The sequence below is a fragment of the Thamnophis elegans genome, chromosome 11 (assembly GCF_009769535.1).
Source record: "Thamnophis elegans isolate rThaEle1 chromosome 11, rThaEle1.pri, whole genome shotgun sequence".
NCBI lineage: Eukaryota > Metazoa > Chordata > Lepidosauria > Squamata > Colubridae > Thamnophis > Thamnophis elegans.
Window position 1 is genome coordinate 25,404,190 of NC_045551.1, and position 144,179 is coordinate 25,548,368.

Consider the following 144,179-nt stretch of genomic DNA (forward strand, 5'->3'; position numbering starts at 1 on the left):
AAGCGTGCGGGACGTGGGAAAATGCATTGGAAAGCGGGGGTGTCCCGCCAAAAGCGGGACGTCTGGTCACCTTAAACTCCTCCCTTCTGGGAATCCAAACTACACAAGGTTCCATTAAGCCAAAGTTTCATTGATCTATGTCTTTTCATTTGTTTTAGAAGCTCAGAGCCCCAATTAGACCATGGTGACACAGTGGTTAGAATGCAGTATTGCAGCTACTTCTGCTGAAACCAGCTGCCTGCAATTTGGCAGATCGAATCTTGCCAGGCTCAAGGTTGACTCAGCCTTCCAGCCTTCAGTAAAATAAGGACACAGATTGTTGAGGGCAATTTGCTGACTCTGTAAACCATATAGAGAGGCCTGTAAAAGCACTGCAAAGTCTAAGCGCTATTGCTATAATACCTGCATTTTCCAATTTAGTTTCTGCCCAGCCTTGATAAAGCATGCTGTGCTTACTTCCCCTTTGTCACACTGCTGCAAATATCCTTTTTCCTTCCCATCCCCCTTAACACATTTAAGTTGAGCAGCTTGGCTCTGGCTTTAATTGGAGATGAGACCGGGAAATGGAGATGTTAAAGGAATATCTCTAGAAGGTTAGAAACAACTGCACTTTGGAACAGAATCCAGGAGAGAACTATTCATCCTTTCTGAGAGTTTTTCCCCAAGGAAACCCAGCTTCCTGCCAGGGCCACATGGCAGATAAGTATAGCCATGTAGAAGAAAGCTGTTGGTGGAATTGTCCAGTTCCCCTAAGTGTTCAGCTCAAAACATAGAAAGTTTTGAAATGAATCTAATTTAAATGAATAGAACTTTGCTTCTATGAACAATCAGTTCTTCCATGCCATAAAGTTATTGACCTAAATGACACAAAGGAATGAAAAAACAACCAGTTTTCTTTGTTTTGATCATTGTAATATCAGAATAATGATGGTATAATAAAAAAAAGAAAGAATCCATGTTAGTATGAAATGAGAGAACTTGTGAATGGGATAGTAAAGCACCTACTGTATGTATGCCAAAATCTAGGAAAGCAAAGGAAACAGTAGAACAATCTTTAAAAGTATAAGGCAACTACTTTCTACTTCTAGATTTTGTGCTTGAGATGAAAAATAATGAAAAGTTGATTTAGCATTTTGTCATTATGGAAATAGCTACATATTAAGTATGTAGTTGAGAGTTTAATGTTCTTATGATAATTTATTGCAATAAAAAGAGTTGGAAGTCAATGCTTTTCTTTTGCTTTGCTTTTCCCCTTTACAGTCCCCTTTTTATTTCTCCTTTTCCCTCCCTCTTTTCCCATTACTTTCATTTGTATTTTTCACTTTCATAAGTTTAATGAAATTATAACAAAAAATAGAATAAAAAGGCAGCTACTAAGGAAACATGTCCATCGAGAGGCCAACTTATGAGGCTTGCCTTACCTTCAAAGACTGAAGTGGCAAATAACCAAGTAGGTCCTATGGTGGCTCTGATCCAGAGTGAGCACTAACTTCACTCTGTGCCAATCCAGTGCAAACCTGCCTGGAATTTTTAAAGTTGGCTTTAGGGACAGCCGGAGCACCACAGCAAAGAAGCAGTTTGATCTGCCATCTGGATTTGAGCAAATTCAGATGTACAGTGTTTCTGAGAGAAAATACTGTAACATAGTACATCCATGGAATTGGAACGTGCTTCACGCATCATAAAAAGCATATTTTTAAATGAGCCACAGCTGTTGCTTCTGCTGATATTACATAGCTATATAGAATCGAACAATATAACAAGGATTTTTAGATACTCTGTAAAATTCCAGTCAAGTATTTAGCATACAAAATAAGAATCAGAATTTCTAACACATTTCTCCCATCTTTGTGATCAATATAACACAAAAATGTCAAATAGCGTACATTCCTATGGGATCTACAACAAAACAATCAAGTTGTGGCTTCTAAATGACCTAATCATTGCAAAAGTTGTATAGTGGAAACTTCTGAAGAATACTTTTGAGATTATTTTTTATTTACTTTCGTTCTTTCTGTAAGGCAATATCCTCCTATAAAACAGGATAGCATTTTTGACCAGACACTGTTCCATTTAGAACTGATCACTTTTTTTCAGGATAAAGTCTATAAGCTGATCATTTTTAAGCAGATTCCATATGATGCTAGCAACTATTAACCAGAAGGCAAGATATTTTTAGCAAAGCCTTTGAGGGGAGGGGAGCGGAGGTAAGTAAATGTCTCTAATGAGGCAAACTTCATTGAGTCTGTCCCACCATATTTTTACACTTCTACTGAATCATTTTTTTTATTAGCAGTTACCACAATCTGTGCTTTGATTAACATTTTGCACATTCCTGAAGTTCACAGGAACTTATTGGCCTATTTGGTGCCCTTTTAGTTTGTCTACTATATACATTCACCAAAAGATTCCTCTGTTGTCTTTATAAACAGCTACATGACTGTATATGTACCATAGTTATTATATGTACAAGAAGAAAGAATATAATAGTATAAATTAAATGTACAATAATAATAATACAATACAATACAATACAATAATATGATTGTGTTATGGTTGAAATGTTGAAAGATGGTGATTCATTGTGCTGTATCCAGGTTTGAGGTTTGAGGTTTTATTCAACTTGTATGCCGCCCTATTCCCGAGGGACTCAGGGCGGCTAACAAAACCGAAGGGAGGGAGGGGACAATACAAAAGGAAAGGCAACAAAACCAAACAACAATACAAAACCAATTTAAAAAGTCTCAACAAGCACACCAGTTCGAGAAGGGATGGAACTCAGCAGCCCCAGGCCTGCTGGAACAGCCAGGACTTAACGGCTTTACGGAAAGCCTGAAGGGTGGTGAGGGTCTGAATCTTCACAGGGAGATCGTTCCAGAGGGCGCAGCCACAGAGAAGGCCCTCCTCCGGGTAGTTGACAGCCGGCATTGGCCGGCGGATGGGATTTGGAGGAGGCCTAATCTGTGGGATCTAATGGGTCTTTGGGAGATAATTGGCAGAAGGCGGTCTCTCAAGTACCCAGGTCCAATACCATGTAGGGATTTATAAGTGATGACTAGCACCTTGAAGCGTATCCGGAGACCAACAGGCAACCAGTGCAGCTCGCGGAGGATAGGTGTAACATGGGTGTACCGAGGCGCACCCACGATTGCTCTCGCGGCTGCATTCTGGACAAGCTGAAGTCTCCGAACACTCTTCAAGGGCTGCCCCATGTGGGCTGAGCGCATTGCAGTAGTCCAGTCTTGAGGTCACAAGGGCGTGAGTGACTGTTGTGAGAGCCTCCCGGTTCAGGTAGGGATGCAATTGGTGCACCAGGTGAACCTGGGCAAATGCCCCCCTGGTCACAGCCGACAAATGGTGATCTAAAGTCAGCTGTGGATCCAGGAGGATCCCAAATTGCGAACCCTGTCTGAGGGGTGTATAATTTCACCCCCCAGCCTGAGAGTTGGAATACATGGCCAATTATTGGGAGGGAAAAACACAAGCCACTCGGTCTTGTCAGGATTGAGAGCAAGTTTGTTTACCCCCATCCAGGCCCTGACAGCCTCCAGGGACTGACACATCACGTCAACTGCTTCACTGAGTTGGCACGGGGCAGACAGATACAACTGTGTATCGTCCGTGTACTGATGATATTTTATCCCATGCCACCGAATGATCTCACCCAGTGGCTTCATGTATATGTTAAACAGGAGGAGGGACAGGACCGAACCCTGTGGCACCCATACTTAAGGGACCTAGGGGTCGATCTCTGCCCTCCAACCAACACCGACTGTGACCTGTCTGAGAGGTAGGAGGAGAACCACTGAAGCACGGTGCCTCCCACCCCCACCTCTCGCAACCGTTGCAGAAGGATACCATGGTCGATGGTATCGAAGGCCGCTGAGAGGTCAAGGAGCACTAGGATGGAGGCATGGCCCCCATCTCTGGCTCTCCAGAGATCATCGGTCAGTGTGACCAAAGCAGTTTCCGTGCTGTAGCCAGGCCTGAATCCAGACTGAAAGGAGTCTAGATAATCGGTTTCATCCAAGGACCGCCGGAGCTGAGATGTCGCACAATGTCATGCACTTCTGAATCCTGCCTGCTCCTTTGGTTGTGCATCATTTAATGTTATCAATATTCTTTTTGCTATTGGTGAAAATCTTGTAGATGACTGAAAGGAGGCTTATTGGGCAATAGTTCTTTAAATCATCTTAGGCCCCTTTATAAGAATCGCTTCAGCATTTTTCAGTATTTTTTTCTTCTCTGAAGACTCTTGTGTATACAACAGTTTACAACAGTTCATTTAGTGCCTGTTTGAAGTTACAACAGCACTGACAAAAGTGACTTACAGCATTTTTCACACTTACAACCATTGCCAACCATGCTCATGTGATCAAAATTCAGATGCTTGGCAGTGATTCACTTAACAACTGTGATAAGAAAAGTCATAAAATTAGGCAAAACTCACTTAACAAATGTCTCATTTAGCAACAGAAATTTGGGGCTCAGTTGTGGTGGTAGGGACTACCTATACTTAGGGAGATATCCAGGGTCATGTCCTGTTGATCCTAAGACAGAAAACTCTTAGATTTCTTTTCAAATAATTTCCCCTGAATAATCAATGCAACTGTTTGGAAGTTAACATCCTATCTAGTAGGATAGCTTTGGAAATTATGGCCAATTAAAACAGTGGCTACCAAAATTTACTGCTTAAAAATACTTAAATGACTGCTCTTGTATTATTTCTGTTGTTTGCTATTTCTACCATTAATAACAATAGAAAAAAGGAAAGTGAAAGAATGACTGTTGCATGTTATATTATGTTATGTTATATTATGTGGTTCCACCAGCAATATATCCTCAAGCTCAGTTGATATTGAAGAATATTATAATGATTCTACACCATCCAGTATCACAGTAATTCAAGGCTAGAGATAGATTGTTATTTTCACTGACGTTAATACATTTCACTTGCTTGAATAAATATATTCTATCTAGTTAAGTTGTTCTATGATATAGAAGGTCTTGACAGAGAAGGAAAAAGAATCTTTATGGACCAGAATGGAAGACGCAAACAATTTTATAGTTCCCTTTGGTTCATTAAAATAATATCAGGTGATCATTGAAAAAAATATTTTTGTATATGCAATGCTGTATTCTTCCAAGTAAATCAGTACAGAAAATAACCATATTACAGTTCTTAGCCATATTACAGTTCTTCACATCTTTTCTTGTTGTTATGTAATCTAATGGTTGGGTTCATACCTGTCAAAATGCATAGTGGTTTGCAGATTAGCTATTGTGACTCTTAAAGCATTGCCTATGGCTTAATATATTGTGGAAACCTAATAAATGGCAATTTATTTCATGAACCATAATCCAACAAATAATGCTTAACATAAAGCGTGAACCAGCTTTTTACTGTAGAATGTATGTTCTTAATTGTGAAATGTTTATTTTCTCTGAAGAAGCTATGCTTGCCTAAGGTTTTAAAGGTTTGCTCAAGAAAATGAACAGAGATGTTGAGACTTGCCTACAATTAGATCAATCTATTTAGAGAATGTGCAACCTATTGACAAGTCTCATGATAGCAAAGGGGCTCCATTACCAATGTGATTTCTATTGCTTTCTCTTCTGTTATTTTTGCAAACAGAGAATCGGGAACTTCTTCCTTTGAATTGTGATGTTTCATATTCTGCCAGGAATCTCATCTTGTATTTCTGAATGGAGATGGTGCAAATTAAGGAGATTATTGCCTTGTATTTTTCCATCACTGGGCCCACTCAGTTATTACAAAGTAGTTACAAAGAATTAAGCACTTGAGATATGATACTTCAATCTCCTTGTGTCTCTCTGTATTTGCATTTTTAGAATGTATTTTCTCACTGTCATGCTCTATAGTTTGTCACACCTATGAGAAATGCTAGCATGTTACCTTAATGAATCCCATGGGTTTGGAATGCCATGGAGGTCTGGTGCCATGACTACCCAGAAGCTTTGAGGCTATTCAAAGCATTTGTTTACACTTTTATAATCAGGTTTCCAACCCAGAGCCTCACTTCATAACAGCTTGAGATATATTGCAAACCATCATACAAATATACACAAATATGTATACATAAATCCATAGACTTGGAGATTGGAAGTTATAGAGACGGTTCCTGGCTAGCTTGGTGGAATTAAAAGCAAGAAGTTGTAATAGGTTGATGTTCTCTGCATTCAGCTACTAGCAAGCTTAGAGGTACAAAGGACAATTTGGCAGTAATATCTACAAGCTGTAGATGTACAGACAATAAACATAAATATGAAGACAGTATATATGTGCAAATAATGAAGACAACTACGAAAAAAATCTGATTCTCTCTTTCTCATAGACTGATGCTGGGAGATGTATAACTAGCCATAAAAACTATATAAATATTATAATAAGAACAACTAGAAACATAAATAAAATTCAAGAGTAAATAGGAAAGGGTGAGGCTTCAAGGCTCCAGCCAACCCCATGGCCTAAAGCTAGTTGCGAGAGCCAGGTCTTCAAGTATTTAAGAAAAGCCAGAAGAATGGGGCCAAGCGTCACCTCACTTTGAAAGCATAAAAGCAAATACTTGGGACTGAAATGGTCTATAACCACTATAAATGTCTATAAATGTTTCAACTTACCCCAATTCTGATTTTCTAAATGTTCAAAAGATTGTATGGAAAATCAGAGTGGATAAAACTATTGCTGTGTTGCCCTTTTAATGAGAGTTAGAAAAGAAAACCTGCCAGGAAACAGCCTTAAACAGGATCTGGATTTCAAATTGCTTTAATCCAAGAAAGCAATGGAAGGCAGAGTCAATGAAATGAATTATATTTATTTTGTAGTTGAAAACTGTCTAAACTCTAAACTATATCCAGAATTATGTGAATAGGGGAGGGAGGGAGGGAGAGAGAGAGAGAGAGAGAGAGAGAGAGAGGGAGAGAGAGAGAGAGACCAACCTTATGTTATTTTCACATCACAATTGCTCTCATGATTAGGCATGCTCCATTGTCTCATTGACTTACTACAGTTCATGCCATTAACATTTCATTTTAAAATAATGATGAATACTCACAATGGTCTATTAATTGTAAACTGATACTTTTTAAGGCACAAGTATATGACACTACAATACATTTTTGTGAATTAATCTTTGCATTAGCCCATTTCATAACTGCAGTAAGGTGGTGATTAGCATATTATCAGCAATTATATCAGAAGGGATCTAATTCTGAAGCATGCTTTTGCAGAATGAATTTGCAGCAACATCTAGATAATATAGATAATATACATCTAGATAATATAGATAATATACAAGTTTCATTCAACCTTCCTTTTATAAACGCCATAAAGTGGATGTGATTAACCGTTGTCCTTACAGGATATTTTAAAGAATAATTTACTGCAAGTATCAAAACTAGAGAAGCAAGCAAAATCTCTGGCAATGGTAGCACCTGATTGATCTTAACTGGATTTAACACTAATGAAGATCAGATGGTTACTACTTGGATTGTATACTACAGGAGTAAATTAGACTGGGCAGTTAAACAAACAGGTTACTTATATATTGCTGCCAAGAAATCTATATGGATGCAAAAATATCAGAAATGGATTTCAACTTGAAGTAGACTTTATTTTTATTAGATTACAAATAAACTTGGATTAATTTCATTTTTAGTTTAACATCCAGTCGAGAGCTATTTTATCTAGGCTGAAAATCTCCAAGTGATTAGAAAAACTTGTATCTATATCTTTGTTTGTTACCATCTATTTGTTAAGCTGATTCAACATGATAGCTCTGTCTCAAATATCACACAAAATCTAATATTTTGTTTATCTTTCTCAGCAATCAGCCAGACACATTAGAGAAAATAACCCCATAAATTCAAGTATTTAAATAATCTGTCTAAAAGGAGATCCATTTGCTCTTTAAAAAAATAGAAGCCTGACTGTAAGGTTTTGTCATTACTGCTCTCCAAGGCCATGAAAACTATATGTGAAGTTACAGGACCCTTTGGTGAGAGCAAATTGGAAGACACAGTTAATATATTTTTGAAAATAATTATTATTTTAAAATTTCAGGATGGCTTATTGGTTAAATGCAGTGGCAACAGTGCTTTAGTTCTTTGATTTGATCTTCTCTGTTCAAGAGTTTTTGTGCAAGCAGCAATAAGACAACTTCTATCACTGGTTGATTTTTTTTTTTTTGTTAAAGAAATTAAACCAGTGTTGTCAGCAAATACACTTTAAAGTTTCTTGGCTCCAGAATAGAGATCCTTTGCTGGGCTTGGAATATTTCCCGGTTTTCTAAGAGTCAGATGACACATTGGATATGTTTGCATACAAATTAGTAACCACATTTAAGACTAGCATATTGTGCTCTAGAAAAATGGGCTGAATAAATAGTAATGCAAATGAAATGGATAGCTCAATTCCCACCACAGACTAGGCTAAAATGGCAAGTTCATTTCTTGTTGGCCATGTTCACACAACTCCAAAGCTCATTTGATGTAATTCTGATTTGTTGGATGCAATTGAAAAAGTTTACTAAATAAAATACTAGACTGACATATAGTTTTACTGTAAAACTAATACTATAGAGTTTATATATAGATATGAATGCAACTTTAAAGTTATGTGAACTCAATGTGATTATTTTTAGGTTCACTGCTATGTGAAATTAAATAATTGGATGAACAGAGTGAATCATGAATAGCTAAGGATGGATAAGTGTGTTAAATGAACACAACCACTTTGTCAATTAGATAGCTTATTTACAAAAATAATATTGGGAGGATAAAAATAAAGAAGCTATCCTCTTTTTTATTTAAAAAATGCCATTTTTGGTCTTTTGGTATAGGTCTTTGGTCTTTTGGTATAGCTCTCTACATACTCTTAAAATGCAATTCACATGAAATTTGCTATCCTTATTAGCTATCCCTATCTTGACACAATATGTTTCTGTTCTGACTTATTATTGCATCAGGCTATACAAGGTTTGTTAGAGAAAGTCATTGAATGAAGTTCCCACTTTGCTACCTTGTTGGTGTCTCAACCTTATTTGCCAGCAGGGCAACAGGTAGCAATTGTATCTAAGATTGGTGGATTGTTTTGGCAGGTGTCCAGATCATTGATTTTATCTGGTATGAAAAAAATGATTTATAGGGTAAAGATTGCACAATATTATTTCTTGCTTTAACATGATAATTGTTTCCCGGACTCAATGCAAATAGCCCAAAAGTTGCTTTTAAGGGGAGAAGTGCTTGCTGTTGCAGAATTAACCAGGCAGCTATACAGTATATTATTTTGATACAGGCTTTACTGCTACATTGAAAGTGTACTAATTTACACTCAAAACAAGCTACTTGATGCCTGATAAGCAAGTCTGTAAACAGTCCTTACTGAATAATCCCCACTTCAACCCACACATCATCTTTCAGGCAGCCTTATTTTTAGATGGGTTTTAGTGGAAAAAACACCTTTATTATATAGGTATCTCATCATACTAATCAGCTGTTCAGGATACTAGTATGTGGTAGCTATTTCCTATTCTTTTTTCCTAAAATAAAATTATAAGTGTAGCGGAGGGAAGTTCCAGGACAGCTATAACCTGTGACCAATACAATATAACTCATCTACACCTCTATAAGTTATTCCAGAGTGCTCCCTCAAACACTGAGGGAGAAATAGAACAGATTGTTCTCATGTTTAAACTATTGCTTCTTGAGCATTTTTAAGAGAGGAACATTTTTTGGAGGAACAACTACTGTATATACTCGAGTATAAGCCTAGTTTTTCAGCCCACTTTTTGGGCTGAAAAAAGCCGCCTCGGCTTATACTCGAGTCAGTGAAAAATTTGCCCGAAATGGAGGAGAAAAAGGGGCGGGGCCATGCCGCTGGGTGACACTCGTGAATGGCCCAGTGCCCCTGTGAGTTTCCCCTCCCTCTGTGTCAGTTTGCCGCGCAGCGTGCACCGCACCATCCCCCCTCCTCACGTTCTAATGTAATGCAGGGCTGTCTTACGATTCCCCTTCCTCCCCCTCCTGCCGCTCTGCAACGATGTCCCACCTCCTCCTTGTTATGGCAAGCAGCCACATAGCGATGTCCCACCTCCTCTGGTACAGTGATCCAATGATAGGAATCACTGTGCCGTGTGTCATAGGAGGCGGGACATCGCTCCCGCGGCTGCACGGGACATCATCATCACAGCGGGACATCAGCATCATGAGGTGAGTGAAGTATTTCATTGAATACACCGCTAGTTTACTGTTTTTCTTTGAAATAAATATTCAAAAACATTATTGGTATCTATTTTTATTTTTGAAATTTACTGGTAGCTGCTGCATTTCCCACCCTAGGCTTATACTCGAGTCAATAACTTTTCCAGTTTTTTGTGGTAAAATTAGGTGCCTCGGCTTATATTCGGGTCGGCCTATACTCGAGTATATACGGTAAGTATGAACTAAACTTTTCTCAATCATTGGTTAAAGATGTGATAAAGGGAACATTAGTGAGAAATTGTCAGGTCATGTTCATACCATGTTCATACCCCAACATCAGGGGTAGCATTTCCAGAGCAAGAACCTGGAAAAGAAAGATTTAATCACCCTCATGCAGTAGTTTAGTTTCAGTGTGTATATTTATAATATTGTATATTTATATTTTTGTATATTTATATTTGTATATATTACACAACAAAGAGCCACATTTTATACATATTACAATAAATGCAACACAGAGTTTAATTCAAATCCTCCCTTGACCTACATAATAAAGAAACAAATTCTTCTTGGTTTCTTTATTTATTCCCTCCTTGTTTACTCTTGGCTTCTGTTCCTACCTAAACTCTTCTTTTGGCCACTAATAAGAGTTAGCTTTAAATGGTTATTTGGCATTTTAATTTGAAGTGCAATGTTCTTTTCCTACCAGCTCCTGCTTTGTTAGACTATGTGGCCCAATGACCCATGATTTCTTTTAGATTTATAACTCTGGCTCTTTCTTTGATGCTTGACTGTTAATTAATCTTTTTGTTTTTTCTAGAAGCTAAGATTTCTTCAGTCCATGCCAGCTTCTAGGGTTTAGAATACTTCTCCCTCAGAATATCCTAGGAATTGATATTCTTCATCTGATAGACTAGGTCCTTTGGTCACTAATTGATATGTTAAGATAGCATGTTTATAGTTAACCTTTTAGCAAAAATGTGGCAGGGAAAGCTGGACACATGGCATCTATTATTGTGTTTAGAACCATGCTCCTTTGGCAGAAGGACAACTCCTGCATATAAACAAAAGTACTATTTTGACTAGTCCTTAGCACCTCAGTTCTCTAAGACCATTAATGCTCCTGGGAAATCAACAATCTTCTCCTGTATTAAAAGCTGATTCATTTGGAAAAGAACCAGTGTTCATTATAACAACCAAGTTGTTATCACATCATCAGTCACTGTGACACTTGAATCTTGATTTTTAATTTGCGTTCTGGTTCAGCTGTGATTTTTTTTATTTGTTGCAATATAAATGACTTTTCAAACAGTACCTTTATTATCAATCCATACTTATTTAATTATATTTTATGTGTTATTATAAATAGCTTATAAAGCAGATAGGTAAGGTGGGCCATATTCAGCTCAACAGCCCCATTTCTGTGTCCCCAAAATTCTAAATTGTGGCCAGTAGCAAGATGGTTTTATATATTTATTTACTTTTATATGATTAGACATGAAAATATATATGTATCCAGATTAGATCCTGCATGAAAGTGTGTGTATTAAAACTCTGTAAAAATAATCAAATTATGCCACCCACAATTCTCCAAATTTCTAACATTTTAGCTCTATCTCCCTCAGTAGTGCCACTATGTCTCTGGCCATGTGCACTGTGGCTAAAAACTTTAAAAAATAAGCGATGTCCCTGGCAAAATTATGTTCTACTCTGCTCTAAAAATTGCAGTCATCTTTAGAGCCAGCTTGCCAATGCATCCATAGTAGAATCTGTTTCCAAAAATCTAGTTCAATAAAAACTGAGTTCCAGAGCAGAGGCATCAGGTTTAAAACTGGTAAATTCAATCTTGGAAATCATGTATGTTTTACATTTAAGAAAGGAAAGGCTGTCTGGAGGCCCCCTTTTGTAGACATCTAAAGAAAGCATATTTTCCATAGTTATGTATGTAGTAACTCATTTAAACAATTTCATCAATGGGCTTTGCACTGTGTGTATGCGCGCGTGCTAACGTGCTAACAATGAATATTTCTGCTGCCTGTGGTCCAGATACCAATAATAAAGCCGATTTTCACTTATCCCTTTTGGATGTCTTATAAATCCTACTGAGAATGCAATGATGAGCACACTCCTATTCATTAGGATTATAAACCCTCAAGAAGCCACAATGCTTATGATCCTGGGGGATTTCAATCTGCCTTCCATTGGCGAGATATCCGAGTCAGCTTGGGAATTCATGGCTTCCATGACGGCTATGGACCTAACTTAGTTAATTCAAGACCCCACCCATAATGGGGGACACACGCTCGACCTGATTTTTGTCTCTGGGCAGTGGATGAATGATCTAGATTTAGGGGATATTTCTAACCAAACCTTGTCATGGTCAGATCATTTCCTCATCAGGCTTGACTTCCATACTGCTACCCCTCACCACAGGGAGGCGGAACCGACTAGATCGTTCCGCCCCAGGCACCTGATGGACCCTGAAAGGTTCCTGATGGAGCTTGGGACTTTTTCTGAATCCCTTGCTCACAACTCGACCGAAGCCCTAGTGGAAGCCTGGGATAGGGCGGCCATTGGGGCTTTGGATCATGTTGTGCCTTTGTGGCCTCTGACCCAGTGTCGATCCTGGGTAGCTCCCTGGTTTACCCAGGAGCTCCAGGAGATGAAATGCTGGAAAAGACGCCTAGAGAGTGGTTGGAGGGCCAGCCAGTCCAAATCTGATCAAACACTAGTAAGAATCCATATTAAATCCTACTTAGTGGTGATAAAAGCAGCAAAATGGCAACATTTTTCCGCTCTTATTGTGTCCGCAGATAACTGCCTAGCCGCCCTGTTTAGGGTAACCCGCTCCTTACTTAACCAAGGAACTGGGAAAGACTCCTTGCAGGATAGGGCTGAAGAATTTGTTCAGTATCTGCAGGATAAAATCACTCAGATCCGGACAGGCTTGGACTCTGACTGGGTAGATTTGGGCAAGTCACCGGGGATGAATCTTGTGGAGACCATCTGGGATGAGTTTGACCCTGTGACCCCCGAGGGCATTGTAGCATTAGGGTCCCAAGGCTGAAGATGAAATGAAAGTAATCCAATTCCACAGATAGCTGAACCAACAGAAGTTTATTGAGCATCCAGAATTGACAGCATGAAGCATTCCATGGATAGCGGAATTAACAGAATCAACAGCAAAATTATTAATCATGAGACATCATTTTTATAGTATTTGCAGCTTCTTAGTTCTCACCTACTTTACGTGTTATATCATTATTGGTTAACAAGTCTCCAAGGCACAATAATTGGTTAGTCATTACATCATTGGTGTTCGTGAGAATGTGCATGTTCTCACACACTGAATGAATCAAGTGTTATACATTCAAATGAGTTAATGTTACAGGTTTATTACATTGTATCATCCCGTGCCCTTGTTCATTCCTGGGAAACACACTGAAACAGCAAAGAATAGCCGACAAGCAAAGAATTGCTGAAGACTGCACATGTAACCACAGTTCTAAGGACCATCCAGATGATTCACTGTAAAAACCCTACAGGGCATGGACAGGATTATGGGGAGACTGAGTACTGCCCCTTGTGTGCTGGACCCATGTCCCTCTTGGTTAGTCTCGGCTTCCCGGGAGGTGACACAAGGCTGGCTCCAGGCGATTACCAACGCTTCATTGAGAGAGGGGTTCTTTCCCACCGCCTTGAAGAAGGCGGTGGTGAGGCCCCTCCTTAAGAAGCCTTCCCTGGACCCAGCTTCTTTAGCCAACTATCGTCTGGTCTCCAACCTTCGCTTTGTGGCGAAGGTTGTCGAGAGTGCGGTAGCACATCAGCTTCTCCAGTACCTGGATGAAGCTGTCTACCTGGATCTGTTTCAGTTGGGTTTCAGGCCCGGATACAGCATGGAGACGGCATTGGTTGTGTTGGTCGATGATCTCTAGCGGGCCCGGGACAGGGGCTACTCCTCTGTCCTGGTCCTATTAGACCTCTCGGCAGCTTTCGATACCATCGACCATGGTACCCTACTGCGACGACTCAGGGGGTTGGGAGTGGGGGGCACCGTTTTATGGTGGTTCTCCTCCTACCTGTTGGATCGGTCGCAGTTTGTGTTGACTGGAGGGCAGGGATCGACCCCGAGGCGCGTCACTTGTGGGGTGCCCCAGGGGTCGGTTCTCTCACCCCTCCTGTTCAACATATATATGAAACCACTGGGTAAGATCATCCGTGGTTTTGGGGTATGGTATCATCAATATGCTGATGATACCCAACTTTTCATCTCTACTCCAAACCACTCAAACGATGTCCTCGATGTGATATCCCGATGCCTGGAGGCTGTGCGGATCTGGATGGGGAGGAACAGGCTCAAGGTCAATCCCACCAAGACTGAGTGACTGTGGTTTCCGTCATCCCGATTTGTGCATCTTGTTCCATCTTTGATGATAGGGGGAGAAATTTTAGCCCCCTCAGAGAGGGCCCGCAATCTGGGAGTCCTCCTGGATACGTGGCTTAGTTTAGAAGAACACCTGATGACCATGACCAGGGGGGCCTTTTACCAGGTTCCCCTGGTACATCAGTTGCACCCCTTCCTGTATCAGGATGCTCTGTGCACAGTCACTCATGCCCTCGTCCTTTCTCACCTGGACTACTGTAACACTCTCTACATGGAGCTGCCCTTGAAGAGCATCTGGAGGCTTCAACTGGTCCAGAATGCTCTGTGTAGGTTATCATGGGGGCACCTAGGTGCTCCCATGTTGCACCCCTTTTAGGCGGCCTGCATTGGTTGCCGGTTGTCTTCCGGGTGAGATTCAAGGTACTAATTATGACCTTTAAAGTGCTCCATGGCTTAGGCCCAGGATACCTGCGAGACCACCTACTGCCACCGGTAGCCTCCCACTGTCCAGTGCAATCCCACAGAGTTGGCCTCCTCAGGGTGCCGTCAGCCAGACAGTGTCGGCTAGTGACCCCCAGGGGGAGAGCCTTCTCTGTGGGAGCGCCTTCCCTCTGGGCTGCCCCCGGAGCTTCGTATAATCCCCGACCTACGGTCTTTCCGATGCGACCTAAAAAGTTGGCTTTTCCAGCAAGCCAGCCTGGCCTGAACAAAACAAAATAAATTATTGATTATTGTTAATTTTAATCAAATTTTCTTTTAAATGTTATTGTGAATCTTAATTCGGTTAAGATTGGATATTCTAATTTTTTTAAACTTTTGTAATATGTGTTTTTTTAATGTTGTACGCCGCCCTGAGTCCTTGGGAGAAGGGCGGCATATAAATCCAATAAACCAAACCAAACCAAACCAAACAATGAACTACTCATACAGGAAATGTTATTACATAGGTATCATATTGAAAGGAACCCTGAATGAAAAAATTACATAATGTTAAAAGTATATCAATTGGGCAAATTATTTAGCAAGTCCTCTGGGTTTGTTCCAGCAAATCACAAAGCAACCACAGCTATTTGACACAGATACTGATGGTACTTTAGCTATGAATGTGAATTTATAAAAGATTCTCTCTAATTGGGACAACACACTTTTCGGTCACACACTGGAAAAAATACATTTGCTTTGTTACCTGTTCTTTTAGAAGTCATATAAAAGGCTAAAGATCAGCTACAAGGAAGAAAATAAAATCTGTTTAGTGAATCCAATTATGACATAGATAAAGTGTCTTATTCTATACTTTTAAATTCCTTAACTGAATTTAAAGCACATATTTACCATAATGTAGCAATATTTATATTATTACTTCTTGTAATTTATTAGTTAACTACAGTATTGTTATGTCAGTGATTCCCTGATTTCATTGCTAGCTGTGTATGCAATGACTATGTGTTAGAATATAGGAGTATATGTAACTACTATATGTTAAGCCATTCTTCCACACTTTTCCATATCTGTTGGCAAAGAGTTGTGGACCTTCAGAGGCTCTCAGTCACCAAGAAGAAACGGTAAAAGATTTTGCAACATTTGAACCCACATCTTTTGCACACCTTTCTTATAGGAAATGGCCTTTTCATCCATCCATCCATCCATCTATCTATCTATCTATCTATCTATCTATCTATCTATCTATCTGATGAATTGCTCAATTTCTTTATGTACAGCATTTATTTATTAAATTTCTATGGCAACCCATCTCAGTCAATGACTCTAGGCAGCTTCCAATACACAAACACACACACAATTATTTAAAACATTTTAAAACAATAAAAATTGTAAAACCAATAAAAACCATCCAAATTAAATATACATAGGAGCAACATACTTGGCCATTAGCAATAAAACCAGGAAACAGAGCTCTTGACACATTCCAAGCCCTAGGCTTAGGAACATAGTCTGGTTTTTAGGGCCTTACAGAAAGCTAGCACCATTGCGGTCATTCTAATTTCCAAAGGGAAAATGCTCCACAGAGCAGGGGCCACTGCAGAAACAAAAACCATCTTTTTGTCCCTCATAGCTGGCATTCTTTGGCTAAAGGGATTGCAGCATGCCCGTTCTGCTTGACCTTGATAGATAGTAGAAACTCTTGAAAAAAGACAATATGTTAGATACCTCAATCCAAAGTCATCTAAAAAATTAGGTAGTCCATAACTTGCAACAGTTTGTTTAAGTAATTGTTTGAAGTTATAATAGCAGTGAAAAAACTGACTCATGACTGTTTTTCACATTTACAACCATCCCCACAGTCATGTAATCAAAAGTGACTCATATTTATGACTGTTGCGCTATCCCAGCGTCATGTGATCCCCTTTTGCAAACTTCTAACGAACAAAAGTCAATGGGGAAGCCAGATTCACTTAAAAACTGTGTTACTAATTTAACAATTGCAGTTATTCACTGTGGCAAGTAAAGTTGTAAAATGGAACAAAACTCACTTAACAACTGTCTCATTTAGCAACAGAAATTTTGGGCTGAATTGTGGTCATACGTCAAGGACTATGTGTAACCATCAGCATTCTGAATTGTACCTGGAAACACACCTGGTAACCAGTGCAGCTCACTCAGGAATGATATTAGCTAAGGGTTTGTTCTGCTAATTTTAAATCCTGCTGATGGAAGTTGTAATTTAATTTTTATAATTTTATACTGCAAAACAGCTTTTGGGTTGTTTTCTTGTTATGTATTAGCAGTAACTAGAAGCAGCAATTAAAACACTAATCTTTGTATTTGTAAAAAGATATATGTGATACAGTATGAATTCATGAATGAATAGTTGTTCATGTTTTGTTTTGTCAAAAGTCACATTGAAAAAGTGGTTTGAGAATTGATTCTATAGATCAATTCCTTCTGAAGAATGTTGGTATTTCAAGGAGCTTTCACTGCAACCACTAACTTTGAAAAATGTGAATTCTTGTTGTTATTTAATCATTCTATTTTCGGAAATGAGGAAGTAGATTAATCATTTTATCTTTTGCAGATTAAACAAAAAAGCTCACATAAAGTTACAAAAAATTTAAGATTGAACTATGATTTCTTTGATGGTCCCCAACTTACCTGCAATTGTCCAACTTTGATTTGCAATGCAGATCTTACTTGAATCTGATTATATTCTGAATTTAAATTCCCCTTTAAGGCATAAGCCTTAAAATTTATCTTTGTACTCGAACCTTTTCCTCAATATTACTGATTTTACAAATGTCTTATGAAGATAAACTAAGTTGTGAGGCTATAAAAATGTACCTTCATAAATATTATGTGTGTGTGTGTGCATGCGTGTGCGTGCGCATGCAGGTCTTGGCAAATTCGGGTCTTTTCCGGTGTAAGATTGACAGTATCTTGATGACGTTTCGACGAGGTCACACTAGTCATCTTCAGGTGGGTGCCTTTGGTTTCGTGCTTGTGCGAGCAAAGCATGCTCAGAGCTGCCGTTTTTCTATAAATATAGGTGGGTGGGTGTGGAATGTTGGCTTGTTGCTTTAAACAGATTGGTTGGCTGTGTTGTCATTTCTTGATTGGTTGATGGAATTGATGTTTGGTGAGGGTGATGGTGTCCTGTGTTGTTCTGGGTCCTGTGTTGGTTTTTGTGGCTGGAACTCATTTATTGACTAGGGATAGTTTCCAGATGTCTAGTAGGCAGGAGGTATCATCACATTTATTCATGTTGTGGAGGTGTTTCTCTATCTCGATAGCTTCCATAATTATTCTCTTGTTGAAGTATTTATTTCTTGTTGGAGAATCATTTGGTTCCTTCAAAATCAATTTTATGTCCTGTTGCTTTAAGACGGTGGGTGATGCCCTTGTCCTGTTCTGTGTCTCGGTTCTTGTATTAATTTCCAACAGATTCCCAAAAAACACAATTACCAACCTAATCCAAAGGGAGACACCCCCCAAGAACCGAGACACAGAACAGGACAACGGCATCGCCCTCCTCCCTTACATCCAAGGCACCACAGATAAAATCAGCAAAATTCTCCACAAACACAATATCAAGACAGCCTTCGGCACTGACCAAAAAATAACCAACATCTTAAGAAACTCCAGACAAGATCCAGCTAGAAAACCAAGGAGTCTATGAAATACCATGCAAAATCTGCCCATCCACATACATTGGGCAAACTAATAGGAGAATAAATGCACACATCGCAGAACACAAGAACACAGTCAGAAAAGAAGAAAAAAACTTCCTCCTTTTTCCAGCACCTTAAAGCAACAGGACATGAAATTGATTTTGAAGTAACCAAATGACTCTCCAAAACTGAACACTTCAACAAGAGAATAATTATGGAAGCTATAGAAATAAAGAAACACCTCCACAACATGAATAAACATGATGATACCTCCCACCTACCAGACATCTGGAAACTAGCCCTAGTCAATAAATGAGTCCCAGCCACAAAAAATGACACAGGACTCAGAACAACATAGGACACCATCTCCAATCACCCTCACCAAACATCAATTCCATCAACCAATCAAGATGTGACAAAACAGCCAATCAATCCATTTAAAGCAACAAAGCCAACATTCCACACCCACCCACCTATATTTATAAAAAAATGGCAGCTCTGATCATGCTTTGCTCGCACAAGCACGAAGCCAAAGGCACCAGCCTAAAGATGAATGTGACCTCATCAAAACGTTGCCAAGATACTGTCAATCTTACACGAGAAAAGACCCGAATACGCCAAGACCTGCATACCTATACCCGTGAAAATCTATGAAAATCTATGAAAATATGTGTGTGTGTGTGTGTATGTGTGTGTGTGTTATGGTCCAGCAGGATCCATTTGAACTGCTGATGGACCTGGATAGCAAGGAACCCTATGAGTCTGCTATGGAAGATGTGGAGGACCCTGGGCAGGGTTCAGACTCAGAGCAGGAACCAGAGAAGCTGGTTGGCCATCAGGAGGTGCCTGAGGCATGGAGCAGTGGGGAAGATCAAAGGCAGTTTGTCCCTGATGCAAGGTTAAGAAGGCCGGAGAAATGGAAGCAGCAGCTCCGGAGACAGAGATAAGAGATAATCAAGCCCAGGTGGTTGTGGCTTGGTCCCTCCCAAGAGAGTATATAAGTGAGAAATTGGGAGGGGTCCTTTTGCAGGACACAACCATTCATAACAGTCTTGAGGAAGTCTTGTCTGGTCTGTTTTGTATTTCCGTTCTGTTTGGTTTGGGTTGCTGCCAACTCTTGCATGAGAGTGTTGTCTGGGCTTTCAACCAACAGAGTTGTAATTCCTGTGATTAAAGAGTGGCAAATAGCCAAGCCTGTGTCTGCATTACTCACAGGCCGGAGGGGGGGGGGGTCAGAACAGTTTGTGTCCTGCCCCAAACAAACAAAGCTAAGCCACTATGGAGCAACTCCATGCTGAGAACGCCCAATTGGCACAACAGGTGGCCTTGCTGGCTGGCCAGATAGCTCAGCTGCAGGGGCCTGTTATTCCCCCCCAGCCTTGGAGGAAATGTCTGGTTGCTGTGCCTGACAGGTTTGACAGCACCCAAGCCATGTTTCCAGCTTTCTTGGGACAATGCCAGCTTTTTATCAGTCTGAGTGCGGAGGACTTTCCCACTGACTGGGCTAAGGTGGGATTTATTATCAGCTTGCTCTCAGGCACTGCAGTTCGTTGGGCTACTCCTTTGTTGTCCCAGGCTAGTCCTTTGCTGGACAATTTCAGGGGGTTTTGTGATCACCTCAGGCTCATGCGTGAGGACCCCATTAAGGAGGAAACAGCCACCAGACTGCTCAAGACATTGCAGCAGGGCCGGGGCTCCTTGCAGGATTATGTCAGTGAATTCCGGCTCCTTAGTCAAGATTCGGCCTGGAATGAGGCAGCCCTCATGGACACCTTTCAAGACGGGCTGTCGGATGACCTGCAGGATGAGCTGTGCGGGTGGACCAGCCACCAACGTTCAATGCACTGATTCACCTGTGCCTCTGGATAGACGCCAGTTGCAGAGGCGGGGGCCTCGCTGCTTGTCCCAGGAGACTAGGGGGGTGCCAATCCCGCAGGAGACCCTAGCTCCATAGAAGGAGCCTATGGATTTAGGTGCTGCCAAACCCCGCTTGTCACGAACAGAGATGGACAGACAGCGTGCAGGGGTGTTGTGCTTCTATTGAGGGGATCTTTTAAACTCACCTAAGATTTAAAATACTTTGGAGGTAATACTTTTCTATCTGCTTTTGTTATAAACAGAGTATGAAGTTTCCTAAGGCAAGTGACATGGGCGCTTGCTCATGTATTCATATCAAATTGAGAGAAATAAACACATTCACAATAATAGTTAACTTTTTTATTGACAATGAAAATTGCCCTTTATGTTCTATGCCTGTTGTGCTCAGTGCTTTTTCAGGATGTTACCTGCTGCGAGAAGTGCTATATAGCTCAACAAAATTAAAAGGTCCTGACAAGCTATCATTCAAAGCACTCAGTCATTCGATCCAACTGACGTTTAAAAGACAAGACAAAGACTCAGCAGGAGAAAACAGACAAATGAGAGAATGAGGGGTCAGATATTTATAGCTGAGCACAAGATGTCTGAACTCTCATGGCAAAACCCAACATAATGGTAAAGAAAACATAGTGTGGAGAAATGTGTAAACACAGCATCATTCACCCCAGAGATCAACTGAGCAGAGTATCAAATGGCAAAATTAGCAATGCTAATAGAACACGATAGGAAGGAAACAGCATCCATGACTTGAGATCTTTGTGGTTTGCAGAAATTGGCCTTAAACCTGACAGCATCTTCAACAGCAATTTCTCTGCACCAGGAACTGCGCAGTATTCTACTATTCAATGTATGAATGGCCATTCATCAAGGAGGAAAAAAGTCATAGAGAATTTTACAATGGATATTCACAGTGATCTGTGTGAAACTGGCTAAATTACAAGCCACATTATATCTGCTGCAAAATGTGTTTTCTGTACCAGCATAATAACACTTTTTTTTCCTAAAGAACTTTCACCCTGCTCACTCAAATCCAGGTTAGTCAATAGAGTTTGAAAAATAGAAAGGAAAAAAAAAGATAAATCTTATTCTATTTGCATCTAACTGTGGTACTAGTGGAAATAAACCTTCCAAAATCTAATCCTTGGGACCAAAGGTGTTCCAGCTTTTATAAAGTAGCAGCTTCGTAAGGAATTTCTTAGATTTTTTTGTGTGTTAGAGATGATGATGGTTATCTACTGAATTCATGTTTCAACTCTTGTGTTTCCCATCTATTTATGAAAACCCCAAAAAACAAAATAGATGTCACTCCACTGGGTAGATCATACTAAGCTGGGGCTTAAGTCTACCAGATAGTTAAAAGTACTTTTTATTGAAATTGGCTATAACAAAAATTTTCTTTGCCTGGTTGTGTTCCTTCTCCTTCCTATACTTCAGTGAATAGGGAAACTTTTTCCCTAGCATTTATGAATGCTATCTTGTTCTGGACTTAAAAAATGTTTCAGTCCCATTTTTCTAGATAATGATTCCTGTATCTTTCCCTCAGGGTTGCCTTCCTTAATCTCTACATTATCAAAGGTAATTTGATTATCAAAGGTAATTCCTCTTCTTAACAAAAACAATAAAACCTACCATACATCTGAACGGCAGTCTAAGGTCACTATAAAATCTCATAACACTTTAAAAATCCAAGTGCTCATGTAGAAAAATTTTTTAACAACTCTCCAAAAAGATAATAGAAGGGTGCCAGGTACAAGTCTGAGGAAAAGAACTTCAATGCAAAAGTTTGCCTTCAGATCAATTACTTCCTCAATTTCATGTCAGATAGGGCTTCTAAACACTTTCTTCCTAGTCTCTCATACAAGATAAAAAGCTTTTGTTTACAGAAGATAGTCCCTATAGTAAGTCATATTCACATATTCAAGATAGTCCCTATAGTAAGTCAAGTCATAAACAGTTTTATAGTTTAACAGCCCTTTGAATTGGACTCAGAAACCTATTGGTAACTAATGCAGAAACCCCAAATTAGTGTTACTTTTTAATAAAGTAGCTCTTACATAATAGCTCCTTGACCAGGGTTCTAGATGGCATTACTGCTGGTTTTCTCATGGGCGGCTTTGCGCGAGTGCACATGCACAGTTCAATAGAAATTGTTCTGCGCATGCGCAGAACTCAAAAAGAAGATGATGGCACCAACTGCGGGACTGAAAACTGGTTTGCAGGCATGGCCAGCCTGGGTCACTGCCAGTTCTGCGACCCAGGCCAGCATACCATTACTGGTTTAGCCAAATCAAGCCGAACCAATAGGAACCCACCTCTGACATAGGTTCAGGACTTATACAGCATTTCTGGGGCAGCCTGCGTGAAGATTAAAAAAAAAACTACATACAGTACATCAGCATACTGGTAAGTTCCAGTAAACCACCAGAAGTGAGGCTTCACTAAGGCCTACTGATAGAGCATTCCAATCCTGTCTAATTCTTACCAAGTTCCTAATTGTTTCTTGTTTAATGCTTCCTAAAACATTACAAAAGTTTCATAGCAATAGCAATAGCAGTTAGACTTATATACTGCTTCATAGGGCTTTCAGCCCTCTCTAAGCGGTTTACAGAATCAGCATATTGCCCCCAACAACAATCCGGATCCTCATTTTACCCACCTCGGAAGGATGGAAGGCTGAGTCAACCCTAAGCCGGTGAGATTTGAACAGCTGAACTGCAGAACTGCAGTCAGCTGAAGTAGCCTGCAGTGCTGCATTTAACCACTGCGCCACCTCGGCTCTTCATGGCAGAAATAGGACACAAAATGGTACACTACTAAAATACATCTATGCTAATCCCAATTTTCTTCTAGTTAAAAAATCTGCTTAAGAGAAAGTGAAGGATTCAGCTACAAATAACAAACTAGCAGATGAAGGGGGAGTGGGGAAGAGAAGATATAGTTGTATGTCAGGGTGGGATTCTATTGGTTTGGACTGGTTCAGGTGAACTGGTAGCTTCAACAATCAGCTGGGAGCGAACAGGTTTGCCCTGACAATCAGATGGGTCCACTTGCCCACTCGCCCTATTTTCTTACCTTTATCTTCTAAGCAGATTCACATGGCAGAGCAGATTGCCACACGAATCAGCTTGTTACTCCTCTGAAGAAACCCAGAAGTGAAGTAAACATTTCTTCAAACTGTACACATGTGTGCAGCGCACACAGTGCATGCAAATCGTGCAATCACCAGGAATATACCACCACTGCTTTATGTGTGTGGTTATGTATGCATAGTGTGAATCTTCAATTTTCTCTAGAATTTTTAAAGTAATAGTTCTATCATCTAAAAAGTAGTATTAAATAAAGAACAGAAAATGCAAAAAATACATGGTGTGAAAACATCCATAATGCATGCAAGGCAGCATCCATAGTGCATGCAAAGTCACATTGCAAGAAAGCAGAAATAAAGTAGCAAATCATCACAGGGTTAAACTATCAGAGATGGTAACAACAAAGACAACCAGAAAATGGACAATAGTTTTCTATTGTTTCTATACACACATGCATGCTCAAACATGCAATACACCCTTGCTATTACTATCTATTCTTCCATCTCTTACATTTTTAGATTTTGGAAGCCTTTTTTCATCATAGAATAGAAAATTATTCAATCCTTCCTAATAGCCAAATATTCAAATCAAACTATTTGAAATGTAGCCTTTTTATTTCTTCCACTCTCTTTTTCTTGTGGTTTTTGGATCACAAACTAACTGCTCTACCACAAATTCATTTCTATCTTTATTCCCTTTACTTTAGTTTTGGCATAAAAAGCTCCCTCCACCTTTTATTATTTGTATTTCTTAATACATATCTTTTCTTTCTAGGTTCTACTTTACTGTATGTTCTGCTCTCTCTCTTTCCTTTGAAACATTTTCTAATACAATTTTGCAATTTTTATTTGGAATGACATTTCAAGATGGCACAGTATCACTGCCTGTCTTACACTCAGATTAATTTAGCCAGTGATTTTGGTATTGCAAAAAATTAGCAATTCCCCTCCCCCATTGATTATTAATGATCCTCTATTCTTCAGATAGAAAACAAAGATAGGGGAAGTGATTATTAATTTACATCAGTAAAACTCATAAATATAACAATTTATTTCCATAATAAAATCATTTTTCCTAACTATATTACAAACATGTATAAATGATATTTTAGATCTATATAATTTCGATTACCTAATATTCTGCTTTCAACTGTATTATCTACAATTAAGACATTTCACATTGGACAGAACAAAAGTTTACTGTTATAGTTCTGGTTTTCCAAAATGAAAATTTCAATTCATCTTATCTAAGCCAATACCAGTATTACTTACTTAATGACCAGTTGGTTCATGATTGTTTGAAGTTACAATTCCTTCGCCCAGGTATTTAGGACATGATTTTGATGTTATGACAGCCTCACCTACTCCACAGTCATGTGATCACATTTTGAGCGCTTGGGAATCAGCTCACATTTATGGCCATTTGCACTGTCCCATTGTCACATGACTGTGATTTTTGACATTTTTTGCCAATGATGGCCATTTACTTCTGGTTTCTGGCAAAAACAACCATTGGATAAAATGGATTTGCTTAGTGATTACCACATTTGCTTAACAATGTTGTAAAATGTGTCATAAAAATGGGTGAAGTCACATGGTGACCTGTTTAACAACCAAAGTGACTTACAACAGAAATTCTGGGTTCAATCTGCATTGGTCTTTGTACTACAGGTAAACAGCAAAACAATTTAAAAAATTGTGGTTGGGATAAACGTAATTAGATGAGATCAATCTTTACTGGATGAGACAGAGAGGACAACCTTACAATTTCTAGATTGGGATGCATAATTCTATAATAAAGAAAACGACTGTATACTGACATAGAATTAGAATTCTTGTGTGCGTGTGTGCGTGTGTGTGTGTATGTATGTATGTATATGTATATGTGTATATATATGTATGTATGTATGTATGTATGTATGTATGTATGTATGTATTTATCAGCAAAAATACAACACAAAATGTGTAACAAAGGCAACAGTAAAAATATTGGGTTTCTGTCGTGATGGACTCTTGTGACGAGCCGATTGGCAGATAATGGAAGCTGTTAGCTTCCTCCCATAATTGGGGCTTACCAATTATGGGAGGAATATAAGTGGGACACTTATATAAGTGGGACACTTATATATATAGTGTCACAACCCCTGGTAAGCCCCAATTATGGGAGGAAGCTAACAGCTTCCATTATCTGCCAATCGGCTCGTCACAAGAGTCCATCACGACAGAAACCCAATATTTTTACTGTTGCCTTTGTTACATTTGTTAACCACTAAGCCACAGAGTTCGACTCCTTAACAGCTGTGCCGGGGTGAAAGGTATCTATTTATGTATCTGCCTATGATGCAAGACAGCACAGCTTCGATTCCCAGTAAGGGTATGGCTAGCTGATGAGAGGTAAATAGCTTGAAATAGATCTATACTAGTCTCCCTTTATTTATTTATCAGCACAAATAGACAAATGTAACAAAGGCAACAGTAAAAATATTTGGTTTCTGTCTGGATGGTCTCTTGTGACGAGCCGAAGGACAGAAAATGGAAGTAGTGATCTTCCTCCCATATTTGGGCATACCGGGGGTTGTAACTCTAAATAGATACCTTTCACCCCGGCACAGCTGATAAGGAGTCGAACTCTGTGGCTTAGTGGTTAACACATCTGCCTAAGATGCAAGACAGCACAGGTTCGATTCCCAGTAAGGGTATGGCTAGCTGATGAGAGCTAAATAGTTTGAAATAGATCTATACTAGTCTCCCTTTATTTATTTATCAGCACAAATACACACACACACACACACACACACACACATAATCAAACACTTTGCCGTCATTATGGGTTTGTGCAGATGCTGCTGGGATTTATGGTTAGAAATTTATAGCCTTGTTAAACAACCATTCATTCAATGACTAAAGGTACAATGGTGTTGAATGAAAGGGACATACAATGGGACTTCATAGCTGCATAGCTGCAGCTGTCTCAGCATCCCAGTGGTGACATGATTGTGATTTGTGCATTTATTTGCAATAGGAAAAAATGATTGTGGCATTTAATTATTTGTCTGGAAGCCAAGTCTTTTTCCCCAGATAGTTGTAGCATTGAGTAATAAACAAACTAATTTATTCCACTGTGACCTAATAATAAAGTTCAGTTTTTCTTTTCATAATTGATAAGTAGGTATACCATAAAGGTACACAATATGTAGCTGCAATCCCCCCCCCGCCCCTGGATTTAGGAAAGCATCAATTAAAGACAAAAAAACCCATATTTTCTTTAAAAAGCATTCCAGTAACATTTCTTAGTGTTTACCCATGACTATATACTCTGGCTTAATGATTTCTTCATTCTATTTAACTTTGTTTAGGAGTCATATAATGTGTGTTTGAAGTGGGGCCATGCACTTTTAAGAATCTGCACATTGGAGTTTTCTTAAGAGCTTTTTAGTTGCTATAGACTGCCTACTCATTTTTCCAAACAGTTGGAACTTCAACTTATTAAACATATTCAACTTATTAAAGTAAAAATAAAAATAAGGATGTTTTACAAAGTTATGGTTTCCATGAAAAAAAAACTGTTTAAGCCAAAATGCAGCAAAAAGATTAAGCTTAAAAAGAACTCATTTTTCCACATGCATTAAATATTTTATTATCACTGGGCACAATAGAAATGCTTAAGAATTGCTGAGTCCTCATGATCAAGGATAGATTACATAATTATACTAAAGTTTAAACATTTTGAACAATAATGTGAAAATGGAAGATATTGGAGAAGATGAGGACTCTTTGGAAAAATAAAAGGGGAAAAAAGCAAATAGGACTCAACATGACTAAATATTATCTCTGAGGATACAAGCATCAGCCTCCAAGAACCTATGATGGAGAATTCTGACAAAAGATAGCTATCTGATCATGAAAAGTTATAACAAATGAATGACTGAATATCAATATAAAATGAATTTGAAATTAAGCATAAATACAACCTCTTTCTTTTAAAGGCAATTGCTGTCCTTTTGTTTAACATCTAACGTGATTTTTCCCTGCTTAGCAAAAAGGAGAAAATAATTTAAAAATATTTTTTAAAATTATAGCATGCAGCATGGTAGAAGCAAAGAGGATAAGGGTTTTTTAATGTCTTTTTTTTTTAAACTAAAGTGAGCTTTACTAATCTATAAAACACAGAATAGAGGAAAAACAAATCCCAAATGCCTTTCTATTATAAATTTGTATCACATAAATTGGGGAAACTAAATGACCTGGTATTCTTCAACATTCTCTTTTATTGTGGTGCACTGCCCTCTGCAGCTGGAAACTAGGATTTTTGTTACTGAATATGAATATTTGTCTGTCTGTCTTTAGAGTCAGTCTAATATCTTAAATTTTATTCTCAAGTCTGAGGGGGAAAAGGTGGCAGAGCAGTTATAACACTCTGAATTTCAATTGCCTTATATTTTTCACTGCAAGATATTATAAAGCTTAACAAAGCTTAATAGGAGTATACAAAATGAAAAATATAAACAATGAAATTCATGAAGATAGTACAAAGGGTTACAGAAAGTAATTAAGTGTCAATCAAATGATACAGCATGTACTGGTTCATATTTAAAATCAGGATATTTTTGAAAAAAACGCTCTGTTTGGAAAATCAGAATCAATGTTGTGATTGGGTTTTAATCATGAACTATTTATTTTATTATTTTTATAACTATTAATAGGGTATATTCTTAATTGTATTAATATAGGTTTTTTAATAATAAAACTTCCCTGGTTTTACATAAAGTCAGAATGGAAAATGCAATCAACAATTTCAGCTAGTTTTCACTAATGAATAAACTAGTATCTAGATCAGTGATGGCAAACCTTTTTGGCACTGAGTGCCCAATTTGGAGTGTGCATGTGTGCACCGTAGAGCACCGGAAACCCAAAGACCAGCTGGCTGTCACCCACATGCTGTTTTTTGGGCATTTTCCCGTCTGTTTTCAGGCCATTTTTGGCTGGGAAAACAGCCCAGAAATTGCCTGATTTTGGGCTGTTTTTCAAGCCATTTTTTCAGGCCGTTTTCCGGCGCCCACAAAGACCAGGTGGCAGGTATTAGATTCTGGACTTATTGAGGAGTGGACCAGATGCTGCACTACAGGAACTGGATACGGATTTGCCTGGATGCCAAGGTTAATGGCCGACTTATAGTCGGTGCAGATCCTGATAGACCTGTCGGCCTTAACAAATGGGGGTCTCCCATTTGGAGTGGTTGACAGGCTCCAGGACTCCCTGCACCAACAACTCATCAAGTTCAGCATCAACCTTCAGTCTCAAGGCAAATGGCATCCTGCAAGCCTTAAGCCTAGGAGCTAAATTTAGAGAAATAGGAGAACCCTTATATTCACCTAAGGTGCCATCAAAAACATCAGCAAACTCAGATATGACGTCTTCGATGGTAGGTGAAACAGGACAGGTTTGATGGATTTCCATGAGGGACAGGCCTAGGGAAGGGAACCAATCCAGCCCCAATAGGGCTAGCAGGGGCTTCCCCACTACCATTTCCCATGGAAATCCCCGTAGTCCATCCAAACATCATAACTGCACAGGGTAGGAATTTGAGTCCCATGCTAGTCTTTTAAAGTTGTATCTGGAGGCGTCAGCTGGCTGCGTGAGATGGTAGGGCACATCTTGGAGAGGGCGCTCCATGACAAGAGGGAGCACAAAGACCCAGTCATTTTCTGGAACGGTATAGAGCAGGGGTGGGTTGCCACCGGCATTACCGCCGTCTCTGCACACGTGCACATTTACACCTGCGCATGTGCGAAGAACGGAATGGTGGCCAGGGCTTCTCCGTCCTAAGACGATCGAATGAAAGAACGCAGGGAACCCCTGAAGTCGGCTTCTTATCGCTCTTGCTGAGGTCCACCGGGATGTCGGAGTTTCGAGGGAGTTATGTGAACCAAGGATTCAGGGGGGTTGTTGCCTCCCTCCAGCCTAGGACTCCGGAATTTCTAGCTCGGTTTGGTGTCCTTGGCGGCGGGAATGGTGGCCCTGTAGCAGCAATGGAGGCGTTTGAGAGCGTTTTGCAGCGGCTCCAGTGGTTGGGGGGTTTTCTGACCCTTCTCACCCATTCTCTACAATCTGGTGAGCCTGTAGTGGCTGTGTTGGTCGAATTTTGCCATCTTTTAGAACGGGGGAGTTTGAACAGGGCTTTTGCTAGGAAGGGGCGAATCGGGCAGCTGGCTGAGTACGCCGTGACTGTAGCCTCTTCCGGATGGCCCCCCCTCCATATCTGGCGCAGTTTCTTTGCTGATGTTACCTTTTCCAACAGCGCTGTTTCCTCTACCAACACTGTCTTCTTTACCAACGCTGCCTCTTCTACCAACCTTGCTCCCTCCAACAATATAGTTTCCTCCATCAGCACTGTATTTCTTCCCAACGCTGCCTTTTACAAGAGGGAAAATCTACTTTTACAAACGCTGCCTCATTGGGGCTTCGTGAGACCACCATTATTCCGGAGGGAGAGAGAACGAATCGGAGCAGTGTGGGGACTGAGCAGATTGGATGGGCGGCTTTTCCCGACGCTGCATCGGCCCCTCCGGATGGCCCCTTCTCCCATCCAGCCTCATTTCCCTCCCAGCATTGCCTCCTTCCTCCTTCGTCCCTGCTCAGTCAGGTGGCCCCCTGGACGCATTCTACTTCTTGCCCCCCCCTTGTTGCGGTGAGGCTCTTCCCTGTGTTCTCCACCTACCATCTGGCGCCCCCTTACTGTGGCATTTTAACTTCTGGCCACCTTTGGTTACGGTTTTTGGACATTCAGACCTGCTAGCTCAGTTCCATCTGTCTTCAGACCTGCTAGCTCAGTTCCATCTGGCTCCAGACCCACTAGCTCTGTTCCATCTGGCTTTGAATACCATCAACATTATTATCTGCCATTATCCTTGGGGCTCTATTTGGGACAGCACCTGTGGAAGAAGGCCCCCTGCCTCCTTCAATTGTTCCGGACTCTTTGGACTTATTCAGACCTTTAGAAGAGGGGGACACGAATTACGCCCCTGTATACCTTCTTTGGACTATAACTGGGCGCTAATTATTGCAATTATTTTAACCATCCTGATCACTGAGAGCCATTTGAGAGAGTTTGAGAGTTTATTAACATTTATAGGCCGCCCTTTTCCCTGAGGGGACTCAGGGCGGCTCACATAAAATCAGGAAGGGGAATACAAACAATAACGTAGACACACATAAGTAAAAATAATAGGCAACATTCATTCATCATTCGGGAGGGGCGGCTATCTTTGTCCCCAGGCCTGACGGGCTAGCCAGGTCTTAAGGGCTATGCGGAAGGCCTGGACGGTGGTGAGAGTACGAATCTCCACGGGGAGCTCGTTCCAAAGGGTCGGAGCTACTACTGAAAAGGCCCTCCTCCTTGTAGTTGCCAGCCGGCACTGGCTGGCAGATGGAATTCGGAGGAGGCCCAATCTATGAGATCTAATTGGTCGCAGGGAGGTAATTGGCAGAAGGCGGTCTCTCAAGTACGCAGATCCACTACCATGAAGGGCTTTATGGGTGACTAATAGCACCTTGAAGCGCACCCGGAGATCGACAGGTAGCCAGCGCAGCTCGCGGAGGATAGGTGTTATGTGGGTGAACCGAGGTGCACCCACAATCACTCGCGCGGCCGCGTTCTGGACTAGCTGAAGTCGCCGGATGCTCTTCAAGGGCAGCCCCATTTGGCTCAGCCTGGACTCGCACCCTAACAACTGCGCAATTTATCTTTTTTCTTCCTTTTTCTACTTCTTCTTTTCTTACTTTGTATGGGATATGCTAGGGGTATGTATGTAATTGAATGAATGATCCCACTTTTATCACCATTATTGCTGTATTTTTTATGTTTTTAATTACCACGTGGGGATTGCCTGGGTGAGTGAATGAGTATGTATGATTCGGAGGACCTGCCGAGGAATGCGGGGGGCACTGGGGTGGCTGGGGGGACCAGGGACACGGGAGAGGGCCGGAGCATTACGGTCGTAACAGGGAGGGGCAGATATGGCGGGGACTTTAGGGCTGGCCATTACCGGGGAAGGAGGGTTCGCTACGTCACAGAGATCCCTCCTTCCGGCCCTATGAGTCCCACTCCGAGGCCAGATGGCGCGAGTAATCAGGACCCTGGTCTCAGGCTGTTGTCGCTAAATGCCAGGTCTGTAGTTCACAAGGCTCCCCTCGTCCGGGACTTAATTTTAGACGAGAGGGCAGACCTGGCATGTATTACTGAAACCTGGCTGGGCCCGGAGGGAGGAGTCCCCCTTGTAGAGATGTGCCCAGAAGGATTTCAGGTGCTGCACCAGCCGAGAGCCCAGAGAAGGGGTGGGGGTGTGGCTATTGTTATCCGGGAGTCTCTAGCACCTCGTAGGATCCCTGCTCCGGAGCTTGTCAGGTGTGAGTCCCTACTGGTGAAGTTGGACCTCAAGGGTCAAGTGGGTTTGCTGTTAACGTACCTGCCTCCCAACAGCGTTGCAGCAGCCCTCCCCTCGCTCCTCGAGTCGGTAGCCGAGCTAGCAATTGAGTTCCCCAGGCTTATGGTCTTGGGGGACTTCAATCTGCCTTCGCTCGGTGAACACTCTGATGGGGCGCAGGAGTTCATGGCTTCCATGACAGCCATGGGCTTGACCCAGGTAATCCAGGGCCCAACCCACTCAGCGGGTCACATGCTCGACCTCGTATTCCTCTCGGAGCAGTGGACTTGTGATCTTGGTCTGAGGGGTAATGAGATCATACCCCTGTCATGGTCAGACCACTGCCTACTGAGGCTTGACTTTCGGAGACCAAACCCCCACTGTAGGGAGGAGGAACCGACCAAGTGGTTCCGCCCCAGGCGACTTATGGACCCCCTGAGGTTCCAGACAGAGCTTGGGGTTATTCCTGATACTCTCGCCCACAGTCCGGTGGAGACTCTGGTTGCTGCCTGGCACTCGGCAGCATCGGAGACCCTTGACCGGATTGCGCCACTACGGCCCCTCCGAGGCGGCAGATCCCGGAGGCCTCCTTGGTTCACCGAGGAGCTCCGGGAGAAGAAGCGCCGGAGGAGACGCCTAGAGCACCTATGGAGGTCCAATAAATCCGAATCGAACCGAGCACTCCTAACAACTCGCACCAAGGAGTACATCAGGGCACTTAGGGCAGCAAAAAGATCTCATATTGCCACCTTGGTTGCGTCCGCTGAGTCCCGCCCAGCCGCCCTGTTTAGGATAACCCGTTCCCTCCTAAATAGGAGGGATACGGGGGAACCCTTGCAGGGTAGAGCTGAGGATTATGCCCAATTCTTAACGGACAAAGCTGCTCGGTTTCGGTTGGATTTGGACTCCACCTCTGCAGTTCCAGCACAAGAGGATGAATTGGTAGACCACCCCTGGGTTGAGTTTCAGGATGTTGCCCCTGGGGACGTGGACAAGGCCATGAGAGCTGTGAGTGCCTCCACCTGTGTACTGGACACGGGTCCCTCCTGGCTGGTTGCCAACAGCAGCGAGGTGACACGAGGCTGGATCCAGGCGGTTGTTACCACCTCTCTTCGGGAGGGGCACTTCCCCGCCGCACTTAAAGCGGCGGTGGTGAGACCCCTCCTGAAGAAGCCATCTTTGGATCCAGCTGTTCTCAATAATTATCGTCCAGTCTCCAACCTCCCCTTTGTGGGGAAGGTTGTCGAGAAGGTGGTGGCCTTCCAGCTTCAACGGTCCTTGGAGGAAGCCAGTTATCTTGACCCCTTCCAGTCGGGCTTCAGACCTGGTTACAGCACAGAAACCGCTTTGGTCGCATTGACCGATGATCTCTGGAGAGCCAGGGATGGAGGCCATACCTCCATCCTGGTTCTCCTTGACCTCTCAGCGGCTTTCGATACCATCGACCATGGTATCCTTCTGCGACGACTGCGGGAGTTGGGGGTGGGAGGCACTGTTTTGCAGTGGTTCTCCTCCTACCTCTCGGACAGGTCGCAGTCGGTGTTACTTGGGGGGCAGAGATCGCCCCCTAGGCCCCTAACATATGGGGTGCCGCAGGGTTCGGTCTTATCCCCCCTACTATTTAACATCTACATGAAACCGCTGGGCGAGATCATTCGGAGGCACGGGATAAGATACCATCAATACGCGGACGATACTCAACTGTATCTGTCTGCCCCGTGCCAACTCAATGAAGCGGTGGACGTGATGAACCGGGGTCTTGAAGCCGTTAGGGACTGGATGAGGGCTAACAAGCTTGTACTCAACCCGGAGAAGACTGAGTGGCTGTTGTGTTTCCCTCCCAATAATTCGACCAGTGTTCCATCGCTCAGGCTGGGGGGTCAAATTTTATACCCCTCAGAGAGGGTTCGCAACTTGGGAGTCCTCCTGGATCCACAGCTGACTTTCGACCACCATCTGACGACTGTGACCAGGGGGGCATTTGCCCAGGTTCGCCTGGTACGCCAGTTGCGACCCTACCTGAACCGGGAGGCTCTCACAAGTCACTCGGGCCCTTGTGACCTCTAGGCTGGAATACTGCAATGTGCTCTACATGGGGCTGCCCTTGAAGAGCATCCGGCGACTTCAGCTAGTCCAGAATGCAGCCGCGCGAGTGATTGTGGGTGCACCTCGGTTCGCCCACATAACACCTATCCTCCGCGAGCTGCGCTGGCTACCTGTTGATCTCCGGGTGCCCTTCAAGGTGCTACTTACCACTCATAAAGCCCTTCATGGTAGTGGATCTGCGTACTTGAGAGACCGCCTCCTGCCAATTACCTCCTTGCGACCAATTAGATCGCATAGATTAGGCCTCCTCCGAGTTCCATCTGCCAGTCAGTGTCGACTGGCAACCACACGGAGGAGAGCCTTTTCAGTAGTAGCTCCGACCCTTTGGAACGATCTCCCCATGGAGATTCGTACCCTCACCACCGTCCAGACCTTCCGCACAGCCCTTAAGACCTGGCTATCCTGTCAGGCCTGGGGATAAAGATCACAATCTGTCCCCACCCGAATGATGAATGAATGTTGTGTACTATTTTACTTTTATGTATTGTTTTATGTTTATTGTTATAGGCCCCTTACATAGGTGCAGACTTTGCTGCCTTTTGTAACCAATGGGGCATTGTGCATAAATTTGGCATTCCTTATAACAGCCAGGGTCAAGCGTTGGCTGAGCGCACCAACCAGACATTAAAACATGCCCTGGACAGATATATTGGCAATAGGGGAAAACGCCCCCTGGCTTCCCAGCAGTGCAACACACCGGCAGCCCATCATCTTTGGCAGCGACTCATCATTTTTCAGCTCCACCTACTGCAGACACCTCCCGTCCACCTGTCTACTATCGCTGCTTGCCTGACTTGACGTGGTGAGGACCTGCTGACCTGATTACCTGGGAAAGGAACTATGCTGCAATCCAACTCAAAGAGAAAGTTCTTTGGATTCCAGGACGGCACGTAAGACCATATTTGCCAAAACCACCTATACAACCACCTACACAAACACAGAAGCACCCTGACCATTACCAACCAGCAGGAACCACAGCTTGAGGCTGTCTCTGTCTCTGACCTGGAGAACAGAGCAGGGCACCCTCCACCCTCCACTCCCCCGACCGGCTGCCCCGTCTTTCGCCGCAGAACCCCCTACTATGTGTTTGGTTGAATGCTACCTGTTGTCATTATTTGAACCAGTCCGGACAAATTGAAACCAGTGTGGACATATTACATGATACCGTTCAAACAGTTGGACAAACATACAAAGCCTCGGACTCCTGGTGGGATTGGATGACCTCTTAGTTACTAAATTTTAGCTGGTTGGGAAATGTTTCCACGACCATTATAACCCTTGTTGCTTTGCTGATACTGTTGTGTTGCTGTATTCAATGTGTACCCTCTTTATTAACTATGTGTAAGAATATACTCTCTAGCTTGGCTCCACAGAAGAACATTCACATTGTCAACCACATGGAGTTACATGACCAGTCAACCCCCTTCATGGGGAAAGCTCCCTTCTGCATGCCCAGAGACAAAGAAGGAGACGCTGCCTTTTAAAAAACAAAACATTCCGAGTGTGTGTGTGCGGGGCAGTTTCTGCTGTCTGAAACACACATACACAGGGATGCAAAAACATCGTACCAAAAACATCTTTCCGGCCTAAACGGCCAGGACTCACTATGCAGCCTCATGTAACATGAACTATGTGAGCCAGCTACTCCCACACATGCCCTTTCCCCTCCCAATGCCATGCAGCTTGTAACTTTTTATTCCCCCTTTGCCCACCCTTTGCCATGATGTGATTTCCTATTGGTTTATGTGTAGAATGCTGTGATTAGCTCTGTCAGATGAAGAAGAAAAGTCTTTTTGACAAAAAGAAAATAAAAAAGTAGGAGATGTTGTAATATAGTTCCTTGTGCAGGTGTGTGTCCTCCATGGCCTAGTTCGCACTAGGGCCTGCAGGGTCACGCTGAATCACACAGGAGACAACTGGCTCCTAAAAAGCCATAACATCCTGATAGTGAATAACATAACATTCTGAGATGTGCCCTACCATTGACGTCCAGGATTTGACCATATATAGGAAGACCTTTCCTGAAGCAGTAGATTAGAAATTGTACTTTTACAGGCTGTTTTTAAGCACATGCTATTGCTCCTCCTGCCTTTGTCCTATCTCCATAAAAGGGGCTCTCAGACCCCAATCTGGGTCGCTCCATCCCGAGAAAATTTGTCTCCTGTCTTTTCTCAACATTGGCCTCATGGACGACCCACGGGAACATCACAGTACCCCCCCTCCCTATTTTATGTAAGCCGCCCTGAGTCCCCTCAGGGAAAAGGGCGGCCTATAAATATTAATAAAATCCTAAAATCCTAAAATCCTGAGTTCACCTCTATGATGCAATGTGAGCCTTCAATGAGCAGGGAAATCGTGATCTTTTTTGCATTCAGCCAAAGCTTTGCTGACCGAGGTGGTTGAGACGTTTTTGCGGGTTTTTGGAGATCATAAAGCAGTCGTCCCTCTGGGTCTGTTGTCGGCGTTGCTGTCAGCTGGGACCCTGGTGGTATTCGGCTTGAGGTGCCGGAGGTAAAGTAGTGCAGTGTCAATGTCTAAAGTGTTTCCATGACTACTATGAACTTGAGGAGGGGGGAAAATGCCATGCATACTTTTGGCCAGAGTAAAAGTCTCATATTTCTGTACTGGGATGTGAATGTGCATGTCCGGAACCCTGCCATAACGTCCTGTTGGAGAATGTGATTAATGACCTCAACCAGAGGGGAGGGGACTCAGGGGTAAAGTTCAGACCCCATTAAGTGGGATTTAGTTTTGGCTCCACAGAAGTCCATGCCAAGATGTTAGTCCTAATAAATGAATGTTTTTTTTAACCTTGTCTCGAGGCTCATAAATTGGAAACTTCACAGAGAGCCGCTTAGGACCCCATGGAAGCTATCACCCAAACAAGTCCGATGGGCTCAATACTTCAACCATTTTGATTTTGTTTTAAAGCACATTCCGGAGGGGAGGAACTTTCTAGCTGACACCTTCTCCCGCATGCCTCAGGACAAATGCGAACAGGAGCACATAGTGGACACCATCATTCGTTCTACCCAAATCGCTGCCCAAGTAACCGACAAGACCAACTTGCAAGCGACTTAACCACGAGGCTCAAAACTAAACTGCTAGCAGACCCCTGGTTCCAAAACAACCAACACATCTTGACAAAAAGAGATGACCTTGCATGGAAGGGGACAAAACTCTACGTCCCAGAATCCCCATGTACCCCAATTCTCCAGAGGAGTCATGATGCCAAACCAGCAGGCCACTTTGGGTTCCTAAAGACTTTACATTTAGCCCGGAGGCAATTCTGGTGGTCTGGCATGAAGAAAGATGTAGATAGTTACGTGAAAAGTTGTACCATCTGTGCCACAATGAAGAGACGACCAGGAAAAACCCCTGGACTACTGCAAACAGTAGCAGAGCCAACGAGGCCGTGGGAGATCGCAATGGACTTTATACTAGAGTTGCCAAAAAGTGGGGGAAACACAGTGATTTGGATTGTAATAGACCTGTTCTCCAAACAGGCACACTTCATACCCTGTAGCGGACTACCCTTGGCTCACAAGCTGGTTAAATTGTTCGTGAAGCATATCTAGCAACTGCATGGAGTACCTCGAAGAATTATCTCAGACAGAGGGGTCCAGTTCATGGCTAAGTTCTGGAGGGAGTTCCTGCGGTCCATTGGATCATCTCAGGGTCTTAGTTTAGCTTTTCATCTGAGCGCCAATGGGGCAGCAGAGAGATTGAATGCCATGGTGGAGCAGTACCTGAGGTCCAATTGGGCAGACCTTTTATCTTTTGCTGAGGTGGCGTACAATAATGCTGTTCACAGTAGCACAAGACTCACGCCATTCAAAATAATGAGCGGTATGGGAGGAGGCGGGGCTAGCTGCCAGCATGAATGGCTGCTTGATCGGAGAGCTCTGTGAAGCTCCGTGAAGAGCAGCTGGATTTGGCATCCGGAGCGGTTTCTGGAAAGTTTTTTGTAAACCGAAGGTCTCCTGTAGGGAAGACTGAAGAGAAGGTTGGTTTGGCACGACCATAGGATGGCAATTCATGGTCTGCGCTTGAAATCTCCTTCATAACCCCAGGCGTGGAAGAGGGCGATCTATAATGGCTGTCCCAGAGTGCTGACAGCAGTTCAAAATAAGTGAGGATTTATTACAGAGAAGCTGCTGAAGTCGCGGAGTGGCTTAACAGTTCCTGATCTTGGTGTAAGGTATTTTTATTCCAAAACAGCTCAAGAGTTTAAGGGTTCAAAGAAGGAGTGGGGTGGTTGTTTTTTTTCCACCCCCCTTAATAGCGGCAAGAGGATTATGCTGAGTGAAGGCTGGAGGCTATTTCTTCTTTTTCTCTGAACTGTCTGAGGAGCTGAATCTAAATCTAATTAGTTAACACAATAAAAGCTGGCTGTAAATAACTCTGACTACATGGATGCCTTCAAGGGGAAATGAGTTAACTTCTGAAGATCTGAAGGAGAAGATATAAAAGCTGATTTATGGCAGTGTTCCTTGCCACATCTGTTTCTGGTTAGTCTGTATCTAGTTAGCTTGTGAAAAAGTGACATCTACTGGCAAAATCTGGATATATATATATATATATATATATATATATATATATATATATATATATATATATATATATATATATATATATATAATGTGTGTATGTTAGATTTATGCTGATAAATAAATAAAGGGAGACTAGTATAGATCTATTTCAAGCTATTTAGCTCTCATCAGCTAGCCACATCCTTACTGGGAATCGAACCTGTGCTCTATTGCCTCTAAGGCAGATGTGTTAACCATTGAGCTACAGGGCTCGACTCCTTATCAGCGAGGCCAGGGTGAAAGGTATATATTTAAAGTCACAACCCCTGGTATGCCCAAATATGGGAGGAAGGTCACACTTCCACTCTCTGTCTTCGGCTCGTCACAAGAGACCATCCAGACAGAAACCCAATATTTTTTACTGTTGCCTTTTTGTTATATTTGTTATATTTATGCTGATAAATAAATAAAGGGAGACTAGTATAGATCTATTTCAAGCTATTTAGCTCTCATCAGCTAGCCACACCCTTACTGGGAATCGAAAATGTGCTCTATTGCCTCTAAGGCAGATGTGTTAACCATTGAGCTACAGGGCTCGACTCCTTATCAGCGAGGCCAGGGTGAAAGGTATATATTTAAAGTCACATATTTGGGCATACCAGGGGTATATATATATATATATATATATTTATTTAAAGTCACAACCCCTGGTATGCCCAAATATATATACACACACACACACAACCCCTGGTATGCCCAAATATATATACACACACACACAACCCCTGGTATGCCCAAATATATATACACACACACACACACAAATATATATATATATATATATATATATATATATATATATATATATATATATATATATATATATATATATATATATATATATATTGTTGTATTTGTGCTGATAAATAAATAAAGGGAGACTAGTATAGATCTATTTCAAGCTATTTAGCTCTCATCAGCTAGCCACACCCTTACTGGGAATCGAAAATGTGCTCTATTGCCTCTAAGGCAGATGTGTTAACCATTGAGCTACAGGGCTCGACTCCTTATCAGCGAGGCCAGGGTGAAAGGTATATATTTAAAGTCACATATTTGGGCATACCAGGGGTATATATATATATATATATATATATATATATATATATATTTATTTAAAGTCACAACCCCTGGTATGCCCAAATATATATACACACACACACAACCCCTGGTATGCCCAAATATATATACACACACACACAAATATATATATATATATATATATATATATATATATATATATATATATATATATATATATATATATTGTTGTATTTGTGCTGATAAATAAATAAAGGGAGACTAGTATAGATCTATTTCAAGCTATTTAGCTCTCATCAGCTAGCCATACCCTTATTGGGTATGGCTAGTTGATGGCAATAGTAAAAAAAAAATGGGTTTCTGCCTGGATGGTCTCTTGTGACGAGCCGAAGGACAGAGAGTGGAAGTGGTGATCTTCCTCCCATATTTGGGCATACCGGGGGTTGTAAAAGAAATCTTATACATACATACATACATACATACATACATACATACATATGTAATTGATAGTTGTTTTCATATAATATATGAATCTACTGATATATAGAGTATACCACCCCTTAATACAACTTAAAATTGATAATTGAGTAGAGGAAGAGGGAAGAGGAGAGGGAAAGGGAGGAGAGGGAGAGGTAAGAAGGCAGAAAGGAAGGAAGGAAGGAAGGAAGGAAGGAAGGAAGGAAGGAAGGAAAGAAAGAAACAAAGAAAGAAGGACTGGAGAAAGATACGAGGTAGAGAAGAAAGTGGGAACTAAATTAGGGATCCAACTCTTCCAAAAAATGACAAGCGTTACAAATCTAATGAAAATTGGCACGGGGAGGAAGCCAGCATCTCAGCAGTCTTTAGCGGCTGTCAGTCCTTTGAACCAAAAATCTTTGGAGGATATGTTACAGAGAGAACGATCCAACTCACCTAAGGAGCTTCAGATGATATTACAGACTATGCAGGAGGTAATGGCTAAAAATCACGAAGAATTAAAAAAGGATATTAGAGAAATAAGAAATGATACTGGAGAACTGAAGGAGAAGATGCAGAAGATGGATGATAAATTTGAGAAGTTCCAGGAACAGATCAATAAACACGAACAAAGAATAAATGTAATAGAAGGAAGGTTGGAGAGTGAGTGGCAAAAAATGGAGCAGCTCAGCTCTAGGCAAACAAGAACTTGAGTTAACGGTCCTCACATTAGAATCAGAGACAGCAGCCCAATTTCTACGGTTTCAGAATGTAAAGGAAGAAAAAGGTGAGGATTTACTAGACATGATGGCAGACCTTATGGCAAAGGCTTTGGGAATAGGAAAGGATGAGATGGGAAGTGAGATCGATGAGACATATAGAATCCAAACAAACCACGCAAAAAAGAACAATCTACCGAGAGAAGTCCATGTAAACTTTGTTAAAAAATCAATACATGACGAGGTGTTGAATAGAACAAGAGATGATCTGATAACCACACAATCAACGACAACTAACAGTCCTAAAACAGGTACCGAGGAGAATCAGAGGACTAAGAAGGCCCTATCAATTTTTAACATCTGTCCTGAATAAACATGAAATTAACTTCAGATGGCTGATGCCGGAGGGTATACTAGTAACTTGGAGAGATAAAAGATTCAGAATAATCATGGTGGAACAAGCGGAAGATTTCTGCAATAATCTTGTTGGGCAGGAGGATGAGGAAGACGAAGGAGAACAGTCGGGAGCAAGGATGCAAGGACTCTGGGCACAGATAAGAAGAGAAAAGGAACCAGTTGAGACAAGAAAGGAAAAAGAAGTTATTTTAGACAAAAAAGGGGAAGAACCAAAAGAAATGAGAGAGAGATAAGGGCAACAAGAAGCACACTACCTAAATACACATAGAATTATGTCGGGAGAAATCAAGATTCTATCATTGAATATCAATGGTCTAAACTCACCCCAGAAAAGGAAAACAATCTTTAATAAACTAAAATATTTGAATTACGACATAATTGCAATGCAAGAGGTCCATATAACTACATGACAGATCAAGATCTTAGAATATCCCAGATTGGATAAACTTTACACAGCATTAGCTGATCAAAAGAAAAGAGGAATAGCACTATATGTTAAAGACATGATCCAGACTAAACTAATTTATCATGATGAGGAAGGGAGAATATTAATTGCAGAAATAATGTTAAACCAAAAAAGGTGTCACCGGTTGTAATATAGGCACCTAATGAAGGTCAGGAAAATTTTTATTATAGACTACATAGCATTATTCGAGAAATGGGAAATGAAAATATTTGTTTAATGGTTGATTTCAATGCTATAGTTGACCAGAAATGGGACTACAAAAGTGGAAAGAAGAGAAAAGGAGCTAGGAGAACTTTCCCGAAGTCATTCTTTCAAATGGCTGAAGAACTTAATATCTATGATGTATGGCGAGAAAGATGCCCAGAAGGAAAGCAATATACCTTCTACTTGAATAGTCATGAATCCTGGTCAAGGTTAGATATGGTCTGGATGTCGATGGAGTTAATCTCGGAAGTGAAGGAGATAGACATAGAACCCAATTTATGGGCCAACCACAATCCCATGAGGATTATATGGAAAAAACAAAAGGGCAGTTATCGTTGGTTACTCAATAGAACAATCCTAAAGGATCAGGAATATATTAAAAGAGTTAATCAGGAACTAAGACTTTTCTTCAAAGAAAACTGGCCAGGAGACACATCCATACAAAACCTATGGGATGCAACTAAGGCATTTATAAGAGGGGTCACAATATCGGCTACAGCTAGGAAGAAAAAAAATGAGAATCAAAAAATAAGAGAGTTGAAAGAAAGTATAGAAATCTAGAGAGCAAACTTCAAAAGAAACCACAAAATAGAAGTATAAAAAGGAAGTATGGAATTGATCAAACATGAATTGACTATATTTGAAAAAGCAAAATTGGCAAAGTCTATTAAAAAAGCAAGACAAAATTTCTTTGAGAATGCAAATAAGCCAGGGTGGTGGCTATCCTATAGGCTGAGGAAGCAAAAGCAAGAGAACTGGATCAATAAATTACAAGATGGAAAAGGCAAGATCTGCTACCAACTAGAGGAAAAGAAAAGGATTACCCAAGAGTTCTATGAACAACTATATAGAGAAAACCGAGACTATACAAAGGAAGGAAGGAAGGAAGGAATACTACAATATCTGGAAAAGTCAGATCTGCCAAAGATACCAGAGGAAATAAAGGATATGCTCAATGAAGACATTAAAACATCAGAGATAATTGAAGCCATACAAAGACAAAAGAATAATAAAGCTGTAGGGCCGGATGGGCTGCCAGTGGAAATATATAAAGAATTCCAGGATGTGCTTGTTCCAACGCTGTTGGTAGTTTATAATGCTGTGCTGAAAGAGATGAAGACACCATTATCATGGACAGAGGCTAATATTGTATTATTATCTAAGGTGGACACAGACCAGATGTTTATACAAAATTACAGACCAATCTCACTGTTAAATGCAGATTACAAAATTTTTGCTCTAATAATAGCAGAACGGCTGAAAAAATTCCTTATATCATTCATCCACACAGATCAAAATGGATTCCTCCCCAGAAGAGAAATTAAAAACAATATGAGAATTATCCTGAACATCCTTGACTATTATGAAGTGCATAATGAAAAACAGGTTGCACTATTTTTTCTCGATGCCCAAAAGGCATTTGATAACATGAACTGGGGATTTTTGCATCAACAATTGGAACACATGGAATTTGGGGATAAATTTATAAACACAATTAGAGCAATATACACAAAACAAAGAGCCAAAGTAATAATTAATGGTGAATTAACGCAAAGTATAGCAATCCAGAAAGGTACAAGACAAGGCTGCCCCCTATCGCTGCTGCTGTTTATATTAACCTTAAAAGTTTTAGCCAGGAATGTACGTAAAGAGGAACAAATAAAGGGACTAGAAATCAAAAAGGAACAATTTAAATTACAGGCCTTTGCGGACGATCCAGTGTTTGTGTTAGAGGATCCTATAAAGTACAAAACTTATCGAGGAATTGACAAGGTATGGGAAAATAGCGGGTTTAAAGATAAATATGACAAAGACTAAAATGTTGGTTAAAAATATGACCTCAAAAGCGAAAGAGGAGTTAACGAAGAAATTGGGTATCCAAACTGTCAAAAAAGTCAAAAATCTTGGTATACATTTATCTGTGAGGTGTGTGACCATCAAAGAAGATAACTAATTTGATCAATAAAACTAAGAAAGACTTAGAAAGGTGGGAAAACCTACAACTGTCCCTGATGGGGAGGATCACAGTTATAAAAATGAACGTATTACCCAAATCCATTTTCCTATTTCAGAATATTCCCATCAAATTAGAAAAAGGCTTTTTTAAGGATTTGAATCAACTGGTTTCGAAATTTATTTGGCAGGGAAGAAAACCAAGAATAAAACTCAAGGCTATGCAAGACACTAAGGAAAAAGGAGGATTTGGAGTACCAGATTGGGAACTTTATTATATTGTGGCCACTCTAACATGGCTAAGAGAATGGATAATGTTGAGAAATAAAAGATTACTCAAATTGGAAGGTCATGACCTCCAAGTAGGATGGCATGCCTTCCTTTGGTATGAAAAAGGACCTGCACATAAATATTTCAGTAGACATTATATCAGACAGTTAGGGGGTCATCAAAACGTCTCTTGAACGCTTCCATAAACGCATTAAAATTCCTCAGGAGGGAGGAATTGGTCTGGTGTAATCCTGACCACCAATCAGCGGCTTCGTCCTCCAAAGCAAGCAAAATCATGCGGACTCTCATGGCATCTGACTCAAAATCGGGCCCATAACTTTCCACGTAGTTGTAAACTTGCATGATGAAAACCCCCAGTTTTTTAGGATTTCCATCGTACTTTACAGTTAGGGGGGGGGGACTTTGGCCATTCTGTGTCTTCTGGGGGGTGAGGCCCCTGGCCTGGCAGCACCCCTGGCTGGGGGGTGTGTGTGAAGCTGCCCGTGGGTTTTCTTGCTCCCACCCCCTCTCGGCCTCTTCTCCCTCCCCGAAACTTTGCCCAGAGTACCTCTGTTCCAAGTAATCAGGTTGACCTCTTTCCTGGGGTCTTCGTTCGGCCCCCGCTTCCAACGGTCTTTCCTGATGCTTCCTTCTGGTAACGGCCGCATCCCAGTTCGCACTATCTTCTCTTTGTCCCACCGACAAGGACCAACGGGGTGGGCTCGCAGGGCTCGTTATTTCCAGCTGAGCCATCTCTTCGGGAAATAATAAATCAGTGGGTTCTTTTTCCATTTCTCCATCGCTGGCTGGCGAAGACATTTTCTCTGTTTCGTCTTCTTGTGGTAGTTTTCATCCCCCACGGAAGGTTGTAATCTCCTGGTAGGGTGTTTTATGAGACTTCGCTAACTGTCAGCTCCTCTCCATTAATTAATTAGGAAAGAAAGACCACGAGACTCCATGTGTGGAAATCAAGTGTACTTTTACTAATTAAGAATAATTAAAGGCAAAGCATAGCGAAGTCTGATTAATTAGGCGCGAAAGCGATTGATATATAGAATAGCCCATTCCCCACCCCTTGGCATCATAGTCCCAGTCCAATCATAAGTCTTCCAAGTGTCAGGTGTGAGATAACTTCAAAAGGCATCACGAAGATGGAATGTCGGTGCCGTTAGTCCTGGCGGGAAACACCCACGCATGCGTAGTCCGATCAGTCAGGGAACTCCAGAACCTTCCTCCAGCACATTGAGTAACCCCTCCCAAATACCAGGCCCTCCCTCCCCGTTTCATGGCAGCTGAAGCGACAGCAAAGCAGAAGCTGACACAGTCCCTGTTATTAATATGGAACAAAATCAAACACGACCACTACACCAAAATACCCATTTGGCTATCTATGATGGAAGCATACATACATCCAAATTTAATTAATATGGAAAATATAGTTACATATAAAGAGTTATTGAACAGATAGGGGGAGATTAAAACTAGATTAGAATTGACATCACAAGGGGTACAACTAGAGTGGTGGTCTTATTTACAGATACAGTCACGGTTTTCCCTGTTAAGACCGTAATGCTCCGGCCCACTCCCGTGTCCGTGGCCCCTCCACCCACCCCCATAACCCCTGCATGCTCCGGCAGGCCCTTCGAATCAAACATCCTGAGGCTGGGATTGACTCAGGCCCCCCTAATACTTCTGCACAGCACTCAGCACAGAGGGTACCTGGATAGGCCCCAGCCTGCTCAGACATACACAGTCACAGAACCATTCGCTCCCCACTAACAATTTAAAAACACAGAAAAGTTACAACAATAATAGGGGTTAAAAAAAGTGGGCACATACAACAACAGTCACATCATTCTCACCTCATTCATAAAATGCGGAGAGACTAAAAATTGCGCAGATCTAAATGGAACAATGTGAGGAGGAGGAGGGAGAGGTACTCCACTCCTCTCCCTTCCTATAGCAATTAAATTGACCAAGATGGTTGAAAACCCAGCCACAATCCACAGATGGTATACAGAGGGGGAGGATAACGTTTCCCCCCTCTAGTAAAGCTGAAAAAGGTCCCAAATGTCTAAGAAAGTAATGTGAAACCGGGAGTCCTCCTACGCCCAGATGTTCAGAGGCCCAGCTGGAAAAGGGCCAAATGGCCAACGGGGGAGATAAACTGAGGCTCCCCACTGTCAATAACAGCAGTAGAAAAAACTCTTCAAGTCCACCAAGGGAAAAATCCACCCAAACAGGGTTCTGAAGAAGATGATGATAAAGTTAATACAAGGGCTGAGTTGCAGAGAGAGGAGGAGGGAGGGGGGAGGGCGTCTGGAAGGGCTATGGGGGCACCTGAATTCAGGATGAAAAAGTCTAACAGCCATCTTAGTCTCGCAGGTGAGCATTAAGTTTAAGCCTTCCAACTCTGACTTAAGTGATGTTAAAGTGCTTAATGCTTAGTAAATGATGTTAAAGTGCTTGTTAAAGTGATGTTAAAGTGCTAATAAAGTCAGCATTTTCCTCTCTGTGCTCTCAATGTTTTCTTCTCAGCCTTTCAGTAACGCAATCTCTCAGTAAGGCAACCCCTCCTCAGTCAGCTCAAGGAACTCCAGGTGCCTTCCGTATCCTCCAAACCTGGTTAATCTGCAAGTCGCTCGTATGCTTCTTCCCCAGCACCTCCCCAGGCTCAAAACAAAGCACAAAACAAAAAGCACAGCAGTTCTTTCGGTTGCAAGCTGCCCGTATTGTCTCCGTGCCTCCGTGGGGGGAAAGGTCGTTCACAGTCTCTGTGGGGGGGAAGAGGGGGGGGAGCCGATCGTAATCTCTATAAGAAACAGGCAGACAAACACCGAGCTCCACAACGGCCATTCCGGGTGGGAGAGAAGGTTTACCTCTCCACAAAATATGTGAGATTAAAACTGCCTAGCAAGAAACTTGGGCCGAAGTTTATGGGACCATTCCCCATAGTAAAGATCATCAATTGAAACTGCCTCGATTGTTGGGGAAAATACACCCAGCATTTCATAGCATCCTCTTAAAACCCGTGATTGGATCCACTCTGAGACCACTACCCCGAGAGCCCCTAGGCCCTATGGTAATAGGGGGCTGTTAGGAATATAATCTAATGGTTGGGTTGGCAATATATAAATCAGGTAACAATGCTATACCTGTTTCTTTAAAATCATGCAGTAAATGTGATTGGTTGCTGTTTCCTCAATCAGCCATAAGATGGAGCCAGAATCACTGTTAGATGCTGATCTGATCTGAGGTTTTGGAAGCTGGCTATTAGAGGTGCCGTAAAGTGATCAGTGTGAGCTATTGTAAGTTTTGCAACTGCTAGCAAACTTTGTGCACCGGACTGTTTGTATGATTATGGACTATGTTATTTGGATTATCTCTTAACTGAAAGACATTGATGACTGACTGTCTTAACCATGTATGACTTGGACTGTTGATGGATTCTGATACCTTTATTTCCATGAAAGTAAAAGCCTATTTAAACTGCAGTGTCTCTGTATGCTGGTTGTGTGTTCTCCAACACCACTCTCACAATGCTTCTCTGAACGCACTCGCTCTCCCAACGGGGAGCTTACCTAACAGGGGCCAAATCCATTATGAAGTTCAGTGTATCCTTGATTCAAGGTGGCACAGGAGACAACTCCAATACTTAATCAAGTGGGCTACCCCTTATCAGAGGCATCTTGGGTGAAAAGTAGAAATATCCAGGCTGCTTGCCTTATAGCAAAATTCCATGCAGAAAATCCAAGCAAGCCTGGGGGAGGGACACATCCGTAAGTTATACACCTGTACTCAAATTGCTTTGTTTTACACAGGTCGCTTTCAGGAAGTGAGGGGAGCCGGATGTCAACGTCTAAAGCGTTTCCATGATTACTATCAACTTGAGGAATGGGGGGAAATGCCATGCATACTTTTGGCCAGAGTAAAAGTCTCATATTTCTATACTGGGATGTGAATGCGCATGTCCAGAACCCTGCCATAACGACCTGTTGGAGAATGTGATTAATGACCTCAACCAGAGGGAAGGGGACACAGGGGTAAAGTTCAGATGCCATTAAGTGGGATTTAGTTTTGGCTCCACAGAAGTCCGTGCCAAGATGTTAGTCCTAATACATGAATGGTTTTTTTTTTTAACCTTGTCTCGAGGCTTGTAAATTAATTAGGCCAACCCTTGGAAATTTCACATGCAGCAGACATGAGCGAGGTGGCCTTCTTTCGTACAGTGATGGCAGGTGGCAGTTTGAATGGGCAGGCAGTGTGAGCGTGATTGCTGCCGCAATCCAAGCAGCCAGTCGCAGGGTGGTTTGCAGCCGCTGGAGGCAGTCTTCTAGGTTGAGCCCGGAGGCGGTCAACCTGGTCTTCCTCCAGGTCATCTAGTGTGACTAGCTCATCTATGAAGCAGGTTCTTTGAGGAGGTGCAATTAGCTGTTGGCACCACTATATTTCTGCCGTAGATTTCTCAGAGAGCTTGGCGGCTCTGGCTTCGTCCACTGCCTGCTGAAGGGTGATGTCTGCTTGGGCTAGCAATCTCCTCTTGAGGCGGATATCGTGGACCCCACAGACGAACTGCTTGACCAGCGGGTCATCAAGATCGATGAATTCGCATTGTATAGTTGCTGTTCGGACAGACTGTAATAACTGGCTTACAGTCTCAAAGTCTTTTTGAACGTACTGATGGAAAGCGTAGTGGCGGGCTATTCGAGATGGAGTCAGTGAAAAATGACTTTTTAACTTGCCAATGAGTGTGTCCAGTTCAACTCGTAGATGGCCAAAGGTGAAGCAAGAGCCCTGGCCATGTTGAACATTTTGGGACCACACGAGCTGAGGAAAATACTGCATATTTGTTCCGACAGCAGCTGGTGAAAATTGTTACCGATGAGGAAACACTCGAAGTGTTCAAGGAAACCGGGCTACAATTCGTTGGCCCTACTGAAAGGCGTGAATGGAGGCAACGAAGCCATGGAAGCGAATTGCACTTGAGGTAAAAAAAAATTCTTTTGCACGAAGAGGAATTAAACAATTTTCCTTTTTCTGCAGCTGTTCACTGTAAAACTCTCAGGATCCCATTCTCGTCGCCACTATTAGATTCTGGACTGATTGAGGAGATGTGACTGGCTGAGGTAATTTAGCAATTTAGCAATTTAATAAATTTGTATGCCGCCCAATCCCGTAGGACTCTGGGCGGCTTACAGAAAGATAAAAATTAAAATTAAAAAATAACTTGAGATACAAAGGTAAGTTGAACAGCTTTTATTAACACAGAACAACTCAACAGCAACTATAAACAGATTCAGCATCTCGCCTTGCTTAACAGCTTAACAGCTATTTATACCAGAGCTGTCAAGCAGGACGACCAACAGGAATGCAATAGACAGCCCACGCTTAGCAAGTCGCACCTTAGCTACTCAGGCGTGGGTGAGCTGTTGCCGGCTGTCAATCGCAAGTCAAGGACTTAGCACTTCTTCCCCCCAGTGAGGATGCATGTGCGGCAGTGGCGCATGCATAATCACTCAAAGAGAAGCAGTCGAAGAGGTAAGGTTGCTAGGTTGCTGTGTGTTGTAGTGGGGGTGCAGCCTGTCTAGGGTGGTTTGCAGGTGGCAGTCCATCAGCAGTTCTGTGGGGCTTTTGTTGGACAGGGGGCATGGGATGGAGTGTTGACTGAGAAGGTAAGCCGCCACCTTGTTCGGCCAATCTCCTTGGTCCATTCTGCCTAATGCCTCCTTGGCTGAGCGGACCTCTCGTTCCGCTCGACCATTACAAGCAGGGTGGTAAGGGGCGGGTGGTGCATGGCAGATCCCAAGTTTGGCCAGAAATTCCTGGAAGGTTGAGGAGGTGAATTGTGGCCCATTGTTCATCACCAGAGTGTCTGGCAACCCATGGGTTGCAAACAGATGTCGTAGGCTCTGTGTGGTGGACTCTGCAGTGGTAGATGCCATGAGTTCCACCCAATGTGAGTAAGCATCTATGACCACCATGAAATTCTGACCATGGAAGGGACCCATGAAATCTAAATGGAGCCTCAACTAGGGAGAAGCTCCCAATTTCTAACAGGGGCAGCAGGGGGCATGAGGTGGGATTTCTGGCAGGAAGAGCAATGGCCCATCCAAGTCGCTATGTCCTCATCCCACCTGGGCCACCAGACATAGCTGCCAGCCAGGCCTTCATGTGAGCTATGCCTGGGTGATCCTGGTGGAGGCGGTCAAGCACTTGGTGGTGGAGGGAGGGAGGAATAATGACCCTGTCACCCCAGAGCATGCACCCGGGAAAGCTCCAGTTGGCGGGTCTTGAATGGGCGGAAATCGTCGGGCACCTTGCCCAACAGCCACCCTCTCTGTACCCATGTGAACACTTGGGACAGGAGGGGGTCAGCCAGGGAGTGGGCCGCTACATCAGAGAGGTGAGCGGTAGGTGCAAAGAAGCAATGAACAGGACAGAAAGGGATGGGACAGGGCTAGGGTCAGAGGAACTCCGTCCAGCGGGTCATCCTAGGAGATAGGATGGGAGGGGTAGGATGGTCACTGGAACCAGCGAGTCATCGAGATCGATGAATTTGCATTGTATAGCCACTGTTTGGAGAGACTGTAGGAACTGACTTACAGTCTCGAAGTCTTTTTGAATGCACTGACGGAAAGTGTAGCGGCGGGCTATTCGAGATGGAATCAGTGCGCAATGATTTTTTAATCACCACTATTAGATTTTGGACTGATTGAGGAGACGTGAGACTGGCTGAGGTAAGTTGAACAGCTTTTATTAACACAAAACAACTCAACAACTATAAACAGATTCAGCATCTCGCCCTGCTTGACAGCTATTTATACCGGAGCTATCAAGCAGGATAGCAATAGCAATAGCAGTAGACTTATATACCGCTTCATAGGCCTTTCAGGCCTCTCTAAGCGGTTTACAGAGAGTCAGCATATTGCCCCCAACAATCTGGGTCCTCATTTTACCCACCTCGGAAGGATGGAAGGCTGAGTCAGCCCTGAGCCGGTGAGATTTGAACCGCTGACCTGCTGAACTAGCAGTAGCCTGCAGTGCTGCATTTAACCACTGCGCCACCTTGGCTCTTAGGATGATCAAGAGGAAAACGATAGACAGTGTGCGCTTAGCCAGCCGTGCCTTAGCCAATCAGGCGCAGCTGTGCTGTTGCCGGCTGTCAATCGTAAGTTGAGGACTTGCATCCGGTTGTAAATCGAGGACTTAGGACCGGTCGCAAGTCGAGGACTTAGCAGCCGGTGCTCATGTACATGCCAGAAACCAGAAGAGCAGCTGGCAACAGTGCGTGTGCCCACAGAAAGGGCTCTGTGTGCCACCTCTGGCATGTGTGACATAGGTTCGCCATCATGGATCTAGATTATAACTATCTGTAAGTGAATCCTTACAATGGCCTACATTTGCAAAGGTTACGCATGAATATCTTTTTAGATAATATGTACAGTATCTCCTGATAAAGAGAAAACACATCATTTTATCTTCACATTTTTACTAGTTTCAGCTAAATGTGTCCATGATTAAAACTATATTTTAGTTTTCCTAATCAACCTACTTCCAGTTAGGTGGGCTTTCACCTCCCATTCTCCCTAGTGAGTATGAGATTGACTACAATTTGAATTAAAAGCTAAAAACAACTCCCTTTTTATGACCCTGTAATTCCTTAATTCAGTTTAGTGTCAGGGTGACTGGGTGAATGCAAGAGTTTACTGGTCAGATGTCCTTCCTGATGCTTGTGCAGAATTCACAGCAGACATTTTTCTTTGCGTCCTACCATAGGAAAAAAAATCTGCCTCTATCTAGGATTGAACTCTCAACTTGCTCAGTGGGATGCACCCATGTTCAACACTAGGCCACCATGCCACTCTGGAAACTAAATATCAACAACTCTTCCATAATACTGATAGTTCCTTTCCTTTCTTCACAGGGAAGGGATCATATTTGATTCTATTCATCCTTAGCCCAATGGTTACTGTCCAATGGATTTTTAAGTCAGCAGATGCTATCTTTTTCATTCCTTGTTGTCTGCAGTTGGCAGCACATCAAACTAGCAGCTAAACCTATTGTAGATCTAATCAGTATTTAGGAAAAGAGAGATTTACCCAGTTTTAATTTGTCAGTTAAATAGCTTGGCAGCACCAGTTATAGCATTTTAAACTGTGTTTCTCTTGATGCCCTTGGAAGTGTTAAAATTAGACTTTAAAAAAATCTAGGTCATTGAGCCCTGATTTCAAATTTGTAAATAAGTGGTAATGAACACAATAACCTATTTGAGTCCTATGGGATGTTACTATTTTAATTTTACCATACTAATTTTAAAATTATTATTTGAAATCTTATGTAAAATAGTAATCTGGGGAACTCAATAAGGGGGGGCTCCACCTACTAATGGAGGAAAATGTATGTTCCTTTTTTGTCTTTTTTTTACTTTAATTTTTATTACAAGGCCAACTTTGTTATATTAGATATGGAGCCGACCTCTTTTTGCAACAGATTTGGGGTTATCCTTAATATCCAATAACTTATCAATATTGTCATATGCCTTAAAATAGTTTATTTCATCATGAAATGAATTACAGGTAGTGTTAACTGAATAACTACTCATTTGGTGACTGTTTGAAGTTATTGTGGCATTGAATGATGGGGACTTATACCAGGTCCTCATATTTGAAGCCGGTGTAACACAACAGACTTCTGATCCTGTGATTGTGATTCAAACCTTTGGCAAACAGCTCACAATATCACTTCAGCATTCCATAGTCACATCATCGCCATTTGAAACCTTCCTTGCTGGCTTCTGACAAGTGAAGTCAATGAGGAAGCCAGCAGGAAAGGTCAAAAATGATAATCACATGACTGTAAGTCACTGCAATTGCGCAGGATTTACCTAATGAAAGCAACTACATCTTTCACAACTGCCATTTTGTTAATACAGTCATGTGTCATCACAGCACACAACATTGCTTAGCAACAGAATTGCTAATCCTTTTACCACTGTTAAGTGAGGACTATGTTTTGACTCAAACTCTAAATTGCTTGAGCAGTTTTTGCTTCAGCATAATCATGTTATTTCATGGAGTGAAATTGTTTGTTTATAATATCTCATAACTGCTTTTATTTATAATATAAACAATAACCTAATATAACTTTTGTCGCTATTTATGTTTTGTAGGACCTCAGCATTATAATTTCATTATGTTACAGTTATTTCAAGTGGGAAAACAGAGGCAGTTAAAAGAAATTTGTTCATTATTGACCCAAGGGCAATTACTGGGTCCATTCATAGATAAATGTTAACATATAACATATAACATACCTGTACTAACATATAGAGTACATCTCTGAAAGGATATGAAAGTGGAGTTGGTTTCCATAAAATGTAATATTTTTATTATATTGTATTAAAGCAAATTTAAGTACAATAAAAGTCAGTTTCATCATAGGAGAGGACTACATTCAGATAACAGTACTCAGTTTGTTATGTTAGTTAGAACATATTGGTAGGATTTCATTCTCCCTTTTTTGTCTATAACACTTTCAAATAGAGATTGTATTTGTATATTTATTAACACATTTTGAACACTCTTCATTAAAAGTAATCCTAAAAAAAATGTACAGGTGAAACTCGAAAAATTAGAATATCGTGCAAAAGTTCATTTATTTCAGTAATGCAACAAAAGATGAAACTAATATATGAAATAGACTCATTACATGCAAAGCAAGATTACATGCAAGCCGTGATTTGTCATAATTGTGATGATTATGGCTTACAGCTCATGAAAACCCCAAATCCACAATCTCAGAAAATTAGAATATTGTGAAAAGGTGCAATATTCTAGGCTCAAAGTGTCCCACTCTAATCAGCTAATTAAGCCATAACACCTGCAAAGGGTTCCTGAGCCTTTAAATGGTCTCTCAGTCTGGTTCAGTAGGAATCACAATCATGGGAAAAACTGCTGACCTGACAGGTGCACAAGCAGCAGGGATGACCCCAGCTTGCAGAGGATTGTCAGGAAAAAGCCATTCAAAAGTGTTGGGGACTTTCACAAGGAGTGGACTGAGGCTGGAGTCAGTGCATCAAGAGCCACCACACACAGACGGATCATGGACATGGGCTTCAAATGTTGTATTCCTCTTGTCAAGCTGCTCCTGAAGAACAAACAACGTCTGAAGCGTCTTACCTGGGCTAAAGAAAAACAGACCTGGTCTGTTGCTCAGTGGTACAAAGTCCTCTTTTCTGATTAGAGCAACTTTTGCATCTCATTTGAAAACTAAGGACCCAGAGTATGGAGGAAGAATGGAGAAGCACAAATACTGCAAGATGCTTGAAGTCCAGTGTGAAGTTTCCACAACCTGTGTTGATTTGGGGAGCCATGTCATCTGCTGGTGTTGGTCCACTATGCTTCATTAAGTCTAGGGTCAACGCAGCTGTCTACCAGGAAATTTTGGAGCACTTCATGCTTCCTTCTGCAGATGAGCTTTATGGGGATGCTGACTTCATTTTCCAGCAGGACGTGGCACCTGCCCACACTGCCAAAAGCACCAAAACCTGGTTCAATGACCGTGAGATTACTGTGCTTGATTGGCCAGCAAACTCGCTTGACCTGAACCCCATTGAGAATCTATGGGGCATTGCCAAGATGAGAGACATGAGACCGAACAATGCAGAAGAGCTGAAGGCCACTATTGAAGCATCCTGGTCTTCCATAACATCTCAGCAGTGCCACAGGGTGATAGCTTCCAGGCCACACCGCATTGAGGTAATAATTACTGCAAAAGGGACCCAAACCAAGTACTGAGTACATATGCATGCTTATACTTTTCAGAGGTCCGATATTGTTCTATGTACAATCCTTGTTTTATTGATTGCATGTAATATTCTAATTTTCTGAGATTGTGGATTTGGGGTTTTCATGAGCTGTAAACCATAATCATCACAATTATGACAAATCACGGCTTGAACTATCATGCTTTGCATGTAATGACTCTATCTCATATATTAGTTTTACCTTTTAAGTTGCATTACTGAAATAAATGAACTTTTGCACGATAAAGAGCCGAGGTGGCGCAGTGGTTAAATGCAGCACTGCAGGCTACTTCAGCTGACTGATGTTCGGCTGTTCAAATCTCACCGGCTCAGGGTTGACTTCCATCCTTCCGAGGTGGGTAAAATGAGGACCCGGATTGTTGTTGGGGGCAATATGCTGACTCTGTAAACCGCTTAGAGAGGGCTGAAAGCCCGATGAAGCGGTATATAAATCTAACTGCTATTGCTATTGCTATTCTAATTTTTTGAGTTTCACCTGTATTAGTTTAAAAGAAAAGTTTAGAATTTTATAAAGGATGTATACAAGATGAAAAAATTATTCTATGAGGATTAACTTGGAGGGAGTGATTTTTAATAGTGAACTATGGAAAAAGTGAAAAAGGGTTTGATTTCAGAAATGTTTTTAAAGAAAAGTTTAATGTTTTAAAATGGTTGAAAAAAATATTTTCCCTTTAAGGTTAAAGAATATGAAATAAATTTGTTAATATAAATGGTGATAGTTTATAAAGAAATAAATATTTCCACAGCAAGGAAGATAAAGCAAAAATTGTTAAATTGTTTTATTCAAAGAGAATATATATAATTATGTTTTTTATTTAGATATCACTTCTAGATTTTGTGCTTATGATGAAAAAAAAGAAGCTTTGACTTTAGATTTTGCCAATTAGATAGAATTGTTGTTATAGAAATGGCTACCATAGTTATATACTAATATTTAAAAGTAAAAAGTTGAGGCAGAAATGTTATCTTGTACTGTGCTAAACAGTTGAAAGTCAATGTGTTCCCTTAATTTCCTCTCTCTTTTTCCTTCCCTTCCCTTCCTTTTTTTCTTTTTCTTTGTATTTTATATATTGATAAAATAAAACAATAAAAGTCATTAAGTATGCCTTAGAAGGCAATCTTTTATTTGCATTTAACAAGTTAATGAAATAAGTGCTGTCAGGAACTACTATTGTGAGGGCTAAGAGTGAAAATGAATCTAGACAAATTAGAAATGGTAATAGTACAATCTTGGAGTTGAATGATTTAGCCAGGAATTATTCTGCTAAGGAAAGTTGTTTTGAACCCTGTTTGTCTTTTTATCTTAAAAAAAAAAAAAGACTACCGGTAAATTAAAGCCACTTTTTCTCACCTGTTTCTTGCTAGCACCTGCAATCAATTGAGCTTCATAATCTGGAAATTTCACTACTGTGATAGGTTCCACATTGAAGGTATCTTTGTGGAACAACAGTACAGCTTTTATTACAGCAAATATAGTTGTAAATGAATATAAATTTAATAAATAAAAATAAATAAAGGCTGACCAACTGCCATGCTTCTTATGGATAGGGGAGATTCTAGTCCTGGGATGGCGAACCTATGGCACGCAGAGCCATTTGTCAGGGCACACGAGGCACGCATGTGCGCGCTGGCGGCTGAGTTCAGCCTTTTTTAAAGCCATTTTTTGCCCTCCCCAAGCTCCAGAGGCTTTATAGGAGTCTGGGGAGGGCGAAAATATCCTCCCCCACCTCCGGGAGGCCCTCCAGAAGCTTCACGGAAGCTCCTGAAGCCTCTGGAATTCAAAAATCCAGCCCTATGGGCAAACCGGAAGTTCGGGAACAGACTTCCAGTTTGCTTGTAGGGTCAGTTTAAGCCCTCTGGAGGCTTCAGGGACCTTCAGGAGGCTTCCCTAAAGCCTCTGGAGGGCTTAAACCGGCCCTACGAGCAAACCACTTTGCTCATAGGGTCTTTTTAGTCCTCCGGAGGCTTCCCTAAAGCCTCTGGAAGGCTTAAACCGGCCCTACGAGCAAACCAGTTTGCTCATAGGGTCTTTTTAGTCCTCCGGAGGCTTCAGGGAAGCCACCTGAAGGTCCCTATAGCCTCCGGAGGGTTTAAACTGACCCTATGAGCAAACTGGAAGTTAGTTCCTGAACTTCCGGTTTGATCATAGGGCTGTTTTTTTGCGTTCCGGAGGCTTCAGGGAAGCCTCAAGGTCCCTGAAGCCTCTGGAGGACCTCGGGGGGGGGAGGCTGTTTTCACGCTCCCCAGGCTCCTATATAGCCTCTGGAGTCTTGGGAGAGCAAAAAAACCATGCAAAAAATGGGGAGGAGCGCCTCTCATGCACGCATGCACACTGGGGTGGATCACATGTTGCATTATGGTTGCAGCATGCCCGCGCATGACCCCCCCGTACACTCCCCCCTTTCATGGCACACGAGCCCAAAAAAGGTTCACCATCACTGTTCTGGTCATATTCATTTGGACTCAACATTTAAATATCTTGCTAGGTTCAATTAAGGTGCTGATGTCCTTCACTAAGAAAGTCTCTTTTTTTCTCTCACAACTGTTTTTGATTTTCTTGAGTACCAGTTTTATGTCATGAAACAAATTTCTGTATCAGCCTTCTTCAGATGCCTTCTAGATGTATTAATTAGACAATAATCCTCACTGGCGTTGTTGGATGAGGATGTAAATATTAGTCTAACATAATTGGAAGGCACTATATTTAGAAAATATGGCTTTAAATCAATTGCTGTTAGACTGTGAAATGAAGTCTTTATGATATTCTTAGTGCTGCCTTTTCAGCATTCTGGGTTAAATAAAACATGTCTGCTATTTTATCTGTCACAAGTTTTGCTTGTTTTCATTTGTGATAGTTTAGGTAAAGCTAACTGCTTCATTTATCTATAAGTTGCAAACAAGTTTCAAATGGAATATAAATGTATTCTTGTTGACTCTTAAATAGTTTTTATTAAACAGATGGTGTACAGGATGGTAGAATTTTTTTCATGTTGGTTTCACTGCTATCTTTAATGGGGGATACAGCAAATCCCTATTAATTAGGGTTTGCATTATAAAAGAAGTCGCAGGCAATTAAACTGCTATCAAACAAATAAAAATTAAATTTAAATTTACAGAGGAGACGGTGAAATAATTGTTTGTTGTTTGCAGATTTTATTGAACTCTTGAAGATTCTGTTAATGTAACCTTACAATAAAAGCAGAATTAGTTCATCTAGTCATGTTACCTTGGAGGAACTGACTTGCAAATTTCTGTTAATATAACTGTCAGGGTTCCAAGTAACAGCTCATAGGAAATCACATCTCCAAGGCAGTGTTCCTCAAAGTATAGATTTATTAGGCATGTTATATTTACACAGCTGGTAAAAATCCAAATCTGAAGTCCCCGGGATTTTCCCCACCCAGTTCAAAATCCAAAGTTTTACTCCACATTGCCCACAACCATCACATGCCCCAATCAGGTCTCTCTCCCCATACCAGATGCCTCCCATCCATGCCCTTCCAAGTGCTGGCGACAGTGATCTTGGTTCCCAGGAGAAAGAATATTATTTTGGCTACATATCCCCCTCAGCTATCTCTACTCCCCTTTCCCATAACTCCAGGCAGCCTCACTATGGAAACCCTGAAGATGCTCCAAAGATGGCTCCATTGTTGACAATAATGTAGAATTAGTTCATCTAGTTGTATTTCCTGTCTGGTTTACCTAAGAGGGCTGCTATCAATCTTGCCAGTATAAACTTCCTGCCACCACTTTTAACTTAGAGCGGGTGTTTCCTAAGTTTCTCTCTCTGAATCAGTGATGGGTTGCTCCCGGTTTGGACTGAATCGGGCGAACCAGTAGTGGCGGTGGTGGGAGGCTCTGCCTACCTGCCCGGATGCTTCTGCGCATGCATAGAAGCATTGTGCACGTGTGTAAATGCGCACGCATGCACAAGCGAACCAGTAGTAGACAAAATTGAAACCCACCATTGCTCTGAATGTTAGCTCCTTGGGGGGCCCTCCCCATCTTGTCTGATTTTTTTCACAGGCAGCATATTTTCTCCCATCTCCCAAGGCCATCCTGTTGTAGAGAGTTTTGCTACAGCAGCTTTTATGTGCAGACTTCCTAAAAGCGAACGTTTGCAATTTCTATATATGAACAGCTAAAGCTTAATATCATGAGACCCTAGTTTGGTTCAGGCTTGAGGCCTACTCTGGTTCAGCCTGCTCTCTCAATCCACACATTAAATTATAAACATAGACTTAAACTAATGAAATAATAAAACACTGCATGAGATGCATAAGTATACTAATAATCTAGTTCTGAGGGTTTTTTTTTAAAAGGCCACATATATTTCTCATATCTCAACAACAGATTAGATTTGCTCACTTTTTAGCAGAAAGTGTAAAGAAAATTGTTACAAGATGAAGTTGCAAACCAAATTTTACACATTTATTCCAAAACTTGGGAATGTCTCTTTCAATCTATGAACTAGAGAGGTTTCCTTGATCTGGTGTCTTTCCACCTAAAAGAGAAAAAAGTGTTGCATTTCTACAACCTACTTTATCAGAAATGTTTAGTGAAGTTTTTGAATAGATTGCTGTCATTTTCACAAAAAATCAGATCTGACAGCATCTTTTTTAACAAATTTAATTAATGTATATATAAGCATACGCCTTTTGATGAAATTTGGAAATCAGGAAATACACTCCCAGTCTGATTTTCTACCACCATAGACATGGCTCTTTTCCTACAATGGCTTTATTTTCATAAGACAAGTTCAGGATCTTATTGTTACGAATATGGATATCTTTGTTTTATAAATATAGATCCTAAGATTTCACAGCTATCTGGGCCTACATAAATTATTATCTGTGCTTGGGTTGCATGACATTGTCAAGGTTGTTATGTTAGAATTTTAATCGACCTAATTGCTTTAATTCATCATCAGGAAAATCCAAATGTTTCTTTCATGGGGTAAGGAAGGCATGTACTGTTGAGAAAGCTTTTAATATGGATTCTTAAGTCCAATAGTTAGCCGGCTGATTGGGTTGGCCTAGAGGACTATTCTTTAATTCCTAAATAATAATTTAATAATTATTATTTATTATAATATATTATATATAGTTATATAATTATAATTATTAATGTTGGTGTCATCAGCTTTGTTAAAGTGTCTAATTGGTTTTAAAATCTTTTACTCATGCTAATAGAAGCTTTGTATGAAAATCTGTTATGTCCAGATGAAACTTCCATTTCTGGACTCCTTTTGATAATATTTTGTTTATTATTCAGATTATTGAAAAAGATGCAATGGTTTACATCTGTGTGTGTGTGAGTGAGAGAGAGAGAACAAGCTGTATTCCAATAATTTTAATTGTATTGGCATTAGATGTTATCTCTCTCTGTCTCTCTCACACAAAGTATGCATGCACCTTGAGTTAATAGCAATAGCACTTAGACTTATGTAGCTCTTCACTGTGCTTTTACAGCCCTCTCTAAGCAGTTTACAGAGTCAGCATATTTTCCCCAATAATCTGGGTCCTCATTTTACTCACCTTGAAAGGATGGAAGTTTGAATCAACCTTGAGCCTGGTGAGATTTGATCTGCAGCCTGCAGTACTGCATTCTAACCATTGTCACACACACACAGTATCACAATTCATTATTGTATTATACAGGAAAAATAGGTGTCTCTTTTGGCCACTGCTGATAAATTCCATTTATTATTTCAATCATTTGAAATAATTGCAGATGTCTTTGATGGCTTTTCTTTAATTTGTTTTAGTGGCAAAAAGGGGAAAATCCATTTAATTTTGAATGCCATTTTGTTTGTGAATTAAATTTCATGTCCTTTTTCTTCCTTTTCTACCTTCTCCTTTGTTATATTATTCTTTCATTCTAGTTGGATATGCTCCTCCACTCAACCACACTCATCCACATTATCTGGATTTGGGACAAGTAGCTATAGGAACTTTGGGGGCCTTCATGGTAGTGGGCCTGGGTATTTGAGAGACCGCCTACTGCCAATTACCTCCACTAGACCGATACGATCGCATCGATTAGGCCTCCTCTGAATTCCATCTACTAGCCAGTGCAAACTGGCAACTACCCGGAGGAGAGCCTTCTCGGTGGCTGCTCCGACCCTCTGGAACGAGCTCCCCGTGGAGATTCGGACCCTCACCACCCTCCAATCCTTCCGCGCCGCTTTGAAGATCTGGCTGTCCCGGCTGGCCTGGGGTTAAGATTCCAACCCCACCCGAATTGTGTGACTGTTGTGCTCTCTTTTAATATGTTGTATTGTTTCCATATTGGAATACTGTTTCTTTCCCCCCCTCCCTTTTTGAATTGTGAGCCGCCCTGAGTCCCCCCAGGGAAAAGGGCGGCATACAAATAAAGGAAATAAATAAATAAATAAATCATGCAATACTGGAATTCAACATTATGCAAACATAAGTAGTAGAACAAAGTCATAAGTCATAAGTAGTAGAACTAGAGTATTGGACTTTAAGAGAGCTAATTTGAATAAACTTAGAGAGAGCTTGGGAAGAATTCCATGGATGAGAATCCTCAAGGGTAAAACAACTCAAGAAGCTTGGGAAATTTTGAAAAATGAGATTATAAAAGCCCAGTCTAGCACAATTTAATGAAGAAAAAAAATAACAGCTCCCAAAAGAAACCAGCATATCTGCATAAAGAACTCTCTGACAAATTGAAAGACAAATGGATAAATATAAAAAGTGGAAAGGGGAGTTCATAATTAAGGCAGAATATCAGCAAATAGCCCGAGCCTGTAAAGATGAAGTGGGGAAAGCTAATGCTCACAATGAAGAAATGCTTGCCACAAAAGTAAAAAATAACAAAAAAAGCTTCTTCCAACATGTTAAAAACAAGAAAAAAGTTAAGGAAACAATTGGTCCATTGCTGAGAGAAAGTGGCGAGAAGGTGACAAGCAACAGGGAGAAAGCAGAACAATTTAATTCATTTTTTGCATCTGTCTTTACACAAAGGGAAAAAACAGTCCAACCTACCAAAAACAGCATCACAAAAATCAGGTTAGGAACACAACTTGAAATAGGGAAGAAAATAGTAAGTGAGCACCTATCTACCCTAGATGAGTTCAAATCACCAGGACCAGATGGATTACACCCCAGGGTTCTGAAGGAACTGGCAGACAGAACCACTGAACTATATCTCTCAGAGATCTTGGAGCACCAGAGAACTGCCAGAGGACTGGAAAACAGCTGATGTGATTCCCATCTTCAAAAAGGGGAAAAAATAGATCCAGGAAACTATAGACCTATCAGCCTGACCTCAATACCAGGGAAGATTCTGGAAAAGATAATCAAGCAACGAATTAGTGAACACCTAGAAGTAAAAAAAGTAATAGCCAAAAGCCAACATGGGTTTGTCAAAAACAGATCATTCCAGACTAATCTTATTGCATTCTTTGACAAAGTGACAAAATTATTGGACCGTCAATATAGTTTACTTGGACTTCAGCAGGGCATTTGATAAAGTAGACCATAACCTACTACTAGATAAAGTAGAAAAATGTGGGTTAGATAGCATCACCACCAGATGGATTCTTAACTGGCTGACCAACCACACTCAACGTGTGATCCTCAATGGAACTGCATCTACATGGAGGGAAGTATACAGTGGAGTACCCCAAGGCTCTGTTTTAGACCCAGTACTCTTCAACATCTTCATCAATGATTTGGATGAGGGAATAGATGGGGGACTCATCAAATTTGTAGATGACACCAAGCTGGCAGGAATAGCCAACATTCCAGAAGATAGGCTCAAGATACAGAAGGATCTTGACAAACTTGAACATTGGGCACTATCTAATAAAATGAAATTCAATGGTGAAAAGAGTTAAGGTTCTCTATTTAGACAAGAAAAACAAAATGCACAGGTACAGTATAGGAGATACCTTGCTCAATAGTAGTAACTCTGAGAGGGATCTTGGAGTTCTAGTGGACAACCATTTAAATATGAGCCAGCAGTGTGCAGCAGCTGCCAAAAAAGCCAACACAGTTCTAGGCTACATAAACAGAGGGATAGAATCAAGATCACATGAATGCCTTTATAATGGCTTGGTAAGGCCACACTTGGAATACTGCATTCAGTTTTGCTTGCCACGATGTAGAAAAGATGTGGAGACTCTAGAAAGAGTGCAGAGAAGAGCAACCAAGATGATTAGGGAACTGGGTATGCCTAGTTTAATGAAAAAAAGGACTAGGGGAGACATGATAATAGTGTTCCAATATCTCAGGGGTTGCCACAAAGAAGAGGGAGTCAAACTATTCTCCAAGGCACCTGAGGGTAGAACAAGAAGCAATGGGTGGAAATCAAGGAGAGAAGCAACTTAGAACTGAGGAGAAATTTCCTGACAGTTAGAACAATTAATCAGTGGAACAGCTTGCCTCCAGAAGTTGTGAATGCCCCAACACTGGAAGTCTTTAAGAAGATGTTGGATAGCCATTTGTCTGGAATGGTATAGGGCTTCCTGCCTAGGCAGGGGGTTGGACTAGAAAACCTCCAAGGTCCCTTCCAACTCTGCTATTGTATTGTATTAAGTCATTTGTAAAACAATTTCAACCTGTGAAAATTTATTGGAAAAGTGATTGTAAAAATATGTGTGTGGACCCAGGTAGGATCCAAATTGAATTTGAGATAGTTCCATGCTTGAAAGATGTATTAATCACTACTTGCAATGAGGAAGCAATAATGGCTTACAAACACATAAACACACAAACACACACACAAATGGCAAAGGAAAAAAACCACTTAATGTTTACAGTATACATTAGCAGTCTTATTTTCTTTCCACCCTATATCCACATGATTTGCTGTATCTACTCATTGTATATTTAAAGCATTCTCATGTGTTTACAATACACAATAATTGAGTTATTTAAATAGTTCCACAAGTCTCATTTTCAAGGCTTGCTGTGTCAGTACAAACTTTCTTTTTTGAATTGTAAGAATTAATAGCTAAGCTGACTTTATCTTCACCTCTAGATTCTCTTAGGGATCTAAAACTGGTTTTAACAAAAGACTGAAAAGCGCCACAGTATTTTTGTTGCTGTTTTATTTCCAGAATGCTACTGTTTTCTCAATTTGAAAAATAAAGGCGAATATCTTGAAAATTGTGTTAAAATTTATCAATTTATTAAGCTTTTGTATTGTATAAGAATTGTAGAACTCTCTCATCAAGCTTCAGCCACTGTCAGGATCTTATAGATTAAGGAGTCAAACATTTTGAAAAAGTGACAATAGATGGAGGTTATGATCCATCACCAGATGATGAAATTTATTAGATGTTATGCTTTGCCAGATTATCCTAGTGTAGGTTTGCCTTTTTTAGTAGGCAGGCAAAGACAGTTATAGCAGTAGACTTATATACCGCTTCATAGGCCTTTCAGGCCTCTCTAAGCGGTTTACAGAGAGTCAGCATATTGCCCCCAACAATCTGGGTCCTCATTTTACCCACCTCGGAAGGATGGAAGGCTGAGTCAACCCTGAGCCGGTGAGATTTGAACCGCTGAACTGCTGATCTAGCAGTAGCCTGCAGTGCTGCATTTAACCACTGCGCCACCTCGGCTCTGTATAAATATATCTCTGGATGACAGCCACTTCCCATTTTCATTTTCTGGGACTCTCCATGGGGACATGTAAATTTTCATTTATACATTTTTTATATAAATACTAATGTAAACAAACCAGTTATTACAGCTTCTTACTCCTTACATGTTAACAATGTCATCAACAAATATTAAATATTCAGACTATCAGATCTGGGTTGGAGAATTTAGCAACCTGTAGTTTCGTACGGATCTTAATTTTGCTGGCGACTAGAGGTTGTCCGCATTTTTACAATGGGAAGCAAGCAAGCAAGCCTAATACCTCCTCTATTGATAGCCTGCTGCATCTTCCTCCTGCTTCAAATTTCCCCTTTTCTTCCAATCGCAGCAGCTCACACGGCTGTTTTACACTTGAGAAAAAGTGGGAATCTCTCGCGAACTAATAAAAAGAGCTAATGAATTTAATATAGTAATTAATGTAAGAAACCCACTTGCGAAGGCCCAGCGAGAGGGGAATAGAAAAACTTTTCCTTTCGTGCTGGATCTGTCTCTTTAAGAACGACGCGGTACCTGTGTGGAATCAGCCGCCCGCGTTAAGGTAAACGGAGGGCACGAAAAAGCAGGACGCGGCTCTCTTTGGAGGAAGAAAAGAGGCGAAGAGGCGGAAGGGAGGAGTAAGCGGAGGTATATTATGGAGGGTCTGTTGTTTGCCTTGCGCTCCGCCAAGTGCTGAAATTGAAAAATGCGGATTCAAGCCTTTTTCTTAGCCTTGGCTACGTTTCTTCGAAATTAATCCATTTAGCTCCTTTCAGCCCCAAATGATTTTCTCGGAATAAAATAAGATGCTAAAATAGATATTTTATAATCGGGACTCGCTTGGAGATTTGACCTGTTGCTCGGGACTCGCTTGGAGATTAAAGTCGCCATTAATCATCAGGCTGTGTTCGCAGAGACGAGCATTTCGGCTTCTGAATATTGCCTCAACCCTTCTGTCTCAAACGTTCAGGGCCCTCTGGTGTTGGCCATTTGGCCAGCCGTGCTAGCTGGCAGTAGTACGCAAGGAGGACCCTCTCTGTGAGTTCTGGCTTTTAAATTGCTAGATTATGCTAGTCCTATGGAGAGCGAGCCCAATTATTTATGTTTTTTCCAGCAGGAAACAGTCGAGTTTTGTGTCACCTTAAAGGCCAGCACCGTTATCATAAAATAATTCCGTTGAATGCAATTCATTTGGTGGAGTGGACTTGTCAAAAGAGGATTAGTACTCTTATAAAAAGAACAAAGGTGAATTAATGGCTTATAAACGGGAACGTTGCTGAGATACAGCTGAATCTTTTCCCATTTCTCCTCCCTCATAATGACTTTAATAGGCTGGAAGCTTTGGTTAAAGTGCATGAAAAGCTGTAGCAACATAAAAGGAATCTTAAAATTCAGAGACAATGACCTTTCAGCATTGATTCTGCACTATTCGAGAGAGTAAAATTCACCTTTTGAGTCCATCTGGGAAACCGGGAAGATTACTGCCAAATAAGATGGTTGTTCAGCCTGTGGTTTGCCAGTTTTATAGCAGACCCGGTCAATATGGTAGCGATGATTTAAATTCAGTTACTTGATTAAGCTCATTAGATTTATTAGCCTTGCACAAAAGCGCTGGGCGGTTTAGCTGAAAAAGTGATAAATTATAATGCCTTAAATCTCTGGACTGTTGGTTCAGTCTTTGTCCTTGTTAGTAATGCCTTAATAACCAATTGTGAGTGACACTAATGGCTGCTTCTCTGTTCCAGATTGAGGCATCTTGGCCTAAAATTCTTTACTGCTCTATTTTTTTCTGTTGAATAAGTAAGGGAAAGCCAAAACAGACATAATGGCTACAGGGAAGAAAAAAATGGTGCTTTATCTGATTATACCAACTGAAAGTTTGAACAGTGGCAAACTGGAGGCTCAATACTTCCTCATCAAGCAACATGAGTTACACGTGCTATGTGTTTAAAATATGTATCAGTGGAACTGGCAATATAACTGCATACTGTATATGTGGTCAACTATACAACTATATTTTGTGGTCAACTATACAACTATATTTTGACTATTATACTGTAGTCAAAAATAAGAAATCTGCACACTTGCAAACTGGCTCCTATCTAGAAGTGAAATGTGGTTATATTGCCACTTCCCCAAGCCAGTTTAGTTGAATCAAAAGTATCAGGTTTTTTTGCAAATAGTTTAGTTTTATTCATAGCTACCTAGCAAAACAGCAATATACAAATTTTAAATAAAACTTGGAAAATTAGAAGACTAAGCTAATAGAAATCAAGAATGAATAAATAATAGGCATGTTTTCCTAATATGTTGCATTTTGGTACAACAGCAAATATCATTTCCTATGCTGTTTTGAAAAAGTCTTGTGTTTTTTTAAAACCGCAATAAACAGGAATCTGATTGATAATGGTTTATCTCATTTTAATGTTTTGCTTGATAAACAGATAAAGGAATTGACTGGGAGAAAAGGCAGCCTGAAGTTATGAAAGCTTAATATAACATTATTAAACATATATGCACTGGGTATCAAAAGTATAAATAGGCATTACCAACATTGTTAGATGTTGTACTGGCAATAATTCTGATTTTTAAAGTGCAGCGTATGGCCCGTAGTTCATAGAACTTGAGTTGCATTGCTAAAGATATGGAAATAGCCTTACTAGATTAGATTCCTTAATTCTTCTTTTCATGCTTTGAGAATAAAATCTGTTAAACTCTATGAGGTTTACTTCAGAGAAGATAAGGTTTGAAGTATACTTTATGTGTTTATTAATATTCATGAGTCTTAGCCATGAAGTTTGAATAATGAATTGCAACATACTTTGCTATCCTCACCTTTCACTAAGGAAAGCTTTTTTTTTTAAAAAAAAAAAAACAATTGCATTTCTGTTCTGCCAAAATCAATTAATAACATTGTTCTGGAATAAAAACCTAAGTAATGAAATTAATAATATAAATGCTTTCTTGGTAGAGCCTGCAATTTGTATGCATGTACATATGCATAACAAAATCCTTTCATGTTATGAGAAATGATAAAATTCCTACAAAGCCTATTTTTATTTAAAATCCTAATATTGGCATGACTGGGATATCTATTGCATTAAGCTTATTATGATATTCTCAGCTTGATTTTTGTAAAATTTTAAAATCTTTTTTTTTTCCAGTACAAATCTTTTTTATTTCCATTTCATTCTATACAATCACATGTTTACTGTGCAACTGAGGCATATAACATTGGGTAATAAACACAGCCCTCACTTTTATAGAAAATGCCCCCTACAATACAAACCCAATATACCGCCTTAGCCCACCATACACCCTCTTTCATCCCCCTCCAACTTTCATTCTTCCTTCTCTCATACCCCTCTACACCTACTTCCCCTCCCCCTCTATCTAACCCTAACCCTATCACTCCCTCTCTTAATCCATTCCCTCCCTTCCTCCTCCTCCTCCTCTCTCTCACCCTCTCTACTCTCCTTCTTCTTTCATTCAGCTCCTCCCTTCGGTATACTTCTATTACTTTCCAATATATTCAGTTTGTTCTGTTTTGACACTAACATTAAGAAAACCACAGTATACAAGTGCAATCATGCTTTAAAATTTAACACATATTATATTTCCCCCCTCCCCCCCTCCCCCTAGATCCCCGCCTCCCTTCCCTCCCCCCGACTTCCCAGAGCCCATACATGGTATAACTTTTTGACAATCACAGTCTAAAATATCTCTACATTGAACTCAGCTTCTTGCTGTTACCCAAATTTTTAACAATTTAAGTTATTACTAATTTTAAGCATAAGCTATCTGGAATTTCCTAGTCCCGTATTTGCTTTGTATATAATCAATCCATTTTTTCCAGTCTCGTTTATACCTCTCATTTGAATGTTCTTTAAGATATGCTGAAATTTTTGCCATTTCGGCTAAGTTTGTAACCTTCAAAGTCCATTCTTGAATTGTAGGCAGGTCTTTCTTCTTCCAGTATTGCGCCACCAAGAGTCTTGCTGCCGTTATTAAGTACAGAACCAAATTAATCTCTACTGCTACAAAGTCAATACATATACCTAGTAAAAACAGTTTGGGAGTGAATTTTATCCTTTTTTTGAAGATATTTTGCAGGATCCACCAAATTTTTATCCAAAATGCCTTAACATTACGACATGTCCACCATATATGAAAACACGTAGCATCAAAAGAACCACATCTCCAACATTTAGGCTGAACATTTGAATACATAGAAGCAAGCTTTTTGGGATCTAAGTGCCATCTATAAAACATCTTATAAAAATTTTCTCTCAAATTTTGTGCTTGTGTAAATTTTACATTTCTTACCCATATTTTTCCCATGTGTCCAGCATTATAGGTTCTTCAATATTCTGAGCCCATTTTATCATACAATCTTTAACCATTTCGGTTTCTGAGTCCATCTGTACTAATACATTATATATCCTCTTTATGTGCATTAAACTTTGATCTCTTATTTGTTTAAACAAGTTATCCTCAGCTATTACAAAACCTATTTTTTGGTCTATTTTCCACCTGGCCTGTAGTTGGCCATACTGAAACCACGTTTGAACTACCTTCTCTTTTTTAAGTACCTCTAAGGATTTTAATTGCAACACCCCTCTTTCTGTAATAAGGAGTTGTCTATAAGTGGTTCTATCGTGTTTTTGTTCTATATTCATATTTTCAATTGCATGTCTAGGAATTGCCCACATGGGCAATTTGTCATTTAGTTTATGTTGATATTTTTTCCAAACCCGCAATAAGGCATTTCTTAAAATATGATTTTTGAAATTCTTATCCAGTTTTTTGTTAAATAACAAGTAAGCATGCCAACCATATACCAAATCATGTCCCTCAATATTCAATATTCTGTCATTGGTTAAATGGATCCAATCACTAATTGCAGATAAAGCCACTGCATCATAATATAATTTTAAATTTGGTAATTTCAATCCTCCTCTTTCACGTACATCTTGCATTATTTTCATCTTAACCCTCGGCTTCTTTCCTGCTCATACAAATTTGTTGATACCCTTCTGCCATTCTAAAAGATTCACATCTCTTTTGAGTATTGGTAACATTTGAAACAAAAATAAAAATTTTGGTAAAATATTCATTTTCACTGCCGCTATCCTTCCCAACAAAGATAAATGCAGTTTCTCCCACCTTTTCATCTCCATTTGTATACTATGCCAGAGTGGTTCATAATTATGCTTGTATAATTTCCCATTTGAAGTTAAAATATTAACTCCAAGATATTTGACTTTTTTAACAACCTCACATCCTAACATCACTCCCAATTCTTCCTTCTGTTTGGTATTCATATTCATTGCTAATATTTTGGTTTTTCCTAAATTGATTTTAAATCCAGAGACTTGACCATATTGATTAATCGTATTCATTAAAACCTTACTGGATTCCTGCGGTTGTTTCAATATTATAACCAAGTCGTCCGCAAAAGCGCGGACTCTGTATTCTTGCTGTCTGATCTTGATCCCTTTTAAAGCATCCAAGGCCCGTATCTTGTTCAGCAATACTTCCAAAGTTATAATAAACAATAGTGGGGACAAAGGACAACCCTGTCTTGTACCTTTTTCTATTTGAAAGGAATCTGTTAAACTTCCATTAACTATAATTTGGGCTTTTTGCTGCTGATATATTGCACCAATTGACCTTAAAAAGCCATCTCCTATCTGCATTTTTTGCAGTATCTTCAACAAGAATTGCCAATTGACTCGATCAAAGGCTTTCTCAGCGTCCAAAAATATGAATGCGGCAGGGATTTGATTATTCTTTCCCAAGTATTCTAAAGCATTAGTAATTAACCTGACATTGCTCTTCATCTGTCTGCCCTGTATAAAACCTGTTTGGTCAGTATGTATCAGTTGTTGGATAACCACCATTAACCTATTTGCTAATATTTTGGTAAAAATTTTATAATCTACATTAAGTAATGAAATAGGTCTATAATTTTTCGGCTGAGTAAGATCTTGGTCTTCTTTGGGTATCAACGATATGAACGCTGTCTTCCATGAAGGGGGCACTTTACCTTCCGATTGAATTTTATTAAATAATTCTCTAAGAGGTTCTACCATTTCTAACTGTAAGTTTTTATAGTAAACGGCTGTTAAGCCATCTGTACCTGGTGCTTTCCCTAGCTTTAATTGTTTGATTACCTGCAGGATTTCCCCAGAGGTTATTGGTTGGTTCAACCTATACCTATGTTCTTCGCTAACTAGGGGGATTTTCTCTTTATCTAAGTATTTATTTATATCTAAGTCCCTAATTTTGTCCCCTTTATACAACTCTGTAAAAAATTCTCAAAATCCCTTTTGGATCTCTTCCTGCTGAAACACTTCCTTCCCTCTGTAACACAATTTGGATACATTTCGAATTTTCCTTTTTTTCCTGATCTGATAAGCCAACCACCTACCGGGTTTATTTGCATTGCAGAAAGTATTATGTTTAGCATATAATAAACTGGTGGCTACCTGATCAGAGATCAGCATATCAAATTGAGATTTTAATATGGAAATTGCTTCTTTAGTCTTTGTATCACCTGGGTTCAATATTAATTCCTGCTCTTTCCCTTTAATTTCCTCTTCCAATTCTTTACGTTTTTGCCCTTGTTTATGTCTATGTATTTTGTTTATATTTATCAATACTCCTCTCATATAGGCTTTGCTTGCATCCCATACATATTCCATAGGTGTACCCTTATTCATGTTAAAAACAAAGTATTCAGATAACAATTTTTTACAATCATTAACATACTTTTCATATCTGAATAAATTTTCATTCAGCCTCCAGGACCTTCTAGCCTGAACTACCCTTCCCAGCTCCATCCAAACTGGGTTATGATCCGAAAGCACTCTGGCCGTAATCTTTGTCTTCTTCACCCTAGAAAGTAAATCATTAGTAATTAATATAAAGTCGATCCTTGAAAAAGATTGATGTCTGTCGGAGAAGAAGGTAAAGTCATATTCTTCTGCATGCCTTTCACGCCAAACGTCTCGCAGTTCGAAGTCGTCCATCATGTCAAAAAAGGATTTGGGTAGTTTAGCTCGGAATTTAGTATTCGGGCGAGATGTCTTCTTATCTCTTTTGGTGTCAATCACGCCATTCCAATCACCCAATAGTATGCACGACTTAAAGTCCCACTGTACTAATTTAGCATGGAGATTTCTATAAAATCCATCTTGTTGTTGATTAGGAGCATAGATTCCCAAAAGCAATGTCTTTTTCCCTTCTAAGATTAAATCCAATGCGATATATCTTCCAAAGGGATCTGCTTCAATTAGCTCAGCTTTAATGTCTTTCCTTAAGTATACTACTATACCATTTTTTTTCCATAGCAGAGGTCACAAAATGTTGACCAAGTTTGGGATTGAACAGATATTTTTGATCAGTTATTTTGATATGAGTTTCCTGCAAACAAATTATATCATTCTTAGATTGTTTAAGATAATGAAATATTTTCTTTCTCTTCTGTGGAGAGTTCAGTCCATTAACATTCCATGTCAAAATCTTAGTTGTCATTTTTGGTTGCCTGAAGCTTTTTTAGAGCCTCCCGCATGGCCTCTCTCACCTTGGGTCTAGCTCCTCCCACAGCTTCTGAGCTTGTTGCCGTAGCTCCTTGGTCAATGGCCGAAGATTGTAAAGATTGTTGCGTTATGGCTTGCTTTTCTGTTTGTCTGGTGGTCATATGGTTAGATCTTTGTTCCTTAACCCCTTGCCCTTCTGGGAGGGGGAGATGATAGGTTTTGTCTGGTGATTGTGTTGTTTGCTGTTTCTCTTGTCCTGCTCGTGGTTTTTCTCCATATCCCGATGGTTCAGGGTGCCCCACTTTCAAAATCTTATGATAGAAATCTCGAGCTTTCCATACAGAGTTGAGACGATATCTTTGCTTATCAAATGTAACTATGATGCCAAACGGGGCATCCCATCTGTACTGTATCTGGCGCTTTCTGAGCTCTTCCACCAAAAAAGCATAATCTCTTCTGGCTCTTAGCATTTGAGGTGGTATCTCTTTCAAAACCATCAAATCCTGTCCGCCAATTTGAAGCTTGGTATTGTAGGACTCTTGTAATATCTTATTTCTGGATTCTCTTGTAACAAAATATATTACCACGTCTCGGGGGAGTTGCTTTTGTTTTGCCGCCAAGGAGTTGACGCGAAAAATTTTATCAATCTGCCAATCAAAATTGGATCCCGGTCTTCCCACCAGACAGTCAAAGGCCTCAGAAAACATCTGCTTTAAGTTCTCCTGTCTCTCTTCGCGCAGCCCCCTAACTCTTAATGCAATTTCCATCTGGTTATACTGTATCATAATCATTTGTTTTTCAGCATTTTCAACTTTTCGTTCCACCTCTTCGGTTTTAGATGTCAAATTAGTTTTAGCTTCATTGAGAGTTTCTAAGTTCTCTTCCATCCCAGAAATATATTCTGTCAGTACGTTTACAATTCCCAACATATCATCATTCATTTTGGTAATCTTGGTATCAAATTTATCATATGAGGCTTTTATCTCATTGCTTATCTCTTTCCTTATTTCATCTCTGAACTCTCTGAGAGCTTCCAAATTCTGTTCCCTTGATTCTCTAAACATTTCCAACAAAAATTCTTTTGTTAATACATCTCCACTAGGGGGCATAGAAGGTGGGGGCTGTGACTTTGTGCCAGGTATGGGAGAAGCAGATTTAGGAGGTAATTTCGCAGGATTCGACTTGGAAGCCATAATATCTTTGCTTCAAGCACTTAACAAACCACTATGCCGAGAAGAGAAAAAAAAAATTCTCCCTTTTTTGCCAAGAATTTTACGGAGGATTTCAAAGGGCTGGCATTACGCCAAAACAGTTCAGCAAAACAAAACAAAAATCAGAGAAAAGCCCTGTTCGGAATGTCTCTGTGTCAACAAAGGGCCTTTGAGAACTTTTAATTAGATAACGAAGAGTCTTCAAAGGGAATAAGGCTGATTAGAAAGGCTGCCGGAATGTACCATCATTGCAAATACAAAGGCTGGAGAATCGCCATCTTAAAAATTTTTTAACACTGAAGCTTGAGTTTTCCTAAAAAAACAGACGTAAAGTTCTCAAATATGAGCTCTGCTTGTATTAGTTTCATAAGAAAAAAAATAATTTCAATAATTTGTCCTAAGAGGGGGTTCTTGGCCTTGTGCCGTTAATACAGCAGAAAAATCTGGCCGGAGATGACTCAGCTTAAAAAAACAACAACCCCCCCCCTCGTTTGCAGCAGAAAAAAAAAGCTACAAACTGCAAGGAAAAGTTCTTACCAGCTGAGACGCTCACTACAATCTTCTTATCTGAAGTTTGAGTTATCTAAAGGGTGTTTAATTAGATAACGAACCAGAAATCTGGGAGCGGCTCAATTAAGCCGCTGCCGACGGCCAAGTTCCTCCCCGGAAGTCTAAAATTTTAAAATCTTGTTTTCATGTATATGCAACTTGTGTTTAAGGCATGGGGTTGAATCTTAAACATAATAACGTTCTTTTTAAAACGGGGTCATCCTTGAATGATACTAAGGAGGCTTGGAATTCTGGTCTTGGAACCCTTAATATATATGCTGCATTTCATATTTTCCTACACAATTAGTTCATTTTTGTTGTATCTAGTTTACTGTAATTAATTACACAGTTTTTATAACATCTTGGTAACCATTGGTTTATGTAGTGAAGTCCTTGGTGTTCTCTGAGTTTGGTTGTTTACTTGCAGATATTTTGTTAACCTGACTAGGTAAATTTCAATTTTCTTATCAGAAAAATCAAGAATGTCACGTTTGTATTCTTCCTGAATAACACTTCTAATACTCCTTTAAGTGCCTCATTCTTTCTTTCCTTATGGGCAGCAAGATTCATATTCTATAAACTGGACACATTTAAAGGCATGTGGGCTACCAAAAGGATATATAGATCCCTAAGACAGAGGCTGCAGTTGAAGCAAGTTGGACTGCACAATTCTCTATGTAGAGTCAAATGTTTTGAGAAATCTGATCAGTATTATGTTTTACAAGCTTTTCATCTTTTACCCACATGCAGTGTAAGTATTAATTCTTACCTTCATGTGAAAGAATAAGAAACTTTAATTATTGGATTCTCAAATATTCTACCAATTCTGAATGTCATGTTAAATTTATTATGTTGTGAAGGCTTTTTGAAAATTTTTTGCCCTCTAAAATGTGGCTTAATAAATGCATGCATTTAATTTTTGAATACATAATATGCAAGGAGTCCTGTAGGAAGGGGAAAATATATTATTAATTTATATAAATTATCATTTGTGTGAAATGTACTTTTCTAGAAAATGAATTATAAGAGTATTCTTGCAAACCCATGTTTTATTTGGGGAATCACAAGTACATGGAAGTGAAAAAAATGCTTAAAGTGGAAATATTTCAAGATTGTCAGAATAGTTTGTGCTGTTTGATGGGATTTCATGGGATTGGTCTCTGTTTATTCAACCTTAATCTTTTAAAATGAACACATATAAAACATATATTCTCTGGATCTTTGCCTATCTTTGCTTTTTTGGGGTGCATGGGGAAGCCATAACAAAAAAGTCCATAATTATTATATCCAAACAATTCTACTACAATTCCTTAAAAACATTTCCCGAATGCAGAAGTTTAGAATAAAATATGAATACTTATTTCAGGTTATGTGTACTCTTTGACCTTTCAGTGCCTTTTAATACTGTTTGGGTATTATCCTGGATTGGGTTCTTGAGACATAAGAAGTAAAAAGCATTATACTACAATTACTTATGCTCTACTTGTAAGGCTACTATTTCACAATTTAATGACAATTATGGTATGAAATACTGTAATTTACATGTATGAAGGCTCTGGGTAGGTAACGAGGGGCCTTTTTTCCTTGTTAGATCACAGATAGGATTTATTCTATATTTGGGCTGAGGCTAGGCAAATATATCTACTCCAGATGAACATTGTTGTGAATGGGAAATTAATTTTGATGTCAAGATTTTCCAATTCTTGTTTCTAACAATAGCAGTGGATCATTCAGAAAAAAATATAATTTAGATTGCAACTGATCGGTAGAAAATGGTTCCATATAGAGGGGTAAATCAAATCTGTACTCTTATTTTTGGAAATTAGTGATTATTTTCTACTGGTAAAATATGTGACCACTTTTTAAATTTATTTTTTGGTATTAATTTTCTTATGACATGCATAGGTATCCTCTCATAATACATGTTTCATAATGGATATGAGAACTAATCTCAATGTAAAAGAAGGAAATAAAGTAAATAAGAAATCATCCAAGTCACTACATGATGGAAGGCATCTTGAGATGGAAGGTATTAAGCACCCTTTTTCCTAATATTTTTTTTAAGTAACATCTTATAGACAATGTTTATCTCATTTGAATTTTCTGATCAGGCTCTCTCTTGAAATTGGGGTTTTAGGCGATCTCTTAAGAATGCTGTAATTGGTTATGGTTTAATGCTCCATTGGACTGGAAAATCAACTTTTGAAAGGAAAATGTTTACAGGGTATGATTCATTAGAGATGATTATTTATTAAATGTGTAGAGTACTCATAGTAAACAGCAGTGGTGGAGGTAAAAATAAAGCTTAAAACTTTGTTCTTTTGAACAAGTCTTACCGTTAAAATGCTTCTGGGATTTGTGTGTGTATGTATTGCAAGTATATTTATTGGTTTTAATCTTGGCTTCTAATGAAAGTTGGTCGCATGCCTTATGGAAGAGGCCTACCTAATCTTCATTTCACTTCTGCTTCTTTAAAATGTAATATTTAGAACAACATCTTGTCTAGATGACATGAAATAAGCACAGAATAGCTTTGTCATGTAATTAAAAAAGGGAAGGAAATATAATGGCACCTATCTTGGTGGCCCAGCCTTTTTCTAGCTCCATTTGTTTCTCGGTATTGACATGGAATCTAAATATGATTATGACATAGGTAGATCTTTTGAAAGTAGTAAGTACAGCCCCTCTCAAGTGTTCAGGACTCAGAGTCTACCTGTGCACATTTTATTTACCTGACAATAGTTTGTTATTTCCATGATCTAAGCCTAAGATCACATTGGCATTTTTTTCATCACTGAGCCATACTATTGATTTAGGTGACCGCATCTCATTCAGTCTCTGAATGATTTACATGCTTTTGTCTTAGAGGGAGCCATGCTAGAGATACAGATGCAGACAAAAGCATTGGTACCCTTCCACTTTTTTTTTTCGTAAGAACCCCAAACTTCCATGAAGTGAGTTGAAATTAACACAAAATAAATGGCATCCATTATTCTTTACTAAATAGTAGAGTGTATTTTTTAAATTTTTACCAAATCAATTTGATAAAGAAGTAAAATATTTGATGTGATGTATAACTTAATGATTGTTTTGTAAATAAATGAAATGGGATGGATATATTAATATGCCGCCAAGGCTGGGTGTGTTGTGGATTGGGTGCCAATGGTAGCTGATTTTAATTTGTTGCAGTACGTGCAATAAGAAGAGGTGGATTAAGAGATGGTGAAATTTATGTGAATTTGGGCTTTTTCTCTCTTGGGTCCAATGGCTGCTGTAATGATTATCATAAATGTCTTTAATCTCATACTCAGTCTATTTGGAGAAAAATCTGCACTGTGTCTTTTTGTGGCACTGCTTATGGGGTTAGTGAAAATGAACAAGAGAAAGAAAAATAGAAGTTGGGATTATTTAGGAAAGTTCAGGAGAGATGCAAGTTTATTATTTGTTAATAATTGATATAAATCCATATTTTTATTTTTTGTTTTAAAAGGAGCTACTGTATAATTCACTTTGGCTTAACAAAATAATGTTCATATATTTCAGATAGCATTTCAGCCTCCTATGTTGATTTCACTGTAAACTCAAAAGTGGTATTCAGCAGGTTCTGACCAGTTCTGGAGAACCAATAGTGGATCTTTGAGGAGTTCGTAGAACCGGTAAATACCACTTCTGACTGTCCCCACCCCCATCCTCCCTGATCGGGAGGAAATGGGGATTTTGCAGTAACCTTCCTCTGGAGTGGGGTGGGAATGGAGATTTTACAGTATCTTTCCCCTGCCACGCCCACCAAGCCATGCCATGCCCACTAAGCTATGCCCACAGAACTGGTAGTAAAAAAATTTAGTAAAAAATTTTGAATTCCACCACTGTGTAAACTGTTCCAATCTCATAGTCTTATAATGTACAATGGTACCTCAGTACTCCACTATGCTTTGGATGCTTACTTTGGATTCATATTTGACTGCTTCAAAAATTGTCAAATTTTGTACCTGTTTTTATTTATTTATTAAATTTATAAGCCGCCCAATCCCACAGGACTCTGGGCGGCTTACAAAGTGAAAGAAAAAAAAAGGGGGGGGGAGGGAAAAAAAGAAAAATAAAAAATAATTTAAAATTCACAACACGCATTCGTTCTAGTCGGGGCTGGACCTTTCAATAAGGTCAACAGCCCCAGGCCTGCCGGAACAGCCAGATTTTAACAGCCTTCCTGAAGGCCATGAGAGTGGGCAAGGTCCAGACCTCGGGGGGTAGCTGATTCCAAAGGGTCGGAGCAGCCACAGAGAAGGCTCTTCTTCGGGGGCCTGCCAGCCGGCACTGACTGGCTGACGGCATCCAAAGGAGGCCCACCCTATGGGATCTTATTGGCCGTTGGGAGGTATGTGGCAGTAGGCGGTCTCGCAGGTACGCTGGTCCTAAGCCATGTAGGGCTTTAAAGGTAATGACCAACACCTTGAATTGCGTCCGGAGACCAATCGGTAGCCAGTGCAGCTCGCGGAGGACAGATGTAACAATATCGCTTGCACGGCTGCATTCTGGACTAACTGTAGTCTCCGAATGCTTTTCAAGGGTAGCCCCATGTAGAGCACTGTTGTATTTTGATGTGAAAATGTTGTCCCAGTACTCGTTTGTTTGGTACTTGATGCACTGCAATAGGAAGAGAGGGATGGCTGCGGAGAATGGACAAGAAGTCAGCTATTTCAGGAAGGTTGCTGCAAAAGGAAGCAGGGGACAGCCCCAGAGGGTGGGCAGGAAGTCACCCATGCTGTTTTTTTTTTCTGGAACTGATTAATGATGAATACTGAGGTACCACTGTATATAATAAGCAGATATAGGAACACTAGCCAGCTTTGTTCTTTATTTTTTGCAATCTGCTTTGTTTTTGCATTTTATTTCTTATAATAGGAGTTTTTATTCTGAACAGTCCTTATAGTAGCAGGTATTCTGGCACACAAACTAGCCATAATATATTCCATTTCCTAATGTAGATTACACAATAAAAATCTATGCTGTAGTAATAAACCTTTTTCTGTTGTCTTCATTAGCCGTCCTTTGTGTATTTTATTGATACATTATTCAAGGCATAATGTAAAGATGCTATTTTTATCACTACAATCCTCAAAAAGCAAGTTGGAACCTGGCTTGCTATAAAGAATATGTACATCTCATTCATTTTTTCTCTTCCATTTTTGAAATTTGGGAATATCTGTTTCTGCTACAGTTTTTGTTTTATTATTTCTTTTCATAACTCTTCAGATTCATGTGAATTAAGAACGGTTGCTGGAACTGGGTATGTCTAATCTGATGAAAAGAAGGACTAGGGTGACATGATAGCAGTATTCCAATATCTCAGGGGCTGCCACAAAAAGGAGGGAGTCGAGCTATTCTCCAAACCACCTGAGAGTATGGCAAGAAGCAATGGTCAGAAACAAGGAGAGAAGCAATTTAGAACTTAGGAGACTTTTCCTGACATTTAGAACAATTAATCAGTGGGACAACTTGCCTCCAGAAGTTATAAAGGTTCCAACACTGGAAGTTTTAAAGAAGAGATTGGGTAACCATTTATTTGAAGTGATATAGGGTTTTCTGCCTAAGCAGGGGGTTGGACTCAAAGACCTCCAAGGTCCCTTCCAACTTAGTTATTCTAAGCATACTGAATTTGTTCTGTATTTCAATCTTATATTTAGACTAGACTTCTATAGTAAAATCTATATCTACTATCTTTACTGCATATTTGCCAAGTTTATCATACTTATTTGATACAGTTTGATATACTTCAGACACTCTCACACTACACACGGTTATTTCATAACCTGCAACTGAAATAGGCCTGGCTGACTGAATTGTATTTTTTCATCTTCTGTTTCCTCTTATGTAGTTGATTTATTGCCAGTGTTGTGTATCCAGTGATGTCCATTTATATGGAAGTTGAAGTTAGTATTGAAGAACTGATGAATTCCCTTTGAAAAATTCTATTAATCTCTCACCAACATTATTCTGTTTACCCAATTGAAAATTGAATTACATGTCATTAACCTATTACTACTGTCTCTTTCTTGATAATGCATTTTATAAATTTTGTTATTTTCTGTAGAATTTTACAATGGTTTGTACTATTGCATGTGCAATAAACAAGTTGCTCTCATGTACTACTGAATTTTGCTATATGAACACTAATTCAAGTGTTGCATATAGTGAGTTGTGTATGAATAGTTGTGTATGAATCCACCCCACCCACCCCTGATTTTTGCACTATTATGATTGCCATCCACTTCTTCATATGGACTTACCTCCTAAAAATAAAGTATTTATCTAAAAGGTCAATTTTGATCCATCTTTGTTCACTGTCTTTCTAAAACATACAATATGGCAGAACTGATGGTTTAATGAAGTATTTTTTTCCTGCCAATAGAAATCTTCTTAATTGAATTGAATTAACTTCGAAGTTTCTTTTTTCATCCTGGTATGTATGTAGCTTTGTGCAGTGGCAATATCAAAGCCAATGAGGTTTATCCAAGGCGTGATTATTGCCAATTAATCTTTTCATCCGGGCACATTTAAAAAATTTTTTTTATGTTTATTAAATAAATTAAAAAGCCATTAAATATTGACGTTATTTCATTCATGCTCCCTTTGTATTGGACCTTCATAAAGTGTGATATCTTTCAATGCAAATATTTAGAAAAACCAGAAAACCCTAAAGAGCTCAGAAATATTAGAAATATTAAGCAGATTATATGAAAAACCTTTTTTTAAGGCAATAATAGCAAAATTCTAAGCACTAATCGCAGATTTCTTCCTGCATTCATTTACCTCGTTCATTTCTGTTTCAGTTTCTTTGTTGATAATATGAATGCTTATGAATCAGAGCATACATGTCAGTCTTGTCTTTTCAGTAAAAATATATACACCAGACACCATCAATAAAATCCTCAGTGGTAAATCCATGCTACTATGGAGTTTATGCAAAGCATCTCCAATTTATCCTGAAATGGAAATATCAAACATTGCACCAGAAGCATCATTTTCTTTTGTTCCAAGCTATAGCTGTGCTCATTGTGTTGTGTACTGATTATTTAATATATTTTAATGCTTTCTTTAGAGTCTTTTACCACCAGTTCTCTGATGTTGTATTTGTGGGTTTTTTTCTCCATCCAAATAGGCTAATCATATAGTTGAATGTGCAAACTAGCATCCCCTGGCATCTCATTTTCTTGCTGTGGTAATATTTGCTACTGTGAAATGCGTGCTAAGATACCTTACACTGTAAATTTTTCACTTAATTAGTTGAATCCTGAAAAAAAGATGCATTGCAATAAATGTCCATTATGCACTATTTTAAATTAGTTAATTAAATTGCAAGGAATTAGGAAAGTCCAGAGTACTTATTTTGGTGATTTTCAAAGATAGTCTATAGCCATGTTAGTGAGCTATGTTAATCAAAATTTATGATTAAGTTGTTTCCCCTCTGCATTGACCTATATGACCTGAAATAGTTACCACTAGTTTATTTAAAACATTATCTATAATGTGTTCTTCCATCTCCTCCAAGTACCAGCTGTTAATTGGAGACAGAAAACATACCTCTTAACCTAATAATAGCACACAAACCAACATATTGTGATAGAGAATATTATCCCTAATGATAAACCACAACCTACAGTGCATTCAGAAAGTATTCAGACCCCATTCACTTTTGTCAATTTTTTTACGCTGCAGCCTGATTCTGCTGTTGTTGAAATTTATTTTTCCTCATTAATCTACACTTAGTACCCTATAATGACAAAGTGAAAACACACTTTTAGAAATGTCTGTAAATTTATTAAAAATAAAAAAACCTGAAATATAGTATTGGAATAAGTATTCAGACCCTTTGCAACAACACTTGAAATTTAGCTCAGGTGCCTCCCATTTCTCTTGATAGTTGCTGCCATGTTTCTACACCTTGATTGGAGTCTACCTGTGATAAATTAAATTGATTGGACATGATTTGGAAAGACACACACCTCTCTATAGAAGGCCTCACAGCTGACAATACATATTGTAGCAGAGCAAAAGCCATGAGGTCAAAGGAACTGCCTGCATAGCTCAGAGACAGGATTATTGCAAGGCACAGATCTGGGGAAGGCTACAATTACATTTATGCTGCAGTGAAAGTTCGTAAGAGCACAGTGGCATTCATAATTCTCAAACGGAAGAAGTTTGGCACAACTAGGACTCTTCCAAGAGCTGGTTGCCTGATCAAACTAAACAATCAGGGGAGAAGGGCCTTAGTAAGAGGTGACCAAGAACCCGATGGTCAGTCAGCCTGACTGCACAAGTCCTGGGTGGAAATGGGACAGAGTTCCAAAAGGACAACCATCACTGCAGCTTTCCACTGGGCTTTATGATAGAGTGACTAGTCAGAAGCCTCTCAGTAAAAACACATGAAAGCCCACTTGGAGTTTGCAAAATAGCACCTGAAAACTCTCAGACTGTGAGGAACAAGATTCTCTGCTCAGATGAAATCAAGATCGAACTGTTTAGCCTCAATTCTAAACGTTCTGTCTGGAGGAAATCAGGCACCACTCATCACCCACCCAATATCCTCACAACAGTGAAGTGCGATGGTGGCAGGATCATGTTGTGGGGTGTTTTTCAGCAGGAGAGACTGGTCATGGAGAGAAAGCTGACTGGAGTAAAATACAGCCATACCCTCATTGATGAAAACCTGTGTCAAGACTGACTTGACTTTCACCTATATTCTGCTTTGCTCTCAGCTTGACAAAGGAAAAGGTGGTGGTGAATTGGAATGGCATCCAAGCATCATTAGTTACCTTGAGACATTGTTCCCCCCTTCAAGGACACTCGGAGCAGAAGTCACAGTGTGGCTGGCTGGTTTTCAACAAAATTAGCAGAAGTGATTGGTGGACGCAATGGACTCTGGGTGGCCCGAGGGGAAAGGGGGAATGAACTATGCATTCTTTTCCACGGGAAGCCCAGAGCTGATTTTGCTTCTGTGCCAATGTGGATTTATTCAGTAAAGTTCATACTCTTAGTAAAATAATGTCCCAGGAGTTTCTTTTTCTGGATTCGCCAACTGGACAGTTGACAGCATTTACCACAGTGCTAAGGACCTCAGACTGGGCTGAAGGTTCACTTTCCAACATGACAATGATCCTAAGTACACAACCAGGACAACACAGAAATGGCGTAGGGACAACTCTGTGAATGTCCTAGACTCCTAGAGTGGCTCAGCCAGTGCCCTGACAGAACTCTATTGAACATGTCTGGAGGGACCTGAAAATGGCTGTCTTCCAATGGTTGCCATCCAACCTGACTGACCTTGACAGATTTTGCAAGGAAGAATGGCCGAAAATTCCCCAATCCAGCAAAGCTTATCGCATCATACATAAAAAAGGCTCAAGAATGTAATTGTTCCCAAAGGTGCTTCAACAAAATACTTATGCCAATGTAATATTTTCTTTTTAATAAAATTCCAGAGATTTCTAAAATTGTGTTTTCATTTTGTCATTGGGTACTGAGTGTAGATTAATGAGAAAAAAAATGAATTTCAACAACTGTAGAATCAGGCTTCAGCATAACAAAATTGACAAAAGTGGAGGGGGTCTGAATACTTTCTGAATGCACTATATCTCTGTTCAGTTTTAATTTAGTCTAATATATGTAATATTTTGAAGAAAATGTTTGGGAAATCTTAACTATTTCCTTTTAAAATTTCCTTTCCACAGCAAAGATGAAACATCTCAATTTATCCTTTGCGGCCTCTGGCTTTCTGGGGATCTACCACTTGGGGGCAGCATCTGCTCTTTGCAGACATGGTAAGAAGTTATTGAAGGTTGTGAAGGCCTTTGCAGGAGCATCTTCAGGAGCTTTGACTGCCACTGTTCTTTTAACAGTGCCAGAAAGTATTGAGGTAATTGTGAAGAAGAACTTGTAATCTTGAAAACACACCTTAATTCTACCTGCTTTGGATGATCTCAGCTAAGCTTTTGAAAATAAGACCAATGTCTGGTTACAAAACCGCAGGATGTATTTAAATGTGTTAGCAAAGACACTTTACAGAGGAGAAAAGTGCAACAACAAATTGATTTCACTCATTTTAATTTGCATTTGCAGATGTATTTTATTTTGTCTTTGAAGAAATAAGAAAGATTACAATGATGAAGATTAGAAACAGGGTTGTTATTTCTACAGATTAAAAAAAACATGTTCTGATATAACACCTTAAGATATAATGTTAACACCATAAGTTATAATATGAACTGGTTAATTTTGACATGGCACATCTGGCTAAACCAGTTACTGTGGCTTGTAAATTTGCAGTATTAACTTGTTCTGCAAAACAAAAATTAGATTTATTTTCAGGTACCTCCATTAAGCAAGCTACAAGTATCCTTCATTAAAACCAGTCACTTAGTGACTGCTCGAAGTTATGATGTACCTACTTGGCATCACTTATGACCCAGATTTGTTGTTCCAACGGTTGTTCTGTTCCCCTGCAGTCATTGAACTTTATGCGCTTAGCAATAGAGCTGCATTTATGGCTGTTTGCAGCATTCCTGCCATCATGTGATGATGTTTTACAGCAGTCTTGCCAAAAATTGGCACTTCAGGTTTTTAGCAAAACCATGCCCACAGGAAAGCATTTGTTTGCTTAATGACTGCAGTGTTTGCTTCATAACTGCAGATTTGTTTAATGACTATGGTGATTTGCTGAACAATTGCTGCAGAACGTGTAAATTTGTATCAATCATAACTGACCAGTCATGTCACAACTTAAACATTATGAAGGGTAGAGTCCAGTATATACTGACAATTATTAACCATTAACTCACAGTCCTGGTAAGTTCCATGTTCACCTGTGGAGTAAATTAGGTAATTGTCTTATTCAACTATCATATATATGGAAATGTTAATGGTCACTGAGATATTTCTGAGTAAGTCTTGTCTGCAAATAGGACTGATATGACTAATATGATTGAAATAGGTGTGGTAACAGCATGTGCTGCTCTTCCTTCACCACCTATTAAATGTGGATGAAAAGCCTTTATATGTGCTAGAATATGTTATTTATTAATATTCAATATGAAATTTATAAGGGCAGCCACAAAGTCATGGAAAGTGAGTCTGTACAGTTGACAACAATTCTATACTGTTTGGCGATAATTTCCAACCTATGTGGCACTTGTAATTACAAATTTGCTATTAGGATTATTAATAGGATTTGCTATTACAAATCTTAGGTTTTAAGAACTGTTTGTATATCCTAAGTGTTTGTGGTAGAATGAACAACTATAGCAAGCAGGGCAGGTAAGTGACAAAAAGTGGAGGTAGCTTCTGAGAGAACAAGGCTTGATTCTAAGAGTGGTGTGTGTTTGTGTGCAAGTGAAGCTGGGAATGGAATTGATTCCCAAAAATTGGATTGTATAACTTGGGAAGTATCTGCATAGTATCTTCACTTTGTTCTATAGGTTACAATACAATTTTATTTATTTTGTATTTCATTAACTTAGTATATTGCCTAGTTTTATACTAGCCTAGTTCAGCTGCATCTGATCAGGATTTATGCACTGAGCTTATTGTTTACAGTTAACTTATAAATCAGATGACCATGCTTTTATCTCTAGGCCATATTTCAACTAAGGCTACTGCAGCTACCTTGGTCACATCCTTTTAAGAGTTTGAGAAGTCAATGGTGAAAATCACTGTTGTTTAACCAACTTTAATTCCAGTATCATCGGGATTGCCCATATGCTACCTGCAGCTGTTAGCTAGTTTTGCATTTTAATGAGGATTTATCTTAATAAATTACATATTGAAAGTCTGTGTATTAAAATAACTAAACATTGTCACCTACAGTTTTCTTCGATTTAAAACTGATTCTTTTCATAAATTCCAGGATCTCTTCTGCTCATCCTAATCCTTTATAGTTCGGAAACTACACTATAGCTGGACAAAAATTTAGGCATCATTAAAGTAGATGGAAATAAATTAAAGTTCAATAAAGTTCAATGGAAATAAATTAGCAGCTTTTGATGTATCCTTATCATTTGAAATATTATGAGACAAATAAGAATTTTAAAAAAATGTCTACCTGTATTTACAATCAGTCTATGACATGGTCAAGTAGGCATCAAAATATGTAAGTTTATAATTCCATAAATGGATAATTTACTGGTAATATTTACACCTTATAAACTGTACATTATAAAAGTAATAAAAGTCTGTCTTTTTTCCATGTCTCTGTAGCTTTTCTTTTTCTTTACCACAATTCTTAGCATGATTTCAGAAGTCTTTCTTTGCTTCCATGTTGATATTCATTTACTTTAGCTTCAGTAATATGATAACTTTCATTAAAATTATGATGTCTCCTGAGGGTAGGAACATAATGAGTTTTACTTCGTTTATCAATATTGGTAACAAAGCACTATTCACACCTGTGTTCTAATACTTTGATACATGGGGTTTCTAAGAGACAAAAGCTCATAATACATATACATATAAGGTACTGTATATGTAGGAGAGGCACCTTTTTTTAATCATAGGAACTTCACTAAAAAAAGTTTTAAAAATAATTATTTAACCAGTGGAAGAGTAGAGTACTCTAGTAACATGATTTTGGACCCTTCTCTATTTGAGGCTACATATTTTCTTAATTGTATGATTTTTCTTTTATTAAATAGAGGTCCAATCATAAGGCTCACAGTTACGTTTTCTTAAATGAATTCTAATTAGGAAGCCTGCTTATTAATATGTAGCATTTTAAAGATTTGGAGTGTATAAAAAAACAAACCTTCCCCAAATTACATCCCTGTTATCTGTCTGTCTATTCATCCGTATCCTTATGCATACATATGTTAAAAAGTCAGTTAAATGTTTCACGTGATTGAATTAATGTGTTGAGAGGAGCTGTGTTTACATTTGTTTAAACTTTTTTCAGAAATGTACAAATATTACCTACCAACTTGCTGAAGATACTAGAAGACTCTATTTTGGACCACTAACACCTGGTTATGATCTCATGACAAAACTTAGGTAAGATTGTAAATATTTATTCTGCCAAATTTGGTTTTCTGTAAATTCTCCAATAAATGGTACATCAGAGATACTGCGTTTGTGATAGTTACTATAGAGAAATGCAGCATTTGTTTTTTTCTAAATTATTTAGAAGTTGTTTAATTATTAAAGTGGACTAATATTTACTCTGTTTTTTCCATAGTGGCTACATTGATTCAATCCTCCCCCCTAATGCCCATGAGATAGCAGAAAATCGCCTCTTTATATCAGTCACTAGTACTAAGAATGGAAAAAATTATTTGCTTTCACATTTTGCCTCCAGGGAAGATCTTGTTAAGGTAGGAAAGTTGCATATTACTCCTATAAGTGAAATCACCCAGTTGTCTCCAGAGTCTTAAGAGTTTAGGTTTTATTAGTTTTTGCCTGCAAGCTCTTCATGTTCCTCACTTGAACAACTCCCTTGCTTTAAAAATGAAGACTGTTGACATATTTATAGGCAGGAATTCATGACCTAATTGTCTTGGAAATCTTAACAACTGGCCTTTATGGGTAGTCCTCAACTTATGACCACAATTGAGACCAGAATTTCTATTGCTATGCAAAGAAGTTGTTAAGTAACACCCATAAATGTTTCTCTTTAAAGTCTCATGCTAAGATAATATAGGTGGCTTGGTCCAGTACTGACAGAAAGGATTAAAAAATATATCTTACATTGTAGACAAATGGGATTACCTGGGTTTTAACTCTAAAATGGATCTACTCTTTTCTCTTCACTCCCATCTAGCCACATGTACATTATTTGATAATTATAAATCGTATTGTCTGAAAGAAGAGTTAAAATAGAATTGTTATTATTCAGTATTTCTCCTCAGTTAAGAAAATAAGATAAGAATTACGCATATTTTTCCTATGTTTTCTAGGCTTTATTAGCCAGCAGTTTTATTCCTCTTTATGCAGGAATAAATGCAGTGGATTATAAAGGACAGGTCTGTATAATTAGAGTTCTTATTCTAGATACTGTGTTTTTTATGCATGTTGCAAAAAATCCTCATATCAATTAGGCTGATCATCACTATTTGATTTTTTAAGAACTTGTATTAACATGTCACCTTTGAAGCATTATGGCCTTGAAAACCAATTATGTGATGTTATGCTTCAAGATTTGCTTTGGCAAAAGATATCACTCATAATGGGCTTCTGAAATGGCATGGAATGTTCCTGATGTTAAAATTAATGAAATACTGTAGATGTCTCATGCAATTGACACTTCTGGTTATTATTAAAGCAAAGAAAATATCAGTACAATATGGGCAGTTTTCTTCGTTAGAAACATCCTAGGAAGTAACTTCTGTACTTGTGAGAATGACCTTGGGAGACAAGAGAAAGAACTGCATGCTAGATAAAAGTCAGGTAAGAGGCAGCTTAGCCCAAAGAAGAAATGGAGGTGTGTCAAACGTCTCAGAAGGGACCCTCCCTAGCTTCTTGAGCTATAAAGGCAAGAAGGAACAGATGTACTTTCAGACTTGCAACAATATGTTCGTGTAACTTCACAATAAAGTTAGAGCAAGTAGTTCTGGGTATGCTTCTTGTCTGGAGTATATCACATGGCTGAGAGAACTAGATAATTTTTTGCATAAGAGAATGCTGCCATAGACACAACTTGCTATATTTTGAGCTATGGAGATGTTAAAATTCCTTTTGTTGTGCAGACATTAAAAGTCTAGTAATTATATTGTTTGCTGTGTTGGATTACAAATATTCCAACAGTTGTATGGCCATCTGTTTTTTTTTCTTGTGCATTGTCTCTCATACTGCAAATAGCTGAGATTCTCTTTATTGGAGTAAAATTGTTTAATGCTGTGCACTAAAGTATATTATTGATCTCCAGATAGTAGTGGGATTTTTACAATGCTTTTTTTTAATGAGCTTCATGTTGTGGGAGTTTATACTGACTTATAAGGGATAAGGAAAACAGACTTATTCATTTATCCTGATTATAAATTCAGTAATCCATGAAGCAATGTAGAGTAATCTAAAACAAATACTTCTATAGTTACACAGGTTTAAATACTTAGTATATATCCTAAACATGTTTGTCATGCTCTATGATTTCTTTTAAGTAGATTTATACATTATGCTACAGCATCTTCTTTGTAATAGTGAATTGCTAGAGACAAGACCTGAGGATGAAATAGTGTCTGAATTTTAAATAATGTAATTGATGATTCTGTGGTGTAGTAGAAGAAAAAGAGTGAGGGTTTGTTGTGAAAATATGTCTCTCTAATGTTTTGTTGGGAGGGTTTTATTACTGTTTCAATAATAACAATAATATTGACATACATGTAGTCCTTGACGTGACCAAAATTGAGCCCAAAATTTATGTTGTGAAGTGAGACAACTGTCAATTTAATTTTGCCCCATTTTATGACCTCTCTTATCACAGTTAAGTGAATCCACATTCCACATTGACTTTGCTTTTCAGAAGGTCACAAAACGGGATCACTGACCTGGGACACGGCAACCATATGAGTCAGTCAAGTGTCTTAATTTTAATCATGTGACCATGGGGATTTTACAATGGTTTTAATTGTGAAAAATGATCATAAGTCACTTTTTTTCAGTGCTATTGTAACTTTGAATGGTCACTAAATGACCATTTGTTGAGGTCTACCTTTACCTGGAGACAGAATAAAAGAGAAAGAACAAGAGAAAAATCACAAAATATAAAGACCTTAATATAGAAGTAGAACAACTGTTGCAAAAGATAGCAAAGATGGTACCAATAATAACAAGGACCTTGGATGCCACAGTACCACTTGACTACCATCAGCATTGACATTCTGAAAGTTGAAGTCCTCAAGCCTTAAATTTGCCAAGATTGGACACCCCGGATTTAGAGCATTATGTACCTGAAAAGATACATGCATAAATACGGTATCTTTCTGTTCTCTTTAAAAGAATAATTGCAACCATCTTGCCTATAGACGAAAAAATCCAAAATCTTTGAAAGGATAAGCTAAAATATTTCAACAGAGTGTTCAGGTTTAGAAGTTTTCATCAAGAAAGGACTAAAAGTAATAGGATAGAGAAGAAACAAGGAAAACTAGAAATTAGGTTAGATGTTGAAACAATAAGGCTTTATAGATGACACACAGATGATACAAGTTAGAGAATTAAAAAATGCATAATACAGATTAAGAGTTGTGATTCTCTCCCTGAGAGAATCAAGGTTTTGACACAGGAAATGGTATCCTGATATGTATGTAGACAGGTAATAAAGCAATTAATTATTAATAGAGCATAACTGTTTTCACTAGAAATGGATTGATGGTGGCTTATCCAATGGCCTACCTATCTTGTCAAAAGGCCGAACTGTGACTGTTTCTCCTTTTTGTGGCCGGCTGGACATTTGCCCAGAAAACAAAGGACGAGTGGATATTTATGCTAAAGTTGCAAAGCAAGACATCATGGTGAGTTATGCAAGGAAAATGATTTATTCCACAGTTTTAGAATTACTCTTTGTTATTTAGAAAGATGTGCTAAAAAAAGTAATCTAGTCGTGTCTTTATTTTGGGGCATATATAGTAGAACAGTACATTATATTCAGCTCCCTATTATTATAATGTGAAGCTAGGAAATTTCAATCTGGTCCTAATCCTAATTAAAAATAGCAGTGAAGATTAAGAGGGTAAGACATTAGACTACGGGTGTCACTCATGGTGTCACATTGCCATCATGATATTTCGTAATGTTTTTTTCCTTCGGGAAGCTGGGGTGGCCATGCTCTGCATGTGATGCATCCGGCCCATGGGCCACCGGTTTGACACCCCTGCATTAGACAAACTATTACTGGCCACCTCTGTGGTGGAGGACATCAGGTCCAGGTTCATTAATTTGATCTTTATGCTTCAAAATCAAATCACTAAAATTTAGTAGTTAACTACTGGATAATTGTAGTGCAATTTTCCCTTGACAGTACATCAAGTAAAAATAGGTATGAAAACTATATGCTTAACATACCAATAAATATTTTAAAACATGGTTCAAATGTTACAAAAGGGGCAAAATATTTGATTATCTTTTTAAAAACATTTTAGAAATGTCTCTATTCTGTTTCAGTTTTCTAGGATGGTGAAAATAATTAGATTAGGAAAACCATTTTGCTTTAGATTTTAATTTAATTAATGTTCTAATTAATATAATTATATCTAAGTGCTGTATGTTGGATAAATTTTGTGAAACCTTGCAGTCCCGAGGTTCTCACAACAATCTAAGCCATGATTGCTTCCCCATGGTTTATTAAATACACCCATTTGATTGGCCTCAAATATTGCAAGTCATAAGCCATGTGTGAGGTTCCCAAAAGATGTCCTAATTAATTTACGAGGCTCGAGACAAAGTTCAAGGGAAATCCAGTCATTTATTAGGAGCAACATTTTGGCATTTTCCTGCCACGGAGCCAGATCTGATTTCCATTTAATGGTGGCTGAACTTTACCTCTGTATCTCCCTTCCCCTGTGTCTGTGTCATAAATCACATCCACCAGCTTTAGATTGTAAAATTTCACGCCTCACAGGCCTGCTGTAGAAATCTGAGATACACCATGGTTGAAGGTATTCGTGGAATTCTCCCCCTACTTTCTTGCAATGTCAATAGGCATGGAAATGCTTTACAAGTTGACACCATGATTTATATACCATTAACAAAATCAAGCACTTTATGGTTTAGCAAATGCAAGAATACAATTGGTATGAAATAATGCATTATATCAAAATGTAATTAATTAAGCAAAAACATATTCTGCTTCTTTTTCCTTCTTGGATGCAGTTATCCATTGGCAACTTTCTAAGACTTCATCAAGCTCTATTTCCACCAAGCCAGGAGAAGATGGAATCACTATATCAAGATGGATATGATGATGCCATACAGTTTTTATTGAAGGAAAATTGGTTTGAGTAGATTATGCCAGATGAAAATAAATAAAAAATTGATGGCTTGTAAATGCAAATCTTTGAGCCCAAAGGGCTGATGTCACCATTTATGTTTATCTCAAAAAATGTCACTGAGATTTCATGCCAGACAAGTGTTTTATATTGTGCTGGCCTGAATTTGTAGAGGGTTTCAAATGCAGTGGAATTGTATTTGGTATAGAAGATAAACTGTTTCTTAGAAAAGAGTAAGAGAAATGAAAACTTCAATTGCTTTTATTTTCATTTTTTCATGCAGATGTGAAAATGCTAAAAATATGGTTTTCTTCTCATTAAATTTGTTCATATGAAGTCATAAATATGTGCAGTTTGCAGAAAATTGAATACTTGTGTTATTTCATAAAAATACTATTAATGTGTTCATTAATTAGTGTACTCATTTTTTTTAAAATCCAGTGCATTCTCAAGCGTGAACTATAATTACAATGAAACCATGGGAAACAAAACAACTTAACAACTCATTTATGTACAGATATATTTTACCATTAGTAGCCTACATTAGTTTTTCAGATAGCCTATGTATATTTTAAAATGTTGACTTTCAGTGAGTTTATTTATCCTTTCTGTCATATAAAATTCATTGTAGAAGAAAAGAAAAATATTAAACATATTGCATTTTTGTTTATGCCAGTCACCTAGAAAATAGATCAGAACAATTGTTAAATATGAATAAAACAAGTGGCATCATTCAGTTCTATTTAAAACATTGTCTCAAAGGAAGTAATTTGCTGATTTAATGACTATTGCCCAAATTGCATTTTCACCTAAAATGCTTTCTATACTGTTGGAATCCATTGGGTATGATTTTCTAGTGGCAGGTCTCCTGTCAACATAATTTAAGAATAGTATTGATTCTACTTATAGTAAATATTACAGTATCAATTTTAAATTAACTGTTTGAATAAATTCTTATTGCAAAAGTTTTGCAATGTTCTTTTTAATTCATTGTAAACTTGTTCTTTTCTATGATTTGTGTGGAGATAATGAATGCAGTTTGTGTATAAACCCAAAAGATGGTGTTATAAAAGCTAAGATTTCACTCTTTGTTTCCATTACAGTTATTCCCGACTTATGTCCATTCATTTAATGACTTCAAATTTACGATGCCATTGAAAAATGTGACTTACAATCAGTTTTCAGGCTTATGAACATTTCAGTTTCCCTGTGGTCACATGATCATAATTCAGGCATGTGTTTATGACGATTGCAGTGACATCGGGTCATATGATGACCATTTGTGACCTTTCCAGCTGGTTTCCAACAAGCAAAGTCAAAGAGGAAAGCTGGATGGAGCTTGTTTGAAGATTCTAACGGGAGCGCAGTATTGTATACCCTTGAACGAAGATTGGTACACCCCTTCTGTCTGGGATGGTCATTGTCTTCCACTGAGTGTACAGCTTTGGGAGGGGCGCACATGGAGAGGACATGCCTAGCCAATTAGATCAACCAAATCAACCTGGCGATCAATGGGATGACATGTCGCAGCCATATCGCCCTCACACAAAGCTGGATTTGTTTAATGACCCTATGATTCAACTAATAACTGCAGTGATTTTGTTAACAAAAAAAGTTGCAAAATTAGGTGACAGAAGTTCCAGTCCCAAATGTTGTAAATTAGGACTCCCTATATAGAAATTATGCTTATGAATGTCACTGTTGAAAAGCAAGTTTTACCTTCATCAGCAGTTTCTCCATATTCACAGGTTAACATATTTTTTTATTGCAGCAAAGAACAAATTGAACTGGGGCTTGTGGGTATAACATGCATAATGCACATTAATTTGGAAATTTGACACCTACCCTTTTTATTATAGAATATTTGCATTTTTTAAATCCACTTGAAGTGAACTAAATGTAATCTTGCTATAATCTTTATAAACTTTTGAGTTTCTCTGTGTGTCTCAGTGCTTTTCTATGCATTGAAAGAAAATAGAATGGTTGTAGTTAACAGATCAGTGCTCCCCATTTCTACTACCCAATACATGTAAAAACTCAACAAGTGAGGACGCTTTTTGTAGATTTTAGTTCTGTATTTAACACAATTCTTCCACATAGACTAGTGTTTAAACTTCTGGACCCTGGGCTTTCTCATTCAATCTGCCTTTGGATTATATATCTCCTGTCTGGATGCTTTCAGAGGGTCAGATTATGTAATCATACCTCCTCGGCCCTTATTCTTAACATTTGTACACTACAGGATTGTGTGTTGAGTCCCTTACTCTATACTCTTTATATACATGACTGCTTTCCCACTCACACCAGTAATACTATTATTAAATTTTCAGATGATAAAACATCTCCAGGGGGAATGAGACTGCCTGTCGAGATGAGGTGGATCAATTGATTTCATCGACAATAATTTGATCCATAACACCAATATGATCAAGGAGCTTAAAGTGGACTACAGAAGGAATAGATCAGATATCCAGCCCTTGGTTTTCAAGCGGAGATAAAGTGGAGCAAGCGGTCAGTTTAAAGTTTTTGGGTGTTACCATAAAAAAGGACCTAACCTGGGGTCCTCACCTTCAAAAGGTGAGGTCAAAAGGGCCAAGCAGAGGTTATACTACCTGAGACTTCTCAAGAAACAACAACTGAATGAAAAAATGCTGGTGATCTTCTGCTGCACTAGAGAGAGTATCTTAACTTACTGCACCTGTGTATGGTTTGCTAATTGCACAGTGGCAGATAGGAGAACGCTCCAGAGGGTTAACATCATTGCCCAAAGGATCATTGGTTGCCCTCTCCCCTCCTTGGAAGAGCTTTGTCGTTCCCGCTGCCTTAAGAAAGTTCAAAACATTCTTGGAAGAAGGCAGGGCTTAGCAGTGAGAAGACGGAGTTTCAGGCTATTCCTGAAATTCCCCTATTCCAAAGGAATTTTGGATGGGTCATCGGACCCTAGCTGTCCCGGAGAAGACAGTGAAAGGTGAGGGGAGATCCAGTGACCTCAGAGACGTTCGCAAAGTCTCTGGGGGGGCTTGGAATTAACCCCTCCTGCCAACTCCTTTCTGGATTAGCTGTATGCTAACTGAAACTGCAGGTTGCCCCTAAGAATGGTTTAAGTGGATTCAACTGGTAAGCTGATTTTATTACTCAAAGAGAGACGGTCCGCACTAAAATTTAAGCTAATTGAAACCAAAGAACAGAAGAATCTAGCGGCGAATTGGTTTTTTTTTAATGGATTTATGGCCGGTGGTTACCCTATTTCTTAAACACTTTAAGGAATTCTTCAACATTCCCCCCTGACTCTTTCTAAGTGGGTTGTAAAATCAACCTACTACTAATTGGCCCTTCACGATTTGACACTTTTATTGCTTGGCTGTGTTGGTCTAAGATCAGATAAGATCGCACAGCTCCCAGCGTGTTTTTACTTGCAAATACCTTAGAGTCTCTAACTGCGACACAACATGGCGTCGAATTATATTCCCAAGGGCTCACTTCAAATACTTTTTTCCGCATTTCGAAAGCTGTTTGATTCATATCAAAGATTTGAAAAAAAATTGGATTATTTGACATTAAAATATGAAGGAAAAGGTGAGAACGTGGAATGTTTGAATGTTCCTGAAATACAAATGGAAAATGTGAGAAATGGCGTCTGGTTTATCTCGGAGGAAGAAAGAAATGCTATGCTGGAAAGGGGGGGAGCTATAAAGAAGATTCATTTTAAGAGACAGAGCGTAGGAGAAATGAGAATTCCACCCTTGAGAATTAAAGTCAATTTGAAAAGTTTAACAAGCCTGGGACAACATTATTATCTCATCAGAGACATCCTGAGCAAAAAGGTGCGAAGATATCCCTGTTTGGACTTGCTTATAAAAACATTTGGTAAATCTATTCAACGAATGGCAATAGGACTGAGAAGGTTTTGTTATTGGAGAGACATAGGCTGACAGATGGAAGAATACAACTTAAAATTAGCTAAATCTAATTACTCTTATTTGTAATAGATATAGCTGAATAATAATTGATATTGATAGTAATGTATATAATGTGGAGTTGATACGATAAATAATAATTGATATGAGAAAGGAAGGTTGGAAATACTTTTGGGCTATATATAAAGGTTATTAATCACAATAATTATCACTACTAAAAATAAAATATACAGTTAAATGTTAATTAATATGGGGAAAATGTTATGATATACGATATAACTACATAAAGAAGGGAGAATGATAATAAATTATATTGCATGGAAGATGGAATTTTTGGTATTAAATATTATGGATGTTCAGCTAAAATAGGATATGAGGATTTGATGTTAATAGAGGATTTTACAAACAAGTAAATGAAATGTCAGCATGTGGTTATGGATTAACTCTTTGGCATAGTTAAGGTTGAAGGATGTTTAAATAACTGTAGTTAACTAAAAGTGGAGGTATAATGATGTCAATATGGTAAACATTTGAGCTAAGATATTTGAATTAATATGAATTAATGGAAGATATGCACCAAAACATGTTGTAACCAGCTGATATACTTTTTTTTATAATATATACCTGTGTTTTTTTTCTTTTTTTTTCTTTTTTTTTCCTCCCTGCCTTGTCTTTTGTTCTTTTTGTCTTTTTTTTTAATGTTTTTGTTGTTGTTGTTTTTTATTTTTTATTTTCCCACTGGTGTGGGCATGTATTGTTCAAGAGTATTATTATTATCAATATTTTTAAATAATAATTACAGTCAAATGAAAATGGATATATGACGATGGTGATATGTATGAATATCTGAGTTAAAATGCTTGAGTTAACATGAGTTATGTTTTTTTTTAAATTCTTTTTTTTATTGTTATTATTATTTCAATTTAAAACAAGTACAATATCTTTCTTTACATGTTATAGAAAATGTATCAGTCAGTCACAAATAAGCTTTGGTACATCTCCTCCACAGTCAACAAACATAACTCATATTAACTCAAGTATTTTAACTCAGATATTCATACTTATCACCATTGTCATATATCCATTTTCATTTGACTGTAATTATTATTTGAAAATATTGATAATAATAAAGATCTTAAACAATACATGCCCACACCAGTGGGAAAAGAAAAAATCAAAACAAAAAACAAAAACAAAAACAAAAAAGACAAAAACAAAGGAGACAAAAAGAACAAAAGACAAGGCAGGGAGGAAAAAAAGAAAAAAGAAAAAAAACACAGGTTTATATTATATATATAAGGGAAAAAAAGTATATCAGCTGGTTACAATACGTTTTGGTGCATCTCTTCCATTAATTCATATTAATTCAAATATCTTAACTCAGATGTTTACCATATTGACATCATTATACCTCCACTTCTAGTTAACTACAATTATTTAAACGTCTTTCAACCTTAACTGTGCCAAAAAGTTAATTCATAACTACATGCTGACATTTCATTTACTTGTTTGTAAAATCCTCTATTGACATCAAATCCTCATATCCTATTTTAACTGAATATCCATCATATTTAATACCAAGAATTCCATCCTCCATGCAATATAATTTATTATCATTCTCCCTTCTTTGTAATTGTATCATATATCATAACATTTTCCCCATATTAATTAATATTTAACTGTATATATTTTATTTTATTTTTTAGTAGTGATAATTATTGTGATTATCACAATATTGTAATATAAAGGTTATTATTTATGTGTAGCCCAAAAGTATTTCCAACCTTCCTTTCTCATATCCAATTATTATTTATCATATCAACTCCACATTATATACATTACTATCAATATCAATTATTATTCAGCTATATCTATTACAAATAAGAGTAATCAGATTTAGCTAATTTTAAGTTGTATTCTTCCATCTGTCAGCCTATGTCTCTCCAATAGCAAAATCTTCTCAATTCTATTGCCATTCGTTGAATAAATTTACCAAATGTTTTTATAAGCAAGTCCAAACAGGGATATCTTCGCACCTTTTTGCTCAGAATGTCACTGATGAGATAATAATGTTGTCCCAGGCTTGTAAAACTTTTCAAGTTGACTTTAATTCTCAAGGGTGGAGTTTTCATTTCTCCTGCGCTCTGTCTCTTGTTTAAAATATATTTTATTCATTTTCACATTCCATTTTACAATCACTTATATACAGGGTATTTGCTATAAGAAAAAAAAAATAAAAGAAAAAAAACAAAAAAAAAATAAAAAAGAAAACACAACTCATCATTCACAACCCCACCTGACACTTCCATCCTCCATACACCCCATCTACCCCCTCCAACTTTCCTTTCCTCCCTCTAACGCTCCCCTCCTACTTCCCTTTCCCCTCAAACCTTCCTTCTCCCCTTACTCCCAACACACCCTCCTTACATTCCCCTTACTCCTTCCTTACTCCTCCCTCCTCTTTCCCTCTACCTCCCTCCTTGGTGTATTCCTTTATTCAAGTGTTGTTTATTATAATCTGATAAAAAGTAAAATAAACCAAGGAAAAAAAAATATAAAGAAAGAAAAGAGAAAAAAAAGGGAAAAAAAAAAGAACCGTATATAAGTGCATTCTTGTTCTTATTGAGACTATGTTAACACCCACCCACCCACCCCCCATAAATCCCCATCCCTACTCCTCCCAACTTCCCAGGGCCCACACCTGGCACTGCCTTCTATCTAAAGTATCTTATGTTCGTATGGATTAAAAATAAAAGTAATATATTAAGGGGAAAAAAAACAAAAAAAAGAAAAGAACAAAGAAAAAAGAAAAAAAAAGAAACTCTTTGTGTTAAGCTCAGCCCCCCATCTTTATCTATGCTTAAATAGTATAAGTCATTCTGCGCTCTGTCTCTTAAAATGAATCTTCTTTATAGCTCCCCCCCTTTCCAGCATGGCATTCCTTTCTTCCTCTGAGATAGACCAGACGTCATTTCTCACATTTTCCACTTGTATTTCAGGAACATTCAAACATTCAACGATCTCACCTTTTCCTTCATATTTTAAAGTCAAGTAATCCAATTTTTTTTCAAATTTTTGAAATGAATCAAACAGCTTTCGAAATGCGGAAAGAAGAATCTGGAATGAGCCCTTAGAAATATATTCCGATGCCATGATGTGTCGTAGTTAGAATTTGCAAGTAAAAACACGCTGGAAATTGTGCAATCTTGTCTGATCTTAAACACAGCCAAGCAATAAAAGTGACAGATCGTGAAGGGCTAATTAGTAGAAGGTTAGCTTTACAACCCACTTAGAAGGAGTCACGGGGGGGGGGGGGAATGTCGAAGAATTCCTTGAAGTGTTTAAGAAATAAAGTAACCACCGGCCATAAATCCATAAAAAAAAAGACCAATTCGCCGCTAAGTTCTTCTATTCTTTGGTTTCAATTAGCTTAAATTTTTAGTGCGGACCGTCTCTCTTTGAATAATAAAATCAGCTTACCAGATGACATCACTTCTACCATTCTTAGGGGCAACCTGCAGTTTCAGTTAGCATACAGCTAATCCAAAAAGGAATTGGCAGGAGGGGTTAATACCAAGCCCCCCCCCCCAGAGACTTTGCGAACGTCTCTGAGGTCACTAGGTCTCCCCTCACCTTTCACTGTCTTCTCCGGGACAGCTAGGGTCCATGACCCATCCAAAAATCCTTCGGAATAGGGGAATTTCGGGAATAGCCTGAAACTCCGTCTTCTCACTGCTAAGCCCTGCCTTCTTCCAACATGAGTTATGTTTGTTGACTGTGGAGGAGATGTACCAAAGTTTATTTGTGACCGACTGATACACTTTCTATAGCATGTAAAGAAAGATGTTGTACTTGTTTTAAATTGAAATTAATTTTTTTTAAATAATAATAAAAAAAGAAAGTTCAAAACATTCTTAAAGATCCATCTCATCCTGGGCACCCTTCTTTTTCAATATTGCCATCTGGCAGATGGTACAGGACAATAAAAACAAGGACAAATAGGCTGAAAAACAGTTGCTATCCCAGACCAGTAACTGTTGTGATTCAGCAGAAGTTTGCTGTGAGTTGAGTCGGGATGCAGGAATAATGAGCAGCTGTTGCTCGTTAGTGTCGTCTTCTGCAGATAAAAGATGATGGATGGTGCCATGCCTGAGTTGCAGAAGTCAACTTCGTGGTTTGTCATTCATCGGTCGTGGTTCGTTGTTCGTGAGAGGCACTTGGATAAGTGATTTGCTTTCTGTAAACCTGATTCAAAGGGACACTTGGATAAGTGATTTTGCTTCCTGAAAACCTGGTTTTCACTGAAAGGGATCCAGATAATCAGCTTCATCCAAGGACCGTCGGAGCTGAAAGGCCACCACTTTCTCAACAACCTTCCCAACGAAGGGAAGGTTGGAGACTGGACGGTAGTTATTCAAAGTGGCTGGATCTAGAGATGGCTTCTTCAGGAGGGGTCTCACCACCGCTGCCTTCAATGGTGGGGGAAAGAAGCCCTCCCGAAGAGAGGCGTTCACTATCACCTGGATCCAGCCCCGCGTCACCTCCTTGCTGTTCGCGACCAGCCAGGAGGGGCACGGGTCCAGTGCACACGTGGCGGCACTCACCGCTCCCATGGCCTTGTCCACTTCATCAGGAGTAACAAGTTGAAAATCAATCCAGAGATGTCACTCAAGACCTTCTCCCGGTACCTCGGCTGGCTCTGCGCAATTGGAGTCCAGGTCTGTCCGAAGCCGAGCAACTTTGTCCGCGAGGAACTGGACAAACTCCTCCGCTCTACCTCGTAAGGGATTATCTGCAACCCTCCCATTCAGGAGGGAGCGGGTTACCCTAAACAAGGCGGCTGGGCACAACTCAGCGGACGCAATCAGAGCGGCAATATAGGTGTTCTTAGCTGTCCGGATTGCCAGAAGGTATGGTCCGATGCAAGCTTTTAATAGTGCTCGGTCTGACTCGGATTTACTGGACCTCCAGCGGCGCTCTAGGCGTCTCTTTTGGCGCTTCATCTCCCGGAGGTCCTCGGTGAACCAAGGAGCCCTCCTGGATCCACTGCCTCGGATCGGCTGTAAAGGTGCAATCTGGTGGAGAGCCTCAGATGCTGCTGAGTTCCAAGCAGCAATTAAGGTCTCCACCGGACTGTGGGCGAGAGTATCAGGCACAACACCAAGCGCCGTCTGGAAACCCTGAGGATCCATAAGATGCCTGGGGTGGAACCACCTAATCGGCTCCTCCTCCCTACAGTGGGGGATTGGTCTCCGAAAGTCGAGCCTCAGTAGGAAGTGGTCCGACCATGACAGGGGCAAGATCTCACTACCCCTCAAACCAAGATCACAACTCCACTGCTCCGAGAGAAATACGAGGTCGAGCATGTGACCTGCAGAGTGAGTCAGGCCCCGAATTACTTGAGTCAAGCCCATGGCTGTCATGGAAGCCATGAACTCCTGCGCTCCATCAGAGTGCTCACCGAGCAAAGGCTGATTGAAGTCCCCCAGGATCATAAGTCTGGGGAACTCAACTGCCAGCTCAGCTACTGACTCAAGAAGCGAGGGGAGGGCTGTTGCCACGCTGTTGGGAGGCAGGTACATTAACAACGAGCCCACTTGACCCACAAGGTCCAACTTCACCAGCAAGGACTCACACCCGACAAGCTCCAGAGCAGGGATCCTACCAGGAACTAAAGACTTTTGGATAACAATGGCCACTCCCCCACCCCTTTCCTGGGGTCACGGTTGATGAAGCACCTGAAAACCCTCTGGGCACATTTCAGTGAGGGGGACTCCTCCCTCCGGGCCCAGCCAGGTTTCAGTAATACATGCCAGGTCTGCCCCCTCGTCTAAAATTAGGTCATGGACGAGGGGAGCTTTGTGAACCACAGACCTGGCATTTAGCAACAACAACCTGAGACCAGGGTCCTGACTACTCCCGCCATCTGGCCTTGGAACTAACAGGGCCGGAAGGAGGGATCCCTATGACGCAGGGAACCCTCCTTCCCCGGTAATGGCTCACCCTGAAGTTCCCGCCATATCTGCCCCTCCCCGTTATGACCCTAATGTTCCGGCCCACTCCCGCATCTATGGTCCCTCCACCCTCTCCCCTGGCCGCCGGATTCACCAGCAGGCCCTTCGACACACAAATCCAAGGGCGGGATTAGGCCTGGGCCCCCCTGACACTTCTGCCAAAGCACTCAGTGTAGGAGGTACCCAGCTATACTCCCGGCCCACCACACATACGCACACATACAATCAGTCAATCCCCACAAACAAGTTAAAAACAAGGGAACAACAATATCATAATAAAAGTGGGAACATTCAGTCAACCACAATCATACCAAGCGCTCTCCATACAATTAAAAATTATAAAAATTAAAAATTATAAAAATTATAAAAACTGTGCAATATAGCAAATTGTTCGAATATAGTCCGAAATAGCCGAGGAGGGAGTAATGTCCAAGACCTCCCATGCGAGAGGCCGAGATCCAGAAAATGATGAGAGACACATATGGTGATAGCAATTAAAGAGAGAGCCACACTTCCCAGTCCTCTCATTACTGTAATAAGCTTGCAAAAAGTCAGTGGGGGTATAAACAGGAAGCCCAGAATTGCAATAAAGTCATAGGCTCCAATTCGCTCCCCAACGATGGTCCAGAGGGCAAGGCCAGGAAATGTCTGGGAGGCAAGTAGGCCGTAGGCGGTGGATATAGCAACGAAAGTTGCAGGGCCAGCCATAGGCGACGACAGGCCAGAAACACCCCTTCCCTCGGGAACAAAACGACACACCGGAGCCAGGGAAACCCCACGGTAAAAAGGGGGGGAGGAACAAGCCCCACTCCCAGCTGTACCGTAACACTCCCAGTGGTGGCAGCCAACCGGTAGGCCATCAGGCTAGCAACCCCACCCCCACCCTAACCCTAACCTTAATCCTAATCTTAAACTAAACTAACCCCACCCAATAATTCTAATCTAACCCTACTCTGTCCCTAGCCTGACCCTGCAGCAGCACAGACAGCAGATGGAGGCATCAGACAATCAAGGGGGTCGGGTCCCCCCAAAACAGTCTCCGATAGCTGTCTCCACGGTAGCCAAGACGGTCTCAGCCAGCTCTTCCAGGCTCCAACAAGCCCCCTCGGCCCCAGTGGTCAGGTAGTCCCAGCCCGCCTCTCGCCACAGATGGCACCACAAAATTCGCAAGATGGTTCAGCGCCGCCTGGCTACTTGAGTGGTGTTCCAACAGTACAATAATACATACAATACTCCACAAAGTGTTCAGTGTTCTCTCGATAATCTCCACATTCTCTCAGTATTCTCAGCATTCACAGTATTCAGTATTCTCAGCATGATTGGGATTACAGCATGGCTAGTCATTGGGACAAGTACAGCCAGGCAAAAGAAAACCTACTGGAGGCATTGGAAGAAATAGGGTGAAAGCTGCTGAATTGGTCACAGTTTCAATGTAAGATATAGTGGGAGAGATGCCTGATGCCATCTGGGTTTCTCTGCTGGAAACCAGGGTTGCCCATGCCCAGCTAGGATTATGCCCACCTAGACATAAGCAACCCAAGGTCCAGCATATCCTAGTCTCACTTTCATTTATCAATCAGCCAATAGAAATATTGGACTTGTGCAGATTTGCCAACTTTGTATGAGCAGAGAGAAAAATTAAAGGAAGAGATAACGGAAGCAGAAAAAGAAAGGAAGAGGAAAAGGAGAACTGAAAGGGAAGACCTGAAAAGTTTTGCAACTATGCAAAATGACAAGTGACATCCAAGCTTTCAGCTGCCAGATGAACAGTTGAAATGCTCTTGGTGTAAGGAGGATCTATCTGGATGCTATCTGGATCAAGGTGCCAACATTTCTTAATATGCGGACAGGAGGGATATTTTCAAAGGGGATGTAGAGACAGCTTTTCAAGAGCCACGATCAGTGGTGCTATTCAGCCGGTTCTATCTGGTTTGGGTGAGCTGGTGGTGGTGGTAGGAGGCTCCGCCCACCCACCCAGGTGTCATCACATCCCGTTTTTGATGCTCTGCACATGCGCGGGAAGTTCTGTGCATACACAGGTGGCAGAAGTGAAGCAAGAGCACACGCGTGCATGCTCACATTTGCGAACTGGTAGCGAAGGTGATTTAATTTCACCCCTGCTCAGGACCGATCAACCCCTGCTGAGAGCCCTATTCTGTAGTGAATCTTCTACCCCCCCTTACTGGGATCAGGAAGTTCCCAAACAGCTTCATCACATACAGTTCCAAGATAACCCTGACATGTTACAACTAAACATTGAATTAACTGAGTGCCATGCCACCTTCACCGGCCTTGCCATATCCCTAAGGAATGGCCCTGAGAGTGAGCCTGACCTAATCCTTACAATAGGAGGAAGGAACTACGTGTGTTTGGTCGATATTGGGGTAACATCATCCTTGATTACACAGCCATTGTTTAAAGGATCGATAGTGCCAGGTGTGAGGGACAATATTAACAGAGTGGTGGTGGGGAAATAATACCTTTAAAATTTACCAATGACATGCAGGTACAAGTAGGCCACATTTCACTTGATCACTCCTTCAAAGTTTGTCCCCAATCTCCTCTTGCTGTTAGACCAGCAAATTGGGAGCTATCATAAAGTACTCCCCAGGTGGGCTCACCTTATACATTCCAATTAAACAAATTCGCTGCCTTGCCGTCCCATGGCCCCAAGCCCTTCCCAGAGTCTTATTTCACCTTAGAACTAGAAACCTGATGAGACATAGGCATTTCACCCTTTTTACAAAACAATGCATGTTTCTCTAATATTAAGATTTAAAGAACAACAAAAGAGTTTGGAAAGTGTGAAAGTGACATCCCCGCTTCCTCATTTGTTTCCTTTTAAAGCAATCATTAGTGGCAGATTCAAGTATTGAGTATCAAGTAGTACTGTCCCTGATAAGCATGGGTCTAATAAGAGCCAATTCAGACACTCAGGAAGATTCTTTTTTAAGCTGTTTGACCTCCAAATCTTTTCTAACACTCACTAGGTAGAAAGTTACTGAAGGCATATGTCCTCAGTGACCTGTATTACTGACAAGGTGACAACTCAAGTTAGAAGCAAAGCTCTTAATATAATATCACTAGTTCCAAGATAGTATATAGAAAATTCTTATAATTCACTATTGCAAAGGACAATTTCCACTTCCCAAGAATTGTTCATCATGTAATAATGTTTAGACTTAGACTAACTTTATTGTCATTTTGAATGTACACTAATCGGCATACATTAAAATGAAATTTCATTGCACACAGCTCTCAAAGGGTCACCACCTCCAATAAACACTACACAAACAACTAAGATGATCAAAGGCCTGGAGACTAAAACATATGAAAAATTGTTGCAGGATTTGAGTTTGGCTAGAAAAGAAGAATTAGAGGTGACATGATAGCAGTATTCCAATATTTGAGGGGCTGCCACAAAGAAGTGGGGGTCAAATTATTATCCAAAGCACCAGAGGTCAGGACAAGAAGCAATGGTTGGAAACTAATCAGGGAGAGAAGAAACCTTGAATTAAGGAGAAACTTCCTAACAGTGAGAACAATTAACCAATGGAATAGCTAGCCTTCAATAATCGTGGGCTCTTCATCACTGAATGTTTTTAAGAGACTGGGTAGTTACTTGTATGAAATGGTATAGGGTCTCCTGCTTGAGCAGGGGGTGGACTAGAAGAACTCCAAGGTCCCTTCTAGTTCTATTCTAATCAGTTTGTTTTGTTTTTGTATGTCTTTTCCAAACCATAGAATAGGTACATAACAACCTGAATTCTGTGAGGGTTTGATGTTATTTTCAGTTCTGCCAAGAATAACTAAGTAAGAAGCAGACTGTTGGTATATGAAGCTTTTGAAGTTGACAGATACCTTCAAATAGAAAAAAAAAATCAAAACTAAAAGTTCAGATGAAATTTTATGAATGTAATCCAATATACACACTTGAAATATGTCAATCTGATAATTAATAGAGTAGGAATCTGAGATTTGAATTTGATTACAAAAATACTTAAATTGGAAAAGATGGAAAGTAGATAAAGTTTATTCCATAAAGCAGAACATAGCCAATATTGTACATATTTTTTTATTTTCTGTTGTAATGTAAAATATTTTATTTCCCTTTGGTGGAAAGAAGAATTTTAAAACTTTGAAGAATAATTTTAAAAAGGGAAATAATCAAAATCTACTCATGCCATACAGTTTAATGCAGAACAATATAGGCAACCATTCAGTGAAAAATAGAGCAGATAGAATTATCAAAATGTAGAGAACATACAGCTATAAAGATCTTGCTTGCCTTTAGGGCCAGTGAGATTGCTGATAGCATGGAGAGAGAAGGATGAACAAAACGATAGCAAAAAAGATATAAGACTCAGTATGATACATAATATATATTTGAGGGGGGATATAAAGAATTTGTTTAGTAACCATTTGAAGTTACGACAGTGGTGAAAAAAGTGATGACTGGTTCTTGCCCTTATGATCATCTCAGCATCCTTGCAGTCACATGATCATAATCCGGGTACTTGAAAACCAGCGCATAGCAATAGCAATAGCAGTTAGACTTATATACCGCTTCATAGGGCTTTCAGCCCTCTCTAAGCGGTTTACAGAGTCAGCATATTGCCCCCAACAACAATCCGGGTCCTCATTTTACCCACCTCGGAAGGATGGAAGGCTGAGTCAACCTTGAGCCGGTGAGATTTGAACAGCCGAACTGCAGAACTGCAGTCAGCTGAAGTAGCCTGCAGTGCTGCATTTAACCACTGCGCCACCTCGGCTCAGATGCGCATGTTTTCAATGGTTGCTGTGTCCTAGGGTAAGTGATTGCCATTCGCGATCTTCCCAGCCAATTTCCAACAACCAAAGTCAAAGAGGAAGCCACCAGGAAAAGACACTTAACTGCTCCACTTAACTAATTTTCTAATCCTAATTGTAAGACTAGGATTGCCTAGGTTTCCTCCCTTCCAATCTATCGTCAAAGAGGGTTGTACTTCAATACAAATCATCTGAAGGTGATCTTAGAAAACCAATTAAAGTTGAAAGCAACCATTTCCCGTTTTAAAAGAAACAATAAGCACCAGCTTTTCCCCCAGCAGTGTGATTTCTCATTTCATTTACAGTGCCTATACTATGCACTATAAAAAAATAATGTATTCATCACAACTGAAGTATCTTTTTAAAAGAAAAATCATCAAACTTCCAAGCTGAATCCTTTGATTAAATGTCACTTTCACTACTTCAGCCTTACAAAAGCTAAATCATTATAAGGAAATAATTCCAGAGGAATTTATTATGTGGTTAGAAATGGTGTGGAAGAACCCAAAGCAGAGAGGCCACCATAATATAGTCTTTTACATATTCCTGAAAATATACATAAGGGTTGATAAATTTGAAGGGAAAAAATCTTCCTTTTTAAGGGAGAGAAGTCAAAATTGCAGGATTGAATACAATTTTGTAATGGGAAATGCACACAGTCAAGAAGGAAGGAATCTATCAAAGCAACCATTAGTTTCCAAGGGTAATACTTCCTTGATCATGAGCCAAGGTGGCGCAGTGGTTAAATGCAGCACTGCAGGCTACTGCTAGATCAGCAGGTCAGCGGTTCAAATCTCACCGGCTCAGGGTTGACTCAGCCTTCCATCCTTCCGAGGTGGGTAAAATGAGGACCCAGATTGTTGGGGGCAATATGCTGACTCTCTGTAAACCGCTTAGAGAGGCCTGAAAGGCCTATGAAGCGGTATATAAGTCTACTGCTATTGCTATTGCTATCCCACAAGTTAGTGAAAATGGCATGTTATTCTACTTTTCCTTTTTCTTTACCAGATTTCTGAAATGGGTGGGTGGAATTACGGTACAACAATAACACCAAAAACAGGTTAGTGCAAGTTGAAAAAAATGTTATAGGAGGCAGTTTTGAGTACACATGAAAAGCTTTCACTAAAAGCAATAAATTACTATATAGACATTGAATATTTAAGCCTAATAATTGGATTTTCCATTCCCTTTGGAAGTTGAAAATCCTGGGAAACATGTAAGAAAATGGAGGGAGATGACCAGCTTTTACAGCCCTTCATTTGCATTCTCTGCGACCATGATGCTTTGCAAGGAACATTTGCAAGGAACATTTTGCAGATTTTTCCTTTCGTGCTTAAAAAAAAGAACAGGGCTTTTTAAAACGCCACAGAATGAGCTGTCCTCCTCCTCCATCACTAACAGCTGGGGGCTCAGAAATCGGAGCGAAAAGCCAGTCCTCCATCGCTTCCCTCTTCCTGGATTCACTCCAAAGTTTTAAATCTCCCTTCTGTGCATAAACACTCCCACCCTCTCCCTCTCCCTCCCTCCCTCTGTCTCTCTCTCTGTCATTCTCTGTGTGTGTCTGTCTCTCTCTGTCTCTCCTCCCTCCCTGTGTGTGTGTGCGTGTGTGTGTCTGTGTGGATCTCTGCCCTCGCAGATGGGCTCCAGACTAGCAGAGCCTCCTCTTCCTCCTTTTTAACCAGGCAATCTTCGGCTGCTGCACAATCCCAAGGGCATGCGCTGCCCGGTTTGCTGAATCCGGCATGGCTTCAGAGAAAGAAGGCATGAGAGAAAGCCCCCCCCCCATCCCCGCTGCCTGAACATTTGAATATAGGAGGCTGCAGGCTCCTTTGTCCTCGGCTATGCAATTTTCTTTCGATGATGGTTTTTTTTTTTCTCTCCTTTTTTTTCCTCTCCTTTTCCCATTGTTTTTTTTCTATTGTTATGTGATGTTGTCTATGTAATAAAAAATAAAATTATAAAAGAAAAAGAAAAAGAAAAGCAACTCCGGGAAGGTCCTTTGGTGGCGGCAGGCGTCGTAGAACCTGCCTGCTAGCAAAGGACCTTCCCAGAGTTGCTTTTCTGAGCAACGGGGAGACAGAAGGGGCAAAATACCAGCCGGCTGGGACGGGTATACAGGGCTGGGGGTGGGGCAGGCTTACTTTTGGGTCCGGTCACAAAAATCGGGACTTTTTTAATTTTTTTTTTTATTAATGCTACTTTTACAGGAATACAATACAATACAATACAATACAATACAATACAATACAATACAATAATACAATACAATAATACAATACAATAATACAATACAATACAATACAATACAATACAATACCAGAGTTGGAAGGGACCTTGGAGGTCTTCTAGTCCAACCCCCTGCCTAGGCAGAAAACCCTATACCGTTTCAGACAAATAGTTGTCCAGCATCTTCTTTTTATTTATTTATTTATTTATTTATTTATTTATTTATTTATTTATTTATTTATTTATTTATTTTATGTGTCTAAAAATACGTTTATTTCCATTTCATTCCATACAATCACATGTATACTGTGCATAACCGGGGCATATAACATTGAATAATAAACACAGCCCTCGCTTTTATAGACAATACCCCCCACAGTACAAACCCAATATACCACCTTGACCCACCATACACCCTCTTTCACCTCTCTCCAACTTTCATTCTTCCTTCCAACATACCCCTCTACTTCCTACTTCTCCTCCCCCTCTATCACTCTTCTCTCTCAATACATTCCCTCCCTTCCTTCTCCTCCTGCCTCCAATCCTCTCCCCCACCCTCTCCACCCCTCCTTCTTCTTTCACTCTACTCCTTCCTTCAGTGTACCTCTATTGTCTACCAATATGTTCAGCTTGTCCTATTTTTACACTAACATTAAAAAGCCACAGTATACAAGTGCAATCATGTGCTTTAAGATCTAACACATATTATATTTCCCCCCTCCCCTCCCCCTAGAACCCCACCTCCCTTCTCTCCCCCCGACTTCCCAGAGCCCGTACACGGTATAATTTTTTAGCAAACACAGTCTAAAATGTCTTAAAACAGAGCAGGAAAAAAAAAAGGTCGATAAGATCTCTACGTTGAACTCAGCTTCTTACTGTTACCCAAACTTTAAACAGTTTAAGTTATTGCTAATCTTAAGCATAGGCTATCTGGAGTTTCTTAGTCCCATATTTGCTTTGTGTATAATCAATCCATTTTTTCCAGTCTCCTTTATATCTCTCGTTTGAATGTTCTTTAAGATATGCTGAAATTTTTGCCATTTCGGCTAAGTTTATAACTTTTAAAGTCCATTCTTGAGTTGTAGGCACGTCTTTCTTCTTCCAGTATTGCGCCACCAATAGTCTTGCTGCCGTTATTAAGTACAGAACCAAGTTAATCTCTACCGCTGTAAAGTCAGTACATATACCTAGTAAAAACAACTGAGGGGTGAATTTTATCCTTCTTTTGAAGATATTTTGCAGGATCCACCATATTTTTATCCAAAATGCCTTAACCTTACGACATGTCCACCATATATGAAAATATGTAGCGTCAAGAGAACCACATCTCCAGCATTTAGGCTGTACATTCGGATACATAGAAGCAAGCTTTTTGGGATCTAAATGCCATCTATAAAACATCTTATAAAAATTTTCTCTCAGATTTTGTGCTTGTGTAAATTTCACATTTCTTACCCATATTCTTTCCCATGTGTCCAGCATTATTGGTTCCTCAATATTCTGAGCCCATTTTATCATACAGTCTTTAATCAGTTCCGTTTCAGAATCCATCTGTATTAGTACATTATATATCCTCTTTATATGCATTAAGCTTTGATCTCTTATTTGTTTAAACAAATTATCCTCAGCTTTTACAAAGCCAGTTTTTTTATCTATTTTCCACCTAGCCTGTAATTGGCCATACTGAAACCACGTTTGAACTACCTTCTCCTCTTTAAGTACCTCTAAAGATTTTAATTGTAACACCCCCCTTTCTGAAGTAAGAAGTTGTCTGTAAGTGGTTCTATCGTGTTTTTGTTCTATATTCATATTTTGAATTGCATGTCTAGGAATTGCCCACATGGGCAACTTATCGTTTAGTTTGTGTTGATATTTTTTCCAGACCCGCAATAAAGCATTTCTTAAAATATGATTTTTAAAATTCTTATCCAATTTTTTGTTAAATAACAAATAAGCATGCCAACCATATACCTAATCATGTCCCTCGATATTCAATATTCTGTCATTGGTTAAATGGGTCCAGTCACTAATTGCAGATAATGCCACTGCATCATAATATACTTTTAAGTTAGGTAATTTCAATCCTCCTCTTTCACGTACATCTTGCATTATTTTCATCTTTACCCTCGGCTTCTTTCCTGCCCATACAAATTTGTTGATACCCTTCTGCCATTCTAAAAGATTCGCATCTCTTTTGAGTATTGGTAACATTTGAAAAAGAAATAAAAATTTTGGTAAGATGTTCATTTTCACTGCCGCTATCCTACCCAGCAAAGATAAATGCAATTTCTCCCACCTTTTCATCTCCATCTGTATACTATGCCAAAGTGGTTCATAATTATGCTTATATAATTTGCCATTTGAAGTTAAAATATTAACTCCAAGATATTTGACTTTTTTAACTACCTCACATCCTAGCATCACTCCTAATTCTTCCTTTTGCTTAGTATTCATATTTATAGCTAATATTTTAGTTTTTCCTAAATTTATTTTAAAGCCAGAGACTTGATCATATTGATTAATCGTATTCATTAAGACCGTACTGGATTCCTGCGGTTGTTCCAATATTATTACCAAATCATCCGCAAAGGCGTGGACTCTATATTCTTGCTGTCTAATCTTGATCCCTTTTAGACCATCCAAGCCCCGTATCTTATTCAACAATACTTCCAGGGTTATAATGAACAATAGTGGGGACAAAGGACAGCCCTGTCTTGTACCTTTTTCGATTTGAAAGGAATCTGTTAAACTTCCATTGACTATGATTTGGGCTGTTTGCTGCTGATATATTGCACCAATTGACCGTAAAAAGCTATCTCCTATCTGCATTTTTTGCAATATCTTCAACAGGAATTGCCAATTAACTTGATCAAAGGCCTTCTCAGCATCCAAAAATATGAATGCGGCAGGGATTTGATTGTTCTTTCCCAAATATTCTAAAGCATTAATGATTAATCTAACATTGCTCTTCATCTGTCTCCCCTGTATAAAACCTGTTTGGTCGGTGTGTATCAATTGTTGAATAACCACCATTAACCTATTTGCTAATATTTTAGTAAAAATTTTATAATCTACATTAAGTAATGAAATAGGTCTATAATTTTTTGGCTGAGTAATATCAGGGTTTATTTGCGTTGCAGAAAGTATTGTGTTTTGCATATAATAAACTGGTGGCTACCTGGTCAGAGATCAGCATATCAAATTGGGATTTTAATATGGAGATTGCTTCCTTAGTCTTTATATCGCCTGGATTCAGTGTTAATTCCAACTCTTTCCCTTTAATTTCCTCTTCCAATTCTTTTCGTTTTTGCCCTTGTTTGTGTCTATGTATTTTGTTTATATTCATCAGTACTCCTCTCATATACGCTTTGCTTGCATCCCATACATATTCCATAGACGTACCCTTATTCATGTTGAGAACAAAGTATTCAGATAACAATTTTTTACAATCATTAATGTACTTTTCATATCTAAATAAATTTTCATTCAACCTCCAAGACCTTCTTGCCTGCACTATCCTTCCCAGTTCCATCCAAACTGGGTTATGATCCGAAAGAACTCTCGCCGCAATCTTTGTCTTCTTCACCCTAGAAAGTAAATCATTAGTAATTAGTATAAAATCAATCCTTGAAAGAGATTGATGTCTGTCAGAAAAAAAGGTGAAGTCATATTCTTCTGCATTCCTTTCGCGCCAAACATCTCGCAATTCGAAATCGTCCATCATGTCAAAAAAAGATTTGGGTAACTTAGCTCGGAATTTAGCGTTCGGGCGAAATGTCTTCTTATGGGCTTCCGGGGCGGGACTTTGCCATTGGCGGCGGCTTAATTGAGCTGCTCCCAGATTTCTGGCTCGTTATCTACTTAAACACCCAGCAGATATCTCAATCTTCAGGCAAGAAGATTGCAGAGAGAGGCCCAGCTGGTAAGAGCTTTCTTTGAAGTTTGCAGCTTTTTTTTTTGCTGTGAACGGAAGGGGGGAGATAACCAAAGCTGAGTCATACCTCCGGCCAGAAACCTCGGCTGTCTTCACAGCACAAGGCAAAGAAACCCCTCTTAGGACAATTTCTGAAACTATTTTATCTGAAACTAATACAAGCAGAGCCCGTAGAGAACTTTATTTGCTTTTTCTAGGAAAAATCCTAGCTTCAGTGTTATAAAGCTTCCTTTGTGTAACTGTTTCCAAGATGGCGATTTTCTAGCTTTCGCATTTGCAATAATGGTATATCCCTAATTCCTTGGCAGCCTCTCACGAACTAATTAGCTCTACTTCTTTGAAGATTCTTTCTTATCAAACTCTAAAAGTTTTCAAAGACTTTTTGTTGATATAGAGACATTCCAAACAGGGGTTGTTTTTTTTTGCTGAACTGTTTTGGTGTAATGCCAGTCTTTTGAAACCTTCCGTAAACTCTCTGCAAAAAGGGAGGAATTTTTCTTTTTTTTTGTAAACTGCACAGCGGACTAGCAAAATTTGATTAAGTGCTTAAAGCAAAGACATAATGGCATCAAAATTAAATCCTGCAAAACTACCTCCTAGATCCACGTCCCCCATACCTGGCACCAAGTTGCAGCCCCCACCCTCTATGCCCCCTAGTGAAGATGTACCAACGAAAGAATTCTTTTTGGAAATGTTCAGAGAATCTAGAGAACAGAATTTAGAAACTTTCAGAGAATTCAGAGATGAAATAAGGAATGAGATAAAAGTCTTATATGATAAGTTTGATACTAAGATCACCAAAATGAATGATGGTATGATGGGAATTGTAAACGTACTGACAGAATATGTTTCTGGAATGGAAGATAACTTAGAGGTTCTTAATGAAGCTAAAACTAACTTGACATCTAAAACTGAAGTGGTGGAACAAAAAGTTGAAAATGCTGAAAAACAAATTATTATGATACAGTATAAACAGATGGAGCTTGCATTAAGAGTCAGGGGGCTGCGCGAAGAGAAACAGGAGAACTTAAAGCAGATGTTTTCAGAGGCTTTTGACTGTCTGGTGGGAAGACCGGGATCCAATTTTGATTGGCAGATCGACAAAATTTATCGCGTTAATTCTTGGGCGGCAAAACAGAAGCAACTCCCCCGAGATGTGGTAATATACTTTGTTACAAGAGAGTTCAGAAACATGATACTACAAGAGTCCTATAATACCAGGCTTCAAATTGGCGGACAGAATTTGATTGTCTTGAAAGAAATACCACCTCAAATGCTAAGAGCCAGAAGAGATTATGCTTTTTTGGTGGAAGAGCTCAGAAAGTATCAGATACAGTATAGATGGGAAGTCCCATTTGGTATCATAGTTACATTTGACAAGCAAAGATATCGTCTCAACTCTGTATGGAAAGCTCGAGATTTCTATCATAAGATTCTGAAGGTGGGACACCCTGAATCATCGGGATATGGAGAAAGACCATGAGAAGGACAAGATAAACAGCAAACCACACAACTACCAGACAAAACGTACCATCTCCCCCTCCCGGAAGGGCAAGGGGTCAGGGAACAAAGACCTAACCGTACGACCACCAGACAAATGGAAAAACAAGCTACAACGCAACAATCTCAACAATCACCGGCCATTGATCAAGGAGTCACAGCAACAAGCTCAGAAGCCATGGGAGGAGCCAGACCAAAGGTTAGACAGGCCATGCGGGAGGCTCTAAAAAAGCTTCAGGCAACCAAAAATGACAACTAAGATTTTGACATGGAATGTCAATGGACTGAACTCTCCACAGAAGAGAAAGAAAATATTTCATTATCTCAAACAGTTTAAGAATGATATAATTTGTTTGCAAGAAACTCATATCAAATCAACTGATCAAAAATATTTGTTTAATCCCAAACTTGGTCAACATTTTGCGACCTCTGCTACAGAAAAGAAAAATGGCATAGTTGAATACTTAAGAAAAGACATTAAAGCCGAGCTAATTGAAGCAGATCCCTTTGGAAGATATATCGCACTAGACTTAATCTTAGAAGGGAAAAAGACATTACTTTTGGGAATTTATGCTCCTAATCAACAACAAGATGGATTTTATAGAAATCTCCATGCTAAATTAGTACAGTGGGACTTTAAGTCTTGTATACTATTGGGTGACTGGAATGGCGTGATTGACACTAAAAATCGGGACTTTTTAAGAACGCCCCGGGACAAGGGACAAATTGTGTGAAAGCGTGATTGTCCCGCAAGAATCGGGACTTCTGGTCACCTTAATCTAGCTGTTTCACAAATTAATTTGAGAAATGCAAATGCAATAGCAAGTTAGAAGCAGCAATCGTGTGGAGTTAAAGAAATGGTTACCCTGGTCATGCAATGATTAGAGAAAAGACAAAAAGGTGGTAGTGCTAATTTCTTCAGTACTAAACTAATTTGAAGCGGATCAAAATATACTGAATATACTGAAAACTATTGAAGCAAGTTTTCATTCTTCCAACATTCAATTCCAGAAATATAACTGTGATTTGGCAGTTTAATTACACATAGGATGTCAAATCCCGTTTAAATGTTTTATTCATTTTCATTTTCAATTTTGTACATTCACTTATATACTGAATATTTGCAATAATAATAATATAATAATAAAAAAAGAAAAACCCCAACCTAAACACAACTCATCATAAACCCAACCTATCGCTTTCATACACCCCTTCTTCTCCCCCTCCAACTTTCCTTTCTCCCCCCAACGATCACCCCTCTTACTTCCCTTTCCCCTCCTATCTTCCTTTCTCGCCTTCCTCACCCTCCTTCCCCTCTCATCCTCCTTACATTCCCCTCTTCCTCCCTCCTTACTTCTCCCTCTTCCTTTCCTCTACTTCTCACTTTGGTGCATTTCTCTATTCCTTAATCTATTCAGTTACTAAAAATTACGCTGAAAAGAAAAAAGAAGAAAAAAAAAATAAAAAGAAAAAAAAAGAGAAAAATAAAAAGAAAAGATAAGGAACAACAGTATACAAGTGTATTCTTCTTATTCTATATATTGAAACTATATCTCCACCCACCCACCCACCCCCAATGAACCCCCCTCCCTAATCCCCTCCGACTTCCCAGGTCCCACACCCGGCACAGTTCAGTACCATTCACCTTCTAAAATATCTTATTAACAATAATAATGAAAATAAAATAAAAAGAACACTCCGAAAAGAAAAAAAAAGAAAAAAATAAATAAATAAAATTTAAAAATCTTTTGCATTATGCTCAGCCTCCCATCATTCTTAAAATTTAAACAGTATAAATCATTCCATTTATATTTTGTCCTCGTCCCTTACTTCTTTGATATTTACCCCCATCTTCCTGTAGACTCTCCAGATAGCCTTTCTTAACCTTATATTCAAATATTAGTTTATACAAAAATCAATTTATCTTCAAATACAGAGCAGTCTAATCATACTTTCGCTACTCATCTTCCTACCCTTCGTTTCTCATCTCCATTCCTCCCAAGCCCAAATTCCATAAGATTAGGATCTCGCTCTTCACTTTAAAATCCTGAGCTTTTTATGTTATACTTCAAGCATGTAAATCCATAAAATGTGTGCCCAAAATCCATACCACTTCATTCAATCCCAAGATCCCTTCATCAATATCCCGCTCCACCTTCCCTTCTGCCCCACTCCTCCCGACTCCATTCATCCCAAACCGCAATTCAAATAAATCTTAGTCCCCGCTTTCCTCACAGAAAACAATTCATGCGCAGTTTGGATTGAAATTCAAATAAGTCTTATAAAAGTCCCGTACAATATCTGTCCAAAATAAGCAATGCTTCTTTCCATTCCCCATCGGTACACAGCTTTGCCATTTCACACCAGACAGAAATCCTAAAATTTTAATCAGTCCAAGAGCTTAGAAAGTATTTTAAAGACATCGCTGGATCCACATTCCTTACTCTTCTGCCCTTCCGGAAAGAGAAGGCAACCCTCTGCCTTATGACCACGTGTCCCGCTGCTTTAAAAATATGGCTAAATCCTCAGTTTCGGCTCTTCTGCCTCTCCAGTAGGGGGAGAACAACTCCCTCCTTCTTGTAACCAAGTGAGCTGCTGCTTGTCTTTCCTTCACCTTGTACCTCCGCATTTCCGAGTGAGTCAAGAAGCCCCGCCTTCAGAGTTTTACAATAAAAGTCCCGAGCTTCCGAAACAGAATTAATACGAAATCTTTGATTTTCGAGTGTAACTGTGATTCCAACTGGAGCTTCCCATTTATACTGTATTTGACGATTTCTAAGTTCTTGGGTTAAAAAAGTATAGCCTCTCCTTGCTTGCAGCATCTGGAGCGGGATTTCTTTAAAGACAAACAAATCATGGCCATCGATTCGGAGCCTGTTGTTATAAAACTTTTGGGTGATCGCATTTCTGGATTCTCTTGTGAAAAAGTATATAATTATGTCTCTTGGAAGCTGTCGTTGTTCTGCTACACACGAATTCTGGCGATAGATTTTTCGAATATTCCAATCAAAATTGAATCCCGGACCTCCCACCGCTTGGCTGAAAGCTTCTACAAACGTCTGTTTCAAGTTCTCTCCTTTCTTTTCGGGCAGTCCTCTGACTCTTATTGCAAACGCCTTTCTGTTATAATTTATCATTATAAGTTGTGTTTGAGTATCTCTAATCTCTTGTTGTAATACTTGGATATTGGAAGTCAACTTAGAATTAGCCTCCTCCAAGGTTTCCAGTTTAGTCTCCATTTCTTCGATATAATCTGTCAAAGTAGACATAGCTTCAAACATATCCACCTTTATTTGGGCAATTTTAGTCTGTATTTTGTCGCATAAATCCAGCACAAATTCTTTGATTTCTTGTTTAAAATCATTGAGTATTTGAAAAAGAAGCTCCTGTGTCAAGGAATCTCCAGTAGGGGGTGTAGGAGGCAAAGGCAACGATTTACTAACAAGTTCTTTAAGCACATGCGGGGGGGATTTTTTTGCCTGCTTAGACCTGGGAGGCATTATAGATAAAAGCTGAGAATAAACAGATAAACAGTGTCTTCACCTGGTCAGTTCTCAATAAATTATTTGTAGATTTTGCTTGTTAATAAGTAGCAGTCTCCGGGGAGATAAAGCCGGTTAATTGCGTCATCAATCACCAACACAGTAAAAACGCCATCTTGTACTCGGTTGAACAAAGAAGTTTCAAAGGAAAAACAAGGCTGGTGTTTAGATAGTTATAAAAAAAGGAACATCACAGGAGTAAGACCCGCTCGTGTTAGCCTTAAGTTGCTTTAAGCAATTTATCATTGTCCTGAGGGGGGGGATCGCCTGTCTAGGGCTGCAAAAAGGCAGCTGCGAGGAACTGGCTGGAGATAAGAGCTCAGTTACGCTGGATCTCTTCTCCGTTCGCAGCCCAAAAAAAAAAAAAAAAAAGGGCTGTGAACTACGAATAAATCCTAGCACCTGAGCTTCTGCCTGCCCCTTTCTGCCAAAAAGGGGTGATATCTATTGATCTTAATTAGATATACAGACCAGAACTCTGAGAGGGGCTCCGTTGAGCTCCTTAGGCGACAGGCTCCGCCCCCAGGAAGGGCATATAGGATGTCAAATCGATAACTTTGCTTCCTATATGTAAGAAAATAAGAAAAAGACAGCTGATTAGGACATTTAATTCCATTTTTACATCTCAGATAATTTCTTTGCAAAATAGAGTATATGTAAATGAATGTGCAGTCCGTATATGACTAACAATTTTGTTAGCTTACTCATCAGAACCATGATTTGGTTTTTTTATTAATTATTTGTTCACTTCTATTTTATGAAAACATTATTCTCTCTTGCATATTTTTAAAAAGTACTTTTTAATATTTCAATATTTTGATGGCCATTTATTGTACTGTTGAATTATTTTTCATTTATGAACAGTTTTAAAAACACATAAATCCCTAAACACAAAACACAAAATAACAATATGAAGATTTTAATATCAAGTAATTTAATTCAAGATGGAAATCTTTATTAGAAAACAAAAATCTTGTTGTATGTTTTTGCTTCATTTTTTTCATTTCATTTCCAATGTTATATTTGATTTTGAAGAAAAAGTCAATCATAATGTTATGTAAAATTACTCTACCTAAATAATAGAATATTAAGAATGTGTGTATGTGTGTGTGTGTGTGTATGTTTATATATATATAATTTTGTATCTATAGTTAACAGTTTATGGGTATGTTTTAGTTTTCTTCAAATGCTACTCATTTAATCACTATTTGAATATTTTCTGATTCTGGTTATATTTCACTACTACTACAATATTTTAAAAAATATCATGGCAGAACAAAAAAGGAAAACAAAATTACTCCATTATTTAATGGTTCAATAAAAAAATCAATTTCAATTTTGGAGCCTTAGTAGTATTTCAATTTCAGGACAGCAAAATACTCTGCTCTTTTATTATTATTTCTTCACTATTTTTGGAAACCCTGGTAAGTGAGGCAGTGCCACAAGCATCCTTTCCAGCTCTTCCTCTTACTGTGTAAATTCATTATTTTGCAGACATTGGAGGGACAGCATTTTATTCAGCAATGCCCTTGAAGAGACATTAAATTGTTATGTGGAATAAGACTGCACAACAAATGGAAAAGTAGATTTAAAAAGAAAAGTGAGACAAAAATCTGATATAAATTACAGCTAAGAGGTACATAATTGCCAAGAAAGAATTGTGTTTCATGGTGTTCAGTTTTACATTTTAGTTTCTGAAAAAGTTATGAGGTGAGCAAAGACAGGATGACCAGATATTCTGCCACCCCAACCTTCCCAGTTTAAATATATATATAAATTGTTTTTAGTACATGGGAATACTATGACCTCAGGCATATTTGCATATTTAGTTTGCAGAATTGTAGAGAAGTGCCATCTAATTAGTACTTGCTCTTTGTGGACAATAATTGAGCACAGATAACTGTCACCCAATTATTGTTTGCTAGTAAATTAGTGCTTTATTCTGCACCCCATTATGTTCATGTCTAAAAACATATCCTTTCCTTTTCTTCACAGAAAGTCAACACAACAAATTGCTAGCACCACTTCACATCTCTGTACGTGATGATAGGTCTTTTTGCCTTCAGAATACCTAATGTTGATATATTTGGTAGTTTTTTTGCAATTGGGTTTCTATGCCAATCATGGCAATATGCTACTATGAAGACATTCCAGGATCTGAGAAGCCCAACAAACCAAAAATGTTTTCCAGTGAGAGTACAAATCACACCTTCAAGCAAATGACACTGATATGCCATTTCTGAGGTAGCATCCACTGCTTTAGATGCCATTTCTCTATTCCCAAAAGGGGTGTGCTGTGTTGAGAGTACTGATGGGATAGAAAGAAGATCACCATGCCTACATCACCCATCCTTTTGATTTTTAGTTTCCTATTTAATTTTCTTGACTTTAATTGTTTAAAACTTCTTTTTTACCTCTTTATTATATTGTAAGCCACCCAGAGTTACTTTAACAATGATATAAAAATTTAATAAATAAATAAATTCATGGTAGGAAATAATTGATATGAATATTAAGCTTTACTAATTTTGCTTGCATTTGCAAACCTCTTGTGATATTACATGATAAGTGGGGGACTTATCACACGTGTGCCTGGATTTTATTATTGTTTGGAAGATAACAAGAATTAATGAAACGGGCATACAACATACAATCAACTATATCCTGTGGATAATAGATGTTTTTAGGAGAGAATATCTTTCAGCTAGGCTCATGTCTGTTGTATGGTCTCACAACTTATTTGCAGTAGGATATTTTGATATTTTTTTGTGAGGAATCAAAACTCTTATCTTCATATTATTCATGTAATGATGGTTGTCTTGAATCCTGATGTAGCTCTATTTACAATATAGTTATAGAAATAAGGAAGGCTTGAGTTAACTAATTCATCTAATGGATCTGCATTACATGGATGCTAGTCTACTGGCACAAGATGGAATAAGTTATACAAGACTGAGAAAACTATGTTTGCTATAACTGTTGAAGTTAATTGGAATATTTATAAACTTAAACATGTGGCGTTGAGTATAGAAATGCAAAAGTAAGAATTACAGGTATGAACTTATGCACTAGTAATAGTGTCAGCTTCTGCTTTGCTGCTGCTCAGCTGCCATGAAACGGGAAGGGGGGGGCGTGTATGTGGGAGGGTTTTAATTGATGTGCTGGAGGACTGCTGAAGGAATGTTCTAGGATGTACCAGTCGTTGGGATTTACGCATGCGTACGGGTTTCCCGCCTGCATCAACGGCCTTCACATTCCATCTTGGCCTGTCTTTTTGAAGTTATCTCACACCTGACATTTGAAGGACTTATGATTGGACTGGAGCTTTGATCCTAAGGGGGGGGAACGGGCTTTGCTATATATCAATTGCTTTCGCGCCATATTATTCAGATTTTGCTTCACTACTGCTCGCTTACCATTTATAATTAGTAAAAGTACTTTGGATTTCCAACCCATGGAGTCTCTTGGTCTTCTTTCCTAATTATGGAATGGAGTGGGGCGTGACAAGAAGCAAAATCTCAACAACATCCCTTTCCAGGAGATTTACGTCTACCGAGAAGGGACATAATGTCTTCTCCGACCAGAGAGGAGGAAGGCGCTGTTGGAGGGACGGATTCCAGTGAACTGGGACCTCCCGACCTTTCTTTACACCAGCCCAGCCCGTCTGACCGACCTCTGCACGAAGATTTATTTCAACTGCAAATTTCCAGTCAGCCTGAGCCTTCCCCTCTACCCCGTTGGTCAACTTCAGTGGGGCAAAGAGAAATAGAGACAAGCTGGAATGCTGGACTCACCCAGAGACCACCTCAACAAACTTCACTGGAGCCAGGTGCCGTGAGAAAACCTCAGGCGGGTGAGTTCCCTGAATATTGGAGCCAAAGGGGCGATGAAGGAGATTGGAGAAGTTATCAGCACCAGGGCCCCGTGAGAAAACCCCAGCGGAGTGAATTACCTGATTATTGGGGTCAAACATTTTTGGAGGAGAGAAGGGGGGAGGAGGAAAGAGACTGGAGAAGTTGGCAACGTTACCCACGCCAGGATTCTCCCCCACCCCCCCCTCGGCCTGTGTCACCCCCTGCGGCTAGAGGTTTTGCTGATCAAAGGGGACCTCCCCCCCAGGCTCCCCCTCGAAGACATCGCATGGCTAAAATCCCTCCCTTGCCTGTGCGTTTTAATGGTACTTCAGCCAACCTTCCCTCCTTTCTTATGCAAGTCTTTAATTACATGGAGATTTATGGGCGGGACTTTGAATCTGACACTTTAAGGGTCAGAATGATTCTTTTATCTTTGGATGGTGAAGCGGCTACGTGGTCGACTGCTTTGCATATGTCTGGTTCTCCCCTCTTGGGGAATTTCAACCGTTTTATGGCGGCTTTCCGCCAACGTTTTGATGACCCGTTAACTGAGAAGAGGAACAAATTAAAGTTTTTAACCTTCGACCAAGACGATAGACCGGTCGCCCAATACATCCAGGAATTTCAATGTCTGTCTCAGTACATGAGAGGATGGGGGGAGGATGCGCTTCTGGACAGATTTGCTGAAGGCTTAAACGCTGACATTTATCAACAATGTGTCAATCGTAACCTGCCGAGACGTTTAATCACTTGGTTTGAGCATGCTGCTGATGCCGAGCTTGACTTAATTCGTCTGCGTTATGCCACAGAAGAAAGAAGGAAGCGGAAGGAAAGGGCTGCCAAGTCCCTCCCCCCTCCTGCTACTCAAGTGCTTTCCAAACGCCGGGGCGATGCGAGAGAGACCCCTTCTGGCTCCTCCAGACCTTTAACATGTTTTCGCTGTGGCAAGCTTGGGCATACCGCCCCCCTCTGTCGGGCGAAATTACCCCTCTCTGCCCAACCCCCTCCCAGACGTGAGGAGAAACCTGCAAGAGGCGCTGAAAAGAAAAAGAAGGAAACGGCTTTCGCTGGAGAAACCAACCCCCCTCCTCTTGCACAACCATTGAAGGATGACGCGGATGCTAACTCCTCTTCTTCTGATGACTCTGATGACGACACTTCACCTCACTGGGTGAGTTCAAACAAGGGGCCCCTTCTACTCCCTATTGAATTAAAAGTTCCTCCTGAGGGAACACCTGCCACCCTCCTAGCATTACTGGATTCCGGCTGTTCCCGGTCCATGATCAACCCAGCCATGGTTGAGAAATTAGGCCTCAAATTGCGCACTTTGAAAACCCCTATTGTGTTTTGCCAAATAGACGGCTCCGTTGCGGGGGGGGGGGGCCCGCCCATTTTTTTACTGAGCCTTTGGAAATGAAAATGGGTACCCACACTGAATTAATCTCTTTTGTGGTCGCACCTGGCATGGACAGACCACTAATTTTGGGCATCCCATGGCTCCGGAAATGGAACCCTCACATAAATTGGCGGACAGGTCGCTTACGTATTCGCTCCAAAGTGCCTCCTGTGGGGGAGGCCTCTCCAAACCGACCTGACGTCACTAACGTTCCTGAAGTAGCCGCTAGGGGGCAGGAGAGGATTGCGGGAGAGGAGAAAATTCCGAAAGAATATTTGGATCTTAAAGAAGTCTTCAGCGAGCAATCTTCGGACATTCTGCCCCCCCACAGGCCTACTGATTGCTCCATTGACATTTTGCCCGGGGTCAAACTCCCAAAACCCCGCATTTACTCCATGTCACCCAGGGAAATGGAGGAGATGCGTTCTTTCATTGACAAAAATTTGAAACGTGGTTTCATTGAACCGGCCCGACCCAAGGTGGCGGCCCCTGTGCTGTTTCGTGAGAAGAAAGATGGGTCTCTTCGTTTATGTTGTGACTTTAGAAACCTTAACGCCATCTGTACTCAGAACCTCTACCCACTACCCTTGATGAAGGACTTGTTGGCGCAACTGGGGAAGGGCCGCATCTTCACAAAATTGGACCTGCGCGAAGCTTACTATAGGGTTCGCATTAAGGAAGGGGACGAATGGAAGACCGCTTTCAACTGCCCTCTTGGTTGTTTCCAGTTCCGGGTTATGCCTTTTGGCCTACAGGGGGCTCCTGCTGTGTTCATGCAATTTATTAATGAGATCCTGCACGATCATCTCTATAAGGGCGTTATCGTATATCTGGACGATATCCTCATTTATACCCGCTCTTACGACCACCACGTCAATCTGGTGCGCACTGTTTTGAAAAAACTCCGTGCTGCCAACCTGTATGCCAAATTGTCTAAGTGTGAGTTTCACCAATCTACTATTGACTATCTGGGCTACCGTATCTCCCCTCATGGCGTTGAAATGGACCCTGAGAAAGTAAAGGCGGTCACTGAATGGGACGCTCCCAAAACTCGTAAACAATTGCAAAAATTTTTGGGTTTCGCTAATTTCTACCGTCAATTTATTCCCTCTTTTGCCGACATTGCTCTCCCTATTACTAATTTGCTCAAAACTAAAGGCGAACCGAAGCCTAAACCCAATAAGCCTTTGGACTGGACCATGGAATGCCAGGCGGCATTCGAAAAGCTTAAACGCCTTTTTGCCGCTGAACCAGTACTTAAACATCCTGATCTCAACCAGCCGTTCGTTGTCCAGGCTGATGCCAGTGATGTCGCCGTTGGAGCAGTTCTGCTACAAGCCAATGACCAAGGTAACTTACAGCCTTGCGCGTACACCTCACGTAAACTCACTGACACGGAACAGCGCTGGGCAATCTGGGAGAAAGAGGCTTTTGCAGTCCGTTGGGCCCTCGCTACTTGGCGCCATTTCCTTGAAGGCTCTAAACACCCTTTTGAGGTGTGGACTGACCACAAGAATTTGGAAGCGTTGCGCACACCTCGCCGTCTCTCCCCAAAGCAGATGCGTTGGGCCCAGTATTTTAACCGTTTCAATTTCACTCTAAAGTATATCCCGGGCGGAAAGAACTTCATGGCCGATGCTTTGTCCCGGTTGCCGCAGTATAATTGTTCCAAACTGAGTATCGTCCAACCACTCTTGGCAGCTCCGGTGCTCACACGTCAACAGACCAAGGCTCAAAAGGACGTGCCTCACGATCTGCTTTCTGACCTCAAAGTGGCTCTTCCTCAAGACGACTGGTTCCTGAACCATCGGGACGAGTGCACCATGAGGGACGATCTACCGTGGATTGGTGCTAAATTGTACATCCCCGCTTCCCTACGGCTTGTGGTCCTTCGTCGCGCTCATGACTCCAGGATGGCGGGTCATTTTGGGTTCGTGAAAACTTTGCACCTCGTGAAGAGGCAATTCTGGTGGCCCTCTTTAAAAAAGGACATTGAACTTTATGTATCCAGTTGCCCAGTTTGCGCTACCGCCAAAAAGCCGCCGGGGAAACCACACGGACTTCTGCAGTCCGTCGCCCGCCCGGTTGCCCCGTGGAAGGAGATTTCTATGGACTTTATTGTGGAGCTTCCCGAGAGCCAAGGGCACACGGTCATCTGGGTGGTTACTGATTTGTTCTCCAAGCAAGTTCATTTCGTGACTTGCCACAAGATTCCTTCCGCCAAGGCGTTGGCTAAGCTATTCCTTTCCCACATATACCGCTTGCATGGGGTTCCCGACCGTATTATCTCCGATCGTGGGGTCCAATTCACATCTAAATTTTGAAAGGAGTTCCTCACACGTATTGGCTCCGCCCAGGGCCTTAGCTCCGCCTACCATCCTCAGACTAATGGCGGCTGTGAACGTACTAATTCCGTCCTTGAACAATATTTACGTTGTTTCATCAATTATCAACAGGACGATTGGGTGGACTTGTTACCACACGCTGAAGTGGCCTATAACAATTCGGTTCACTCCAGCACCGGTTTCACCCCTTTCCGGGTCGTTTACGGCCAGGATTTTGTTCCAATCCCCGAACTGCCTACGGCTCAGCCTCAAGTTCCTTCTGTGGCAGACTGGAGTGAACGTCTCAGTCGCCTTTGGCCCCTCACTCTTTCCACCTTGGACGCTGCCCACAAGGCTCATAAGAGGCAGGCTGATAAGAAACGCTCTCAGCCTTATGATTACCACGTTGGAGATTTAGTGTATTTGTCCACTAAGTTCTTGCATACTACACAAAAGTCTAAGAAATTGGGTCCCAAGTATGTTGGCCCTTTCCCAATTGTGAAAGTTATCAATCCTGTTTCTGTTCGTTTGCAATTGCCCAAACATCTCAACCGGATCCATCCGGTATTCCATATCAACCTCATCAAGCCTGTTCGAGTGTCTGACCTACGGCCCGCAGATGACCCTCCACCTGCTCCGTTGCTTATTGATGGGGAACGTCATTTTGAGGTCCGGGACATTCTGGATTCCCGCAGGCACCGTAATCGCATCCAATACCTTGTGGCTTGGAAACATTTTCCCCCCTCCCACACGGAATGGGTTGATAAGTCCCACGTTCGTGCCCCCCGCTTGCTTCAGAAATTTTATGCTGCTTATCCCGACAAGCCTTGACTTTTCTCCTTTCCCTCTCTTGTTTGTTTGTTGTTTGTCTGTTTTGTTTGTTTTTCTTCCAGGCCTGACAGCCTTTTTTCCGGGGGACGGCCGGATGTCAGCTTCTGCTTTGCTGCTGCTCAGCTGCCATGAAACGGGAAGGGGGGGGCGTGTATGTGGGAGGGTTTTAATTGATGTGCTGGAGGACTGCTGAAGGAATGTTCTAGGATGTACCAGTCGTTGGGATTTACGCATGCGTACGGGTTTCCCGCCTGCATCAACGGCCTTCACATTCCATCTTGGCCTGTCTTTTTGAAGTTATCTCACACCTGACATTTGAAGGACTTATGATTGGACTGGAGCTTTGATCCTAAGGGGGGGGAACGGGCTTTGCTATATATCAATTGCTTTCGCGCCATATTATTCAGATTTTGCTTCACTACTGCTCGCTTACCATTTATAATTAGTAAAAGTACTTTGGATTTCCAACCCATGGAGTCTCTTGGTCTTCTTTCCTAATTATGGAATGGAGTGGGGCGTGACAAATAGTCATAACTTAACTGGAATATATTATGCCACTTAGTGAAATAACTGAATGAAAATTGTCTGATAAAGCTCCATAATTTCAATTATGTAAATGCTAATGTTCAACTTATAACAAGCTAAACTTTTTTTTACATAAAACAATTAAATTTGGAAAATGTTGAAATGATTTCCCTGATTTCCAATATAATTACTTTGCTTTTGCTGACACCATTTCCATTCCCCCTTCCCTCTCTACCTCATCTCTACCAAAATTTCCCTACTATACTTCTTCCATAGTTATCCTATAGTCATATGCTGTGTTCCCCAAATGACACTGGAGCTATTAACAACAATGGCAAATATTTATTCTGACACAATTAATATTTCCTAAAATTTATTTATTTCAGTTCTAGCAATAACTGAAAAGTCTAACGATGAGTTGCCTTGTTAAAAGCAAGGCCTTCTGCAATAGTAAATGAAAAGGTTTCCACTCATTGCACCCAAATAAGGCACCTGATGAAGGATGATACCTGGTATAATAATGCATCAAAATTTTAATACTCCCTAGTAAGTATCCCAAATGGGTGCCAGATGCTATCTCAACTCACTTGTCTGGTTATTAGAGGCCAAAACCTAAGGTGGCTAGATTTTCAGATTGGCATTGACCGGGGGTGGGGGGGGGGGCTTGATTAAAAAAAAATATATTTTGTCAAAAGGTCACAAAGGCGATTACATGACCCCAGGACACTGAAAGCATCATAAATATGAATCTGTTGCCAAACATCAAAATTTTCATCACGTGACCATGAGGATGCTTCAATGGTCACTAAGTGTGAAAAATGGTCATTAGTCACTTTTTTCAATGCCATTGTCACTAAATGAACTGTTTGAAAGCTAAAGCTAGCTTGCATTATGCTAACATACATTTTCAAGAGAGAGAAGCTAAACTCTTTATTAGAATTGAAATAGAAATGAGTAGAGTAGAGTACAGTAGAGTAGAGTAGAGTAGAATAGTTTATTAGCCAAGTGTGATTGGACACACAAGGAATTTGCTTTGGTGTACATAAAAAAATAAAATAGAATACATTCATCAAGAATCATAAGCTACAACACTTAGTGATAGTCTCTCTCTCTCTCTCACACACACACACACAAACACACACACACACACTCCTCCTCTGGATTCAATGGGACTTTTAGAAAATCCCTACTCCTGTGCACACACTCCCTCTTTCTCTCTCTCTCTCTCCCCTTCTCTGGATTCAATGGGACTTTTAGAAAATCCCCACTCCTGTGCACACACTCCCTCCCTCTCCCTCTCCCCCCCTCTCCCCTCCTCTGGATTCAATGGGACTTTTAGAAAATCCCCACTCCTGTGTACATACTCCCTCCCTCTCCCTCTCCCCCCTCTCTCTCTCCCCTCCTCTGGGGGACTTTTAGTAAATCCCCACTCCTGTGCACACTCCCCCCCTCTCTCTCTCCTCCTCTGGATTCAATGGGACTTTTAGAAAATCCCCACTCCTGTGCACACACTCCCTCTTTCTCTCTCTCTCTCTCCCCTCCTCTGGATTCAATGGGACTTTTAGAAAATCCCCACTCCTGTGCATAGACTCCCTCTTTCTCTCTCCCTCTCTCTCTCCCTCCTCTGGATTCAATGGGAGATTTAGAAAATCCCCACTCCTGTGCACACAATCCCCCCCCCCTCTCCCCCCTCCTCTGGATTCAATGGGACTTTTAGAAAATCCCCACTCCGTGCACACACTCCCTCTTTCTCTTTCTTTCTCTCTCTCTCTCTGTCTCTCTCTCTCTCTGTCTCTCTCCCCTCCTCTGGATTCAATGGGGTTTAGAAAATCTCCCCTCCATGCACACACTCCCTCTCTCTCTCCCCCCTCTCCCTCTCCCTCTCCCTCTCTCTTTCCATAAATTCTGAAGCCTGAAGAGGGAAGAGGCTGAAAATAGTAAAGATCCTCAAGGATAAATTCTTCTGCTTTTGATTTGCATTAGTACTACAGCATGTTTCTACTAAGCTCCTGTAAATCTATGCTTTAGATACACATACTGCTGCATAGCATTCACTAAAGGATTCCATGTGTTATCATTTTCCTAGCTGGGTCTTTGGTGCAATAAGTAAAAGAATTTGCAATATGTAGGTATGACATATGGCGAGCTCATGTAACTTGAGGCTGCCACTTGTTCCTCTGAAGCCACAGCCATTTCTTCCTCTGAAATCTCTTCTCTTCAAATCAAAGTCCTTTAAACATTATGCCAAGCAAATTGGAGTTCTACAATTCAGATCCTGTTTCAACCATGATAATTGGCAACTTTTTTTTTTACTACAACATGCCGTGCATATTTCATTATCTGGAACCTCATTGGAGGGATCAGGATGGGTCTTCAGCATTTTAAAAACAGGGATGCTGGAGCTAAAAACCTCAGTGTAAAATACTTCTAGGGAGAACTTGAGAATCTGTCCCTTGAGGCAAATTCATAAATTGGGAGTGGGGGGCTCTTTGCGAGCTTGGAAAGTGGGGGATTACGCCGTCTTGGCCAGCTGATCCCCCCCACCCACCCCATCCTCTTTTCTCCGCCGGAACCCGGGCGCGGGGACTCGGCGGCGACCACCTCCATCCCCGTGCCTCAAACCCTCTTCCTCCCCTCCACTCCAAAACTCCTTGGGAGGAGGGGTGGAGGTAGAAGCGTTCAGTTTTTTAAAAAAAGACTGGGGAAAAAAGAATTGAATTGAAAACAGTAACGAGAGAGACGAAAATCAGAGTATCCAAAAAAAACCCCAACCCAACACTTTTTTTGTGTTGTTCTCCACGCGTCGCTCCAGGATCCAGATGAGGAAGGCTAAAGCCGTTCCCAAACTTTTTTCCTCTCCCTCTTTCTCTCTCTTTCCCCCACAAAAAGCAGGACCTAATAGAGCTGTTTCGAGTCCCGATCATTCGGGATCCATTCAGAATCCTCTCGCCGCCAAACTCTTAAAGCTTTATCAACTCTACAACAAACCCCTTTTTCTCCCCTCTCCTCCTCTCCTTCGCTCGGTCACTCCCCTGAAGTTGAAACCTGAGCGGGGCAGCGATTCCCCTACGCGCTTCAGACACGTTGGAGAGAAGTGGGGTTCACCTCTTGCTTTCTCCCTGCAACTTTAAAGGAGCACGCGTGCGCGCGCCGTGGGGAAAATGCCTCCAAGCAGCCCTGCAGAAACAACCGTGGGAGAGAAAAAGACCTTTTCTTCTCTTTGTTTCCTTTCTTTTCCTTTCTTTCCTTTTCCTTTCTTTTCTTTTCTTTCTCCCGCAGACACACACCCCAAATTTTTGCCGATTCTTAACCGCCATTGGGGGGAGTGGAGAAAGCAGAAAAGGCAATATTCTATCCTATCTGGAATAACACGGAATAATTTCGAGGGGGATTCTCAGTCATCCTGGAGTCTTCCCGCCCGGATGCCCAAAGCCTCCCAGCCCGCCCAGGGTGAGTCAGCTGCAGTACAGCTGGTGTTGGGCAGGAAGGCTTCTGGCGGTTCCTGGGCAGCGATCCCACCACCATCCGCTCGCAGCTCTTCCCACCTGGACACCCAAAGCCTCCCAGCCCGCCCGGGGCGAGTCAGTTGCATTGCAGCCGGTGTTGGGCAGGAAGACTTCTGGCAGTTCCCGGGCGGCGATCCTACCACCATCCGCACGCTCACTCGCTGTGCTACCCCGCCTGTCACTTACTCTGGGTGAGTTCGGAGAAGTGGCGGCCCCGGAAGTCAGGAGAGCCGGGACAGGCTGGGAAGCAGACGGAGCCAGAAGGGGTCCCACGGAGGAGTCTCTGGCCGCTGCACTCGCCTTGCCCGCTGGCCCCCGAAGTGCGCGAGGGATGCTTTGGCGGAAAGGTGCCGCTTCCAGACCCCGCCGAGGGCCACACACACAGGTGGCTCTTTTCGGAGAGGCAGAGGCTTTCCCACGGCTTGTCCGGAAGTGGGTCTGGAAAGGCAAGCTCGCTACCCCGCCCATCCACCCGCTCACTCACTATGCTACCCCGCCTATGCGAGCGGCAGCAGATGGGCGGGGGAGCGAGCGATCGAAGAAGGCGCCAAAATTAAAAAGCGGGATCTTTTAACAATGGCCCGGGACGTGGGAAAAATTATGCAAAAGCGTGCCTGTCCTGCCAAATGTGGGACGTCTGGTCACATTACCAAAACCACATCTGCTTTAGTGACAGAAATACAGTAAGAATCATTTAGATTTTCTGTTAAGTTTGTAAGATATTGCCTTCTGATATAGACCAACATTATTCAGGGTAAGTGATTATTTCTATGCACAAATTGTGATCATCATTTTAGAAAGTATGGATATTATTCAAATTTGTGCTGAATATGTAATCTAATATATTCCTTGCTTTAAACTATGTTTTAAACTGCTTTCCTCTCTCCCTGTCTGGAATTTAATATATATAGAAGTATTTAGCTATGCCATAAATGTGGCAGCTAAACAAATTTATACATTTTTCTATAATTGGTATTACTTTTCATCAAGATACAGAAAACTTAGAAGCATATTGGGCTCAATAATTTCTACAGCAGTTGACAACAAGTCTCTGCATTTTTCAATGGTGTCTTTTCCAACTTTCTTTCATGATCCTAAAGAATAACCAATGCCATTTTGCTGATCTGCCAATCTATAGTTCTACATGAAATATACAGCTAGACTATCTGGTAATTATTCTAAGGTTAGGCAAAGATGTTATTTTAACTGAAAGGCAACTCCTTATTCTATATAAAAAAAGCTAATGGGATTGAAAGTTGAATTTTAATTCAAATTGGCAGTGGGATAGTATCCTCTACCATTCCTGAGAGCAAGAAGCTGACTCAAATGATTAAGGCATGACATGTGGTACATCACATTCTGTCATCACAATATTTTATTATAAGAATGGCCCCCACAATTTACCTCTTCATCTTCTTAGTGTTCCATATTACTCCATATAAATGACATGGTCCTTAAAGTGGTGGGCTAAAATACTTTGCTATCTGATACTTTACTTTTGCACTTGATTGGTACTTAGTGCTTATTACACAAAAGTTTACAGATTTTCTATATTACCAAAAAGCATTATGTGAAAGTTTTGATAGATCAAAGCCATTATGGGCAATGGTATCTACGAGCACATCTAGTAATGACTGTGACATATAAGTGATTGCAATTTGTAGTATGAGAAATAAATAAGAAAATGAAAGAAGAAAAATTATACAGTATGTTGTGTGTGTGTGAAATTGATAATAGCGTGGCACGACATAACCGCGGTAGACTAAAGCGCGCCGACAACACCACGGCGCTAAAACCGCAATGTCAAAAGCGCGCCCACAACAGCGCGCCCACAACAGCGCGCCCACAGAAGTGCGATTTAACTTAAGGTGAGTTAAGGTGGGTTAGGTTTAGGGTTAGGTTTAGGGTTAGGTTTAGGGTTATTTTTAGGGTTATGTTACAGCGCGCTTCTGTCGGCGCGCTGTTGTCGGCGCGCTGTTGTCGCGTGGTTTTGACGGTGCGGTTTTGTCACCACGCTTTAGTCACATGCGCTTTAGTCTACCGCGGTTTTGTGGTGGAACTGATAATAGGGACAATTAAACAGATCTAAGTGAAATTTGTTTTGAAACATGATTTATGAATAATGAAGATAAGTGGAGGTGGAAGATTCTTTCAAATTAAAATGTATGTCAAGTTTTTCAATGGTGCCAAAAGAATAAAAATGAGTTCTGGTTAAAAACTTCACAACATTCTGAATTAATGTGTTTCAGAGGAAAAGCTATTCTGATGGGTGACATGAATTGATTGTGGAACAAGGCTTTAGCCATGAAAGCCAGCTGGGTGATCTTGACCCAGTGACACTGTCTCAGCCCAACCTACTTCACAGGGTTGTTCTTGTTGTAGGGAAAATAGCAGAAGAAAGATATGTTGAATATGTTCACCACTCTGAGTTATTTGTAAAAATAATAAAGGCAGGAAATAAATAAACAAACAAACCCTATGCAGAATTTCTCAATGCATACAAAGTGTGGTACAGACATGATTATATACACAGTCACTATCTTCAGTATATAACTGCATGTGTACGGCTTTTGTCCTTTGGCTATTATATAGTCCATAAGTGAGAGTTTGATCTAGTGGTTAGGGCATTAAGCTAGAAACTGGGAGACTATTAGTTCTAGCTCTGCCTTAGGCATGAAAGCTGGATGGGTGACCTTGGGCTCTCTCAGCCTACAATATCAGACAAGAAGTTGATTGGTGAATTCCCATTGCAGCCAATGGATCAACACTTAGTTGATCTAGAAAAAAAAGTGGACTCTGCATTTGTAGAAAAAAATGCTAGAAAGAAAAACAGATACAGTGTACATGAATATAAATCTCAATAAGGAAAAAGCTCTAATTATTATCCAGTTTATAAGTATATTGATTTCAATTTCTTAGAGATTTAGCAATAAGGACTATTGTTTCATAAGTGCACATATGCCTGGAGATCTTGAGACATGTTTCACGTATATGCTCTTGCCTCTTCCTAATTAACAAATCTGCACACTAAATGTCTGCAAAAGAGTTCTATCTTGTTGATATCTTACATCAAGGTATTAACAAGATAATGATACTGAAGTGCCAGAGAGAGCTCTTTCTGCAAGAGATCTCAGTGATGACCTGCCACATACAAAATAACTTTCTTCTTTTTATATTCTAGTTAATCATCAGAAATTATAAATTCATTTTTTTCTATTTCATTCAAAGAGTCTGTAAGGGGATTTCCAGTCAGCAGTAAACATCTTTACTGTATATTAAACTTTAAAATGCTCTCAATCAGTGCATGTATCTGAATCCCCAATCTTTTACCTTTTTTTACATATCCATTGAAAAATTATTCTTCTTGTTCACATTTGTATCCAGTACTTGTTCACATTTCCAGAATAAATTTGAATTGCTTTTATATATTCTAGATAATTTTTCTAGACAGATATCAATGGTACCTCATTTTATAAAATCTCTCTTTAAAATTATAACTTTCAGTGCTTTCAACCACATATTTTTCCACTGTTATGCATGTATATTAAATGTGTCATGCATTTTACCATGCATTTGTTCACTTGTTTTTCTGTTCCAAATTTCAATAAAATGATATACATTTTAGCAATTACAGGTTCATTATTTGTACAATATTCTTTTTTTTTCAAACTCAGTCTTACAATATTCAATAGTAGATTATTTTGTCTACTTTAAATCTTTCTAATAATTGTAGATAAAAGAACAATTAACAACTATCATATTTTCTGGAGTATAAGGCACACCTTTTTTCCTCAAAAAAGAGGTTGAAAATCTGGGTGCATCTTATACATTGAATACAGCATTTTTTGCCTCCTGAAACCCCACCCCCTTCACCAAGATGGCTGTGCAGAGCCTCTAGGAGGCTTTTAGAGAGCTCCTGGTGGCTGGGGAGGACAGAAATGAGCAAAAAATGGCCCATTTTTGGCTCAATTTTACCACCCCCCCAGCCCCCAGGAGCACTCTATAAGCTTCCTAAAGGCTATCCATGTCCTTTTTTTAATGAAAAATAGGCTGTTTTTTGCTCATCCCCCCCCCCCCCCGGAGCACTCTGCAAGCCCCCTAAAGGCTATTCATGCCTTCTTTTAGAAAAAAATTGGCCGTTTTTGGGAGGTTTGCAGAGTGCAAAAACTTTTTTTATTTGCCTCTTTAAAACCTTGGTGCGTCTTATACTCCAGTGCATCTTATACTTCGAAAAATATGGTATATCTCTCTGCCACCAGTTCTTCCTGCACAAAATTCTAGTGTCTTATGATAAATTAACCATTTGTGTTTGCCTATTATTTCTTGTCTATAAAATGCTTCTCATGTTGAGAACCCCACATTTATTTTCAATACAACCTGGATTTGCATCAGTGGTGGGATTCAATTTTTTTTTACTACTGGTTCTGTGGGCGTGGCTTGGTGGGTGAGGCTTGGTGGGGATGGTTTGGGTGGCATGGCAGGGGAAGGATACTGTAAAATCTTCATTCCCTCCCCACTCCAGGGGAAGGTTACTGCAAACTTCCTATTTTCTCCTGATCAACTGAGACTCAGGAGACAGAGAATAGATGAAGGCAGGGCCAGTCAGAGGTCATATTTACCAGTTCTCTGAACTACTCAAAATTTCCACTACCAGCTCTCCAGAACTGGTCAGAATATGCTGAATACCACCTATGGTTTGTATCTATTCCATTTTGCAACATGGCATAGCTAACATAATTATTTTTAAAATACAAATTAACTTTGACTTTATCACACCATAAATATCAATACAATTCAAATTTCAACTCACATCCTCTTTATTGAGGAATCTCTGTGCCTCTTGTGAGACCTGTTTCTAAAGATAGGTTTGCAGGATCAGTTGGGATTGTTGCAACTGTACCAGCCTTCTTGCTGTATAGCAACTGCCTGAGTTGCTGGAGGTCGTCAATCCAAGTCTTATGGTCTTGGAGTACTTCATTTTGCTATTCCTGGAGTTTGCCTCAGAAGCAGCTTGGAATTTTGTTACCACCATGGAGGCCATGCACTTAACCCAAAGTCATTCATAGTCCGACTCAAAACAGTGGCCAAATATCAGACATGAGGTTTTTTGTCAGACCTAGTGACAATGTGATCTGAGGGAGTAATTTCTTTCTCTCCTGTGTCATAGTCAGTTCATGCACTAGTGACATAGAGAGTGTTCACTGTGCTATCCCTCTCAATACTACTCCCTGGACGGGAAGGCAGGACCTATTTGTTTTTTGTTTTGTTTTTTAGTTTTAAAATGTATTTACAAACATGTAAAATACACAAACACAAAACTTAGACATACACCACATTTACACAATACAATATGAACAGGAGCTTCCTGTTCTTTCTAATAGCAATTGCCAATCAATATCGCTCACCTTATATTGTTTCCTCTTCTATTGTATTCATTTGGATTTCACCATTCTTAACCCTCTTATCTTACTCCTCTGTCTGTTACATTGGCTGATTACCTCTAGTAAGTTTAAACCACTTGGATACATATATGTTCTGACAGCCCCCCCCCCCCCCCCCGTATGGTGAGTCACGCCGACACAAGATGACTATTAGCCAATTTACTTACAGTAATTAACTCACAGACAAGACTTCGGCAGCAACCCAGACTTCCACAGATAAGAAATACACACAAGAGCTTCTCCAGCTTTAGTATAACGGTTGTGTCCTGCAAAAGGTCTCCTCCCAAAATCTCTTCTTATATACTCTCTTGGGAGGAGCCTAATCACAACCACCTGGGTCCAATTATCTTCTATGTCTCCATAATTGCTGCTGGCGCTTATAGCCCAGCTCTGCCTGGCGTCCGGGACCAATTCCCTTAGCTCCTCTCCACTGCTCCAGGGCCTGACATCAGGGATAAACTCCCTTTGGCTTTCACCGCTGCTCCATGCCTCAGGCGCCTCCTGGTGGCCAACCAGCAGCTCTGGTCCCTGCTCGGAGTCTGAACCCTGCCCAGGGTCCTCCACATCTTCCAGAGCCGACTCATAGGGTCCCCTTGCTATCAGAGTCTGTTGGCAGCTCCAACGGCTCCTGCTGGACCACAACACATATATATGTGTTAATTCTCCTTAACTACTATTTTTGAGCTTTGTTGTCTTCCTTCATAGATCCTTGTTTCTTTTCTCCATCCACCTATACCATTTATCCGATATCTGGTAATATTTTGTTTCTTCTTTTCCCTAGATTTCTTTTGCTAATTTGTCCATTCAGCACAGGACCTATTTGATTGGTCTATCCCCATGACTAATGGACCTGCTTGTGTTCCAAAAGCAACTGGGGATTGTTTGTGAAGTTCTGCTGCATGGTCCTACCCTGACTACTGTCTAGAACAGGGAGGTGACCAAGGCCTTAGATAGGATTTCATCTGTGCAATATGTCTTGATCCATTACTCCTAGCACACCTGGCATTTATGTAGGAGTTGAAAGAGTTCAAAAGTATCAAGAGATACCTAGAATGAAGAAAGTGTATATTTCTGTCCTAAGCAAGTAAGTTGATGCCCTTTTGCAGTGCCTGGAGTTTTTTGGGGTCTGGAACAAAGGTTTCACCTGAACCCTGGTAAATTGGAGTGCTGGAGTAAGAGGTTTACTCCTTTCATCCTAACTGAATTTGTACTTTCCGAGACAGACTGGTGTGTATTTTGGTGATCCTCCTGGACTCATGACTCCTGGTCAAGAAGCAGGTGGCAGATGTGGCTAGGAAAATCTTTGCTCAACTTAGTTTTGTGCACCAATTAATCCAGGAAGAGAGCCTGGATTATTGTTTGGAACATCTTAACCCAGTGGTAAGATAGGGCCCCACTTATCTGCCTTCAGGAAGAGAGTTAAGAGCTGGATCTGCCAATAGACATGGGTGATTGAAGAGTGATATGACCCTAGGGGTGGCTGGTGATGTAGGGGCACTCCCTCTATTTTTTAAAATCTGTAATATTTGAATTTTAACTGTTAAAATTCTGTCTTCATTTTTATTTCTGTTTTGATACAACTTGTTATCTTTTATTGTAAACCACCTAGATTCACCTCGGTTACGTGGGTTGTGTAGAAATGTGATAAATAAATATTCCAATGTTCTTCTATTTCTCAGCAGCATCTACTCTTTCATCCAAACAAATCAGGAAACACTAAAATAGATGTCAAGGTTCTGACTAACGAACTCAAGCAAATCAGAACTCTCAGACTCGGATCTTCTTCAAAGCACTTCTTTATTGGGTACGTCAAATCAGCATGATTAGATATAAAACCAACTGTAAATATTTCCTGTGGATTCAGTATAGTTAAATAGTAAATGATCTCCTCCCCAGGTGTCACAGGTCACATTGTCCAATTAGGTTAATTGACAAGCTCTTTAGGCACTCCTTCCTTTCTTCATCCGGCACCTGTGAGATGACCTTGGTTCACAGGAGATAGATCAGTATTGTCATGCCCTGTTGGAGCCTGAATCTGTGGAGGAGTTGGAGTTGGAACTGATGGAGGTTGTGGGGGTGGCTTCATTGACTTCAGACAAAGGCAGGGAGGAGCAGGACCAGGCAGCTCATGGCCCCTTGGGCTTGGGGACAGCTTGCCAGCAGGGAGGAATGGGGCCAGGACAACCAAGAGAGGACAGGTAGTGGAGATGAAGAGCAACGGAGCTCAGGTAATGAGCAAGGACTGCCCCCTCCTGATCCCCAAGCACAGAGAATGGAGGGGAGGGAACAGTGCAGGTCGACCTGATGACTTGGGAGGAGAGCACCCCGCCCCTCTTTACAAGGCACACTGGGGGACTGAGACTTAAGGAGATGCTGTGGGGAGGGGCATTTGAATTCGTGGAGTTTTGTGTGGCCATTGCCGATGTCTGGAGTTTGCAAGATTTCTTGCCTTATCCCTTGATTTGTGGACTCATTGCCTTATTCCTTGCTTCATGGATTCCATGCCTTGTTTCTTGCTCTGTGGAATCATTGCTTTCTTCCTTGGTTCATGGATTCATTGTTTGTTCTTTGCCTCGCTGGACTTCTTGATGTGAAACCATTACGCTAACAGCATTTTGCTGGACCCCTTGCAGCCAGAGGTTGCTGTGTCTAAGTGCTTTGCTCTGGAACTTGCCATAAACATGGGAGTGTTTGAGGAAAAGTTGGAGCAATAAAGAGAAGTTTTGAACTATAAGCTGGCTGTGTTGCCTCATGCCTTGTCCTGAGTCATACACAAGTATTGTGTCTGGCAGTGCATTTGCCCCCGCTCCCCCCAAAATACTGTGTGGCAACTGAGAACCAAGGAAAATGGGTTCTACCAGATTTGGCTTGAAGTTGACAGTCAGATCTCCTTTAGTGAGTGAGAAGTACATGGAAAATATCAGATTAAGTCCCTACTAATCACCCCTCCATCACCAGATTCAGTGGGTTTCAATTTCATTTACTACCATCTGGTCAGGTGGGTGGGTGGAGCCTCCCGCCACTGCCACTACCAGTTTGCCCGATCCGGGCTGAACTGGGAGCAACCCACCTCTGACCAGGTTGTTCCTTTAGCTTCTGGGGTTTTTTATCATGTGATTCTTGATTAACTTATCTGCTCTTATGTCCGTACTCTTCACCCAGGTAGCTTCTGACATGGGTAACTATTCCACTGCCTAGGTATTGCAGCTTTCTCTTATATAGTCTAGAGTCTAGGATCCTTTGGTACTTTGTAATGGTTTCCCCTTCCACTACAATAGGACCTGGTGCAATCTGAGCTACTGGCCCTCAGCTCTGATCTTATTATTGGCTTCAATAAGCTACTGTGAAAAACTGGATGCACTTTCTCTAGCAGATATAGGAGTTTCAGCTCCACCATGACTGGGTTGATGATCTTTGTGATGGGGAAGTTTTTTACAGGGTAACTTAGTTTCAGGTACTTGGTAGAGAGGTAGACTTTTCTTTCCTTTGTGAAACAGGTCTTTGAGGGAATGGCTTTTTTGTCTTTTTGTGATTGTTAATGCTCTTTCACATTTCCCAAAGCACTCTGCAGTGAGTATATCTATTCAGTCAGAGTCAATGATGAAGGGGGTTCCTGGGGGCTCTTGGGCATGGGAATGAACTCTACCCCTGTGCTACCTTGAAAGGAGTGAGCCCTGTGTTGCTGTGAATTGTTGTATGCTACCTCAGTAAAAGGCAGTAGGTCTGCCCAATTAGTTTGCTGGTAGTTGACATAGCACCTCAAGTACTGTTATATCATTGCATTTGCTCATTCTGACATCCCATTGGTACTCAGATGAAAAGTTGAACTAAGCCCCTGGGAAGACCTAATTAGCTTGTACTCCCTCCAGAACTTGGCCATAAATTGAACCCCTTGATCTGATATGATCCTTTTTGGGACTCTGTGCAGTTGGTAAATCTGTTGCAGGAACAGTTTTGCCAGCTTGTGAACTGAAGGGAGACCAGGTGAGCCTGCTTGGAGAAAAGATCCATAACTGTCCAAACTACGGTGTTTCGAATCCTCAACTTCCTGTTTGAGGGGGCTTGCTGATGGGAGCTGGTCATGGCCCCAGAATCCTGGTCGCGTTTATCTGTCAGATGAGCAATCCATCAGCCATCGGACAGCTTGTTTACCTTTTCTTCGGGCCAAGAAGATTAGGTGAGCTAATTGTGCCGGGCAACGTGCCAACTAACTCTCGCAGATCATCTCTGGGAGCGAGGGGAGACCAGCTGACGACACAATTGTCTCCGTGCCAGGAATTCCTGCTGCAATTAGCAGCACAAAGCAAACCTCAAATCCTCAGAATACAATTTGATTTACTGAATCCAAGACGAGCGGACCCTGTACATGTGAACTTTTAATTGTTTGTATTAATCCTTAGCTTCATTTTTTACAAGAATTCCTTCTGATATATTACTTGCTAAAGAGACATTCAAAATGGTGCCGAGCAGCTTCGTAACACTGTTTGAGCTTTGAATTTCTATGGAGTTTAAAACTTCAAAGGGAAGGAGTGATTTAATTCTAAATTAAACAGTAACAGCTGCACAATCGACCAGCACAACTTATTAATTGGTTGAAGAAGATTAAAACTTGGAATGGCTTCTAAGCAAAACCCTATTCAAAAGGTCCCCCCCCCCCCAGCTTCAAAAGGTTCACCTGCCCCGGCACAAAACTACAGTACTTCCTCTCCCCATAGAGGAACCATTAACTAAAGAAACTTTTCAGAAGGAATTGGCTGAAGCATTTAAAAATCATGTAGTTACGATGGAAACAAAATTTAAGGAGGGATATCCGTTGCACATAAAGAACTGTCTGATAAACTTGAGACTCGGGTTCAGAAGATCAGAGATGATATGCTGGGGGGGTTGTTAATTTGTTAACAGAATATGTCTGGAAATTGAAGACAGATTAGAAGATCTTAATAATGCCAATACTAATTTGGTATAGAAAATCGACGTGGTGCAACAAAAAGTCGGAAATGCTGAAAAAGAAATTATTATGTTACAGTATAGACAAATGGAACTTGCACTAAGGATAAGAGGTTTGTGTGAAAACAATCAGGAGAATTTGAGACAGATTCTTTCAGAAGCTTTCAATAGTCTGATGGGAAGGCCAGGGGGAATTTTGATTGGCAAATTGATAAGGTTTATCGTGCTAACTCCTGGTTATCTGCATATCTTAAGCACCACTCAAACGATAGATATAAACGAGATTGGAAAAAATGGATTGATTATATACGAAATAGATATGGGACTAAGAAATTCCAGATAGTTTATGATTAAGATCAGGAATGATATAAATTGTTTAAAGCTAGCCTAGCAAGGAGGAGCTAAGTTCAATGTAAAGATATTACAAGGAGGAGCTAAGTTCAATGCAAAGATTATATCAATTTTCTATCTTTTTTCCAATATATTTTAAACTGTTTTTGTTAAAGATTTATACCGTGTATGGGTTCCAGGAAGTGTGAGAGGGAAGGCTGGGCAGGGTTGGGGGGGAGGGTGGGAGGGAGGGATGTATATTTGACGAGGGGTGTTAGATTTTAATGTAATATGATTCCACATGTATACTGTCTACTCTTATTTTTTCTTTAAAACTGGGTATAGTTATATATGATATGGAAGCATAAATACCATTAACATAGATTGGAGTTTGCTCAGAAGCGGAAATACACCAATGAGAGGAAGAGTGGGAAACAGAAGGGAGATGGAAGAGAGGGATAGGAGAGAGGGTAAGGGGGAAGATGAGGAGGATAAGGAGGAGTTTCCCTGCTTGCAGAGCCTGGTCCGACCTGGAAACGGCCAAAAGGAGGTGTTCGTCTAACCACTCTGCGTCACTTCAAACGGAAAGCGGAAGATATAGTCATGCGCCCATTCAATCTTAGCCGAAAATCATATAATAGCGACTGGCTGCATCACCTGACAACCCTAGCCCAGGACCGAAAACAGTGGCGTCAAATTTCCATGGAAGTCGCCTATACCCACGATGGGTGAAGAGGCGTCAAGTACAAGTACAAGTAAGTAAGGAGGAGTGGAATGTAGAGAGAGGAGAAAGGAAGGGGAAATAGAGTAGGAAAGGACGATGAAGGGAAGAAAGGAGGTAGGAGAGAGGTAGAAGAAAGAGGTGTATGGAGAGCAGAAGAGCTAATAATGGGTTTGTATCTTTTTGGGCGTTGATGACAAGAGGAACTGATGTAATTACTATTTAATACAATAGGATATTGGCTATGTAATAGTATACATGTGATTGTATGTCATGAAAATGGAAAACAACAAAGCATATACACACACACACACACACACACATGTATGTATGTATGTATGTATGTATGTGTATGTATTACACTGTTTCCTCCACTTTCCGGGAGTTCCACTATAAAATCCATTGCTATCTACTCCCAGATTTGGGATGGTTCAGGTACTTGTTGTAGTACTCCAGGAGTTTCCCTGACCATTTTTTCATTGAGGCACACACCACACAGCTTTTTACATAGCTTTCAATGTCCTTCCTTATTCCTGGCCACCAAACCTGAACCCAAAGTGGACAACTTGCTTGGCATTGTGGCTCCTCTGCAGAACCTGGACCCGGAGGGTGCTGTGGATGTACAATTTGGGGCGTTTCCATGCCAGCCCATTCTGGAGGTCAAGAACTGTTTGTTGTTCCTAAACTAGGGGTCAGCCTGCAACTTGGCTCTGAGCTTCAAAGTTAACTTGCTACTAAGCTCTGTCAATCATTTTTTAGTTTGCCACCTTGTCATGACTTGTGCTGCCTTTTGAGGGAAGGGACTGATGTAATTGACCATTCTTTGTGACTGCTTTTGTACTGTGGCATCTGGGATAGGGCATCAGCCAGGAAGTTCTTTCCCCCAGAAATATATTTTAGAGTGAAATCAAACCAGTTAAAGTACTGCACCTACTGAACTTGTTTGGGTGAGAGTTTCCAAGGGGACCTAATCCTCCAGATTTTTGTGATCAGTCCATAATTCAAATGCCACTTTGTTGCCCTCTAGAAAATGGTGCCAGGTTAATAATGCCCAATGGATGGAAAAGGCTCCTTCTTCCATGCTACCCAATGCTTTTCAAGGTTAGTGAGTGTTCTGGATGTGTACGTGCATGGTTGTATGTTTTCCCCTCCCTATTTTTCTGGAGGAGCACTGCACCCAAGGCTACATCACTGACATCAGCCTGGATAATGAAAGGGTCCTTGGGGTTAGGGTACTTTATGATTTGTCCCTTCAGAAACAGCATTTGAGCTTCTTGAAAGCTCCCTGACATTCCATAGTCTACTCTAGCGGTTGGCTGGATTGAGGCTTAGTCCCCTTTTTCTGTCTTTAATAATTCAGTGATTAGCAAGGTTGTCTTGGTGAAAGAGGGGATGAACTGCCAGTAGACGTTTGCAAACCCCAGAAAGCTTTGCAGTTGCTTTGCAGTTGCTTGCAAGTTTGCAGTTGCTTGCAAGTTTGAAGGAATTGCCACTCCAGGATGGCTTTTACTTTTCCTGGGTCCATCTCCACTCCTTCGCTTGATACATGGTACCCTAAGTAGTCAAGGCAGGTCTTGTGGAACTCACATTTGACAGCCATGGACTTGACCCAAGTAATCCGGGGTCCGACTCACTCAGCAGGTCACACATTTGACCTCGTATTTCTCTCAGAGCAGTGGAGACGTGATCTAGATTTGAAAGGCATTAAGATCTTGCCCTTGACATGGTCTGATCACTTCCTACTGAGGGTTGACTTTCGGAAACCAATCCCCCACTGTAGGGAGGGGGAACCGATTAGGTGGTTCTGCCCCAGGCGCCTGATGGACCCTATGGGATTTCAGACGGTGCTTGGAGAAATACCTGACGCTTTCGTCCACAGTCCGGTCGAGTCCTTAGTCGCTGCTTGGAATACAGCGGCGGCGGGAGCTCTAAACCGGATTGCGCCTTTACGGCCTCTCAGAGGTAGTGGATCCAGGAGGGCTCCTTGGTTCACCGAGGAACTCCGGGAGATGAAGCGCCAAAAGAGCACCTAGAGCGCCGCTGGAGGGCTAGTAACTCTGAATCTGACCGAGCACTGATGAGAGCCTATATCAGGACCTATCTCGTGGCAATACGGGCAGCAACATGTTTGCATTTTTCCGCTCTTATTGCATCCGCAGAATCGCGCCCAGCCACCTTGTTTAGAATAGCCCGCTCCCTCTTGAAAGGGAGGGAGCGAACGACCTTTACAAGGTAGAGCTGAGGAATTTGTCCAGTTTCTGACGGATAAAGTCGCTCAGATTTGGACGGACCTGGACTCCAATTGCACGGTACCAGCCAAGGTAGGGGGAAG

The 144,179-nt window shown here is 40.3% G+C and overlaps 1 protein-coding gene and 1 non-coding gene across 9 annotated transcripts; both read left to right on the plus strand.

Annotated features, from left to right (window-relative positions):
* Positions 1-64,721: 64,721 nt before the first annotated feature.
* PNPLA4 (patatin like phospholipase domain containing 4) lies at positions 64,722-93,513 on the plus strand. Of its 8 annotated transcripts, none has more exons than XM_032226731.1 (10): positions 65,423-65,804; positions 65,881-66,011; positions 74,631-74,821; positions 75,976-76,099; positions 83,799-83,983; positions 87,011-87,105; positions 87,290-87,425; positions 88,008-88,073; positions 90,405-90,557; positions 91,915-93,513. In XM_032226731.1, exons 3-10 carry the CDS (start codon positions 74,669-74,671, stop codon positions 92,044-92,046), a joined length of 1,044 nt encoding a protein of 347 aa, XP_032082622.1. In that variant the 5' UTR covers positions 65,423-65,804; positions 65,881-66,011; positions 74,631-74,668; the 3' UTR covers positions 92,047-93,513. The 8 variants fall into 8 exon arrangements, with proteins under 8 accessions (XP_032082624.1, XP_032082625.1, XP_032082622.1 ...); XM_032226730.1 differs by having other exon boundaries at positions 65,884-66,011; XM_032226732.1 differs by lacking the exon at positions 65,881-66,011.
* On the plus strand, positions 80,541-80,677 carry LOC116515156. The gene has a single exon (XR_004256209.1). It is a non-coding gene; the product is annotated as a U4 spliceosomal RNA (small nuclear RNA).
* Positions 93,514-144,179: the final 50,666 nt, after the last annotated feature.

Excerpts from the sequence above, each read along its gene's own strand:
- PNPLA4 (XM_032226731.1), top strand. The coding sequence starts at position 74,669 with ATGTGGGCTACCAAAAGGATATATAGATCCCTAAGACAGAGGCTGCAG. Across the intron at positions 74,822-75,975 it reads ATCTTTTACCCACATGCAGT|GTATCCTCTCATAATACATG; the intron begins GTAAGTATTAAT and ends TGACATGCATAG. Across the intron at positions 87,426-88,007 it reads CCAGGGAAGATCTTGTTAAG|GCTTTATTAGCCAGCAGTTT; the intron begins GTAGGAAAGTTG and ends TATGTTTTCTAG.